Source organism: Lipophrys pholis (assembly GCF_963383615.2).
Source record: "Lipophrys pholis genome assembly, chromosome: 17".
In the NCBI taxonomy this organism is placed as follows: domain Eukaryota; kingdom Metazoa; phylum Chordata; class Actinopteri; order Blenniiformes; family Blenniidae; genus Lipophrys; species Lipophrys pholis.
Window position 1 is genome coordinate 17,346,612 of NC_137643.1, and position 144,179 is coordinate 17,490,790.

Below are 144,179 nucleotides of genomic sequence, written 5' to 3' on the forward strand. Positions count from 1 at the left end.
AAGTAAATATCTCCTCTCCAAAAACAACTTATAGGGAGCGACAATAAAAAAAAAAAAGGGGGCACACATGCTGCGATAAGAGGAGCGCGTGGTTTTCCTCTGATGGAGATCAGAGTTCACAGAGGGACGTCTCAGTCTGCTAATGTCACGTTTTCTCATTGAAGCGGACGAGGAGCGTCTGATCCCTCCGTGTGCCTTCTTATCAGGTTGTGTGTGTGTGTGATGACCGATTGGCCGTGACCCTGGAGCGGTGTTTACACAGATTTCCTCAGAGAACGAAAAGAGGGAGTCGGTGGGATCGAAGGGAGAGACGGAGGGAGGGGCGGGTCAGGGAAGGCAAGAGCAGAAAAACATCACCAATACCTGGAAATTCATCCTCCTCTTGGGACGCAGTGCATACCACACACTCCTGCCGGCACATGTTTACACACACACACCGAGAAGAGAGTGATGGTTCGTCTTCCAGCTGGGATTCATTCCACCAAAACATTTGCAAGCAAATACATTTCAACAAAATAAAAAGCGGAAAAAACAAAAAACCTTTCCGACACCAACCGAATCCTGATTTTTTATTTTGTTTGTGTAAATAGACGATCAACTTGTGTTTAATAATTTCAAGATGCTGCCAATTGATTAAATTCCAGCCGTACAACATGATTTTTTTTGCTTTGTCTGTCAGGAGTGTAAACAGAAACAAGAATTATGTCTGAGTTTTTTTTTTGTTTTTTGTTTGTCCGGCTGCTGTTCTTTGGCACGTGGCGGTAAAGTCAACATCAACAAGTCAGTGCACCCACGGTGACCCGGCTCTGATGATGAAAACGAGCCGTCTGTTCCGTGAAACATGATACAGCAGACTGCTCTCAACGCTGCAAATCTCATCGGCCGATGACGCATGTCAACGAGCAAAAAAAACAAACAAACAAACCCAACAACTGCATATGTAATTTTCAGGATAGTTTCCAGAGGAGGAGGTGAAGCATTGTATTTCTAAACAATGCTTGGACACAAAGCGGGACTGTGACGCTTCCGCCATTCGTTTTCCAGACAGAGCCGTGGTGCTTCGGCTCCGGCGTTGGATTATTGAGTCTTAACATGCCAATATTGCCTAATCAGATCTACAGAATCGTACAGTCGAGGCCAATAGGAATGTTAATCGGTTACAACACAGGGGAAAATAAACTTCGACGGGGTTAGCGGTGCGCAGTCATTCAGAACAGTGTCGGTTTAAGTTCAAGGTAATCACATAAAGTACTGGAGGGAATGTTGGTGAAAAGAATTTGGTAAACCGTTTCCCCATGTCCACTCTGGGGGGGATCCAAATACGACTTTACATTAAACGCATATAATGGTGTCTCGTAATGGTGCCATGTGGAGAATTCAACGCGTGAAGTTGGATCACTAAAAGCTTTAAAAGCCCCACAACATTAAAAAGCATTAAAAGCCATTTTTCTTGCCTAAAAAGAAAGTTCCAGATGTTTTCTCCATTGGGGGACACAACCACCCCCACGTCTGCTTCAGATTCTAGAAAGTTCCTCATTATGGGTTTTGTTAACTTCCCAGAGCAGGTACAGCCTCAGGTTCCCAGTGTGATGTGTGGAGCCGCTCTGTGGGAATCCAGAACCCGGTTTAGGAGCAATCAAATCATCGAGCAAGTCCAAAATAAACCTGCCGACTTTGCACAAAAAGTTTGTTATTGATCGGAGGAGTTTGGCTTCATCGTCTGAAAGGTTTACTTTAGTTAAAAACTAAATATATATTAGTTAAAATACCCTTATTAGGCCCCGTCGACAGAAAAAAGCACAGACAGACGAAGAAGTGGGATTGTTATTAAAAGGAGAATATTGACTGGGAGTCATGACACTCTGAAGGAAACATTGTTGTTGTTGTCCAAGAACTATTTACCACGACCATGGTGCGCATTCGCGGTTGCAGCGTTTTCAAAAAAAAAGTTGAGTTTTCAGTGGCTCCGGGCACCGTGGTCATGCAAACGGAGACAAAAAATGGGGGCCTTAAGAACCATTCCCAGCCTTCCAAAGAGGCGGAGATCATTTTGAAACGTTGATGCTTCATACAACTGTGATGACTGACTTTCATTATGGACTATTGTGGAGAACAATTCTGTGCCTTTTACTCTGGAGTCTGTCTTGACGTACCGACAAGACGACGGACTAATAATAAAACTCCAATTTTGTGTAAAACCCAGAGTCAGTTCAACTCAAATGAGAAAAGGAAAAAAAAACTCAGAGTATCATGCTTTTTGCACCACACTGAAAATAACTTGTAAGAGAATTTTCAGAATGACAGAAGCGATGTGTTCAATCTCTTACCGGGGTTGTTGGGGAAACCTACCGAACGAAACGCTAAATCTGCTCTGACACTTTCCCCCCATTAGCTCTTTGTCACCCTTCTGGATAGAAGGTCAATTCTGTTAAAGTGGAAATCTGCAACTCCTGCCTCACATCTGGATAAAAGCCGTCCTTAATTCAGTCAAATTAGACAAATAAAGAACGGCTCACTTCGGAAGTTTCATAGTATATGGAACTCCCTCTTTAAATATGTTCAAGAAGTAGGCTTCCAGCATATTATACCTTTTCAATGACATGATTTAGTAACACTGACCCACTGTACTGCTCCCCCCTCCCCCCTCCGCTCTATTTTCTGATTCCTTTTTAGTCATAGTTTGTCCTTTGTGCAAGTTTGTTTTTTTCCAGATTTTAAGCTTGATTTTCTCCCCCTTTGGTTATGTGTGAAAATACCAATAAACAGATTTAAGGAAGAAGGAAAAAAAAAAGTGGCTCCAGCATCAGTTTGCAGTAGTTTCTCATGAGAGCAGCAGCAGAGCAGCAGCAGCAGCAGCAGCAGTACAGGTACCAGGCGCCGCTCGGCTCCAGAGTGTAAAAGAGCCCCTGGGGTCAGAGGTCGGCAACGACTACACGTGAAAGGAAACAGCTGCGTTCACGTGTGAACCCAGACCGAGTGAAACCAGGTGACGTCTTCTGAAATTACAAAGCAAACTTACCATCTGTTGGTGTTAAAAAAAAAATAAAAAAACCTCACGTGTGAGTCACCGTTGTGTTAATGAAGACGTCTATAGGAGACGGAGAAAAGGAGGAATTTAAAGACGAGGCAAAGTCTTCAGCTCTGTTGCAATTCATTCCATCCAACGCTGATGGATGAGGACCTATTTCACGTCGCCGGGTACAAGAAAACGTCTTTGTGCGGCGAACATGGCCGTCCCCCCAAAAAAACAAACAAAAAAAAAAACAACTAAAACAAAAAAAAGCTGACGGGCAATTCATGTCCGGACTGATTTGTGTGTCTTTACCAAACACAGAGTCACTGGGGAAACCACCAGCAGCGCTCCTGCAACTTAGGATCGCTCCAACACACGGTGCCAAACACTTTTTTTTTTATTTATACCCGCCCTTTACAGCTCATTTCACTCTCAACTCCACTGATCTACACAGAGCACCGAATGCGTTTGACTCGACGTTCGGGGGAGGAGACAAAAAAAATAAATAAAAAAAATGTAAACATCAGAGATAACGCGCTTGTTTTTGAAGCCCGGGGCGGACGCGGTGAAGCAAGGATTTCAGAGGCATTTCACCCAAAAGTTGAGACGTGTGGAGCCCCAAGAATCAGAACAACTTGATGAACTTCTGTGATGCAGAACACGAAAAAAACCAAAGCAACAACTCCGGAGGAACGGGGGGGACGTCTGTCAAGAAAGTGAGACGTTTTATTGGTTTGACTTCACTCATCAAAAGAAGCGACACGTCATTCCACGACCCCATAAGAGCTAATAAAAACACGGCTCAAGTCTTTATTTTTTAAGGTTTGTTTGGCTCCGTGCCCGCCAACCCCGTCGAACCACCCACAGTCTGTTAATCTGGGATTTTGTTCTCGTGCTGCTTATATGTAGAACGTAAAAGGAGATATAAATGACTCGCCTGATCTTCTCTGTGTGTAACAGGGATGTTGAAGATAAAACTGGGTCCACACGAGGCTCCAATCGGAGCCAAACCACGAAGGATAGTGTGAAAATTTTAAATAAAACTCTTATTTACTAAACACAATACAACACTGAGACACGAGATGAGATATCGATGATGCTGATATCAAAGACGAGCATTAGCCTCAAAGCCGTGCTGTCAGGGTGAGTTTTTAAAAAAGAAAAAAAAAAAAAAACCTAAACAATGCAACAGCTATAGGGGAGGTCTGAAGGTGGGAAGGGAGCAAAGTAAAATACACTTATTTGGCAGTGATTTGCTATATTGAGTGTCGGTATATACTGGTTCAGTCACGTGCTGCCAGTGAAGGAGGCCCTTTAAGGAGAAAAAAAAAAAAAAGGGGCTTTTTGCCACATACAAACACCCTCTGGCTCGTCCTCCACACTGGCAGCGTGCCGCCACAGGTTGTCCAGGGCGAATAAACTGTGAGGAACAACAAAAAAAAAAAAAAAAAAGAGGGGAAAGAGAAGTGGTAAAAGCCGTTGCCATTTAAAACAGGACCGACTCCAATGGCAGCCCAACAGGCGTCCCCTCAATGCAAACTCAACAGGTTAGAAAGAGAGAGCCGAGCCGAGACGGAAGCCCGTCGGCGCCAACATGTACAAAACGTTAGGAGGTTTTCTCCAGGTCCTCAAGTACTCCAGGGTTTCCTGCCTGCGACAGTCGCCGCCTTTCTGCTTTCACCCGACACGATCTGAATATATGGAAAATGCCGGCCGGTCAGTTCGGGCCTAACCCTAACCCGGTTCAGAGCCGGATCGTCAAATCTGGCCCGGATGATGTGGGTCAGTGCTGGTGAGGAATGTGAGCCAGGAGGTGACCTGGTGACCGAAACACGACAACTGGGTCAGGAGCTGCGTTCACTGTAAATTTTTTAGTAGATTACGCTTTGCAAAAACTTCAGCCGGATTAAAACCAGGTTAAAAAAAGAAAAACGTAAGAGCACCTGTAAAGACTTCCTTTTCCGTGGGGGGGGGGGGGGGGCAACCAACAAAGTTAGTGAACCACTGTTTTAAGTGGTTTTAGCTGTTTGACCTTTTGTTTCCTATTTGCTTTAAGTAATCCGACCTTTTGGCCCCGTCTACACAATAATAATGTTTTCAAGGGAGAATCGAAAAGTTTCGTTGTGTTTTGGGCTTCTGTTCACATGACAACAGTGGCCGGAGTCACTGGAAACGCTACTTTTTTGGGGGAAACGCTCGGTCTCCGTGGAAAAAATGGAACTTTTGTGCATGTGCACCACGACTGTAGTAAATGGATGTTCTGCCCGAAAAACAACAACATCTGCCTCCAGAGTGTCATGACTCCCAGAACTTGGCAGTTTTATAATTGAGAGTCACCGTAATAAAATTCCAACTTGGTTGCGTGTCCACGAGAATGAGTGTTTGCGTTAATGTTCACAGCGTGTTGTTCTCTGCGTGCACGTCTGGTTTCATTAAATAAACCAGACAGCAGTACCCACTGGTCGCCCAACATGAAAACTACTACGTCGTTGAAAACGCAAAAACTTGAGACGTCGTGTAAACGGGGCCCAAGAAACTAGACAAAGATGTGCAGACCAAAAATCCCTATTTCCGTTCGCCGCACCTTCTTGAGGTGACGTTAAGTAACTTTAAGTACAGCTTTGATAGATCAATAAACAATCCTCACATTACAAATAAACAGCTGCTGTATGTTGGGGTTAGTCGTACTTGGTGAGCTCAAGGTTTTCTCACCGGGAACAATGCGAAGGCGTGGCCCGTTGGAGGGATCACAGTTTGAAATGACAGATGTGCACCGCCAAACATCTGCGCTTCAGCCATTAACCCAACAAAGTGTGGACGAGGCATGCGAGGCCGGATCTCAAACTCCTCAGACACAATTCGTCTTTCCAATAAGGTCACATCCAATAAAACAGGAGTGCACTTATCTGATCTTTCTTGGACTTCTCAGATTTAACAATTGCCTTTCTGGAATTCCAAATAGACCCGCATGAACTGGAGTCAACAGGGGGGCCGTGCACCGACTGACCCACAGCATTCCTGGCTTGTCCTCTTGGTTACCGGCTGCAGGAGCTTTTAGGCTTTTCCACTCCGGCCATCACAGCCGTACATACACACTTTTCTTTTTACGGGCGGGATCAAGTAAGATTTAGCTGACAAAGTGGCCCTTGAGGACCCACAATAGGTCTTGAAGGAGACTTTTATGGTAATGCAACGCTGTGTGGGCCAGATCTTGGCCCCTGGGTGAAGTGCCCTCGAGCAAGAGAAAAAAGGCAGATAGAGAAATCACAGTAGTTTTAGGGCTGACCCCGACCTGTGCACTTCCTCTGGTGGTAGTTGGGGGGGGGTGAAGACTGGGATTATCTATAAATCCAAATTACTGCTGCTGGCAATGATGTGAGAGAGCAAACAGGATTCTGTTAAAAAATGAACTCTGAAAAAATCAAATGTGAATTTTTTTTTTATGTTGGGTGTAAAATAGTGGGTGGATATTTGTTTGGCATGTTTAAATTTGTTTAAAAAAAAAAAAAAAGAAAATACGTCGTTATTATTGCTGAAGTTAATAAAACAAACACGACCAACAACTCTCGAAATAAATAGATTACCCACAAAAAAAAAAAGACCAACTTTTTTCCCCTCAAACTCCCATCTTTGTCACTTTTAAACAAAAAAAAAAAATCTAAAGTTTGCTGAAAGTTTAAACCGAGTAAATAATCCGACTCTGACACGACGGGATTAAAAACCTCCTTTTCACAACTTTTTCTTACTTCTGTGTCTGCCGGCAGTCCACGACTGCTTCGCCATGCTCGGGCTCCGGATGATAGCTCTCCCGGCCGACTTGAGTGCGTCCATGTCGGGGTGTTAGAGAGCAGGGAGCCGCCGGAGTTCGAAGCCGGAGTTCGCTGCTTGTTCTCGGGGAAGAAGTGTTGTTGTTGTCCGGAGAGCCGCCGCTGTGGAGGATGGACCGGTGTTGCCTTCAAGTGCACTCGGACACCCCGCTATTTATATCGGCGCCGCGTTCACGTCACATGGGACATTACGAGACAAACAGGAGGTCAACCAAATACAATTGGTATTATATCTTTTTCTTATATAACTTTTATATGACTCTAAATAAAGACTATTAATTTATTATAAAAACGCTACTTTAATTTTATCGATGGGAATAACATAAATGTTATCTTAAATTTTCCGTGCAGCTTTGAAAGCAGCACGAACAACCCCATTGGGATGTAAACATTTATTTTTCCTGATTTTATCTTGCAGAAGTGCTTCAAGCATGATCTAAACTCTGAACGAGTGACAAGTGTTTAAGTGCATGTGGATAAATTATATTTATTTATTTTTTGCTGTAAATGGAAAAAGTAATACAAAATGCACGGGAGAGTGTTGTGTCGTGTGCCGTGGTCTTGATCTCAACCCAGTCTGGGTCCCTTAAAACGTTTGATCTAAAGTGGATCAGACCAGAAACAACTCAATTATTTCAAATTGATTTGGTATCAAGACGTTTGAGTGGATTTCATACATTCCCTCTAGGTTTTCCTCTGCAGTTCACACATATATATATGCGTTTGAGAAAATTCAGGATCCTAAATCACCAGTGGGTGTGAATGAGTGTTGTCTGTGTTTGTCCTGTGACCGGTGGCCTGTCCTGAGTGTATCCTACGGTTTTCTCCAAGCTGTGATCAGCTCATGCGACACTAGATAAAAAGGCATATGAGGTGGACGGATGGTGCTTTGAGTAAATAAGAACACCCACAAACCTGAACAGCTTGATATTTTTAAATGAAGTGCAATTTCAACGTCATGCTGTATATTCCAGTGGTGAAAAATGCCGTAAAGTGTTGCTCAAAACTTTACCTTAAAAAACAAATGGGAATCAGAGTTAAAGATTGACATTTCAGACGTTGATCGGTCCAAAATGTGCAGGACACAATCTACCACCGGCTCACAGACATGGAGGAAGTCTGGTTGGAAGAATCTGACTAGATTCGTCATGACTCCCCAAAAGGAGAGCAGACAACTAAAAACCCAACAACCATGCCGGAGACTTTGTGGTGATCAAGAGGAACATCACACATGTTTTCTGGTGCTGTTCTGAAAATAAAACCCTGTTATGGACAATTTTAAATAGAACTATTAATAATATATTGACCTACGACATAAACAAGTGTGTTCTGAAGCGTCTGTAAAAACCTGACGAAGCCATGCAGAAAAGGAAACACATATCTGGTTAAAATTTTACTTATTGCCGGTAAAAAGGCCATAACCAGGAACTGGCACAAGGTGGAAACATCAAGCATGGAGCAACGGTTTGAGATCAAGGATAATTACTCAATGGAAAAGATGACTCATTTACCTAAAAGGAGCACGACGCCAAGAAATAAACAGATGTAAGAAAAACACATACTGGAGATGTCTCACTGTATTTTTGTTACACTGTTTGTGATTAAAAAATTAAGAAAAATGCAGTAAAATGTCCAGAACCAAACTCTCCCTGTATTTTTGATTTTTTTTAAAAATCGTTTTGCATTTGAGAAATCTGCAGCAGCGTTTCCCTTCAGATTAAAATGGGTATGAAGGCTTTTTGCAATATGAATCTCTCAAATGTGATCCCGCTGGCCAGACCGGACCCTCATATCATGTTTTGGTAACGTTCAACGTGAAAAGAGACACACAGGAAACAGACTCAACAGCTTTCATTTTGCCACCAGCAAGACGTTCTTTAATAGTGATGATCAGAGTGAGAAGTGCGACACTGCCACCATCACTCAAGAGTAAAGAAAAGAAACATGGAACAATAAAAATGTAAAACAAAGCACTTTTTTTTTTTGTTTGTTTAAAACCTTCTCTTCCTTCTAACACAAACTCATAAAAGCAACTCGAGAACTGAATTCACAACGCCAGAGCGATCCACAAACAATACAAGTTTGGTTTTTTTTTTTGTTGGTATTTTTTTTCTTTTTCCCCCAGGTAGGCGACATGACAGCACGACGTGATCAAATGGGTCGGAGAGCTTTTTTCCCTTTTTTTTTTTTTAACCTTTTCCCAACACAACACATTCACAAAATCCTTCCTGGTTGAAAATTTAAAAAAAAAAAGAAAAAAAAAAAAAAAAAGGAGAGGAATCCAAATGAACACGATGGGATCTATCAAATAAGTGCCACTCAGTAAAAGTTTGTAACAAATAAATAAACGGGTGAATAAACACAACATCGGCCCGGCCGACCATCTGCTGCTCGTTGGCGATCGGCTCGGACCTTGTAAACACAACACCACCCCAATACGTTCCAATGACGACGGGAAATCCCCCCAAAAAAAAAATAAAATCAAAATGACAACACTCTTCTTGAAAACGTTGCTAGCTACATCGATGGGAACTCAACATCAACACTTGGCACTTAACTGAAAAACAAAGTCAAAAACTAAACAAAACATTCCTCAGTAAGTTAATGTACATCGTTGTAAACAAAACGCCAGCGCCAGGGCATGAGAGCAGACAATCAGTGTGGTTGGCGTTATCGATACCGTGAGACGACTCGTTTCCTTCCTTCCCTTTTCAAGCCTTCGCTAATGTGGTTCGCTTTTTTTCTTTTGAAGGAATACTGACTCAAGGAGAGAGAAATTCTGCAAAGGGGGCCTAAAACGAGCTCCTTTAAATGAGGGAAAACTAGTGTGAATGCTGTTTACATCTGCTCAAGGCACAGCAGTAACTGGAACGAGGCTGGTGTCAAATTACTAGCACTGAATGATGAATTTCGCAGGCCAATTAGAAAGAAATTGGGTTAAAGTTTGCGTCATGAAAAACAATATTTTTCTTATTTCATATAAAAAGGAAACTGTGATAACAGCCCCCCCCCCCCCCCCCTTTATCAGACATGAGCTCGAGATTGACAAGTTTGAAGCTTTTGGATGGGAGGAATGCAAAGTTTCTGCACCTTTAATAATAATAATTAAAAAAAAAAAAGAGAAACAGCAAGGCACTGTAAAACTCTGGAAAGTAAGGGTAACGTCCGGTTACCTCGACATCATTTCAATCCAGTGAACGAATATGGCCTAACGGGTTTTTAATTTGGTCCGGAGCGGCGAGGGGGAACCTTTTGGCAGTGCCCGGTCCGATCCGAGCCGGGAACACCCGGGGACCAACGGAACCACATCGGCTTCGACCGGCTCGAGGGACTCCCGGAGGATCGGCTGGTCCAGCATTCGAGAAATGAGTCAGAAACTACGTCTGAGGAACACAGCAAACTGCTCAATGTCACTATATTCCAGAGACACGTCGTACAAAAAAACCCCCCAAAAACAATCACTGATATAAAGTAATGCTGATATCAAACATGAACAGGATTACATTCATGTATCTCTCACTCTCCAGGCGAGCCTCCGACGCCCGCTGGAACTGAAATCGTGCCTTCCGTCTTAACAAGGCCAATGTTTCTATGAAATTAACAGCCTGGGCGTCGTTCTAGAATGAGGAGGAGGAGGAGGAGTACAACACTGTAAACAAAAATAACTGATGCATGACGGCTCCTCTGTAAACATCTTTCCAAGTGACCCCGCGTTTTCCCTTCTCCCCTGTTTTGAACAGATCATGCTGTCTGATGGCTCCATCCCTAAAACTGCCACCAAAAAAAAAAAAAAAGGCTAAATAAAATGTACACAACCCCCGTAACAGATAACAGTTCTCGTAATAGAACGGAAGAAGAGTCCGTGAGAGCGTGGAGGGGTTGTGTGCACTGTTAGGAGTGCAAAACCTGTCGGGGCGACTGGGGGGGGGGGGGGGGGGGGGGGGGGACGGGACCTTTAAAAACTGAAAAACAGGGAAGAAAGAAAGAGGAAAAGTTCTGTCCGGTCCGGCGCCTGGGAGTCAGAGTCACTTCTTGAGCGGCTGGTAGACCGAGGCGTTGGGGTCCAGGGAGGAGGGACTGTTGTCCATGAACTTGGAGGAGTAGTGTGGCGTGACGGGGCTCAGGCTGCCGCCGTCCGACGAGTACGACAGGCTGGGCATCACCGCCATCACCTCCGCTATCTTCTGCTTCAGCTCGGCGATCTCCTGCTCCCTCTGGTGGATCTGACCTGAATGACGCACGCAGGGGAAACAAGTTGGTGGGGGTTAAGATTTGGGGTCGGCAGATTAAATCTACCTGGAGCCGGAAAGAAAAAAAACAAGAAACAAAACATGCTTAACCTTTAAAATGAGACAGACCGCTTCTAAAGTTTCAGGTATAGATTTGATACAAGTTAAAAAATACAACATTTTTTTAAATTTATGTTGCATATTCAAATTACAATTCAGGAACTTTCAGCGTTTCTTTTTGTTTTGTTTTTAAACTCATTTTTCAGCAGTTTCACCCTTTTTCAGCATTTTTTTAGGACAATTTTGGTATTTTAACCATTTTGGCTCTTTGTTTTAAGTAATTCTAGTCACTTTAGGAGTTTTTTCCAAGTTGTTTTTGCATCATTTCCCATTTCTTATGGTTTTAGCCACCCCCCCCCCCCCCCCAGTCACCCACTACAGTGATATTGAAAATGACTAGTATTCTATCTTTTTTCTTATCAGCACGATCTCAACTTCCCACAGCCACTAGTTACTATAATAATTAACTCATCTCCCTCCTCCAGCAGTCTTTCTACAGGAATCCTCACGTCGGAGCCTAATAACACGAGTACGTGGCTGCAGCCGCCTCCTGACCTTGAGCGATCTCCAGCTGCCTCTTGGCGTCGCCCAGCGCGGAGAAGAGGTCCAGCTTGATCCGGGTCTCGGCGCTGAGGCTGTTCTCCAGGTGCTGCGTCTTCTCCTGCATGGCCGACAGCGCCGACATCAGCACCTCCGTGTCCTTCTCGTTCTCCTTGTACTTGCGGAGCTCCTGAGTGGAGGATGAGAAGGGGGTGGTGGGTTGGACGGGGGCATTTAAAGCCGCTGGCACGCCGTATCGCAGCCCGATTATAGTTTTCAGTGTCTGACTCACCTGACACTTTCCCTCCAGATCTCGGATCTGCTCCTCCTTCAGCTTCACGTCCATGCTGAGCTTCTTGCACTCCGTCTCCAGCTCTCTGATGCGGCCGCGGAGAGAATCAGTCGACTCCACTCTGTCGGACAGACGAGACGTTTCAGGCTCTGAGCGGCTCGTCCGAGAGACGCAAGATGAACAAACGAAGGGGGGGAAACTTATTGTACCTGGTGGCGGCAGCCAAAGCGACGGCCCGGGCCGCAGTGGCCTCCTCCATCTTCTTCCTCTTCCGCTCCTCGGCCAGCTGTTTCTCCACAAGAGCCCGAGCCTCCTGCTCCGCCTTCAGCCGTTTCTCCAGCTGGGAGATGGTCTGCTTGTCTTTCTGCTTCACCTGGACGGCGCTGTGGAGCCTGGAGGGACGGAGACATTCAGTTAAAACATGTTGACCTTTTAACAGAATGTCTCCGTCCCTCCTGAAAGTACTTGAACCCCCCCATTTACTCCTTATTTAGTCCACGTTGTTATTTTAAATTATGACTCAACACACCATCTAGTGGCACAAACTAGTATTGCAGGTAGGTTTACCTGCAGGAACCTCACATAATTGCCCTTTATATTACATCAAGACTATTTAAATTTATATTTAACACACTCATACGAAATCTTTAAATTTGTACATGAAACAGATTTTCAGGCTTGTTTCCCACCTCACAATAATCCTCTTTAATGTTATTGTACTTAATTTTATTCTGACGATTTTAATGTAAGGGGACCTTGAAAAAGACATTTTAATAAACCAGAATTGGAGGAAACAACATCTGGCGTCCTGTGTGAGTGAGGTAAAACACATAAGAAAGCAGAGATGCCCCTACTTGTTCTGCAGCAGCTCGTTGTCCTGGCGCAGCTGGCCCAGCTCCGTGCGGAGGCTGCGGTCCTGGCTGCTCAGAGACGACAGCTGACTGCGCAGCTCCGACTCCAGCTGCCTGTTGGCCTGGAGGTCGGCCTTCAGACGCTTCACATCCTGCTCCAGCCTGCCAGGAGAACAACGACATTGACAAACATCGTTTTTATGGCGCTGAATCCCTGTGATATTTTCGGCTGTCCGAGACAAAAGATACCAGTGTGCGGCGGGCACGAGACCCGATGTCGCGGCGTCTTACCGCACGAGAGCGTCCGGCTTGCCCAGCTGGTTGTTGGGGATGCAGTTCTCCACCGGGTCCTTCTGGCCTTTCCCCGCCCCCTTCTGCTTCTTCTCGTTCTTACTGGTGGAGGATCCCGGCGGCACGCTGCCGTTGGCCGACACGTGGTTCCGCGGAGACGAGTTGTTCCCCCCGCTGGCGTTTTTGTAGTTCTTCCCCGTCCCCCCCCATCTCCTCTTTAGACGCGGTGTGTGTGTTGCTGTCCGCGTGTGTGTTCTCCCCCGCCAGGTCGGTGTTCAGTCTCTTTGCCCCGACGTAATTCTCAATGTACTCCGCCTCCTGCAGTTTGGAGTCCAGTGCGTGTACAATACTGTTGTTATTGATTCCAATTGTGTTCTGTTTTTTGCCCTCCCGCTCTTTCGCAGTACTGTCCTTCCCCTTTTCCCGGTACTCCAGTTCCGGTAACGGGACTGAGGCGCCCTTCTTTCCGGGAGGCGCTCCGTTCTGGGACACCACTGTGGGTTCTACCTCCGAGATTCCTTTAGCCAAGGCAGCTGGACCAAAGCAAGCAGATATGAGGTTATTAAATAGAAGAAAAAAACGATTTTACAGAAGCGGACTGAAAGATGAGCTTCATTCAGGGAAACTCTCCTGTCCGTGCGAGTTGAAGCGTCTTAAGCACAATGCGTGGCGTTTCAGCAATATGTGACACACTGCAAGTAACTTGGAAAATATCGTCCCAAATATTCAACAATACAATCATTTTTTCCCCGTTACTTTTCAGGTGAAATTGACATTTTTCGTCAATTGAATCTGCTGGCTTTGAAGCATGTAATGCAAATAGTACGTTTCTCAGCGAGAAGTAGGAAAACATGAGGATGACTTGGTCTGTATACGTTTTGAGGCGTTCAAAAAGCGTTTTTTTTTTTTTTTTCCCCCCTTTTCTCCAGTTTCCTGCAATTACTTGACACACATCTACTTCACATTACTCAAGCTGTCTTTTATACTTACTGTGTCATGGTCTGTGGTTCCACATACTTCTAACAAATGACACTTTGATAAGTAAATAGTAAGTCAAATGGCAACCCTTTAGGCCCCCTTTACACGGGAACGGCGCTTGGAGCCACTGAAAACTTAACTTTTTGAAAACTCAGAGACTCCGCCTTAGAGACTTTAATCTCTATTCTGCAATGTGAGGGCAATTTTATTAAAAAATGTTTAATTCACAGTAAATTAGCATTTCAGATACATGCAAATCCTCTGATATATTAAAGAGAAGTATCCTGATCACAGCAGCTTGTTGTTCACTTTGCACAAACTGTTGTGTTCATTGAGGTCTCACCTTCTTCCGCCTCCCGCTCTTGTCTCTGCAGCATCTGTTGCTCCGGCGGTAACGCCTGCTGGAGGAGCTGCATGTAGAACTCGTTCTCTTTCTGCACCTCCTTCTGTTTCCTCAGTCGCATCTTATAGCTGACGTAGCTCTTGAAGCCGAAGCCCAGCGTCACCACGGGGTAGCCGATGCTGGAGGACCATGAGAAGAGAAGATAAACGTGTCACGGAAAGGTAGGGGGAGTTCTGGTTTCAGGGTAGAATTCTTTGTTGTGACAATGCTTCGTGGCAGAGATCTGACATATTACAAGGAATATGCATTTGTGATGAGAACAGCAGAGCTCAGTATGTAGAAACAAGACATACAGGTAAATAACCAGTGTATTCAAGAAAGGGGAGCCTCGATAGGCCATTCTGTAGTAGCTCTACGAAACTTTGACAAAATAATGTGTGAATAAACTTTTTTTTTTTTTTTTATAGGTAAAACAGATGAAATTGCGAGGAACAGCTAAAACAGAAAAATGGATAAAATGTAAAAAAAAAAAAAAAAAAAAAAAAAAAACCAGTAAAAACTGTGAAAGCAGATAAAAAAAAAAATCTAAAATAGATGACAAATACAGCTAAAACAGCTATAAATGCTTGAAAACCCCCCTCCCCTAAAAAAAAACAGCCAAAGTGACTGAAATGTCAAAAAACCCACCGACTAATGTGACAAGGAAAAAAACAACACAAAAACAAAACACACAACCTGGAACAGTAAAATTTAAACATTTATATGAAACTTAGACAAAAAGACACTTTAAGCCCCGGTTCTATGACAATGCTTCAAGTGAAAACATCATTTTGGATTTTCGTTTCGCATTTAAGGGACGTTTTGAAAACGACGTTAGCACATTGGGTCACTTGTTGGCGCTGTTGGTTGTTTTTGTAATAAACACACACACACCACAATGGTGAGTCGACAGACATTCATATGGACAGATGATGAAGTTGGGTTGCTCTAAAGAGTGACTCTTAACAATAAAACTACCAAGTCCTGTATATGGACTGGGAGTCGTGACACTCTGGAAGCAAACATTGTTATTAGTCTCCATCTACTCACACGTGTGCAGAAGGACTATTTACTACGGTCGTGGTGAGCACGTGCAGTAGCACCCCTCCTTACGTGGAGACAGTAGGGCTGGGCAATCTGGGGTGAAAAATTCCATAAAACGATTAAATTTTTGGCCCAGCCCCAAGACAGAGTGGCTTCAAAAAAGGGGGGAATTTTCAGTGACACCGAGCACCGTTGTCGTGTAAACAGACACCCAAAACACGACAAAAGTTCACCGTTTTCACCTAAAAACGTTTAAGCATGTAAACGGAGCCTAAACTCCTTGTGGCATTTGTCGCCATGGGGGTGTGTACGGTCAATCCTGGAGGATTTTTTTTGGGAGATATGGGCTCCACTGCTTTTGAATGACGTTTCCCTAATGGTGGAGGCATCAGATTCTCTATAGAATCTATCTGCTTTCGGTAGAATCTGTGGTAAACCCAAACACGCAGGTCTGCTGCTCATCTTACAAATACAAAAAACAAAAACAGGTGGGAAAAAAGACAGAATGAGCCTAATAGTGCAAATACCCCCCAAAAAAAATCTATAAATTCTGTTTACCAGTGAGCAGCGAAGGGGCGACACAAGTCCACGTGAAAGTTCTTGAGGTCTTTGAACCGTATGGCGGCTTCGATGTACACAAACAGGATCCAGAGCGATACTGTAGGTAGACAGACTCCTCTCTCTGGGTGGAAGGTAAAGAAAAATAGAAAAAAAACAACATATCAGTGCTCGGAGGTCTCGCCCTGAAGAAACTTGGCAGGGAGGGACTAACCTGTGTGCCAGACGTACTGGACCCATACGTAGGTGCTGGCAGCAAAAAACAGCCACTGGACCGGGATGAAGAGGAGGCATATGATGTCTGATGTACACGCCACACACACGAAGAAGACGGAGAACGCCTGTGTGCAGGGGAAAACACAACAAAAGTCAAATACGATATTTCACATTCAACGTTGAAACACGAGGCGGGTGTAGCGCCCGAGCTCTTACCAGCCCCTGATATCTGAAGGAGTCGAAGACGCTCCGGATGAAGAGCCAGAAGGGCCACAGGTACTCGAATCTGAACTCCAGCACAAAGTCTGCCAGCAGGACCAACACCCACACTACCAGGAACTTCAGGTACAGGAAGGTACTGTGGGGAGGGACAATAGAAATCAAGACAGAAAAGCAGATTAGAGAGGGGTTTAGATGCTTTAATGATGAGTATAGGTTCAGATAAAGACTGATGCAGCCAGATCTTTGAGTAAAACCCACTAAATAAGCTGAAGATCACACATGTTGACAGGAGAGTGCAGCATGTACCCAGTGTCATGTCTGGACATGTTAAACCCTCAAGCTGGGGTCAATTCTCCACATTATCTCCTCGTCAGTCAGCCTCGTGCATTAAAGACACGCCTCCTCCTCCGCGCGGCTTTGTCTCGTTTACCGTTAATTGTCCCCCTTCACGTTTTAACAATTACCAATTAAGCCCCGCGCCAGACAAAGCGCAGGTGAGAGGAGCCGGGAGCACCCGGGCTACAAAACGCGCGCTCCCAACACCGCAGCTGTCATCTCTTAACGTTATTTTTAACGATTATTATTATTATTTTCTCCCCCTTTCAAGCGAGTTTTCTTCTTTGTACTTGAACGCGAATCGACCGAGCGCCATTCACACTCAATGCCAACGACATTCATTTGGAAATGTGAGCAGGAGCTAAAAGCTAAAGCACACACACAAAAAGAAAGGGGGAAAAAAATAAAATAATACACATGTAAACGTTCACGTCGGGCCTGTAATTGCGAGAATATGCGGACATGTTTGAATGTATCAGCCCCGCGAGGCGCCATTGTTACACAACCCCGTCCCTCCATACCTGCTATATATACCCTCGGTGATTCGGTTCCGTTTTAACGGCCGTCGGAGTTTGCTGCAGTCCGCATTGCGCCGCTTCATCCTCCCCCCTGTTGATTATTCACGTGTGATATCGCGCTGGTCAACAAAAAAAATAAAAAAATCCGTGACTGGAAATGTCATCCGCTCATCCCGGCATTCACGCTCCCTTCCAATTATCCACCATTGTTGTTGTTTTAATGCAACATGAAACAAAGAAATAAATAAAAACAGTCCCGCGTAAGGCCCCTCCCCCCTTTTTTGACGACGCGCTGCGTCGGTTACGTCTGACGTCGTGACGCTGCGTATAGTGTGTCCACGACGTAGGAAAAATATGGCGGCCCCCTGCGATTCGAGAGGATCCTCTCGCTTTTAACGTTGTAAAACACATTTCTCTACGGTAAGATAATTCTTAACAGCATCATGTGGTTTTCTAACTTCAGTTCTTTTAGTTTAATTTGATAATGCTTGTGTGATTCAATATAGAGTTATTACGCCTCACGCTTCGCAGTTGGAATCCCCCATGTGTACTCAACCACGTTTGTTATTTCAGTTTTCCTCAACTTGCTATTTTGGCACTGTCGATTCTGTTTCCAGTTTGCTTTGGGATCTGGTCAATAAGTTGACATCGACTTGCTGTCGTCCAGCTGCCTTAGATAAAGTTATCTCGGCGGTAGAACCCACAGTAATGTCCCAACGTTTTACTTTTTAGACAAGCGTCATCATCACCACAAATACATTCCCTCTTCTCGCCAGAGAAAAATAAATAAATCATGTATAATACAATTCTTATTTAAATCAATAGGTGGTGCCATTATAAGTCTACATTTTCTGCCTTGTTGTATGCTTTTAAGTTGCCTTAGAACGCCTTATCTACGACTAAAAATAGCTAGATGAGGCATATGCTGTTCCAAAACATGTTCAACATTGGTTGTACCTTCAGATGACCACAGATGTTTGGGTTGCACTAACCTATCTTAATGTCATACCTGCAGCTGGTGTTTAAGTGCTGTTTACAAGCTGGAAATATAGTTTATTGGGGTAAAGAACAGGTTTCTGCTACAGCTTCCGTCACTGACATGCAGGTGTATCAGTCGTTCTTGGAATATTTAACTTATTTATTTATTTATTGAAAAACCACCAATAATTTGTCTTTTTTCACACCAAAAACCATTACTTTTGAATTGTTGCACTACTAGTCTTTAGTGCCAGTGCTTTCTTACTGTCATGCTACTGATCTGTTGCTAATTAATTTTACTAGTTGCAGGATGTTCCAATTTGGTGTTTTGCGTTGAGGGCGCAAACACCTATAGTACTTATTACACTTGCCTGCACTTATTACAACTTATTTGAAATGTTAAACTGTCATCTAATCCTAAATGAGCTCAGACTTAGTCTACATAGTAATAAAAAAGTTGAGTTTTGACATTCTTTATTGTTGTTTTTATGTTTTTATTGAATACATTTATTCGGGTTGGGGCAGTAGTTTATGGTAGCGATGTGGTTATTTAGCAGTAATCTAAAATGATTTCTCCAACAGATGAAAAACACACAAGGCGAGATGGAGAACATGATGCTGTCTGCTGAGCACGAGGAGCAGGAAGACAAACAGAGCGAAGAAGACGGGGAAGAAGAAAAAGAAGAGAGTGAGGATGAAGATGTTGAACCAGAAGATGGTGGAGATGATGAAGACGTAAAACCTAAAGCCAAGCCTCAGGGTAAAGACGGAAAAGTCGCACCACCAGCTAAAGCAAAGAATAAGAAAGAATCTGACGTCCTGAACCTCAACAATGAGGTGGTGAAGATGAGGAAGGAGGTGAAGAGGGTGCGGGCTCTGACCATCAGGAAGCTGACGCGTCAGATCGTCGCCCTCAAGAACAAGAAGGGGAAAGAAGCCGTGGTGGAAAAGAATCAGAGGAGAGCGGCGAGGCTGCTGGAGGAGTTGCACGCTATGAAAGAGCTCGTACCCGACCTGGTAAGTTGGTTTTGTTTGTAAAGGGGGAGCTGGCATCCTTGGTTTTCCACCTGCAAAGCATTTAATAATTAATAATCTTTCTTTTATTATTATTATTATTTATACCTACAGGTGACTAAGACGGCCCTGCAGAAAAACCTCAGCTTCGAAATCGTGTGCAAAAACCCCAAGTCAACCATTTCTGACCGGGCTATGGCTCGCATAGCCTCACACCCTCAGTTCAACAAGAAGATTGAGACCATCAAAGCTGCTGTGAAGGCTTTTAAAGATGAGCGGAGGAAAGGCGGGAAGCAGGCAGAGAGGGAAAAGGTGCAAACGCAACCTGCAGAGGCATCCCAACAGCCGGCGGACAAAACGAGTGAACGAGAGATCGAGAAGAAAGAGGAAGCCATCGCAGCGACGCCTCGGAAAGCGAAGGATGATGGGGTTAAAGTAATGGAAGACACTGACGATGCTGCCGTTGGCGAAACGGAAGAAGAAGTTTGCTCAGATGCTCCAGAAAGATCAGAGCCTAAGAGTGAAGAGCCAGTCGAGATAAAAACACGTGACGTGAAGCAAACCGAGAGCACGCAGATTGAAAGCCAAGATGCTAAAAAGCCGCCCAGTCCGAAGCCGGCCGCCGCTGAGCCGCAGAGAATGACAGACGACGACGTCGACGACGAGAGCGACCTGGAGTCGTCCGGAGACGAGGAGGAGAAAGAGTACTTTGACGACAGCACAGAGGAACGCTTCCACAAGCAGTCATCGCAGTCCGAGGAGAGCGACGACGACGACTTCTTTGTAGGAAAAGTGAGCAAGTTCAAGAAGAAAAAGCCGAAAGCAGAAGGGGAAGAGCTGAAGGAGGAGGTAAAGAAGGGCAGTGAGAAACCTTCAGATCAGCTGCAGAGCCAACTGGACGAGCTGGAGTCCCGGCTGAAGTCCAAAGGAAAAGCCTTCCAGTCTGTTTTCTGCTCCTCTCTGGGCGGGGCCAAGGCAGGCCGGGGAGGAGGGCCGGGCAGAGGCCGAGGCCGAGGAGGGGATCGGTTCAGAGGTCCAAAGGGCGGCGGCGGACCGAGTAGAGAGTTCAGTCAACAATCAAAGTACCAGAGAGGCTCAGAAAGCAGCTCACTGTCCAAGTACAGCAAGCCCTGTCCTGAAGCAAGGCATCAGGAGTCCGGAGAGAAAGGCGGGAGAGGAAGAGGGAGGGGCCGCGGCAGGGGGGACGCTTTCAGGCAAAAAGATCCCAGAGGCTTTTCCCATCAGGCGCCACGCCAGGTGCTGCATCCCTCCTGGGAGGCCAGTAAGAAAAGAAAAGAGCAGCAGGGACAAATCCTGGCCTTCCAGGGAAAGAGGATCAAGTTTGATGACGACGACTGAGAGTTTTCCTTCTTTTGTCCTTCGTGAATTTATACATTTTACCGTCTCTTGTTCTGTAAGGGGTCGTTTAATATTCAGTCTAACAAAATAAAGTGCAAAGGTATCTTTCAGTCTTTTGAATAAAACATTAACTGAATAGCTCAAATGGTTTGAAAAGAGGTTTGTGCTAAGTGCTCGACACGGAGGGATGATATCGACTCATTTTGCTGAAGCAGACATCTAAAACAGAAGCCGATAAAGTGGATGAATCCATCAGTCTTTGCTTAATCCAACACTTGACGCAACAGTTGTACACATTTCTTTACCGTCGAAGGCAAACAATTCTTATATCGGAGTGCTTTGTTTTGACTTGTTTATCTGACCGTTTGAAGTATTAAAGGATTGAGTCTGCGCTATAGTTGGATTATTTTAAGAGTGATTAGAAGAGTTTCATCACGAATAGCAATGCATACTTTTCTCTTGTTTCCTCTACTATATATACTGCACAATACATAACATTCAAATGCATCTGAAGAGAAATGCATTTTAAATCTACAAAACCATCAGACAGGCAAACAGAAATATACACAACAAAACTGCTGCAACAAGCTCCCCTGTCATGCTCTGCTGTGAAATATGCCTCAGTTATCTATTTTTATTTTATTTTATTTTATTATTAATCTAATATATTTGTACCAGTAAATGGTAAGATGTGAAACTTTACAGCTTTTTTTAACGCCACTCATCTTCATTTAAACGGGGATTATCGTTATCTTTTTGTTTCACATTTTCTCCAAAGCTGATACTATTATTAAGATATATATTACATTTCAGTGCACCAAATTCCTTCTTTCATTTTGTTTTCTTCATCATGGTGTATTAATACATACCTTGTTTTGTAGTTCTATGTGTATGTTTAGATATGGGTATTTTATACAATAACTGTGAATTAATCTGTAAATTAACAGTGTTCGCACACATTTTTTTAAGAAAATAATAAAGAAAACTACTTTCTACCTTCCAGCACAGAGAAACCCCCACACCCTCTCTGACCCCTCGGTCTCACAGAGAATGTTTACTATTGGTCAGCTGCAGCACGTGCTGTCAACCTACGTCATCACGTACAGATTTGACCAATGAACAACCGACGTGCAGTTTTACTTTCAAGGTGTCCGCGGGAATGAATCGGTGTTTGGAGTCACGACACGGAAAACAACCTTTTATGAAGTACTTAAAGTAAATCTCAGGTATTGACGGCGGAGGATTATCTTCTGAGGAAATGGCGGAGCAGACTGGAGAAAACGACGCGACGGAAGGCCTTCCATCGGTTTCTGGAGGCTCCGTTGTAATCACCGACATCTGCTCGCAGCGGCTCGTGGCGACGAGCTCCGCCGGCCCCGTGTCCCTCCCGGAGGCCGCCGGGGAACCGGAGGAACCGACCTCTCTGCTGATCCACAAGCTCGAGACGTCGGAAGAAGCCTCGGTAAGAGGGACACAAAACAAAGTGTGGGATAACATCCGAGGTTGATAAGCGAATGTAGAAAATTAACATTTATTTACTTTACACACCCAGAGTGGATATCTACTGTTATTTTGTGTCTAATAAGCGCCGCAGCGCTTCCTCTCACGTGATGCACTACGTCACACGAAGGAGCCCCGAATGTCAACACCGGAACCTTTCTGTGAATGTTTTTAAGAATAAAAGCACGTTGATGTTTTGGTTGACAACTCACGTAATATTCCTTTATGCTTGATATGTTAGTGTTACAGCCAAGACCAACTAATCTGACACCAAGACCTTGAAATATAGTCTCAAGACTGGTTTCAATACGACTGCTCTTAAGTTAACAACACTACAATGTGTATAAATATAAATTTTGCCAAATTTCATGAGCTTATTTGGAGTTGTTGAAATTAGAAAAAGAAAGTGTGTTTGTAGGCATTTCTATCTTCAGTTTATATTGAGTTGTATAGAGGAATAGTTACACAAAAAGGCAGCCTAAAGACCCTTGCGTTGTTAAAACAGTCTGATTGTTGAAATGATTCTACATTTATATTTATTTAGAGGTTTTTACAGTGACAGGCTGCATGGTGGTGACACCATCAACACGGTTGCCCACCAAATCCTACAAATAGTATTATTAGTTTAGTGTCTTTGCAGGGCAATCATCCCCTGTTCAAGAATAGGCATGAGGGTCTTTAAATGTGGCGTTTGCACTTATGTTCTTCACTAAAAACATGTGGTTCAGGTAGTTTGTGACTTTAAATTGTATCGCCTCTTGGTATTGAGGTGAGATCGAATGGCGCCGTCCAAGAGTGCAACTTGCTTCCACCCGCTGACCCCTTGGATTTGTTTTATAATGTAGGATAGCGTCATAGATGCATGTCACGGTAGCGACTTTGAACGTTTATGGTTTAAGTTATAATAACCTCACCTTAATCTTAAAATGGGAAAATTTGGAGGTTTAAATTGTGTGCTCTTGTTTTGAAAGCGTTTCCGGAAACACTATAAACTTGACGTGAGTTTATTGAAACTCCACATTTAAACGGCATCCTGCAGGATCCCACGTTAATACGGGAGAATCTCCAGGTGAACTTGTAGACTCGCGTTTCAGAAGGGAGACACGCGGGAGGCCGTTTTTGTGACTGGAAGCAGAAACTCGCGCACTTTCCGGCGCCATCTTGAGGACCGACTTCCAAAACAAAACATGCCATCTCTCTGCGCTGCTGTGGGCTGCAGCCACACCAAAGCCCAAAAGAGGGGATTAACTTTCTATTATTTCCCCAAAACGACTGCACGAAGACAGAGATGGGTGGCTGCCATGAAAAGGAAGGACTGGGTCCCGACGGCTCACTCCAGGCTGTGCAGTGAACATTTTGTTTCAGGTGAGGAAGCGTGAGGCTAGCTTAGCCGCTGTGCTGCACTTATACCTACATGGTCTTTAAATAAATGGAAAAGTTAAAAGTTTTTTTTTTTTTGAAAGATTATTAAAGACATACTTGAACAGACAGGGGCTTTGCATAGAAAAGAGTACTTATTTATTCCTTTCCAGTAATTCAACTAATTATTTGTTTATTTATTTATTTTATTTTGTAGGGACCATGTACAAAAACATTTACCTTAAAGAAAAGATGCTTCATACCAGATTTTAGTCGTAGCTAGTTTCCATCTGCGGTCCCCGGGCAGCCACACGACACAAGACATATTTACAAATATACAGTAAAAATTTAGAACATTAGCAGTAACTATTAAATTATAACACCTGCTTTCAAAAACATTTCTACAGATATTAAAAATCTTATGGAACACATAACACAGAAAACACAACGAGCAGGAACACAATAATACACATTATAAATACCTCCAGTAAGATCAGTGACCTTATTATTATCATTATCATTAACAATAACCATTAAAATTCAACACCTGGATTCCTAAAATTCATACAAATTACTAAAATACATTATGCAACAACACAATAGACAATTAACAGACTAATGCTGACACAGCTGGTTTTTATTAGTATTTTTTTTTTAGGGTTTGAGAAACAGTGTTCAAGTCTACAGACAGCTTCAGACGGTCTGGAATTGATCCATATAGCGGAAAATACAAGAATAATCTAAATGCACTTTCACTGAGGAAAATTCAACAAGAGCAAACATAAGAAACGGCAGAAAGAAAAAAAACAAAACCTTTATTAACAGGAAGGAACCTGCAGAACCAGGCTCAGAGGAGAAGACTCATTGCAGAACCAGACGCATAGGTTTTCCCACAAATTTAAATATTGCAGGAGGGTCATTTAATCGTGTATGTAGCTTGCCCGCTGATTCCATGAATAATATTTCTGATTTAAGAAGTCTCCTCTGAGTTCACTATAAAAACTGATTCTTCACTGACAATCGAACATAGATACTTTAAGTTGGTGACAGCCTCAATGATAAATCTCTACAGAGGTTGGTAACAGTGATATTTTGGGAGGAATGCTGGCACACTACATGAATATGGAGTCACTTTATTAAATACTATTTTGTTGGACTCTTTAAGTACTCTAAATACATTTTGTATGGGTATATTTTGATTTGTGCTGCTTTTAATCAACTGTTTGACTTGTTTTCTCTCAGACCTGGCAACCCCGTCTCTCCATACTTTTGTGTCTTAGATTGTAGGGAGATGATGATATTTAATCATAACTGAATTTTGAACTCGTGTCGTTGAAGTCGCTCCATGTCACGCCGGGTCTCGTCTTTGAATATCTGAGGATGTCTCAGTCCAGCGATGTGTCGTCTGTGTCTCGTTCCTGCTGTAGGGAGGAAAAGCGAGAACCCCCTCAACCCGGATTATGTTCCGAGTCTCTTCGAATTTCTCTCACCGGAGCAACGCCAGCAAAAGATCCACAGCTACATGGAATTTCAGAAAGCGCACGCGGACAGCAGCGACGGTGTCGAAGGAAACGAGGGCGGAAGTGAGACTCTCGGAGGTGACGAAAACGGAGTTCATGAGGAAACAACAGAAGACGCAACTGTGGAGACGTTGCCAATGAAGGACGAGGCGGACGAGTTCTCCACCATGCAGGAAGCTTTCAATGACGACGACACGGTGCAGGATTCAACAGACCGTCCTTTCCATGCCGAGCCGATTGGAGCGTGTTATTTACTCGTGTAGCGAGTCGTCTTCGACCGGTCAAATAGGTTGTTTCTAACAAGCTGTGATAAAATGCTTTCCCACAGGCAAAGAGAAAACTGGAGGTGGAGGCTGAGGACATTGAGGACGGTGACCCGTCTGCTCAAATCGGCGAAGCACAGGAGAGTACGCCCAAGAAAACCAGCCGTAAGTCATATCGTTCCAATACACGGATGTACTCGTACAGGACTGAAAACCATTGCAGGTTGCAGGATATCGCACCAGAGGAACGGTTTCGTTCCACGAAATCATTGGGTGGTTCCAAATAGTCCCGCCTATGTCCTTTCCTATCCACTTTTCCTTAACCCTGTGGATGACGTCACAAAGGGCTGATCCCGAAATGTCATTTCAAAAAAAAAAAAAAAAAAAAAGTAATAAAGGGTCATTAATGTAAATAGACCCTGAGGCCAAAAGTTAAACTTTTAATATTACATTATTGTACTCATTGTATTACATGTTAACGTGAGTCAGTGATTTATGGTTTGAACTTGAATCACACTGAAAGAATGAGCTCTAAAAGTTTGGACTATTTGCATATACGTATATCTATATATAATTTATGTATTATTGGTGTTGCTCGTGTCACTAATAGTCTTCTGTTCTCTATTTCTTCAGTCATCAGGACGAAATAATGTCTAAATATTAAACATATTAAGATCACATTTAAATTCTTGGTAAATCTTATGACATTGACCAGTTATTACATTTTGTTTTATTATTTTTTTTTAAATTTTATTATTATTACAGTTCGGACTCAGCACTTTTGTTACATTGTCGACCAGTTATTACATTCCGGGTGTTATTACATTATATTTTCTAACAATTCGGGTCGTTGTTACATATCAGGCTCCAACAGGCCGCGTTTGCACGACAAACGCCCGTCCCCTCCAGCAAGCAGACCTTTCGACAGTTCCGCTCTGGGCGACCTGACGCAGAAGATTACCGCGATAATCGGCTGTCCCAACAAGGTGTTTAACCTCAAGGCGATCGCGCGGGAGCTCGGCGTCCCGAGGCGGCGCCTCTATGACGTCACCAACGTCCTGCAAGAGATCATGTTCCTCGAGAAGGTCTCCAAAAGCTTCATGCGCTGGTTGTGAGTATATTTCCACGTGGTTGGTCGCATTTTCAGCCGCGTGTATTATTCTGTGTCTTTCAAAAGCTCGCAGCATTCGTTTCGAAGCGCAGAGTTTAGTTTGTGGGCATTCGCGCGCTTTTTTTTCACTGCAGCTGATGGACTTTGTCGTGCTGCTCATCCCACAAAGCAAATATACAGGATTTCTAGTGGTGTGAGATGTAATCGCATCAAAGTCCCAATGTGAAAAGTGTAGTAGTAGTTGGTTTATTTCAGTTGCAGTAATTCAAAGCAGAAAACAACATAATTCCAACATTTGTTTTTATTTTAATCGTCCAGCAACTGAAAAGGGAATGTGCTGAAGCCTGTGGCTTCTTTAGCCGATCCTGTACCATGGAAGGATTACAAAGAAAGATCAACGATCAAATACAAAACTAAATGACAGTTTAAGTTATAAATCAGTTTTCGGATTATAAGTAAATATCAAATCAACAATTCACAGCATAACCTTTAATTATTCGACATCTTAAACTCGTTTTGAAAACACAGAGAATTGCACCGGTTCAGTTCATCATTAAGTCCATTCCATAACCTCACTCCCAAAACGGACACACATTCACAGTTAACATTTGTTCTTACTTTCCAGCTTTCAAACATTAACGCCCCCGTTAAATTATAGATTCCCTTTCTTTGACCACCATCTGGAATGCTATTATTCATCACACAGAACATCGTTTCTAATGTTTTTAAATATATAATATCCAGAAATGTTAATGTGGATGATTGTATGAAAAGTTGATAGGTAGAATCCCGGTATCCTGCTCTATTCATGATCCGAATCGCTCTTTTCTGCAACTTGATTATTGGATCCAAGTTAAGTTTTATATGTATTTCCACACAAAATGTCACATAAGGCAGCGCAGGTGAACAGTCCAATACATGGAGACATTTTTATATCCCGTAAATCTCCAGTGTTGTAAAGAACAGAAATAGATTTTCGTTTTACGTTTTCGATGTGAGGCTTCCAACAAAGTCAGTCATCTACTATTACTCCTAAAAAGGTACTTTCATAAACCCTTTCAAATTCCACATTATTTAAACACAGTTTTACTTCAGCGTCTGCCCCTTTTCCACCAGACGACATACATTTTGTTTTGCTTGCATTTAATGACGACTTATTTAAAGCAAACCACGTATTTAACTTTCAATTCTATTTCTCTTGTTTTCATCGATTCCTGAAGGTGTAGAGTGTGAACTTTGTCGTTTTGGCTGTGTGCGCAGGGGTCCGCCAGTAAATCAACCCTTGAATACGGAGATGGAGGCTCTGGTGGAGCAGGAGATGAAGCTGGACGAGCTGATCGAGGACCGCAGGCTGCAGGTGCACCGGCTGTTTGAAGACAGTTACCGTCATGGATATCCTCTTTTTTTTTTTTTTTTTTTACTTCTTTTTTTTTTTAATGGCTTGAAAATGAAATGTTTGGCGCACACGAGCGGCAGTCTCCCATCGGTTGTCCTCCCTGACTCCGTGTCGCACGTTCGCTTATCTGACGTACGAGGACCTCCGGGCGATTCCCACCCTGAGGGACCGTGCCGTGATCGTGATCAAAGCTCCCGCCGAGACCAAACTTGAGGTGTCGCATCCACGCGAGGTACGTTTCCACTCGTAGTCCGAGAGACGGGATGGTTCCGCGGCGCTTGTTCTTGATAAAAAAAAAAAAAAAGGCTCTTGTTCTGTCACGTTCTCAGAGCTTCCGGATTCACCTCCGCAGCAGCCAGGGGCCCATCGACGTGTTTATGTGCCGCGATGACCCACAGGAGGCGCCGGTGTGACGCTCGACGTGTCGAGTTTTAATCTTAAGAGGTCGTTTAAGTACCGAACTTTTTTTTTTTGCACTTGGATGGGGACGAATCCACTCTTGGGTGGAACACCACGGGAAAGGAGCTTCTTTCTATCTGAACCTGCTTAACTTTCATCCTGTGTAAAGTTCACATGTTCTGTGTTTGTAGGGGTTCGGTCGGGTCGCTCCGCGGGGGAAGCCGATCTAAAAAGCGAGCTCACGAGGGGTATTAGAGACTCTTAAATCGGCTGTGAGCGTGATTGTGTTGGACCCCGCGGAGGATGTTGCCTTCCTGCTCGCCGCGACCTTGGTCGGGATATAAAACACTTACAGGAGATGGATGAACCCACTCGGTCCGGTCCCAAAGTTTTTCTTTAAACACGTTTATAGGAAGTCGTCTGCAAGACTTTTTCGTCCATGTGCTGCATGCGTGGTGAAAGAAGGAGAAAAAAAAAAAAAAAAACGTCCTTTCAGGATTCAGAGTGCACAACAGTATGATTGATGAGGCTGTGTTTTATTGCTAAATCAATCACATTCAGAATCAAATCTTGTGCCCCCGTGCAGACGGTTAACTCCTCTCAACCTGCATTGACATGCACAAAATCCATGTCCTGCTCGCCCCATTTCACCAAATGGACTCCAACACTTGTAATTTCGTTACGTAAACAAAGAAATGATTGAGTTTGGATTTGTTCTGCGGCGTGCCAGCCCCACCGGCCGGTACTCTGCTGTTGGATCGGTTCATTCCTCCGTGAGTCCGCTCATATCTCAGTCCTCCAGAGGTTCTTTTTTTTTTCTTCTTCTTCTTCTCAGGAGTCGGGCGACTTTTACTGTACTGCAGTTTGATCTATTGAGAGACCGGTTCACGCAGTGTGCTCCCCAGTGTTCCCTAAAGTTTGATATTGTACCAGGACATCGTTGCAATACTTCTTGATTACGGGCGAAACCTGACGGCTTTTCCCGGACCAAACGACGTGGGGAAAGACGAGCGGCCACGACGAGAGAGTGTTAGCAATTTACTCTTCATCAGTAAAAGCCTTTGGTCTGCTTTGAGAAGCAATTTTTTTTTGTGCTTTTTTTTTTAAGCCCGCCATTGTCCAGGCCAGGTGAGCTCAGCTCTCACCGTCAAATTAACGTTCTTCACAACACACGACCCGCTCTGCATGAATGAGTCCAGGGTCCTGTTCTATCGCCAGGCGCCAAAACGCCGGTTTCTCCATGAACCCTGCAGGATAAAAGGCTTTCTGCTTGAATATGAAGCGTATTAAGTGTTTCCCTCCAACTTTCACGAGCGGCCTTCAAAATATTTGGTCAGCCAACGATGGGGAAAACAGTTTTGAAGTGCTCTGCGACGTGTTTGCGGCTGACGAGAAGCCCGGCCACTGCAAGACGCTTGTCGGCACGCGGGCTGTGAAAATCAAACGTTGCAGAGACAACGGTAGTTCTTTAACGCACACGCTCCCAGGTGATTGGGACGGAGGACGGAAGCGTCGCGCCGCCCTGAAGAGCGCCGTTGTGCGGCGAAAACAAACCCCCCCCGAGCGTGACGCTAAGGTCGTTTTAGCCAGTAAGCTTCAACGTGCTGGATTATGTCTTGGTTGACGACCACTTTATGTCGGTGGTGCTCATCATGTTGTGATCATGTTCAATACTTGTGTTACAGCTGTGCGAGTTGCCCGCCTCGCTGCTTATTGGGATTACGCAATTTGTTATGCAGAACACGACAAATTCCTGCTTTTGTTTCATATTAAAAGTCGAGATGTTTTCGGAATGCCAAACGGCTCCAGATGTTTAGTCAATACGGTCTTTGTTCGATTTGAAGATTAATCTCGCTCAGAAAATGAGTTAATTTGGAGAATCTCTGCATCTGATTGTCTTCCTGTCAGTCCTCACATTTGTCTCTCATTTGTTGAGTCATAGTCAATAAAACTGCAGGGGACATCTCACTCTTGTTAAAGTCATAACTCTGGAGCCTTCAGTTAACCAAACAAGCATGTTCGACTTGTTTCTACACAGGAACTGCTGTTCAGTTGAGCCGGCGGCCCGCGTTTGTCGGCTTCAATCGCAGCTCCGTTAGAATCCCCGACTGCAGCTTTCCTCTTTTTATCGGCTCTTCGCTCCACGACGGGAACAGTCCTGGTCTGTGTGCTCTGATTCACAACGTTCAAATGATCACGTTTGCTTCTTTCTGACTCTTGCTGCCGCCCGGCTCGGTGCAGTTTGCCGATGGAGACACTAGGAGGCAGCGAGAAACCACCGAATCAAGAACACAGGAGCAGGCTGGTGATGTTTTCACACTGTAAATGTGAATCGTTTCACTCTATGAAGACGGGCGTTTATGAATTCCTGGGGAAATGGGCTGATGTGTGTGTGTGTGGGGGGGGGGGGGGTCATTGCTGATATGCTAATTGGAGAAAGTGGGCTCACGTCACATTGAGTATGTCTCAGTCGTTCTGCGTCACCTCTTGAGCTGTTGGGACAATGAGGCGTTTCTATAGTGCGACTGGATCTTGTCCAAGTGAATTTGCCACAAATGGAATCACAATAGTTTTGGAGACGGTTACCTACTGAAACCTTCACCTGATGACTTTACTTCTCAGATCACTGGTTTCCATGCCGGGGTCAGCAACCCTCTTCAGGGAGTCACCAGAGATCACAGGGTGGTTCTGAGAATTCCATTTGTCAAAGGAAAAACCATCCTGAAGCTGTTTATCTGGAAACCATGTGCAGACTCCCCCATGGCTTTGAGTTTTGAAGGCTCTTGCATGTTGGTGAGTGGGTGTGTCTGCTGGTGTTTCTGGCAGAGCGGAGAGTTCTCTGCGGCTTCTTCAGAGGGTAAAGCAAGGCTGCGACCTTCTGAGGCCCTTTCACTGGACATCGGAGAAGGCAGATAATCTCATATTTAAGATAATTTCAATGTCACTGAGTGCAGATTGAAACCATCATGGCATATGAATGTTGATGTACCAAAATATTGAGTGTTTTTATAAGGATCATACCTGTGACATTACAAAAAAAATGTTCAGATATATAAATAAACCTATTCTTTTAAAATCCTCAAGTGTCTTTATCCTCTACACGCCCACATACACTTCTTTCAAACTTTTCCTGCTTCTCTTTTATATTCAGTCCAACCATCTCTGCCCTGCTTCTTTGTCTGAAACACAGCATCTTAGAAAAACACCTTCAACATGATGATGTAATCTGTTGGACGCCTGCAGTGTCCAGACCCGTCCATAGATGGCAGTGTTGCACCTCCAAATCACCCCCCCCCCCCCCCCCCCCCCCAAACAACCCTGTCAACCCAGTTCCCCACAAACAGTGGCACACTGGCTAGTTCATGGAGAGTCACTGGATCACTGCTATTATTGATTCATGTGTGTTTCTTCTTTTTTTGTTTTTTTTTTATTTTAAAATCCTTTGCCACCAAGATTTTTTTTTTTTTTCTTTCAAAAAAAACAAGCGAATATTGAATCGGGTCGTATTGAATTAGGCCTGACGTCAGCCTGCTCCCACTTCGAGAGAGTTCGGTTAAAGATCAGTCAATATAGTTGTCAATTTGCCGATCGATCGGTCAATTAGGTTTCATTTTTTGAGTGCTCCTTTTTTTTTTTTTTTCTTATCGGGCAAATGACGTACAGCGAGAGGTGTTCGAAGCGTAATGACACAGATGGCTGGACTATGAGATTGAGAGAGAACCATGTCACCACTTAAGACACCCCCCCCCCCCCCCCCCCCCCCCTCCCCCCTTAAGAGGGGGGGGGTTGAGGAGTGACTCCAAGTAAGTGCAATCCACTCTGACAGCAATGGTGTAGGTCGACGTGCTCGTCCGGCTGTCCCCGTCCCCCAAAACGAAACACTTGTTACGGCGCTGCGCTCTCTCTTCAAGCCAGGCTGTTGTTTTGACTGGTGTAATGTACTGAGGCAGGGCGTGAGGGAGGGTGGGAGAGAGAGAGAGAGAGAGGGAGAACAAAAATGAGAGAGGGTTAAAGAGGGAGCATGAAAGCAGGAGAGAGAGAGAGAGAGAGTGTACTACTTGTTTCTCATTGGTACTGGGAGCACGGCGTCTTTTTACGCAGCCGTCGGCCCAGCCAATGGGCTACCTTCGAAATATTTTGGGTTTATGAATGAATAGTGAGAAGGCAGGACAGGAGTAGTTTGATTCATCACCAGTAGCTCGGGCTGCGCGGATCTTGCCGAAAGAGACTGGCGCGCTGGTTTTGCTGTTCGATCCGATCCGACGGGGCCCTCCGGACGCAAGACTGGAAGGATCAATGGACAGCGGTGCTGGGATGTCCGTGGAAGCACCTGCGGGCACATCTCTACCTGCCTTTATTCTTCCACAGAGAAGAAACGGGATCAGCCAACCAAGACCTGTTGAGGGATCTTTGCTGTCGGGCTGCGATGCAGAGCCGCTCTTTCGGGCTGCGTGTAAAGTTTAAAGCCCTTCGTCTGACTCACTGTGATGAAGAGGATTCTTGTTGCGCTGGACTGTGACAGCAAATCTTGGAAGAATGACTGCTTCGTTATTAGTGGAAAAAGCCCAAGCAAAAACATGTAAATTACAGCCCCCGTATACAAAGACATTAAATACGATAGCAACAGATCTCAGCGGCTAGAATTACAGGTAGTTGTAGGACACTTTGTTCGAAGAAGAAAATAACTTTGTTATGTGGGTTTCAACTCCTCTCTAACTTTGTTTTCCAAGCTCCAACCACTTGGTGGTTTCCTCTGCCAACCAGCAGATCTTTTCCCTTTACTCAGTCAGACTGTCCAGACAAAGTCAACTACAATAAAGCAACCTTTCATTACAAGGACTTTTGTTGTTGTACACAATACCCCTTCTGAGTTATTTGCATAGCTGCCTACCTACCAAAGACCAACTGATGGGTGCATATGAGGAGCGTGGAGGGGTTGTGTGTGATTGTACGGGCAGAAAATCACCTTGGTCACACTCACTTTTCAAAATGCACAAGTCTTTTCTTGCACGCTGGTCATATGCTCGGACTAACACATGCTCACAAAGATGAGTACAGCGTGGGCTATAGGTATACAATACCTGACTGTTGACAAGTTAAGCTCCCGTCTTGTAATACCACTTTGTTCCACAAGATGGTGTGGCGAGTCATTCTTGTAATGGGTCTAAATGGAAAAGACGCAGTAACGGATATTAACAAAACTACTTAAATTCATGGCAACAACTGATTGCTGAGTCCTAAACTGAAGTCAGAGTGGAGTCAGAGTAACATCGCTTAAAACACACGTCACGTTGGTTTAGTGCCACAAGTGCAAGAACTGCAATATATGGTGATCGCATAACAAAAATGAGTTGCTGCTGCAGCGAGGCACAAGTTAAAAAATGTGAGCTGTTAAACCTCGCATAAAGCTGAAGTGTGCAGTATTTCCGCGAGCATGCAGTGTGCTTACACAGAGCTGCAGAGTCTAGAGTGTCAGTTTGGGTTACCGAGGGCACTTTTGCCTCTGGGGCTGGTTCCTTGAATGATTAAAGAGTAAATGTTGTAGCCAGTTTGAACTGGCGAACTATTAACATGCATGCAAGCTTGGGAGTGTGGGGGCAGAGGTGGCCGACACCAGCTTCTTGTGTTTCTACACTGGGGTTGTTACCACAACTGTGTACGGTTTCATTGGAGAGTGCCTGCAGGACGGGGGAAAGCTACACTCTGTGGGCAGGCTCCTAAACTGAGCTTCTACTGGGAGGAAGAAAAAAAAAAAAAAAAAAAAAAAGTTCACAAAGTTCATCCAGGACACAAGAGATACTTTTGCCATTGACTCATTACTGCACTTTAGGAGTCATCTATGCTTGCAACAGATGAGATTAAATAAAGCTGGGTGGTGGAACACAAGTAATAAACTTTGATAATGAGACCGTCGGAATTCACTTTTTCCAGATTCCATTTATTTATTTATTTTTGTTGTTTTTCATGAAAAAAAATTTCTGAATTTTTGTGTTTTACAGCTTAATTGCATTTCCTCGTTCAACACAGTGTCTCATCATACGGTGAAGTTCATTTGAAAAGTTGAGGAAATACCAACCAGAAAAACCTGCCGAATAAATGTTCTTCTGACTCATTGCAACGGTTCGGAGCTGGAACTTTTGAGTTTGTTTTTGCTCTTGCACGTCGTCGTCGAGGCTGGGATTGGTTCCAGCGTCCCGCTACCCTCAACAGGATAAAGCAGGATAGAAGATGGAGGGAAGGACATCGTTGTTTACCAGCTACGATCAATTCTCACGTGTTCAAGAGAAAATGGAAAATTTGACTTGGGCCTTGCGCCGAAACCACTCGCCACCACTCACACGACGGTTAACGATGGTACAGCGTGGCTCCATGTTCATTCTGAGGTAGATTTTAAAGACCCACAATAATCTGCATGTCGGAGTTCAATTGAGTTGATCAAATTCAGTGATTTCACATGCATGTATTTCCCATTGTCGTACTTTGATCATTTTATTCTGTTGAATGATTTGCATTGTTCTGTGAAAAACAAGACAAATTCCATAGTTCATAGTCGATCTTCTAGCCTCCCCCCACCCGACCGTGTCATCTATACTTTATTACAATGGAAAGACCGTGAAGGCCGCGATTCTGCGGAATGCCCCTTTTTTAGTAGAAATAATCCACTACAACACTAAGCTATAGGAACAAAGCTCAGCAGTCAGAGAAGATGACTTAAATAGAAGCGCTCAAAGACACGGCATTAAAAGAATGCTTTATTTTACAGTCGGTATGTTCCTTTCAAAGCGTATCATCTCATTATTCCCACACTCTGGTGGAGATGGCTTGAGATCACATGAGGCCAAATGCTTCTGGAGGTTTTTTTTTTTTTTTTTTCCTTCCCCTCATGTGTGCATCAACAGAGTGCGAGAAGACGAGAAGCTATCTGAGGTTACCGCCACGCGACTAACTCCTCAGCTGTGCCACTTCAAGGGGTGGCCTTCAGAGAATTGAAGGCGGGGAAGTTGGTGCGGCACCACTTTTCCTGGAGGAGACGGTAACGCTGCTGCCGGTTTGCTCCCGGAGTCTTGACAGAAACAATTAACTAGGTAGGAATCGCGGTTCGGAGTGCAGAAAACTGCAGGGGGCCATTAGATTGGGAGAGTCTGTCAGGGCTCCGCTGCATGTTTGCTGTTGACTCGTCTCCCATGAAAGAAGCAGACCTGGCAACATAAATCCAATCAAATCGTGACTCAAGGGTTTGGATTTTAACGCAAACTTGTAAAAGGAAAACAGGCTGCCACGAGTTACTTTCCACCTCTGCAGATGGTTGATAGAAGCTCTGGAGGGGAGATCAATTAGCGGCTGCAGGAATCCATACTGTATTAGGGAGAAAGTCATTTTTCTCTGTCACGGCCTTGCGGGGCTTGTCCATACAAAGGTTTGACCTCTTCTCAGGAGGCTCTGGCTTTAGATATGGTCTCCGTCAAGACGTAATACGACCCGGGTTGCAGGTTCCTTGCCTTATTATGCAGCCCTTTATACTTGCGGGGCTCAGATCTCGGGAGTGAATATGCGAGGCATGGCTCCAGATGATGTAGGAGTTGGCCGGTTCACACACAGCTGGGCCCTGGATTTCTGTGGTCGGAATGTAGCGTCTGGTTCACTCTTGTTTGAGGTTAGTGTTTTTCCTCTCCCGCGCCGGTGTGGGTGTATAACGCTTCGGCTGCAGCGATGACAAGCCCCCGTGACCTGTCGTGAACCCCGTCCACCACTCCACCCCGCTCTCCGCCGGGGTATTTGCTTTCTTTGGTTCCACTCGGTTAAATCAAATATTTGCATAGACAAAACCAGACGTGAACCCGAGCCCGTGGGCTCTTAGCCTTCAGCCAATCCCGACAAAGACCGTCAGTTGTCATTTGCATGTGATTTGCATCGGATCCCCCCTGTGACTGTTTGCAATGTCAGGAGGCCAAATTAACCAGTGTTCTGTTTTAGCCTGATTTACATCTCATTTGCATTCGGGTTTCTTAACTGGGGTTACTTAGCTGGGTGACCCCAACGGAAACTCCTTAGCCGGCGCTCACAGGCAGGATAGTGAGAGCCGCTAATTTCATTAAGCCAAACAGCCGTTTGACGGAGAGTGCCTTTGGATGTAATCATTAAAAGGGATGAGGACTTGCAAGCTGTTTGTAATCAGGCCGTTTTTTTTTGTTTTTTTTTGCGTGCATATGGACATTGTGTCATATTTACTGTAAGGATGAAAGATTATCCACGGAGGGGATAGCGGGCGGCATCAATCTCACTCAGCATCTTAGAGCGGGCGCATTAATCATCTCATCTACGGGAAAGTCATCCTCATCCGACTCGGGGCCACCGTGTGCACACATGGCGATGATCACTGGGACGCAGGGACGGACAGAAGGAGAGTTAGTGGCTGACTGAGCAGAAGCGGCACAGCCAATACTTCTTCATTGATCCCTGGAAGTTGGACCGAGTGTTAGACGGTGTTTTGTCTCGCTAATGTGTTCATATGTAGACTCCCGGGCCGCGCCGAAGTCCCAGCATGCCGCGCGGGCCAGATCGTTAAAAGCCCCCGCATCCTTCCCCCCGGGGTTGATCAGAGAGTCCTTCTTCTTCAGAGGGGCTCCTGTTTTCCACTCCGTTTCCTGTCGAGGCCGACGGATTCCCTTCTGATATTATGCAGTGGATTTTCAATAAGGTGGAGCAACTCGGGCTTTCTGGAATCAGCCCAACGCTACACACTTAAATGTGCGAGGCACCAGCCGGGGCAATATATATCGTCCACAAGAATTTCATCAGGTTGTTTGTTTGCGTTTGAAAAGGGGAAAAAAAAAAAAAAAAAAAAACCTGCAAGAAATTGAAGTTTGAAGAAAGAAGCAGACCTATATTCCAAGAGGAATTGTTATGTTGCTGCTCTGTGGTGTTTTTCTATAAGTATTACCTTCACTTCCACCTGTTTCATGAAAGAAAGTGTTGCACCAAGAAAAAAAATGTGATTAAATCTTTTTTTTCTCTCTCTCTCTCTCTCTCTCTCTCTCTCTCTCTCTCTCTCTCTCTCTCTCTCTCTCTCTCTCTCTCTCTCTCTCTCTCTCTCACTGTTTGTTCAAGGATTTATCAAAGGCTTTCATACATATTGCATATACACTGTTTGGGCATGGTTCTTAAAGCATTTTCTCTCCCGTTGAGTGGTTTTATTAGGAAAATGTGACTCCAGTTTTCTGTATGTGTGCTAATCCAATCTATACCCGGGAATGAAAATGCCCTTGTTGGCTAAATCTGCAATTATTCCGTCTGTAAGCGGACTAGCCAGCACTCACACTCTCATTACCAGTGTTTAAGTGTTTAGTATAGTGTGAGGTGCTTAGCTGCAAAAAGCATGCCCGTACGTGCACGCCATGACACACACACACACACACACACACACACACACACACACACACACACACACACACACACACACACACACACACACACACGTGCTGCAAGGCTGGTGGTAGGTCTAATGAGGGAGAAGGCCTTGAATGGTTCCTATGCTGTGATGCATTAAAGCTTAATAACCTGTCTTTTCAGCTCACTCTTAAGAACATGCTCCAGAGCTGATAATTGGAAAGATATTTGCCTCTTTCTCTTGCCCTCTCTTGTCTCTTTTTGTATAATGGCTGCTTTTACTTCAGTCTGGTCCATTATTTGCCCGTGAAAGAATATTTCTCCTTTTTCAAAGTCCTTGTTTTGCCTCTTTATGCAGAGCTTAGTTTATGAATCAGGCAAAAGTGCCATGTTCTCCCTTCTCCTGTTGTCGCCACTCGGAACGTCTGTCCCTTTTTTTTTTTTTTTTTTGGAAGAGATGATTTTGAACTAAAACTGAGCGTGAACGACAGGAGAATAGCAGTTTAATGAAACATTCAACTCGAGGTCTACTTAGAAGCATTTTCCAGGGCTCTCAGTCGTAACCCCAACCCTTTCTTAATAGCTCCTGAGCTTTCATGTCAACAGGTCCATCGCCATGACAACCCGGCAAATGCCAGTGGTGATGTGGACCGTATAAGCCACAAAAATATGAGGGAGAAAACGTGGGCCTTGAGATATATTTGGCCAAATGGCACGACACATTCAAACGTAAACGCCGAAGGGTTTCTTGTCAACCTACAACAAGTCTTTAAATACAGGAAAGAAATGTGGCAGGGCAGTAGCTCTGAGAAGCATTGAAAGGAGTATTTCTAAACTGCAAAATATTAAGAATGAGTACGTTTCACAAAAGACTAGCAGATTTGTGAGAAACGCAGACAAAATGTATCCTGTAAGGGAAACCGCATTTAGACATGTTAAAAGTCTATTTTGTATTTCAAAAAATGGTTAATAGTCAGTGTTGACTCATTTGTGCGTTCTGGACAAAACACTAAATAACACAGTTAAGTCTTTATGGGCCTCGTGGCGCCACAATACATTGCAATTATGTGACCAGCTGTGATGGACAGGACCAAAGGAAAACACAAAACGCCTGTCAATACTGTAGGTACTTGTTGTTTCACTATGTAAATGGATGTCGTGTGTTTTTAGATGGTTATATAGATCCTGCTGCTCGTGTTTCATGAGCTCTGAGGACAGACTGAACCCAACAACCTTCACCAGTGGCGTTTGAGTGAAACAACTGTCCAACAAGCTACGCTCACACTCTTTCTGGCTCTTGCAGTCGAGTAAAGACTTGGTTTTTGTTCCGTCGATCGGCAGCTGACTTAATTCTCGTCAAGATGGTCTATCAAATATGTTTTAAAACATTGCTACCAGCTTGATGCTTATGGTGTGCTTTAAGTTGATTTGATACTGCGCACTGTCTAGTTTAAATGCAACACTTTGTGACAAAACACTCATAAACCTGAGTACGACAGTTTGGATCTACAACTCCAATGAATTGGTGGTGATGAAAACTTGGACGGATAAATGGAAAACCTGTGTTTTGGTTGCCCGTTTACACGACGATGCTCCGAGCCTACTGAAAATGCAACGTTTTGAAAAATAGCTCCCAAGGTAGAACTTGGAAAAATTCCGTCTCGGTGGAAATGCGCACTACGGTTGTAGTAAATAGGACTACGACGACAATGGTTGCCTCCAGAGTGTCATGACTCCGAGTCTGTGTTCTCCTGGAACTTGGTCGTTTAGTATCTGAGAGTCGACCCAACAGCACCCGCTAGTGGTCCAACATGAAAATGACTTTCATTTTCAGCATTTCTGTCGTTTCGTCGTTTTCAAAATGTTGCCATGTAAACGCAAAACCTTCCTGAAACGAAAACGCAAAAAGCAATCCGTTGTCGTGTAAGAGTCAAGATCAGGCCACTTCAATGGAAATGATGGAAAATATGTTGACATGCTCTTGTGTTTTGTCTCAGTGAAAGCCCGCAAACCATTGTTTGAGTGCTTGTGTCTTTCTGTCACACGGCACCAACAGCAACCGTAATGCAGGGAAACTTTTTGGTCACTGTCAGATTATTCCAGAGTAGCTTTGATCATAAGACGGTGATCGCAAACTTCTTTCAGTGTGTTAAGTAAGACCACCATATGGCTGAATATGTCCCTCTCTCTCTCCCTTCTTTCTAAACATCCATGTATGAAACAGCTTTTTGTTTTTACAACTCCACCTCAAACCACCATCTCCATCTCGTTAAACAAAAACGATTTACAGGGAACCTTCAACATGTTCCTCTAACCCTGCGTGACTGTCGGCCGCTGAGCATCAACAGGAGTCGGGCTAAATTTCACCGCCAGAGTTACAGGCTGAAGTCGGGCGCGCTTGTCAGACAAGTCCCCCCCGCTTAACAACCGTAGGAATGTGACATGAAAATAAGCTACGCATGCCCCGCTGACAACTCGGTGACTTGCAAATCATTCTCATCTCGCATTTATTCCATACCATATCCTGAGTGCGCTACCTTCCAGTGTTTATGCCTTCAGCGGTGTTCCTGGGACCGTTACTGATGAGAGTTAAGGTTAACATTTGTGCCAGTCGGCGCACACGGACACACACACACACACACACACACACACACACACACACACACACACACACACACACACACACACACACACACACACACACACACACACACACACACACACACACACACACACACACACACACACACACACACACACACACACACACACACACTCATGCTGCACTGCTAGCTGCTGGCCTCTTGCATGTACGTGGTCGTGTGTGTTTTCCCCTATATGCTGTGGATTAAAATAAAGGGCAACTTTATGTGTTGACGCCCTGAGCGGTGTCTGCAAGGCTTGCAGTAAGTGCCTAATGTGCGGTCACAGTTGGTGGAGGCCTGTCCACATTGCTGCGTCGCCACGGGCCCGAGGACGACGGCTCAGCGCGGCTGCTTGTTTTAATGCGCCCTGACCCAGAAACTTGCAGTCTGACCTCTTTAGCTTCTGCTTATAGAAGATCTCCTTTCCCTGCCTCTCTCGCTCGCCCTCCCCCTCCCCCCCCCCGTCAATCCCCTCCACACCTCTTACTCGCCCTCCCCGCGTTGGCCTTCTGTCCTCTCCCGCCCTCCATTTGAAAATTGTCACTCTGAATCACGCATGAACTTTCCACATTCTTTGTCCGGCCTGTCCGACCCCTTCAGTTTCTCTTCCCGCAGCAGCGCGATTACTTTCTGTGGAGATCACCTCGAAAAGTTGTCCAAATCCCTGACTGAAGATGATTTGTGGAGACACTTAATCCGCTGATTGATTGCGTTCATAAGATGATGAGAACCGACTAAGGACATCTTCTCTGAGTTGACGACAGCTAAAAGTCTCAAAACTGAAATGTTATTGAAAGTTTTGTGAAGAACAAAAAAACCAGGGTAAGGTTCCACGATGAAGTTCTTTGGCATGAACACACAACAGTGACCTCGCAGTGCAAATAACATCACAAAACCTCAAACAACCACACCTAAAGGTGCAGTTTATAAATTCAAAGCCCTGCCTGACAGCAGTGAGTCATTGTTTTTAGCTGTTGTTGCTAAAAAAAAATGTTAAGCACTCGTTGGAGTTCATGTTCTCACTTGTTCTTATTGTAGAGCTCCTTTGTTTTACCTGAACGTGGGGAGCATGGCAGAGTGGCTCAATACACCATCTGGTGGTACGAGGTGGTATTACATGACCCATCGCGCTGAAGCTCGCTTGTCAGCTTTTTAAGGTTTTCAGATTTTTTGAAGCTTTATACTGATGATTTATTTTTTTTGGCTTGATGAAATTACTAGGTAATGTACGTTTTTCAGGAAAAAGACTTTGAAAAACATTGAAAAATTAATTATTGAGTTCTAAAAGAAGTTTTCACTTTCTAACAATTTGTTTCCTGGATGACATGCATTCCATTTACGCCAATATACTGGATAAAAGTTGATTTAGGGCGTAAATTACTACTTCACTACAATTGACCTTTGGCTAAGACCCGCCCTCTAATGCAAAGGAACCAATAGCATTCAACTAACAACTACCCGGAATAGACTTTTGTTGTTTTCTGGGCTATTTAAGCCATTTGAAATACGAAACTGGTCAAACGATGTGCCTGTTTTTTAATTTTAATAAAGTGTAAATAAAAACAGATCGCAAATCTCTTAAATTCACATTTCTTTCCAATGAAAGAATGTAAAAAACATAAGTTGCGTCTAATGTCGGACGATTCACAGTTTGATGAAAATTGAACTGACCGCAACACATGTTCAAAAAGTTGGGAACGAAACTGCTTAAAAGCGTCGCACTCATTAAAAAACAAACGGGAAAACTATGTTCTTTCTACCAGTTGGGTTAATTAGCAACAATAACATACACACAGTTTTGCACAGATAACATCTTCTCTTTCGAACACTGTGACTTGACTAAAAGTATACAGAATACTCTGACTGGTGTCGCATACGGTGGCTCCACAAAACAACCGCTGAAGGGAGACGCTGGCCAGCCCGCCTCCCCGTCTCAAAATAAAGTGTGGGAACATATGCTGTCTCTCAAGTGTTGAAAAGCTAAACAGAAAGTACCTTCTAATGGGGAATCTATGAATGTTTGCAAACTACATTAACTCATAGTTACCTTTTTAATTGGCGATTTTAAGTGGAGTGCCAAATTAACGGCGCGTTGAGATTTCCCAGATGTTCAATGTTATAAAGAACCGGGCAACCTAAAATCACTGATTGCGTACTCAGTGGAGTCTGGGCTTGTTAAAAAAAAACCCAAAAAAACACGGAGGAAAACAATTAAGCCGGCGAGCGACACACAATAACAAGTCAGGAGCTCGGATGCTGTTTCCACAAGAATGTCGATAAAGTGAAAGAAATGGAAAATACATACTCCATTGTATAACTGATGGAATTTTTATTTATTTTTTTCTAGTTTCACACTGACCTTAAAGGTCGTCGCAGGTTGAGAGGTTTATTTACACGTGGTGCACATTTCTGAGAGATAATGTAGAAGCAACATGGGTGTCCTCCTTTTTTGCGAAAGATCACCGCTGTCTCGGGTTGTTTAGGAGGTTGTCAGGAAGCGAACATGAAATCAGCTGTTGCTCTCCGCAACCCCACCACCCCCTCCGCCACCTCCACCCCCGCTCCCGTTGTTGTGACTTATATAAGCTGTGCTACTGTTTCTGTTTGACCTCTCACTGCGGTGACAGTTGGTGCTGTGAGAACGCTGCTCAGTCCTGTTCAATCAGGCTCAACAGATATCTGTGTGTGTGTGTGTGTGTGTGTGTGTGTGTGTGTGTGTGTGTGTGTGTGTGTGTGTGTGTGTGTGTGTGTGTGTGTGTGTGTGTGTGTGTGTGTGTGTGTGTGTGTGTGTGTGCATAAGTGGATGGCCTTCTGAAATATTCAGCTCCAATAGAGCAAATATTACTTCAGCGAAATATATAAGTTGTCCAAAAGTGTGAGCGGCTCCCGCGGGAAATAATATTGGAGTAACGCATAAGAAGCCCCCTCCAGTCAAAAACGGCTTTAAAAGTTACGACAAGACGCAGAAGTTTTGGTTCGTTGCTCCGAGTCCATCGAGTCAAATACGAGGAAGTTAGTTAAGAAAAGAAAAAAATGAAAAAAACAACGGTTCCGTGGTGTTGTGGGTGTTTGCATATGTTTGTGAATATATACGCTGTGAGTGTGTAGGAAGTGCACAAAAAAGAAACAAAAATTAAACTCTTGGCTTAAGTGTGAAAAGTATAGAGGTCTGACAGCTTGAATGGGAAGTGTGCAGAAGTGGGGAAAAAAAAATAAAAATACCCCGCCCCTTCCTTCCCGAACACAATAAACACTGCAGGGGGAAATGAAGTAGAACGAATTAAGAGGAGCTTCGTTGAAAAGTGTGGGGAACAGTTGTGCACAGAGGCGTGTGTGCACGTGTCAACATGTGTTTGTCGCTGATCCCGATCCCCCCCCCCGTCTGGCCAATCCTAAATGTCCCCCCCCCCACAAACACACACACACACTTTGTGCAGTGCCGGTGATGTTACACAACTTCATCCCAGCGACCAAAAACCTCTTGCAGCGTCAACAAAGCCCGCCGGCTGCAGAGCTGTCTGCGACAGCCTGTTGTTGTTGTTGTTGTTATTTAGCTCTTTCTTGCTTTCTTTCTCTCTCTCTCTCTCTCTCTCTCTCTCTCTCTCTCGCTCTCTCTCTCTGATTACTGACTACATTAGCAAGTTAATTATATGACCTGACATGTACCGCTTGGTGAGAATCGCGTCGGGAGCGCCGGCGCTTCGTAGCCAGAGAGGCCATCTTGCACAGCCACGATAAACAAGCTTGAAAAGAAGCAGGTTAAACGACGGACGTCCGTCTGTTCGTTTGTGTGTGTGTGTGTGTGTGTGTGTGTGTGTGTGTGTGTGTGTGTGTGTGTGTGTGTGTGTGTGTGTGTGTGTGTGTGTGTGTGTGTGTGTGTGTGTGTGTGTGTGCGTCTGGTGCCACAAAAGCTTGTGTGCAGTTTGTCCTCATTCTAGCTGAGCTCTCACATGCCCGGGCTGGGGATTGTACCGTTTGATGCCTTTCAAGGCCCAGTTCTCTTAGTTCTCCCTCGCTCTCCGTTTATAGCTATGTAACCAGTGGCCTGGTTGTTGGGTTCTTGTGCACTGAGTTCACCTCTCTCTCTCTCTCTCTCTCTCTCTCTCTCTCTCTCTCTCTCTCTCTCTCTCTCTCTCTCTCTCTCTCTCTCTCTCTCTCTCTCTCTCTCTCTCTCGCTCTCTCTCTCTCTCTCTCTCTCTTTCGATGAGTCATCGCAGGATAATCAGGCCCAGAGCTTTAAGAGGATAACTCAGCTCGACAGAATAGACACGCTCCGACCGCCATCACCACCCTGTCAACCCCCCCCCCCCCCCCCAAACCCCCCCAACCCTCCTCCAAATACACACAAACACACACAAAAATAGACAGATTGGAGACGCCACTGGAGGAGAAGAGATCGATTCCAAAGTATCCGAAGAGTTCCACTCCCCTGAACTGACTTTGCGCCGCGCATGCATGCATGCATGTCTCTGCATAATTAAGCCCCGCGCATGGGTACATACCTATGACAGTGTGTTTTCTCCCCCCGCTGGTTGCCATAGGTCACTGGGTGCAGTGAGTTGGCACATCAGGGTTTTCCCCAGGTTAGAGCCAAGGCCAGTGCCCAGGATAATTACGGTATTATTGTGTGTGTGTGTTTACTTTAGCAGAACATCGACACCCCCCCCCCCCCCCCCCCCCCCCCCCCCATCACACACACACACACACACACACACACACACACACACACACACACACACACACACACACACACACACACACACACACACACACACACAGCACTGACAGATGGCACCACTGGCTTCAGACACTGCGGAGAGGGTGTGTGTGTGTGTGTGTGTGTGTGTGTGTGTGTGTGTGTGTGTGTGTGTGTGTGTGTGTGTGTGTGTGTGTGTTTTGTGCACCCAGAGCTTCAGAAGGAGACTATATTATGCAAATTAGAGAGAGAACGGGGGGGCAGAGGGTGGCAGCGAGCAGAAGGGCGGTGAAAGGGGGAGAAATTAAATGAAAATGAATATGTGTGTGTGTGTGTGTGTGTGTGTGTGTGTGTGTGTGTGTGTGTGTGTGCGTGTGCGTGTGCGTGTGCGTGTGCGTGTGCGCGTGTGCGTGTGCGTGTGCGTGTGCGTGTGCGTGTGCGTGTGTGTGTGTGTGTGTGTGTGTGCGCTCGCTCGTCTGCCTGAGAGCTGCAAAGTCAGCCATTAATTTGACCCCTTCCTGGCAATGCGAGTGTTGTGGTTTGACACAGTGTGTGTGTGTGTGTGTGTGTGTGTGTGTGTGTGTGTGTGTGTGTGTGTGTGTGTGTGTGTGTGTGTGTGAACTGGAAAGCGGCTGGTACCACCAGTTTCCTTTACTGGAAGCACGCTGTGAGGCCGGGGCAGTCCAAGTGCTGTTTGGTGAGCAGGGGTGGAAAGAGAACCAGGAGCACTTCCAAAAGTACGACCCGCTCCCGTTGAAGTGACGCCGCTCGATTAAAACCAACCCCACTGACCTTACGATGTACCAGAGGAAGATTTGGGCCCCCCGTTAACACGACTGAAAAAACTGCTTTTTGAAAAAAGGCTCCCAAAGGAGGAACTTTTTGAAAGAGCTCCGACTCCTGTCTCCTTGGAAACGGGGGCCATCGCAACTGCGCATGCACACCACGGCCATAGTAAATAAGGCCTTGTTATACACGACAATGAATACGAGTGTATCCGCAAAACGTTCCTTCCTTTTCCCGTTTACACAACACCGGTGTGTGGATCCACTGTATCCGCAAAGTCTTTATACCGGCCCCCAAGGTGGAAAGATTCTTGCACGGTTGCGATTCCCTCCTGCATGCACTATCTCTTCTCTTCTCCCCTCTCGTAAATAGTTCCTTCTGCTCATGCGCTTATAAACAAACATGGTTGACCTGTGGTGGTTTGACTCGCGGTCCGTATTCTAGTTTTCTTGTTCATATCGTTGATTTAATAATTGAGACTCACCCCTTGATAGCATCCGATTCGTCAACAGTCCATACGGATGTCGGGTTCTCTCCATTTTCTTCACGTTAACAGGATATTGTTTTCTGCACACGTCTGTGTGGTTTCATTATAAAAACAAGCGACAGCGCCCTCCTGTGGCCTGGCATACCTACTACATCATTGTCAGTTACTTGCAGGTGGAGAGACTTGCATCATATTTATGCACTGTTTTGCATTATTTTTGATTGGAGTATCCGTGTATTTATGACCTTCAACAGAATCCAAATCCCCGCCGATGTTTCTAAATCTTGTTTTTTGTTTGGACTCATTCCTCCCCACACACTCTTAAATTGTATTATTACTACTCAATGTGCACAGTCTGGGTTGCATGACAGAAGTAAATTCAGGGCTTCACTAATTACTAAATCCATTAATGGAGGATAATTTGAGCTCCGAGTGCAGGTTTTTAAGGGGTCGTGAGTCTCTCAGTAATAATTCTAGTTGTGTTTTAGGGATAATATCAAATAACCTAATCAGAGTGTCCTCCTATTAGGTTTGAAAGCCAGGTGTGCTCACCCCAACTTGATGGATTGCTTTTACAGGAGAAGATTTATGCCTGTTATGCGTGTGCGTCTTAAAAATATGCCTCTAAAATATCAAGAGCGCGCTGTAATCATTCGCAGGTGCCACAAAACAATGCACAGGACCATGAGTCAACACATCTGTGGGTGCAGAGGTGTTTGCATGGGGTTTCTCAAACTGTAGGCGTGTGTGTGTGAGTGTGTGTGAGTGTGTGTGTTGCTTCTCCATGGACTGGGGATTTGTGTGCCACACATTATACCTCATGTCTGCTGGGATAGGCTCCAGCTCCCTGAAAATTAGGTACAGTTGTTATACAAAATGCATGGATGAGGAGATGAACTACCTCCTACTAACTAGGACATGGGCAACTGTGACACCAGTTAGTTTCCATCCAACAGATCATGGTCATCCAGATGTTGCCAGCCACCACACACACACACATGCGCGCAGAAAACAATACACTATAAACATTAAATGTCTCGTATTATACAGTTTTTCAACTATTTCAAATAGGTGACAGAAGTCCAACAACATTGTATTCATACTGTATTTCCCAAATGTAGCTTCGGTCCTGAAGTTCAGTCAGTGTAAAAGTCCCTCTGGTGAGCTTTACTGAGAACAGGCGGTTTCCGTGTCTGTGCCTTTAAATGCTAATGAGCGGTGTCTGTCCATGCCTACTCCAGGTTTGTTTACCAGTAGCATTTGTGAGGATAAATAAATGGCGCCCGCTTGTAATTTTACAGGGAAGAGCTCATTTACCTGTGGGAGGGTCAAAGTTAGCACCACTACCAGAGGGAGTAGTTTCCCCCCCCCCCCTATATGATGTCATGAAGGGAAAATCTCTGATTCGCTTGTGTGAGCAAACAAGTGAGGGAAATGACAGACTTCTTTCACTTCTGCTGCCTCATACACAGGCTATGGGGAAACATATTACTGTTAGAAAACCATTAGGAAGTGGATTTTGAATAAGATGAGACTTTTAACAACGGACATCTGCATGGAAAGGCGAAGTTGGATTGATATTCTGGATAAATGTCAACAACAAAACTATCAAGTCCCAGGGAGTCATGACACTCTGACATTGTTATTATTCAGCTGACTCGTGCATGTGCCAGAGAACAGTTTACTATGGCTGTGCTGAGCATGTGCAGTGTTCCAGGACATTTACAAGAGTTCCATCATTGAAGTCGTGTGTTTTCACCAACTCCGACAGTGAAAGTTTTCCGTTTTCACTTGAAAACATTGTATAAATGATGTCTGACACCTAAAATGACTGCAAGAGTGAAATCACCCTAATGAAAGCAGCAGTATTTGTATTAACTGCAGTGCATTATGAGGTAAAAGCTACCTGCAGTCCTTACACATGGCCAGTGGCGAGTTTACTCACTTTGGATCCAAGGTGACCTCGCCGGCTTTACTGGCAGCGCCATTAAATAAAATGATGATCCACTCCTCCATATTTAATCACTCACTCACGGTAGCGTTCAGTGCGTGTCCAAGATAAATGGAGTCACAGGGCGGTGGAGCCACAATCTGAACGTTCAACCTGTCAGTCACTCGGCACGCTGCCAATCACCGCCTGCGCCCGAAATGTTGCTAAAGGCCACGAAGGTGGGTGGGGGGGCGGCGGCCTCGTTTTGCTGCCGCGCGACTTCGGAAAGGGTCACGACGTACACGTACAACCAGTCACCAAATTCTGGAATGTCCTGTGCGCGTACCCGAGGAATATGAGGCAGTTACACTAAAGGACTGTAACCATATCCGCTTATCTTTAGATTGAGAACTTCTTAATGAGGTTGATAAACATGATAAACATGACATTTCACGGATTTCTCCGAGATAATTGTTTTTCTTTCTTTTCTTTTCTTTTTTCTTTTTTTTTAATCTTTAAGGGGCTGGAAATCACCACATCAGACACAAATTGGTATTGAGATCAGGTGTTTTCTATACATCTTAAAACATGCCCGGGGGGGATATTTAAGTTAATTTACAAACTTTCACATGGCTCCCACTGGAACCACGAGAGGCTTAAAACAGCTTGTTTCTCATCCGCCGTAATACTCCTCAAGACCTGCGAACAGATTTAGATGCATAAAGTTTTCCTCTAAGTGTTCCCATTTAACGAAATAAAACCGGTTTTACATCATGGCTGGCAACTTGAGAACCTGTAATTTGATTAGTTTTTATGATTTGCATCTGCTTTAATGATTGTGGGACTTTCTTCAGGACACCCTAATGGCTTTCCCAACACTCCCGGAATGCCATTGTTGATCAGTCCTAACCCTTCAGTGCAATAAAAAAAAAGGGAGAAAAAAAGGAAAAAAGAGAAGACGGGCAGCTCAAGTCCACTAAATACACCAACTTACACGAGGAAAGCTGTAGTCAGCACATTTAATTCAATATTATCCCATCTGTCCAGTTAATGACGCGGACAAACAACCTGCAAGCAATTTGAAAACCATGTGAGGAAAAAATACTTTGCTCATAACAAGAAAATTACAACCTTCCAGCTCAGGAAAAAAAAAAAAGAAAACCTCTGCGTTTGTTGCAGATGAGGAGAGGAACTGAAATTTATTGCTTCCACCCTTGGGTCGGACTCGGGCTACATCACCACAGTGAGCAGCCTGTTTGTAGCTCCCAGTGGCAAAATGTGGTTTCGGCTTTGGTCGTGTCAAACTCCAAACATCTTACAGTAAGAACTAGTCAGTTTACCACATCCACCCCATGATGCTGTGAATGAACCTTTAATACAGTGTTTTTCACATTTAGTTTTTTGAACTTTTTGAGCGATTACATGAAGTGTTCAGGGGGTCCACCTCCCCACCCCACCCCAAGCAATTTCTAACCCATATAATGAAGCCATTTTAGCTATTTGTACAAGAACAGCATGATAAGAAGACCTGGAATAAATCTTAGATATTTAATTAAACTTAGTCTTTCTGATGTCACATAATGAAGGATTAAAATACGTCAGTATCGTTAGTCCTTAAGTCCATACTTCGAGACATCCTAAAGTTAATGTTTCACTTTTACAGCAGTTCATCTTCAATAATGAACATAAGAATTCTGGTTACTTCACAGCAGTTTCTCAACACAATGTAAATCTAAATGATGAGAATAGTCAACTCCAAAGTAAATGTCACCGCTCCTATTTGCACTTTTGACACTTTTCTTGTCAGAATAATACTGTCTTTCTCAAGGTGACAGCTGCTTTCCCTTTGCTGCAAGCTCTGTACATCTCCTTTTTCACAGTTTTGACCATCGCCGGGACTTTTCGTTGCAGCAATTCCCAGCAAATCTTTGTCAATTTGCAAAAACTTATGGTTCTTGGTCTCGTCTTCAAAGCGTCATATTTCTGTGGAAAATATTGTTAACAATCTCAAATCTAAAAAAAAACATGTGCGATATATCTGACTGAATGTGAAATGATTTTTTATTAATCAATAGTAATTAATTTTTAGATTGATTTATTTTTAGCACTTTATTGGTTGAAGTCGTGCATTTTCAGCCCGTCACTGATCTGTTCACTCGTTCTTTCATTTCCTGTTGTTGGCGAAACATTTGGTTTTGCGACAATTCGACGCTGATCTTACCTTGTCCTTGATGATACTTCCACTGTGCCTTTAAATTGCTGCATGCATTCCGAACCTTTTCATGAGTCATTACAGTCGTACTCCCAGCAGAGGACAGCGCTGGTGTTGTTGATTTCCTGTGGGACGTTTGGTCTGGAAGGTCTGAAGGGATGATCTGCTGCCTTATGTCTTCACCTTCTGCTAGTGTCTCTACTCCTTTCGCTGGCGGCACATGAGCTCTTCTGCTCAACACTGCCGCCACAGGCCACCCGTGGTATTACTCCGTTTGCCACACATCCCTAAATTTCCCTGAAAATGAACCAAAAACACACGCAATCTACATAGAAAACAAAAAAGAAGGCCCTCTACATATTAGTCTTCATATTTAACTTTATATTTAGTCAGAAGACAACCAGATACGCTATTTAGGTGTTTACAGCTCCTCCAGAGATATGCAGACGGGAGGATAGTGTTTTAGGAGTTGTGTATTTGCGTTGTATTTGCGTCACCTGTGCGCTTTAAAGAGTGACTGTGGGCTAGTGTTGATTTTGAAGTTAGTCCGTGATAAAGACATGTAAAGTGGCAGTAAATGTGCTGCGTGACATGTTGTTACAAGCAAATAAAAGCTGCGGGGCCTCGTGTCACAAACCGTGTCTGGTGTTTAGCTTCCCAGCTGTTAAGTCGGTTAAGGGGAGAATAATAAAGTCGTCCCAAAACGGAGGAAATGTATCTGTTGTGTGGCAAGGACACAGCCGGGGAGGTCTAAAGGAGGTTGTAGTCATCCTCGAGCGTTTTCTTATCTGCTCCCTTGTTTTTCCTTTTTTTTTTTTTAAAAAAGAAAAGAAAAAAAAAGAAAAGAAAATCTACATTTACGACCACTTCATGTCTTTTACAACAAACTTTACATCGCCATAATCCCCGGGTGCTTGTCTGCTTTTGATGCGCACAGAGTAAACAAAGCCACGCAGCTGTTCTTTGAAATAACGTTTCCTCTCCACGTTCAGCTGGACAAGGCCACCTCATGTCATTGGCAAACTCAAAAGCCCCTTTATATTTTTTTTTCTGTCTTTACGAGAGGCCCGTCGCTGCTGTACCGAAGAACCGGAATAAATAAGATCTCATCGTGAGTTAAAACCTGCGGATGATTATAGATCTGCTCCCGGCTGCAAGCGTCAATACTCCGTGTGAACAAAAACAGTTTTGGAAGACTGGCATTCATCCCCCGAGCGGCGTTCCAAACATTTGGACCAAGGATTATTGATTACCACGCTGATTCACAGCTCTGTACATTACAGAATAATAACACCTTCTTCTTTTTTCTTCCAAAGATGGGGATAAGCTTTCCATCCCTGCACTCCTGTATCTGATTGCCGATAATACAAAATCCAGCACTTCAAAAGAAAGTAAGTTCAACTTGACGCACACTCAATTTAAAGAAAATTGTTTACCATCAATCCATTCCTCCTCCTCCTCCTCCTCCTCCTCCTCCTCCTCCTCCTATCTGCACTGCTCTCAATCGTTTCGGCGGCGCGAGCGTGTGCAGTCGGTCACCCGCTGGGCTGAATCATATAGGCTTCGACGCTTGTTGGTGTCGGCGAGCCGTTTCATCCCAGAAGACGCAGAAAAGAAGCACACGTGCGAATAATAACACGAATGATTACGACAGTCAATTTAGCTGCCTCGGTTTCACGCTGACACATTATTGTAATTGTGCGGCACATTCCGTAGTTACATGGCAATAAAGACGCAAGTGGAGAAAGGCCATAACGCAATCAGCAAAAAGTCAGTGCCAGCCAGGTAGGAAGGATAAAAGCGAAGAAAAGAGCTTTGAAAGCAAGGTCAAAGATAATTAAAAAAAAAAAAAAAAGATAATTACATGAAAGCTACTGTATGAAAATGGATTTTTTTTGGGGGGTGTTAATCCTCAGCTTCTTTAGATAGATCGATCTAAAGTTGGAGAGTCTGACGCCCTTGATTTTAATCTGGACCGAGTATGTGGAGGCAAATGAAAGCACGGACGGGCTCGCACTGAAGATCCTTTGTGTTTCCATGAATTCTCAAGTCATATATTGTTTTCACGGTGGGAATGAGAAATAAACATCGCTGCGGCGCAGACGCGAGAGACAACCAGACCTGATGGCATGAGGCATCCACCCTGTCACACGAAATATTCAAAGTGAGGGAAATAGAGCATTGTAATGACAGAGGGGCCTGGTAGAGCGGCTCCCAGCCCATAGGGACATCATTAGCTGAGATTAGGAGCTACAGAGAGGTTTCTTTTTTTTTTTTTTTGGCCCGTGGTTCAAAGTTGTCATCTGGCTGACCTTTGGCCCCGACAGTCTCCCGTGGCACAGCCTATTAGTTGCATCTCGCATGTCCATGTCCATAATATTCGTGCTTTTTCAGTGGCAATAAAAAGCTTTATTATATGTGCTTGACTGGAGTGAACTCTTTATGGCTCTTCATGGGGAAATCACCCTTTCTCAGAGTGTCCTGTCGGACAGTGGTAGCCTGTCGTCAAAACTCTTTCATCACTGTCCTCGTCAAGAGCCAAGTTGTTTGGCATTCGATCATATCCAGGTCTTGAATCTCGGGCCACAAGTCCAATGCAAGTCTTTCATTACGTGTCCAGGAAAGTCTCAAGCCTTCGACCACACGCTGAAGTCAGGAGTAAATGCTTTGCTCACAAGTCCAACTTATATCTTTGGTCACATGTTCCAGTCAATTTTTAAAGTCTTTTGCCGGGTTAGTCCATTTCAAGTCTGAGTCGTCTAAAATCTCTGATCTAAGCTCGATTGTTATCAAAGCGCGGGATTTATTCACGATCAATTGAGGCGTCCGCGGTTTATAATCCAAACACAAGTCTCCAGTCAATTGAAAAACAGGTCCAAGTTACTGTAAGTGCAACTTTTTAATTAACATATCATGTCCCCCGACATATTGATATGTGTCCACAGTACCCTAAATAAAAATATCAATGCAATTATGTACTCATATAGTATCTTCAGTAAAGGTAGTTTCTCGTCTGCAGTTCAAAAAATGGTAATACTGACTAACTTAACTTACATTCTTAATATAATGAGTTGACATTAAATGTACAATTAAAAAAAAAAAACGCGAGTCAAGTCAACGATTACGTTTCAAAATAATTCGGCAGAAGATGGATTCAGTGGATCGTTAACAATTTAGTTCAGGTCACCATTTATTGGAAAAAACCAGTTTTTCCAAGCAAATACCAATGTTCATTTCTCATCTTTTTAATCATCAAACAGAATTAAATATGTTCTAGATAATCTTTCTTAGCCACAGAGCAAGCAGTGCCAATACTGAGCCGAACGTGTTTTCTCACATATGCAATATTATCAAAAAACTGTCAAATAAATAAGATGGTGAAGGATAGAGTAGAATTCAAGTTGATATCCATCATCTTAAAAAAAAAAAATCCAACACACATCTTTGTGTGTGCAACGCAAGTTGGAAAGAAATCTAAGCTGCCAGCAGAGTTTCCATTTCAATAAAATGCAGCTTTATTCGAGAAAGACGGTCTCTGTTAAAGACTCGTCTCATTCTCTGTGGATACATTTCTACGCGAACCGAAGAAAAACTGTGCTTGAAGACGACACTGCAGTGACTTTTAGCTCCCTGCAGAACACGCAGACGGATTAGGATCACTTTAACCGCCGAGACACTGACGACGTGACAGCGGTGCCGTGAAACGCCAGTAAGACGCATGCGCGCGCGCTCGTGTGTCCGTGTCTCACATCGCCGACTGGGCGGGAGATATTCTCCTCGTCCCACAGGAGAGTCTCTATTCCATTTTTATCCTCTGCAGGAGGGGAACCAGCGAACAGGGCTGTAATAGCGGTAAACGCAGAAATGCAATATTCACACCAGGACTGCTCCACTCGCCTAATGGACGACTTCTGTCATCCGTCTCACACTCCCTCACATATTTATTTATTTATTTTTTTCCCATCTTATTTTTGTCTGCGCTTTCAACACTTTCATCGCCCCGGGGTGCCAAATAGCGAAGTCATCACCAACATAAATAACACGGAGGAGAATGTCTTGAAGAAACATTAACGAAATGGCTTTGAGAGACGTCAGCGTCTGAGTATTATCGCCGTTTTTCACTGAATTACAGCTCACAGGAAAGACCAAGGTTGATTGGATGTCTGTACCTTCTAACAATTGTATCATTAGTTTATTAATGTCTAACGCAAACTATTCTAATGTCGAACAATGACAAATGTGAGACATAAAGGAGCATATTATGGTGTTGGCAGGTTATTCTATTATTTCACGTGGTTAAACATTTGTTCTTTGGTCAAAATAGGTAGAATAAGGGGGAGAAATCATAAATAAAATTATCTGTATATTGTACGTGCACTGGTAATCAATATTAAGTGTCGTTATGAAATCATCCAGACACCATGAAGCATGGTTTTAGGCACCACTTGTCATCATCTGATAACTCCAGAGCGAATGGACCAGCTCGTTGGACTTTCCTACGGGTGAATCCCTTTGGAGGAAATTCCTTTCCAAGATGCTGAGGAATTATATAAACAGAATCCACACATATGGTGTTAACTCTAAGGGCCTTATGATCTCAAATAATTTTTCACTTTCACAATGTTGACACACGTTTAGACATCTGTACACGATTCACGTTTTTCATTGAAGAATAAAATATTCTTTGCTGTGAAAATCCTCTTGATTTTGATGTAAGTATTAACAATCACGCTTGTTCCCTCACCAAAAATTATGTTACTGTGAAATACTGAGGCCTTGGGACACAATTGTGGGACACAATTCCAGTTCTTTGAGAACTTAAAGCTTCTTTTGGTTGAAAGTGGACTTTTGTATGTTTCCGTTGAGACATTTCAGATAGTATATGAGATGTATTTGGTGGATGAGGGTTTAAAGAAGAGCTTTTATCAAAAAAAAAAAAAAGTCGGAAAAAAAACATTGCTGCAATTTTCTGGATTACGATGAACAATTTCTGTCCAACTTCCATTTTAGTCTGCCTGTGTGCATTCGCTTTACCACTACAAGTTTGATTTTACCATTCGGTGAATGACGGTGCTCCAGATGGGAATTAGATCTCCCCAATAGAATATGTGTCCCCCTCTTCTGCTAAATTACTTCTTTACCTGGAATGATAAAAACATATCCCCTCTACTTAGCCTGACCAATACTATTATCAGATCACACAATGCTTTGAAAATTCTGAGTAAAGCAGAGCTGCCAACTCAGTCTAAACTAACTCTCTCAAACTACTGATGCTCTATATCACACAAAGTTGTACGTTTTTTTTGCGGATCGTCGGACTTGGATACAATCGCATTTAGCTTACACCCAGTTCTAAACATTTACAGTTCATCGCCATATTTTCGCTCTCCGTTCTCCGACTACTTTCTTCACAGACCCCCCCCCCCCCCCCCCCGCCCCGTGCACATAATCTCTGACCTTCCTCCAGAGCTGTTTACGCTGAAGTGTAATAAAGCCCATTATTCACCTCTCTGTGTACAGTTTAATCAACTCGCTGTTCGAGTGAGGGGCGGCACGCTGGTGTGCAGAAACACATCGGGCTGTTCTACTTGTAGCGCCTGGATGCGCCGCGATGCGCACAGATTTCGGCCAAAACTTAACTCTTCCGGTACTTTCTCACCCCGAGGCCTCACGCCATCGCTCGCCTCCTCTTTCCGTGCGTTTTTGAGCAATTAAAAGAGTTAGCCTTCGCGAGGAGGCTGCCGAGCGGCACTTCGCTCGCGCGTCTCGCCAGACAATGGCCGCCTCGCCGTCACTCCGGCGGAGGCGCGATGCAACATGGGGAACAAAGGAGGGAACGGAGACAAAGTGAGAGGACGCTCTGGAAGTTTGCATCGACAGAGAGATGAGCCCATAACGGTCTCATCATCATATCTGATGCAGACAGAATCGGTCTCAAGCCTGACGTGTGTGTGTGCGTGTGTGCGTGCGTGCGTGTGTGTGTGTGTGTGTGTGTGTGTGTGTGTGTGTGTGTGTGTGTGTGTGTGTGTGTGTGTGTGTGTGTGTGTGTGTGTGTGTGTGTGTGTGTGTGTGTGTGGGGGGAGGGGGTTCTACCCCCCTAATAACTGATTCTGATCACCGCCCCACCATTGTCTTGTAGTTGCCTCTCGAGAAATAAAGCAGGAAAGATAAAAAATGATGGCAGAGAGAGGAATCCTAATTAATTGTGATGAATATGCAGATTGGGTTGAATCCTCAGGATAGCCGGCTCTTTTCACCACGATCCGCTTCAATATTTAGACAGAGCTTAGGGACAAAGGCAAGTCTACGCCGAGAATACAATCAGCCTCAATTTAACGTCACTGTTGGTCCTCGGACTCGTGAGTGTTTTTAGTCTTTCTGACAGCTGTCTTTCTTCCCGCTCTGCACACTCTCTATCCACAGCATCAGCTTAAATAGTCGCACTCTTTTTCTTTCTTTCTTTCTTTCTTTTTCTTTCCCCCCCCCCCCAGTCTTGATTTATGGGTTTTTTTTGCGTCAGACCGCCACATCTTCATTTGAGATTTTTCTCGGTGAAACACGTTGTTTTTATTTTTGCCTCGGCTTCCCACTGGCACTATTTGACAAAGTACGTTTGAAGACGCTTTAGCGGCCCCGAGCACACAGCAGGGACGAAATCATTTGAATGAAGATAAATTTGTCTGTCACAAAATAGAGTTGGGATAATTTCACTGTTGTCAGTTTGTTCCTTCAATCGATTTCTGCCCTCTTTGTTGAATGAATAATTTTTCTGGTCCCGACTGTGCCCAATATAAGGACTACAAACAACAGTGTTCCCAGATCATGTTCTCTTGTTTTTTAGTTGTTTTTTTGGACATTTCCCTGCTGCATCTGCCCAGCAAGAGCTTAAAAAGTAACCGTCTTTTCGCGTGCTACATTAACATGAACAATGTTGAAAAAAAAATTATAAGGATGCAATATATAATTAAAAACAGTGTTTTTAACAATGCTGAGGTGGTTATTTCACAACACCAGGCCGCTTATACCTAAAAAGCACAATTACGAGGCCGTGAATGGATTTTGTGTAATGTTTCCGTTAAACAACTAAATATTCAAGTGGGTGGTGGTATCCTGGACCAATTTGATTACAGAAATGATACAAATTTTGTGCCACAGTTTGGTTAGATTCATGCCGGTTTTAAATATTGGCTCAACGTAAACAACCTGATACGGGTTCTATACATGAAAATTGACCATGTTTATCTGTCGTCAAGACCAGAGCATCCCAAGACCAAGACAAGACCAAAACTTTAAGAGACCAAGACCAAGTTAAAGCCAAGACCTTGAAACTATGGTCTTGACAACAATCTACAACTGCCTTCTTTATACAAGCTCAATCAGACATTTCCAGATCACCTTTAAAATTGAATGGAATCTTCCAGGGCTTAATATGTGGTGAAAATTTTGACAAAATCCGTACAGACAAAAATACGCCGATGATTTTATTATGTTCTTGGCAGACGTAATAAACCCTGTGGTGCCTTCAACCTATTAAAATTGGTCACATAATAAGGCTAACTCACGCACGTACACACAAACAAGCTTCGTCACCGATCAACCTAACCTGCAAGTCTTTAGATTGTTGTGAAGAACACGATTACTTGGAGAAAAATCTGCCTGGAAAGAATGTGCAATCATGAAGCCATATGCTAAACTCTGTCTATCGCTCCGACATTGTGTCTGGGGTTACATGGCAGACGAGCAGATGGTTGATATTATAACTGTAAACCTGATGCTTATCTTAATAATAGTCATCAACAGTCTCCACAGGACAGTTATGCTACCTATAGTTTGAGGTCATATCGTTTCCGTCTATTCAGTTCCACTATTTATCACTAAAATGGACTCAGCACAGAACTGCTCATACGAGTTTATTCAGTGTTTGTTGTGTCTTACAGGTGCCCCCTCTTTCAGTGAGCACAGAAAAATCCCTCTCCTGCATCAAATCCCGGTTCAGCCAATTGGCAAACCAAAGACATAACACTTCTGGCAGCTGTGATTCATAAACAGAAATGGAAATTAAAGTTACGTCTCAGGAAATGTCTATTAATTTGCCTTTGATTTATGAGAGGCCCCAGTGTTTAGTTTTTGGTTTTTTTTCCTTTTTATGAAAAACAGCTGCAGTCACAGGAAAGTCGCAAATACAAATACTTTGTGTGTCAACAACAAGTTTGCAAATAGGGAGAAAGTCGCTGTCACGCTGGAAATGTCTTTCGCAGCTGACCATTATGCAGGAATGGAAACCTAAGAAAAGAAATGAGGGAAGAGAGAAACCCTTTGAGGTCAGCATGAGACCTTGGCTCAACCTTTACTCTTTTCATCATCTGCTTAGCATTTTTTATTTTTTATTTTTAAATCTTTTTACCCATACAAGCCGGACAGACGTTCATCTCTTGTGTGTGTGTGTGTGTGTGTGTGTGTGTGTGTGTGTGTGTGTGTGTGTGTGTGTGAGTGTGTGTGTGTGTGTGTGTGTGTGTGTGTGTGTGTGTGTGTGTGTGTGTGTGTGTGTGTGTGTGTGTGTGTGTGTGTGTGTGTGTGTGTGCATGCGCATGTGTGTGTGTTGTGTGAGGGGTGAGTCATTATACTGTCTGGAGGCCGTGTTGTGATCCCTGAACCACAGGCTGGCCAGCAAGAGACAGCGGAACAGTTGGTCATCTGGTGTGGGTCGAGTGCAGCCTGTGTGTGTGTGTGTGACACACAGAGCGACCAGAGAGATTACTTGGACCAGCCACCCGTGTACAGAAAGCACTGGGAGTTATGGATCTCATTCAAGCAATGATGCGGAGATTAAAAAGAAGACGGAGGCCCAAAGTGTCACTTTTTACACTTCAAGCTTTTCTAATGGACAAAGACGGAGAGAAGGATGCGGCGATTCGGCGTTCAGCAGTCCTGAAAGGACTCCTTGTGCCGTTAGCGCGGTTCGACGTGGCTCCCCCGGTTTTGTCGGATCCTCTGTCGGCGATTAACCAAAGTCCACAAAGAAGTTCCTCTGATCTGTCGCCAGCCGACGCTAAACTCGCAGAGAGTGGCGGCATTCATTCAGCGGCAGATTTGTGAGGAGCCACATTCATAATGCAAATCTCCTGTTCTACCACATCTCTAAAGCTGCTCTATTGGATTGAGATCTGGTGACTTATAGAGGCCGTTTGAGTGCAGGGAACACGTCATCGTGTTCCGGAAGTTGAGTCGATATGAGCTTAGTGACGTGTGCGCCGGCCTCCTCCGGAGCAGCTATTAGAAGACGGGCGTCATCCCAGATAGACGCTTCCCAGTTAGACTCCTTATCATAATAAGTCAATTATTTGTAATATTTCAGTGACCGAGGATGAATAGTGATGTATTTTTACAGATAAAGACACACATTTCCTGAAATGAATGCCTCTGTAGGTACAAACAAACGCTCCGCAGGGTCCTTCTCAGAAAAGACGCTCAAAGTCACACACATATGTGAACACGACGGGAGGAAACAGGGATGGAGACATCAGCACAGATGAGTTCCTAGACACTGTCCAGCACCTAGTTACAAACTACTTAACAAAATGACAAATAGTCTGTATTCCTTTAAGGGGGAAAAAGAAATAGGAGAAATCCCGGCCAGGGGGGAAAAAAACAAACAAAAAAAATTTAATATATATATGTGTGTGTGTGTATAGCGTCTATCTGGGAAGCGTCTATCTGGAATTAAACCAGAAGATGGTACACTCTTGCCATAAAAGGGGGTGGGGCTCATATAGATTCATATCTGGGACCAAGTGGCTCAAAGTGTGCCAGGATATAAATATTTCCTCATCACCATACCAGGAACCTTAAACATTAATAGGTGGTGTGATAGATCCATGCTTTACACTTCATAAAGTCCCATCTGCTTACTATTTGTCATCCCAGTGCGGCAGCCTGAGCGTTGAGGTTTCATATGGCGAGCGTTCAGAGTTGCCCTTCAGTAGACCTCTGCCAGAACGAGTGGGCATTTCAGTTGTCGCCGCCTTTCTCTCCGCTTGACCATTTCCCTGACCTCCACTATTGCTATGACGTTTTCCCTCAAGAGCTGTCGTTCAAATTGTTGGGTTTTCTTTTTCCGACTGGTCTCTGCATACCCAAGTGAGGAAAATGGGAAAAAAAATCATGAGATGAGCAGTGTCCAAACTCAAATACAGTAGAAGATCAATACCTTTATTTATGTTGCTTTTTTTTTGACCGTGGCCCATTGAAGTACGTCAACAATATCATGAAGCAGTCATCGTGTGACAACTCCCCTTAGAAGGCTTATTACCCGGAGGTTGCTTCAACTCGGTATCAAAGAAAACTGTCAAAAAAGATGCTTTCTAGAATCCAGAGCAGATCTGGAAAACCACTAATTGACTGCTAGTGTTTGGCGTCGCTCCTACATTTTGACAAAGTGCAGGTCTTCAGTCTATTTTTCTTTTAGAAAACAACCGGGACAAAAGATTTTAAAAGACGCGTTTACGAACCGAAGCAACACAAAGTTGAAGGCACTTCTTTCATATTCTCATTTCAGATATTAGGCTTGCAAATGAACAGCTTTTGTTTCCGTCAGCTGCGTTCAGCCAGTAAGTTGAAAAATAATTTGCATAACAGAAAGGCAGTCGTAACTCGCACTGCTTGTTGCAATCAAGATATGCAAAAGACCATCTGGTGAAAAAAAACCCCACAACATGTCAAACAATGATCACACTGGCTGTCATTCCCGTCAGACGATTAACCGGAACCTCGCTGCAGAGCACACAGGCCCAACAGAACTGAACAGGAGACTGGAGCGAAGATGTTTTATGTCGTGAATTTCAACACCTGCAGCCACATTCGCATGGTTGGGACAGTGTGTCGTAAACATGACATGCTGATTATGGTTTGGGGAATTTCCTGGCAGTGTGTCATACCATCTAAGCTTTGTTTGAAAGCCACATCCTGCATGAGCGTTCGCTGCTGACCGCGTTCAGGTCTCAGGTTACCCGTCAAACTGAGGGGCCTTTCACGTTGGGATAGTCCGGGACTCGGTTCACTTGGGAGGGAGGGGAGCTGAGAATTTTCACATCTTCATTTGGTCCGGGTGGCGTTCACATTCACTTTTCAGATCGGATCAGAAACACAGTTCATTGATTGGTCCGGACCAAAAGCGGAAGTCCCGCCGCTTTAGCCCGTGGTGGCTAGGCTAGTTAGCTCGGTAGCCACAAACAACCGCGATTTAGAGTCTTCAGTCCAGATATCGATGAGAGTCTTCCTCACTAGTTCTTCCTCACGACTCCATCTCTGGCCGCGAGATATTTTTCAACTTTTTCTTTTTGCGTCTGCTTCTTCTGATTCGCGCATTTAGCGCTGTTTGTTTACCACCCAGAATGCATTGCGCTCTACATCACGTCCTCTCCCCCCGCCCGCTAGAAAGACCGTTTGTAAAGGAACCAAGACCGAGGTTTTTAAAAGGACCAGAGATCTTGTTAGCTCCGGTTCAGAGTTCATGTTCTTGTCGCCCAAACGGAACAGTTTTTCCCTGGAGAGAACCGCGGTCCAGACCAAACACAGGAATGTGAACACGCCCTTGGTCCAATTTACACGGTAGCGTTTCAGGCAGGTGAAGGCAGGATACACCATGGACGCTCGGCCAGTCCAGAGGACACAACATAAAGAGAACACTCGTCACGTTCACGCTGACAGTCGACCTTTAGGTCACCAATTTATCTCGCATGGATGTTTTGTTTTACTTGGAAAAGCACCCGTACGCAGGTTTCTCTGAACATGATAATAAGATTACTGGAATCACATGGCCTTCACAGTTACCTTATCGAGCGCTGGGATTTGTTGTGGGCGTGCAGCCAATAAATCTTTAGCAACTGTGTAATGTTGTCATGTCAATATGGGCAAAACCTCCCAGGAATGTTTGAGCACTTTGTTGAATCCATGACGAAAGGAAGGTCTGAAGACTAAATATCCATCCCAACACTCCAGAGGTGACACCTGTGAGTATGAAGTAACGCATCCAGGTGAAAACAGGAACTTTTGTCTGTATATACGACAGTGGTGCTCAGAGCCACTGAAAGCAGCTTGCAAAGTGCAACTTTTCCTAAATGCTGCTAACAGCAAGTAGTAAAACGATGCTTTTGTACATGAACTCGTGACTTGAAAATCCAGTTTTTTCACCAGATTTTCTCCAATTTTCCTCCTACATGCCCCCAAACTCCTCTGAGGAATTAGGCTGCGGTGAGTCGATGAAATCAACCAAATTGAATATGGCACGTTATATTCCTAATGATGAGGAATTCCTCGGATCAGATCGGACCTTTTACGTTCAATCAGTTAACCGGGGCTCGGTGACATTTCAGTCGCGCCGCAAATGTGTCCACCAACACCGAAACTCACTCAGAGACCGAATGAATAATTTGCCGCCGAGTATTCGGATCAAATATGCAGGTTTATCGGCTGTCGGGACAAACACTGGAGGACTGAACACTTCTGTTGTTCACTCCGCGCGTGTTTGTGTTGTGAACGTTGGAGTTGTGTTTCGGAGCCCTTTGATGTAATTATGTCTTTTCCCTTATGCCTCCCAATCTGTTTTTCATCATCATTACGCTTTTCAGTAATGAGCACTCTCTTTCTTTTGAATAAAGGAAAACATGCAATTCCACACAATAGAATATTTAGTAGTGTTACATGTCCTTGGATGGGTTTCTGCTCTCCTTTGCTGGAAAGCGTGAAATTCCGTGTGTTTCTGCTCGTGTGTTTCTGCTCGTGTGTTGGAGGGCTGAAGCACAGCAGGAGGTTAGGACCTGAGATGGGGCGAGTCTTGTTGTCCTCCTTGAATAATTTAGCACTTCGGGGAATGTGTCAGCCCGAGCTAACCCGGGTTATCACGGGAGAGCGCCGGGCAGAGTGCACTGTGTTTATCCGTGAGGTGGGGTGGGGTGGGGGGGGGGGGGGACGTCCCCTTGCGTTTTGGCACATGCATATGGTTCAGCAGCACTGCCTTCATGTGTCAATGTGTCCCGAAAGAAGACACACAGAGGATCTTTCTCCAGGAGTCTTGCAACATTTATCACCAATTTTGTCACTCAATAAAACTTCTGAAGCTGAAAACACTTTTAAAATAAAGATAAAACTAATTTCAACCATTTAAGTGCATTCGAACATTTAAGCTGTTTCAATTGTTTGGCTCGTTTTCCTTCCTTTTAACCTGTAACCTTTTTCCTTTCTCTCTACTTTTCAAGCGGTTTCAGTCATTTGACTTTTGGTTTTTCTATCTATTTTTTAAGTCATCTTAGTCATACTAGACAAGTGAAAATGGAAAACTTCCGTTGTCACTGAAAACGCAGCGTTCATGAAACGCCGCCACTGCACATGTGCAATGCGGCCCTTGTAAATAGACAATAACAACAATGGCGGCCTCCAGAGTGTCATTTAGTGCCCGTCCATATTTTCCTCGGACTTGGTAGTTTTATAGTTGAGAATCACCCACAATAGTAATCCAACTGTGTTCTCTGCGAGTATGTGTGTGGTTTTATTCCAAAAACTACAAACAGCACCCACCAGTGGCCCGGCATGGTAACTATATCGTTTTCAGCATTTCTGTCATTTCTGTGTCAAAGGACATTGTTTTCAAAATGTTCCTGCGTAAACGTGTCTTATTTTATTTAACTGATTTGAGGTATTTTGCTTGTTTTAGCCATTTTTACAGTTTTAGTTTTTTAAGCTCTCTGTAGAATTGTTGCCGTTTTTGACTCTTTTTCTATTTTCTTTTTTTTTTTTTAAACAGTTTTTTCCCCCAGCAGATAACCATCTGGTGTGCAAACAAAATGGAAATAAGATATTTCTTTCCATACTTTTTTTTTCTTTCACGGAGCTCTGGCAGACGCCTGAGATGGACTGACCAGAGGCTCAGTTGAATTCATTCTACAGCCGTTAATACTCACATCAGTGTCTTTGACGTTTAACAGAAGGAGTAAACAAGTAAATATTTATAAAAAAAAAAAAATAATGCGAGAAGCGATGTTGAGGGCAGAGCACTACATGAAAGTGTGATCTTTTCTCGTTAAGCCTCTTAGAGCGCTCTGGATTTACACTCCTATCAAGTGAATTGAGAGGTTTTTCTGTGTTCAGCTTTTTTTTCCTTTTAAATGCCCTCACAAAGATGGAGAAAATCCCTTAATTTGAAAAAAAAAAAAAATTGTTGGAGTGAAATGAATTCTAAGGGTTATGAGTGGGATTTAAGGTTAAGGATTTGATTTTGAGTAATGCACAGAAGTTCCAGGCATGTCCGGACCAAATGCAACCATGACATCAGGCATTATTACAAGAAAACAACCGACTGGCTCCAGGTACAATCATTCTAATGATTTAGCCAGTGGTGGAAGTAATGGTTCGGCCTCCACAGAGTCCCCATCTCAACATCACGGGGTCTCCTACATGACGAGACTGATGGATTTGAAACAGCCTACATCTACACGACATCTGAGAAATGCCTTCAGGAAACTCTCCTGTAGAACTGCTTCAACATCTGTGCGGGCTGCCACGCAGAACGCTGGTTTCAGTGACGAAAAATCCACAATTAAACGCCTCTACTTTGTGAAGTTTCGTCTGGACTTACAGTCCTTGTAGCATCATTGAGCCAAACATGTGAGTCCTCCACATTTTCCTTTTCCCTCCGTGTTAGATGTCCCTGAACTTGTGAACTTCTCGTTCTAACCTCAGACCCCGAGGCCCAAAGCGTACACGCCAACCACACACTCTCAACACCCCTATACGTCCCGGTAGATGCCCCACGGAGCTGCGAATGCGTATATTTATGCACCTTTACTCTCATTATACCGACATGACCCACAGTCTGCCTGTTTTTTTCACCTTCATCCTGCGGTTTTTGGGAATACATCCAGAGTTGAAATGTTTTTTTCATGTCATTTCCCGTCCTCCCTGGCTCTCCCACTCCCTCTGCCCGGCTACTAACCCACCCAGCCTCCCACCCGCCCGTCCAGCAAACATGTTGGCATACAAACACTGTTTTTAGAAAGCAAAACAACCCGGGGAATATGACTGGAATATGGAAACGCTTAATCTCTCTGGGTGGATGGGTATCAAATCCCCCACTGAAAGAGAGAGAGAGAGGGGGAGAGAGAGGGAGAGAGATAGATAGAGAGAGAGAGAGAGAGAGAGAGAGAGGGATGGACGGTGGAAGAACACTGTGTTCATTTTGCCAAGGCCAGATGGTGAGGGCAGCTTTGGTGCTGCACGGCCTCTCTCTGCCCGTCAAGCCATGACACACACACACACACACACACACACACACACGATTACCTCAGCCTGTTTGTCCAGCAGCAGCAGCCTTGTGTGCGTGGTGGTGATGGTGGCCCGGGCGAGTCAGACTTATTAGATTAATATTTTATTTGTCTCTGAGCTGTTATCACTGTTTTCCATCTCTTCATGTTGCCGGGATTAGGAGGCAGTGTTTAGGTTCTCCTTGTTTGGGTGGTTTGTAATCTGCCCCCTTGTGTGGTATCATTCAGGGCTGGAGTACAGTGGAAATGTACCATGGTGTACTACAGCGTTGAGACGTTTTTCTATTTAAAATATGTTTAAACATGAAAGAAAAGAAGAAAAAAACAGCAGAGAGGTCCATATTTTGCATCTTACACCGATTAAAGACGTAGTCAATGTGTCTTTGCGTGTTTGATAGTTGTTAATTGACTATTTTGCAACGGAGATCCTATGAGTGCCAAATGTTTCCTTCGTGGTGGTCTCAAAAAAAATAAATAAAAGAAACTTCAGTCAGGCTGATTGGTGTCACATTGCTATTGAAAAGCAGCCAGATTAATTTGTGATCAATGAAAGTGCGGCCCGAAGCCAATGATGCAGGGTTTTCTTCCCTTTGATTTCCACCACAAATAGATGTGTGGCTCATGGCATGTTCACAATCTGATTGTTATCCCCAAACAATTGCTCAACAACTCACACGTAGCTGAAGTTGTCCATGAGTTTGTCGGGAGTGTTTTGTCTTAGTTTATATATAATATAAAGGCACCGATTGCACCTTTACAGGTCTCACATTTAAGCAAAAAGTTGGTCGTCTGTTTATACAAATGTCCGTGTTCTCCCGTTGTTATTCTGTATAGCGTAGTGTGATTTCATTCCAAAAACAACCAATAGCACCAATTCGTGGCCTGCCACGCTAACGACACCATTTTCAGCATTTCTATTCAGTTCAATTCAACTTTATTTATAAAGCTCCGGCTACAAGAGAGTAATTTCAGGGCACTCTTTCAGAGAAAACCCAACAAAAGAGCTTTATAAGTTATAAGGAGGATTTTAAATTCGATTCTAGATTTAACAGGAAGCCAATGAAGAGAAGCTTGTATTGGAGTGATGTGATTGCTGATGCTGGTTCTTGCCGGGACTCTCGCTGCAGCATTTCGAATCAGTGTTATTAGAAGTGACTGAACTATAAAACTACTGAGTCCCAGGAGAATATGGACTGGGAGTTATGCCCTTCTGGAGGTGGCCATGTTTATTATTGTCCACCTACATGTGCAGCAGAACTTTACTCGCATTGCAGTAGCAGAACTTTCCAAAAGTTCCACCTTGGTCACCATTTTTAGTGTCTCCAATCACTTCTTGTTTGAACGGAACCCCAAAATGCGAACGTGGCTTCAATCACCAGCTTTGGCACTAAAGCTCCAGCCAACAGTGATTCAATCTTAGTCAAAGATTTGTCTGACACTGCCGTCCTTGTGCAGTCTTTGAAACGCCACTTAAAATACATATAGCAAAAAATCATCCGCCCAAACTCTTATTACTGCACCCTGGAGCTGTTGAATGTCAAGGCAACGTCTCGAGCAGCACACGCTTCCTCAAACCATTTGAAACTGGTGCAGCCAAGTAGGAGTTAATTAACTTTCCCTAAGTTGATACTGAGACAGTTAAATAGCAGTTTAATCAGCGTTTAGGTTTTGTTCCTTCACGTTAATCGAGTAAAAGCTGGATTGGCCGGATCAGCCGAGAATCCCTTTAATTACCAAAGCCGGTGTCAATCTGATTGCGCCGCTGTCAGCGTGTGCCCTCCTCCTTCCCCGAGCTGCCTTTGTCCTCACCAGTGGCCTGATATATGACATCGGAGGGATGAAGAAGTCTTAAATGGAAATTAATTCATGACTTGTCCTCAAAAGATTTTGCTGAGTGGGAACTTTTGCTTCACGCCTTCACCCCTCTGCCCTTTAATCGCGTTCGCTCCTCTTCAACTTTCAGCCACATCTCTATGATGTCGGCACATTTGTGTGAGTTTCAGCCTGATAATCTTATTTACTCATTGCTACGAACCCACTATTTATCATATATATGCCTTTCAAAAGCAAGGAGTCAGCAAGGAGTAAGGTCCTGTGATCTTAATGCCATTCAAGTGGAATACATGTGCAGAAACCAGGGTTAATTGAAACCCTGCCGTGACGCCGCTCGGCTTTATCAGCAGACGTGTACTCAAGGTAACTCTGGACTCAAGCTTTTATTTGTGTTTTTCATGTTCTGGAACTTAATGAGTGACCACATTATGTGTCAGTGCTCGTGAATGGAAACCCAACGTGGTGGATCAAAACAGGCCTGTGATTATTGTCGTGCAGAAAACATGGATGAAAGTAAAAAAAAAAAAAAGAAAAGAAAAGAAACAACAGCAGCAAATGTAAACTGTGGAACTTGCCAAAATGTGGATGAAATCAGGGTTTTCCCTTCCAGGGGTCTAAACTAAACAAACAGAACGACGCTGAGAAAGAGACCGCAGGGTTTTTGGTGACACAGCAGCTGAAAGTAATACATTCCGTTTGCCACGCAGGTGGCGTTCAGGTACAGTTGATGGCAATTCATCCGTGTTTTCAAAACGCTCAGAGGTAAGTACAGAGTGACTGTAGCAAAGCGGGCAAAAGTGAATTCAAAGTGCGTTTGATTGGAGTCATAAATCTTTCCTTTCAGAATCGATCGTTAAGTGGTAAATAGGGAGTTTGGAAACATCCGGCTCATTACAATTAGTCAGAAGAATAACAGTCTGGTAGGTTTTTATCCATTGTTTACACATTACCTAAAATGAACTGCTGACATTCCTTGAATCCACAAGATAAGAACTTTCGAGTGAAAGATGATGTGTTAAAGTTGTCAAACCAGACAATTATGGAAAGTCGAATGTGGAAAAAGCTTCAAATTAAAAGGAATTAACGACTTTCCAAAGGCTCAATGATTTATTTTAGACATACAAAAGAATGTGTAGGCTGAAGACAAACTTTTTATTTAAAAGCATTGTGAGTACTCCGTCAGTCTCCCATCTTCTAGTTTAGTTGAAACGGGGGTGAAGAGACTGCGTTGCCCTTTACAAGAAAATCCTTTGATTGTGGTGGGAGCCTGTTGGGTGTGAATAAATCGGGCACAGGAAAAACATGCAAACTCCACTCAGGAAGGTCAGGCATGGAATCAAACCAAGGTCTTTTTGCCGTAAGCCGACATCGCTGCCGTCACCTTTACACGGATGCCGTTCAAGCGGGAGCGTCAAACTCATTTTAGTCCGATGGCCACGTACATCAAGACCATTAACACAATTTGCATTAGCGATGATGTATGAGTACGTCATGAAAACATCGACATACAATTAAATATCTATTTATAAAACCATTGACAAGTAAAATAAGTGCAATTGCATTGTTCCTTTTTGGCAAAGCAAAAACGAACATTTCCAACGTACCCGCATTTAGCTTGAGTCTCTCTGAAGTAGCAGTCATGATAGCAATGCTGAAAACATTCAGTGTGTGAGCCCATGGTTTTTTGACAGACAAAAAAAGATGGCATGCGCTCTCCATTTAGGGGTGTAAAATATTCTAGGTGAAGGAGTTCAAATATTTTGGGCTCTTATCCAGCAGCGGTAGGAGAAGAGATTTAGAGATCTGGCAGATTTGGACAGGCGGCCAGAGTAATTCAGTCACTATAGTGACTGTTCGTGATGAAGAAAGAGCTGATCTGTAAAGAAAAGCTCTCCGTGTACAGGTCAGTCTACATCCCCCTCTCACTTTTGGTCATGAACTTTTGGGTCACAACTGAAACAGCGGGATCACGGATGTGAGCATCTGAAGTCTCTTTTCTCCAGATAGAATGAGGAGCCACTGCTCCTTCACAATAAAAGGAGACACTTTAAGTGGTGCATTAATCTGAGGCCCTCTACACACGACAATGTTTTTAAGTGAAAATGAAAAACGTATATCCGAGTACTTGCCATTGTTAATGTTTATAGTGTCTTATTGTCTGCGAGTGTCTCTGTGTGGTTTTAATATAAAAGCAACCGCCAGCACCCACTAGTGGCCCAACATGAAAGCTACATCGTTTTCAGCTTTTCGGCCATTCCCATTTAAATGCACATCGTTTGCAAAACGCGGTCAACGCAAATGCAAAACTTTTCTGAAACGAAAATGCAAAAATGATGGATTTACACTTGTACTGTAAATGTTGCTGGATAACGATGCCTCTTGGTTTCCCCAACGATTGTCGAATCTCTCTGTTGAACTGCGAATGACTTGGGGTCTTCCCAGAAGATCTGGAGGAAGTTGTCGGGCGACGTGAATGTATTTGCTCTCCAGACTGCTTCTGCGAGCCCATGTGACGTAAGTGGGAATAATTCCACCATACAATAATTTATTATGAGTGAGGTAGTGGGGCTGCACGGTGTTGTGGTTTGCACTCTGATCTCACAGGTCATGAGTTGCCAGACTGGTCGGTTGACCCGTCGAGGCTGTAGTCTGCCTTTCTCCCACTGTAAATCCAGACTGGTCAACAGGAGACCTCAAAAGCCTGATAATTGGTCTAATCTTGATTAATCACAGGTTTGCGTTTGGTAATCAGATTGTCTGCAATTCCATTAGAGATAGACGTGTTTGAACTTTGATGCATTGTGTTCATGAAGGTGATTAAAAGACTTTTTTTTCTGCAGAGCAAACTGATAAAAAAAATGACATGGGGATCAAGACTGAGACAATCAATGTGCAACAAAAAAACTGTGACTGTGTGTCAGATTGTTTTAACATTGAGGACAGAATTTAATACCATCGGCTGTTACACTCCGACTCGTCTTATTATCCTGTATATGATTATTCATTCGTAAATAAATGAGGTATTTGGGGCTGCACAGTGGAGTACTCTCTTCTCCCAATAAAACTGTCCAAACATTGGATTGTGCTTCAGAGCCTGAAGATGGATGATTAAAAGTCTTATGTAAAGCGTCTCAGTCAGCCAGGTCATGGTGTCCTCCTCTTCTTTATTTCTTGACCTGAAAAAGCAGCTTGACTTGTTTGTTTTTTTTAAGACGTTTCACCTCTCATCCAAAGGGCTTGACCACTTTTGGCTGACATGGTGTATATGTGCAAAATCATATAAGCAAAATAGATAAATAAAAAAATCTCTGTGATAAAGTCAGAAGTTGTTATTATAAATATTGAAGGAGCTACTTTTCACTACAGCATCACTGACTTCTCCTCTCAGGTCTCAGTGAGGTGTTGTGTACGCTGTTTAAACTGAAACAGAGCGTCGATCCCCACTGAATAAATAACAAGTAGCAGATACTTTTATTAAAAGTAAAATTAAGAAAAGATTATCTTCCCTTTAATATTTTCACTTGGCAAGGATATCCCACAGGCCAGAATGGAGGCAGGCCTGTTATACAGCGTGTTGGTCAACCCTGCTCTAAAATCAATATATGGAGGATGAAGGCAACACTAGTTAGTAATTGAATCCAGAATGATTTGTAGAGTCATATCTAGATGTAGAATGTAACATTTTGTCTTAATTCTTCAAATTGTATTTTCACGTTCCACTTCTCTCTGGCCCCACGTTTACGCTCTGATCATATGTTTCGCAATGGCTCACATTTGACCTGAGAGGCCCATTTATACGTTTTAAGTGAAAACACACGTTTTTGCAGCAACGTTTGAAAACGGTGTCTTGTTTACGCAGAAATGGCAGAATGATGTAGTTTTCATGTTTGGGCCACTAGTGGGTGCTGTTGGTTCAGAACAGTACACCAAAAACATAAACAATGGCGAGTACGTTTTTACATCCGTATGGACAGACGACGAAGTTCGATTGTTTTGACAGGTGACCCTCGACTCAAAATGTGCATTTGCAGTTGGCTTGTTGTACGTTGCATTTTCAGTGACTCCGAGCGCTGTTGTGTACACAGACACCCAAAATACAATGAAAACTTTGTTTAGTAAATGGGGCCTTAAAATGTGATCCAAAGCATTAAAGTGTATCCGTCACATACTCAGCTTGTGCCTGAGTGACTTTAAAATCTTGAAAACACTTCAGCCCCCCTTCCCCACCCCCATGTGCATCCATCCAATTGTCTATTCTCATTACCTTCAGCGTGACAGGTTTTGATGCACATATCAGACAGACGTGCCATCGGCTACACCGAAGCAGAATTCACCCGGTTTTACCCCGGCCACAGCTCTCCAGCTTGTTGCTGTCACTTTAACTCACGAGCAACAGGCTGAACTGGCTCCAGCAATAAATAGATCAACTCGGCTCCGACGAATTTCTAATTCCCCACGGGGACGTAGAGAGGGAGCGTAGTGAGCACAATGACCTCGCGCGGCTTCGGAGGAATGCGCCGTCGTTTCTTGGAACGGTCGAGTTGGAGCGTCAGCGCTGACAACTTGCATACGTCGCTGCACATATGGGCGAGCAGAGAGCATTTGTCAACAGAACACAGCGGCCTTTGTTGGCTGCCTCGCCGTGGACGACGCACGCACATGTGGAAAGAGCGAGGGCGGGTTGCATTCAAGGGTTCCTTGGAAATGTCAAATTACTCTCCAAAACTGTGAAAGCTGATAACTTTGATACCCTACCAGTCCTCTCAGGTTCTAGGTGTTTTCTATGCACATTGTTGTTTCTCTCGTATAAATCCTTGTCAAATGGATGTCTGGATGTTTTTTTTCTCCCTCCTTTCATAAAAGCCGCTTGAGAAGGAAACTGCGCGTCCTTGAAGGGATGAAGTTGGCATTGAGTCCCCAGCCTTGCCTGTTGTTCCTCACTGCATTTGGGTTCAACTTTGCTGGCCTGACAAAGGCTCTCCGCGGCCCTGAGAGTTAAAGAGATATAATTGGTAATTCCTTGGCATGAACACACTGTAAGCGCTGTCGAGGTGGATGTTGTCGGCTGTGGTCATGTCCTTGCATGAAGCATTGTGGACGCATGTGTGCGTTGTTGAATCTGGAAGGCTCTTATCTGCTCCATCTCCTATTCCCACTGTATTTCTGCTGTGTTTAATCAACGCTTGGCCCTGCTTTGCCTTGGAGCGGCAGTAAAAACACTCTCAGCCATTCTCTCTTCCTCCTCTCTCACTAAATCACTTGTCAGAGTTCAGACTTCCTTGTGCCTCCCACACCCCCCACCACCCTCAGTTTCTTCAACCGCAGATGAAGGCGCTCCGGTGCCGTCTGAGGTATCTGGGCTCTTTTAGTGCAAAATGATGTCCGGGCCTGTATGAAGAAGACCAGGGGTCCATAGGTCTGCCTGCAAATGCATAACTAAGCTCAAAAATAGCTGGGCTCATTGCCATGCTAGACAGATAGGAGAAAGCCCAGGGCAGTGTGGAGCTGAGAGAGAGGGAGAGGCAGACCCAGTGTAGGGACAGAGCCAAGGTCGGCTCAGGATACACACTCATCAAGAGGTCGATGATCCAGCCCAGCTGACCTCACACTGACCTCAAGAGTTTCATAGCCCGGGGAGGAGAAGTGTGTGTGTGTGTGTGTTTTCTACAGTATAAATTGTACGTGCTTGTAGCATCTGTGTTTATGTGCCTCTGCCTTTTTTTTTTCTTTTCTTTTTTTTTTTGTCTTCTCCTCTGCGTTTTCTCAGGGAGGATAAACTTGGCCGCGGACACAGTCGGGATGTAAACCACTGTGCTGTTGTGAGTTTTAATCCTCATTCGCGAGGTCGGCGTGTCACTGGTATATTTTGACTACCGCAACGATGAATTAGACCTGCTGACATGGTGGAAAGCAGACAGAGAGAGGAAAAGAGGGAAAAAGAGGCTGACATTTAGTACGACATGAACATCAAGCATGAGAATTATTGGAGGTTCACGTGTGCCAAGTGTGAATGTTTCTGATATTAAAATTTAAAAGTTCACCAGAAAGACACAAGCCAAAGAAGACATGTTGTAATTCAGTAAGGCAGTTTAAAAGGTTGTTTAGTCTGTTCTGTATTTGTGGGCCGCACCATCTAAACAAGGATGTAGATGGTACTTCTATGTGTGAATGATTCTTTTTCTTAAAAAAAACCAAAAAAAAACTTGGATCTTCCACAGAAGATTTTTTATTTTTTTTGTAAGATGATACAGAAAACAGTGCTTGTCATGTTTCTTTGATTCTTTCTTTAAATGTGTTTGACTAAAATGGATTAATTCATTTGCCAAGCCAGGTCTATATGATGTTGGTTGGGGTTGTTGAGTATGGCAGGACTCATGGAAATGGATCATGGGTTCATTCAGGATTGTGAAAATATCTTTGGTTGCGGCTTAAATGTTGTGATCCTGCATGTCATAGAGTGAAGGAATTCAAGGACGAATGACAAATTTGACAACTACTTTTACACTTGAGAGCCAACCAATCAAAAGAAAGTAGCATCAAATGACAAACAAAGCAACTCCATTGGTTTTAGAATTGATTTTGAGATTTTGCTGATTACTTTTAAAGCTTGTCGCGGCCTCGCCCCCCGTTATATTACTGACCTGCTGACCCCATACAAGCCTGCTCACAGCCTTAGATCCTCGAGTGGATCACGACCTGCCCCAGGAGATAAGGCTTGCAGAATCAGGGACTTCTTTTAAATCTCTTCGGAAAAACCCATTTTCTATAGACTCAGTTTTAATTAAAGCTTCCCTTTTGTTTTACTTGTTTTTATTCCATTGATCTATTTTTACTCAAAATTATGCCCAGTTTATCTTTTATGTGCTCTCTCTTTTTAGTCACCTCGGCCTGTGATGTTTCGTCGCCAATAATTTTCGTCTGTAATTTCCGTCTGTTTAATGATTGCATGTCTCCTCTCGCTCGCCTGGTTTTTATTTGTTTGTGCGGTTTCACTCTAACGCACTTGTGCAACAACTGTTCTTAAAAGTGCTATTTAAATGAAGTTATTATTATTATTATTATTATTATTATTATGATTAATATTATAAATAAACAACACCAAAATTCACCAAAACGCACTGCAGCAACTAAAACTCACGCTCTCCATTCCTCGAAGCAAATTCTGACCTCTCTTTCTGTGGGTAATTCCGAAAGGCGGACGTTGTCCACTAAATCTTCTCCAGCATCTAAATGATGCAAAGTGTTGTTTCTCCGTCAATGAAATCGTCTTTGACCAACTGGTTGAAGTCGTTACATCACATCTAAGCTGGCCTCTGCTCCTCTGGCTTCTGTAACTCGGTGCAATCTCTCATTTAGCATGTCTTTCATCTGACTCGCGGAATTATTTGAAGTGTGCTCCTGGGGTTTACTGTCCATATACCGAGGCGTATCGGCATTTACTACTCCACTAACCACGAGAAATTGACAGAATGCTCTTGGGGTTTACTGTCTATACCCTGATAGGAATCTCGGCATCAACAATACTAACGAGCAGAGATGGAAATATACAGTAGTCCACTAAACTCAAACAGTTAGTTGGCAACGACAGAGAAAATCTAAACTGTGCTCTCTAAATATGTGTTGAGGGTTCAGCCTGCCCCTTTTCCCGACATGTCTTGGCTAGCCACAACCTGAGTAGCTCTTGGCCTCACCTCTTTGATGTTCTTATGGGAAATGATGCTCCGTTATGGTTGCTAACGAGTTGACAACAATATCGGCCTCAAAGAAAAGCACAGCTTACTGCCGAGAAAGTTTTTGATCTCGGGGCAACACTTTTGAGTCTCGCACTTGTGCAACATGAGCCAGAAGTTTGGGTTTGACTTGAGCGGCGAACGGTAGCGTACGCTGACATGAGCCAAGCATGTTAGCCGCACGTACGGCGAGTCTTAGCTTTGTAGTTCTAGGAACTCTTGCAATTAATGTTAATTAGCTACAGCTGAGCGAATTTTTGCCGGTCACAGTTCACCTCACAGCTTGTTAAGACGTTGTTAACGGCGCGCGCTCTGACCTAATTAAAGCTCTGGCTCTTGCGGCTTTTAAAATAGTGCTCTGTCAAATTGCGACTTGGATTTTTTTTTTGAACTGCGCAGCGATGTTTCGACTTGCTGGAGTGCGGAAAGCACAGGTGTTAATAGCGTTAGCGGTTGCGCCATTCTGTCTGAGTGTCCCGCTAAGTTGTGACGCATATGCGAAACTGAAGTAGGCCAATAACATTGGTTTACTTTTAATCACTAACACGAGTTCTGGCCTCATCACAGATATTATAAAGTCTTGCAGTCGCAGTAAGGAATTGGTGGTGGTCTTCATCATTATGGAGTAGGGTGAACTGCTATTTATCTCACAATCGTTGCACTTTTATCTCATATTTGCACATTTTTGGCATGTTGCACACAATTAGTCAGCTAAACACTTAACCCCCCCATGCCTTCATTAGGCAATGAAGATTTTATTCACACATAAGGGAGCTTAGCTGTTATGCAGCCGCCCACCACTAGTCGGTGCTACCGAGACAAAACAGTGTTAGAGTCCACTGGAGTTTTAAAACAAAGTGGTGGGAAGTTGGAGAAGCTGCCATTTGATCACTTCATTGGAGCAAAACAACCACAATACAAGTATTTGGGTATTAACCTTTACAGAAGGACAGCTGCTGCAGCTACAGATGCTAGCCCCACTGTGTTTGATATCATTTACCTGGAGACGCTGTGATCCCACGAGGTCTGCTCGTCACAGCAATGAGCTCACAAGATATGTGAAGGTCTCAAGAAGTTTTTGGAATAGTCCCAGCCTGAATACACATTGCAAAATGTTGACAGAGAAATTATTTTCCAGGAACCTTCCTATCTTGCAGATATCACATTATTTTGCACATTTGTGAAATGCTATTGTTTGTATTTGTGCTCATTTTTTGAATGTGTTACACAATATTTGGATATACAGTGTCTTTTTAAAGTGACAGTATGTAGTATGATGCGCATCGAAAGCTTCTGTTAATCTTGACAACACTGTACAGGAAGCCTCCCTCTTTCCAGTGTATGTAAGCCCTTCTCCCTCATGCGTCGGTTGCCAGATTGTCTTTGGACGTCTGTGTTTTGACGTACAGCCCTTTCCTCGTGTTTTGGACTTTTGCATAATTTTGGATCTCGCCTCAGATACCTTCACCTTCAGTTCTTAAATAAACTCTTTGCACCCAACTACCAGTATTTTGAGTCTGCTTTTGGGTACATCAATACTACTACTGCGTCAAAACAAACTAACCGACTAAAAAATACCCTGTATCACCAGTGAAGCATTGAGTAGTTCGACATTTTGAACAATTTGTGCTTATGGGGTTGTAGAGGTTACCAATATTGAGCATGATAACATGTTTTCCTTATGCAGATACGGAGGTTTCGTCCCGCAGTCCAAAAACATTTGCCTGAGGTTTTTGCTGAATGTAAATTGTCCGTCAGTTAAAGGTCAGATGTTTCTCGACTTTGCCTATCATCAGGCAGCATCGAGATTTGGTGCACAAATATAACCAAAGTGTGTTTGTGTCACAGTGTAAACAGTGTTATTATTCTACAGAAGAGCTGCTCTGTTTAACATTCGGGTTCGCAAGAATGTGGAATATCCACTCTTTATGATGGTTGCGCCATTTAAATTGCCTTCTCTGTGTCTTAAGTCTTCTGTTCATCAAGTATCTTTTATTGTGCAATATATTCTTAGACAATGACTTCACCGTAGCTATTCAAGCGCCGTTATGTTCAACAGAGTTTTGCAGATACACTATTCCCACCGAATAAAAAAAGAAAAAAGGCCTTTTATGAAGTTTCAACACACAAAAAGAATTAACTTCTTACATCAATCATCAATCACTTCAACCACTTTACTCAACAGCGGTTGGCTGTGATTTGTTATGAACAAAGTCTGATGGTGACAGTGTACCTGTCAGTAAAAAGATAAGCTGCGACCTGCCTTAATTACAGCGCGATAACTCCTGAGGGAAGCGTGTTAATGAATCACTTTAGTGCACAGTAAGCCGCGTGCTGAGCACAAGTTACAAAACAACAGAGTAACGCCGGCACTCGTCTCTCTCTCTCTCTCTCTCTCTCTCTCTCTCTCTCTCTCTCTCTCTCTCTCTCTCTCTCTCTCTCTCTCTCTCGCTCGCAGTATGTTCACTATGGAGCCGGCACCACATCAGCATGCTAATTACGAAAGTACACATGTTGACATCTCGCTGTATTTCCAGATAAGATCCCCCCCCACCCCCCCATGGTAATTTACCTGGCAGCATAACCAGCAGTACTGTATATGCAGAATGATCCTTTGATTTAATCCGAAGCCAGATTGATTGAACATAGCCTCAGGTCTGCGCCTGGCCCCTGCATAAACACATCCAGTCTGTGTTATGTTTAATTCAGAGTCCTTCCACTGGAATGGAACCAAAACTGATCAGGACTTGTTTACACTCTCCGGCCCCGGCAAACCCTGGCCTACTTTGTAACAACTTCCCTGCACTTTAAACGGACTTAAGTGTGTGTGTGTGTGTGTGTGTGTGTGTGTGTGTGTGTGTGTGTGTGTGTGTGTGTGTGTGTGTGTGTGTGTGTGTGTGTGTGTGTGTGTGTGCGCGTGCGCAAAACAAATTAGCTTTGCATGTATTATGCAGGACTGTAGATCTATATATCGTCAGGCTTGGGGGAGTGAGATATCTTTAGCTGCATGCTCTCGGAGACCTCGCTGCTGGTGTGTGGAGGGCGAGGGGTGGGGGGGGGGGGGGGGGGGGGCTGGTTACATTTGCTCGTCTGTGTGGAAGATATATAGCCGAGCTCCGTGACCTCTTTTGGCTCCGAGATCACTCCGAAAGACTTGAAACTCCTGCAGATAAAGAGGCAGCTATGCACTTGATGACTTTTAAAATGGGCCGATAACAGGGCCGTTCAAACTGCAGACGTTCGGCTTTAATGCTTCGACAGAACCAGACTCTATCGGAAACTGTGTGCAGAGCTGATCCATGTAAAAAGCACAATTATATAACTAAATATATATGTATGTATGTATATATATATATATATATATATATATTCTGCGCCGAAATCAGTCGCCCATCTGTCTCCCAGAACATGTTCCTCTATCAGTCAAGCAGCAAATTCAGACCCACACACATATACAATCAGACACATACATACAATCACACAGACATTTAACGTGTAAACTTCTGGACCAAATCTGTGGAGGTGTGTGTGTGTGTGTGTGTGTGTGTGTGTGTGTGTGTGTGTGTGTGTGTGTGTGTGTGTTAGTGACAGCTCTCTGTACTAACAGCCCCTGTAGCAGAGCAGATACCAGTCGAAGATTAGGATGTAATTACACGCCACTTTCTGCTCCATCTCTCTGCCCGAGAGAGCAAGAGAAAGAAATGAGAGAGAGAGAGAGAGAGAGAGAGAGAGAGAGAGAGAGATGGAAGGAATAGGAGGGGAGCCGAGGTGGAGATAAGGGCTGGGCTCTGTGCATATGTGTGTGTGTGTGTGTGTGTTTAGTGACGGTGGGGTTGGTGCGTGAACATCCTAATAGTACGCCCCCTCCTCCTCCTCCTCCTCCTCCTCCTCCTCCTCCCAGACCCTCCTCGCAATCTTGCTCACACTGCCAATGAACCCCCAAAATAAATAAATAAATAAATAATACATTTCCCCCTTTTAAAAAAAAAAAAATCCCCTTCCGCCCTCCTTACCTTGCTCAGCACGCGTCAAATGTTTTGACTCCGGATTTACCCCGCCGAGCATCCATTGGCCGTCTGTCGCCATGGCAACGTAACGAACACTACCACCATCCCTTTCACCACACAGACATTGGAATAACCCCCCCCCCCACACACACACACACACTCCCTCTCTCATTTAAATGTAAAGTCAGCAAAAGAAGAAGTGTCTCGGGCACAAGTGTTATATATATGTATGAGCGTGTGATGATGAGGGGAAGCCAGGAAGAGTGAAAAAGAAACTTTAACAATTTTTCTTCCTAAATCCTAAATATTCACCTGCTTTGTTTCTGCCTCTCTCACTCTAACTGCACTCCCTATTCCCTTTCTCTTTTTTTTTTTTTTTTTTCTTTCCTGTGGTGACATTTTTAGGTCACCCCTCACTCACTTTCATCATCCCCACCGAGGCGGCGGTGCTCTCGCATCCTCTGGAGGTGAAGCCGGTGGGATGCGGTAAAGCGGGGGGATGCGGGGAGTAGAGTCCCTCAGGGGACCCATCAGGGGAGACGGTGATCTTGCGGCGTTCCTGCTGAGCCCCCCCCCCTCTCCCCTCCGGCGTTTGAAGACTCAGACAGACGAACACACTCAGGCACCTATAGCAGCGCGCCGTGGCCCCTATACACCCTGCTACACGTGTCCTATTGATTCTCAAGTTTTTTATGTTATTGTTTTGGGTTTTTTTGGGATACAGGAAAGGAGGTGGGGGCGGGGAGGGGCTCCACCATCAGGAGCAGCCGGGATGTGAGCGAGTTTTAATCCCACTTCTGAGTGGGAGAGGGGGAGAAAATGGGGAGTTCCACATTTCTGCAGGATCAAAAGCTTTCAGGGGATTTTGGAGCTCAGAGCTGGTATCTCTGTGTGTGTGTGTGTGTGTGTGTGTGTGTGAGAGAGAGAGAGAGAAAGAGAGAGAGGGAGGGAGGGGGTGGTTCCTCAGAGCTTTGACACAGATGTGAATATACAAAAACAAAAACACAACACACACACACGCCCCTCTCCCCCCCTCCTCTTCCTCTCCCCTTCAGCATGTAGACGCAGCACATTTGCACATGTGCGGCACATAATCACACACATCACATCTTACTGGCAAGTGTCTTTCTTTCTCTCTCTCTCTCTCTCTCTCTCTCTCTCTCTCTCTCTCTCTCTCTCTCTCACACACACACACACACCTTGCCATCACTCACACATTTCCTCCAAACACCATGTACCGATTCACACTTACAGAAGGATTAAGGTCTAAATCGCAGCGAAACGCAGCATTTGAGCTGATTTACGGCAAAACACACACACACACACACACACACACACACACACAAACACAGTTGTACGACGGTTCCGTGAACATCCCCCAAAATACACGGCAAACACCAGTTTCTCACAAAATCAGTCCGTGTTTAATGCGGTTAGTTCATAAATCTGTATTGTTGCACGGCGGCGCAGCGGTTCGCTTTCACAGTGACATTCAAAGTTATAAAGTCATATGAATTTACCGTATGAATTCATATGCTTTTCAGATTATTCCTTCTTATTAGTCGTTAAACATACGTATATTGTTGCAATTTCCATTAAAGTGACTGTATTTTATTACTCCTTGCTTTATATGTACATATATTAATATTTGTATGTATTTTCAGGGTTCTACTCACTTTCTTTTAGTGTGAAAGATAATAATTAACAACTTTTCAAAATGGTAGATAATGAGTGTATTATCAATATCAATATTATGTTGCTTCATCTAAGTTTATGAGCAAAGTTTTTCACTTTGAATCAGAGGGGTCAACCTCATTTTACAATCCGAGGCCACATAAAAAGCAGTTTCATCTCAAGTGGGCTGGACTAGTAAATAATCACAGAATCTAAATAACAAGAACTCTAAATCTCTCTCTGTCGTAGTGCAACAAAGTGTTAATATATCACTAATGGACTATCCTTTCACAACACAAAACTAATAAGATCCTAACGGATGTTTGACGCCCCTGCTGTCAATGGAGGACAGACACTTTATTAAAGGTTAAATGTTTCTAAAAAGTTGTGACACAATGTGTGACTTTGCATTTAATCAATTGTTTTACCATTACTTGTTGTTCCATTACTTTTAATATTTCAACAACATCTATGCACAGCTGAATAAATGATCCTTCACAAATCTTTTGATAAGATAATGCTAAAAGTTAAAGCTAACTCTTAGCTCGCCGCTTGGTTAAACTTATTAGCATTAGCGGCCCGCTCTGAAATGTTAAGCTTCTTAAGTTACTGTAATCTGCCTACAGGGAATATTAAATGTAGAAAATAACAATAAAAGCATTACAACTACACTTATTTTTCAGATATCATCTTAAACGTCACGTAGGCTACGAGCTATGAATGAACTAAAATTGCATGCTAACCAGTTCGTCCCAAACTATCAACATGAACAAAAACAAAAACAAAAAAAAAAAGAGAAAATAAATATTTACAAGACAGATGGAAAGAGGCTAAAAGGTTTTTACTTTTCAGGTATTTACTTCTTGTTTTTTGCTGCCAAATTAATCTAAACACGAGTCGTTAGAAGATCACGAAGGTTTAGCTTAATTAAAAAGTATTAAAACAATAAATCACTGATGAAAAAGTTCAACTGGCTTAAATCTGCCGCTCCAGTTGTGTGGCAAGACGTAGATCCACGGAGGGTTTCACTCGTTTTATAAGCGACTTGTGTACGCACACAGTTTCAGACATCCGGCGCCAACAAACACCATCGCTCAACCACACCGGCAGCATATTAAAATCATGAGTGGATTAGCAAAGAGTTTCTAAATCATACCAAAATCACGGCTGGATTAATCCTGTGTGACATCAGCTGGTCTGCGGCTCCTAAGCCATATTTAGTTGACGATCAAAAAGCTTAACCTGGCCAGTTAATCCCATCCTAATATTCCACTAATCTGGCCTCATTCTAAACTATGACAGAATTTGTTGTTTGTCTTTTCACTTTAGCTTTTTTTTTTTTTTTTTTTTTTTTTTTTTTAATTTCCTGTATGAGATTTTACAAGTTCTGAGCAGGACACCTGTTTATGAGTGATTTCCTGTAAATATTCACTATGCTCGGAAACTGACGCACGCACACACACACACACACACACACACACACACACACACACACACACACACACACTTATCACCGCGACCTGATTGAAGCCACATCTCTAAACTGCGGATTACAGACTTATCATCAAGTCCCTGGAGTTTTGATGTGAGCGAGGTTGTCCTTCCTGCTTAAGGTTCTTATGCTTTACAATATGCAGACAATGTCCAAATGTTATTCGTTCTGCTTTTGAAGAGCACTTTACTTGATGAGAAAAAAAAAACAAAAAAAACTGGCATGTACAAACCTCCTGCTGTACTTGTTTGTTTGGGACAGATCAAATGCCATAATCAGATCAACATTTCGAGATGGGAATGAGGGCGGGGGATGATGATGATGATGATGGTGGTGGTGACGATGATAAGGGTTTAGCCCTGGAGGGGGACACCACTGAAGAGAGAGAGGATTTGAGGAGAGAGAGAGAGAGTGATGGAGCGGTGGGCGGGGACGAGGGAAGGGGGCAGCAGAGCTTTACAATTGGGGGGAAATGATGGGTGAGTGGGAGTGGGAGAAGGATGAGGGGGTGAAGTTTGTCTTCTGGACAAATGTATCAGTCTGGTGGTGTTTTTCTTTGCTCTTTTTTCCATTAAAAATCATTTATCAGCCTGTCAAAGTCTCTGAGGTGATGGATACGGTGCAGTTTGACTGATCACATGTTTATTGGGGAATTGATCAGTGCCATACTTTTTTCTTCTTCACAAAGAAATCAAGCGGATAGAAACTGATTTTCAGGGCTTTTTATCTCTTACTGGAAAGAAAATATATAGGCCAGAAATGATGCAAGCAAGTTCAAACTATAAATAGATTCACTTTTTATTCCCTTGCTTCAGTACTTTTATAAATACAATTAGTCAGAACTCTCAGATTCAGCTTCCATGTGACTTCCAGCTGTGTTTAAAAATGAGCCATATGTAAGAGTAAAGGCTTACGAAGACGTGCTCCTCTCATATATCTGCCCTCTGGAGCCGCACAAGGTCAAGTTTATGAATGTTAAAACGTGAAGTCATTCTCTGGCGGAGGTTTAAAGCTCTAAAACAGGGGCGTCAAACATTTCGGCCCACAAGAGGCTCCCATCCGTCCCGCCAAACCACCAAGCAAATTGTAAAGATTTCTAGGGAGACAGATTTGTGGATGCATTTCTTAAAAAAGGGGAACACAACATCCAAACTGAGATATTCGTTGGTGCTGCCATGATAGTTGGCTACCTCATTACGAGCAATCTAGCATTCGATCCCGTTTACACAACGAAAAGTCAAGTGAAAACGCATCGTTTCTGCGGTATAAACATTAACAATAACAGACAAAAGCTCTTTAATATAAACACACTTTAAATAAAATGTGAACCCTGAACGCTTTGTAAACAGTTTTATAAATAACACGTACAACCTAGTGTAATATTCACATAGCATTTGGGATTTACTATTTGTATTTGCATTCTGAATAATGAAAATGGTTCATTAGATAAATCTGTGGTGGATAAAGTGCAGTGTGAGGCAGGAGGGTTCTTTCCCAGGTGTTTTCTTCTTATTTTTATTTATTTACAGTGCTCCTTAGAGATTACAAAAAAAATCAAAATTTCAGACTGAATAGGCAAAATTACTGATGAAAACTACTGAAAGAGGTCCAAAGGGAAACCCCCAACACTGGCCAGTGACTAAGGCTTCTTCTGTCAGCCGTCCTCAGACAGGCAGCGCCACCATCAGTCTCCCAGGAGCATCTAATGCAGGTCTTATACACCTGTTGCCCCGTTCATTTCACCAAACCATCAAGAGATTGAATCCACCGCGCTTGGGGAGGCTGCGGCCCAGTTGGTAGAGTGGTTGTCTTCCCAATCGGAGTGTTGCCGGTTAAGTTTCCACGTGTCTCAGACGGTGGGATGTATCCTACCAGGTACCTCCCATTCACGTCACCATAAAGGTATTGAGGACCTCCTACTTCCTGTTTGGTGGAACCTGCTGGAGTGAGGAAACAGAGGCTCAAACATTTTGGAAACAAATCAACAAACTATCACTTCAACTGCAGTATTTCGTTGGTTCCAGTTGGCTCGGTTGTACACGTACAATATGCACAAATGACCACGTTGTGGACGTACGCAGCCGGGGCCATCACAAGGTAAGAAGCTATATAAGCATGTGGGCCTTGTTGTCGCAGCATTAATGTGCAGGTTAAAAAGCTCAGTGTCACAGCAGACGGATGGTGGACGTCCAGTATTTTTACCTCGTTGGGAATCTCCAAAGTTTTGTTTTGGTGTTGCTTTAATCGTGGCCTGATTTTTTTTTTTCACACCAGAGATGGTAGTTTCAGATGATATCGGAGGATTTGTAACCGCAATCATTCATGTATCATGTTGAACAGGCCCAAATCAACAAGTATTTACCCTCCTTAAGGCTATGGTCTTCGCTTCTACAATGATTGTTGAATTATTGTGGCGGGATTGTTTCCAGCTGAAAACTCCACATGAGACTTTAAAATGTTTACCGCTCGTTTCGTCCTGCGTTTGGTTCGGGCTTTAATTCAACTCGACCAAACACGGCAGGTACCGACACACATCTGAAGACTAGAAATGGAATATTGGAAACTGTAAAACACGCAGCTTTTTAGGTGGAGTGATATTATTTATACAAATGCAATGAAAACAAGTCAAGAAATGTCTTGAGCTCAGACCGGCACTTTAGTGGAGTCCTTTGTTCAGCGATATGTTTATCCCAACATGTGGCTGGAGTTAGAGCAGAAAAAAAAATACAACATTAAGTCAGAGCACTCTAAACATAAAACAATGGAAAGTTTTGGAGGAGTTTGATGTATTTTCTTTTTTCCCCCATCCATTCTTTGTTTTTGTAATGAGTGTACCATATCAAACTGAAACATGACACTGATGCCATATCTGATCACAGGGTGAACATGCAAACAGAACACAGAAGGACCTGGCCAATGAGCAGTGACCTCAGTAATGACGCCACTGATTCTTTATAGCTCTTAAGCCCCATTTGCACGATATTTCAAGTGGAAAACACATCTTTTTTTTTTTTTGCATTTTCATTTCAGAAAATCTTTGCATTTACATGGCAACGTTTTGAAATGTTTTCATTTAGGGCCACTAGTGGGTGCTGTTGTGAAACACGGCAAACCGGTGGTTTTCGCCGCATTGAAAGCACGGCGCAGTCTCCAGTGAGCGCTTAGACTTTGTTTTGTTTCGTTCTGTTTTCTTCCTTAAAGTTTCCGGAGATCCGTGGAGTCGTTTCATCACAGCAGCGGTGTGGGAATCTGCCCTCGAAAGGCCCGATCCGGTCAAACCCAGCCAGATGGTCCGATCGAAGGGAAACGGGAGACGAGCGGAAACCTTAGCGGAGGAAGGGGGTGACGGCTTGCCCGCCATGGGGTTTGAAACGAGGTGAGAAATTCCCAGGAACCACCTCGCTTACGTCCTCGGAATGATTAACAACCTGCCAAGTTCACTCAGATGGAACTCTCTACTAAAAGTTCTTACCTCTATTGTGTTGCCAACACGATTGGACTTGTTACTCATTTCTTATAATACGTTGCTGCAGGGGGGCCACAGCATGATTTTTCTTCTCAGCATCCGCAAGATGATTTATTGAGCGTGGAGAAAAATACATCCCCGACGTGTGAAACTGTTCTGTTTTTAATCACCGTAATAAGAGTTTTAGCTGTCAAGTAATGAATATTTGCTGCCTCTAGGCTCGCTGCTGTAATTAAAAAAAAAAAAGAAAAAAAAAAGAAAAGTAAAATTGGCTGTCAAGGGAAAATAAAACTTGTCATTTGGTATCAAAGTTTACTGTTTTGTATATAAACACCTGCGACGCTGCACGTTGGGAGCCGGCGGTGGGTGTCGATTCGCTGTGGTTTGAGGAACGGTTACGGGGGGGGGATTGGAATGGGGGGGGATTGGAATGGGGGGGAGGGTTCACAAACAATTTTCAAAGGCAAAAAGTGTGCGTTGTCACGTATATCCCAGCTTTTAAAACTTGCCCCATTGTTTTCTTACAGTACATTTGCCGGCATGAACGCCATCTGATTTTTGTTTTTTTCCTTTTCTTTTCTGGCGCTTTCCCTTATGATGAAGTGGTCAACGCTTTCCGATCGATATCCCATGAAGCTTCCCATTAAGGTTGTATTCCAGGATTGCAGCATCGGGGGAGGGGGGGGGGGGGGGGGGGGTGTTTGGGGGCAGGAGCTCGGGTAGGATGGTCACAGGGGACAGGGTGGGGGGGGGGGCGACACAGGCGGCTCGGTCGAAGGAGGGGTTGCACCATCTGTGATGGATCCCATGACCCCATTCACAGTGCGACGTCCAATGAGACTGAGCCTTGCGGTACCGAGCCGGCGGGCCGCGTCCCACTTCCATGACGTGTCATCGTGATAAGTCACCGCGCTGCTCGTTTCAAGCTAATGAAATGGGGTGATTTTTGTTGACTCTCGGGAGGATACGCTTCACAAAAGCACCATAATCAGGGTGAAATTTAGTCCCTTAACTGCCTGAATAAATCACCATCGCCACATCCCCCCCCCCTCTCCTCGCCCCGGAACGTTGGTCTCCCTCAGCTGCCCTTCGGTGCCACCTCTTCTTGAAGCAATAACATTTCCCACTTGGGATAATTGCACTCAAATAAGATTGACATCATATAGAGTGTCCTACACGAGGCGCCGTTTGCTCTGAGGGATCTTACTCGAAAAAGATTTTCGCCAAAATGTTCAACCATCAAATGACGACATCTTTGCAAATTATGTCCATTAAAAGACACAACGGGCAAATAACTGGCAAGCAAAATAGTCTTAAGTGTCATTGTTACTTTCATTTGACAAGCTCCTTGTTTAAAAAAAAAAAAAAAAATATATATATATATATATATATGTATATAAAAGAAACATGTTATGGAAATGATAAATAATTAGATTTGAGGCCAGTGGTATTTTAAATATACCTTCAGAATAAAAATGTCACTTTTGACAAATTTCTGCGTCTTTCCAAATGGCCAACTTGCCAAACAATGGCTGAAATCCCCTGTCTGCTATTTCAACGTGTGCATGTGACGTTAACGGGAAGATTGACATCGCGAAGGAGACCAGAATTTTTAAAATTGGTGTCATCACCCTTTTTCTTTTAAACCACCTTGAAGGTAGTGGGTGTTATGCAGGCTGAGTAATTAGGAGTTTTGAGTCATGCTGTTTGTAATGAAACAATCTTTAGATGGCGTCTCGCTGGCTAACAGATGTCTGCAGGCGCTCTATCGACCACCCCTGGTGTAGCTGCGGGAAGATCAGACAGATTTGCATCTGTGAGATTAATTCACAGTCCGGACATGGAGGGGTGAACGTCTCCTGCTCTGACTATAGATCGGATCGACGGCGGAGCGAAGAACCGGACGGTTTTTAAGTGTTTTGGGACGGAGGGAAAGTCTCGCAACGACCGCAAAGTCTCCAACAACGCGAGAAAAAGTAGAGGTTTGTCGCTTTTGCCAGTAAAGTACAGTAAATCACCAGATTGAACTAGAAAGTCATCAAACTGGATGTTTATATGACAAATATATTTTGAGGTGGAAGACTTTACAAGACAAAAAACCAACAGTGACGACGTTAAGGTTTAGTGTCTGTGGTTTTCTGTCAGTCTGGACAATGAGAACAAGTGAAAACGCTGATATTCCAAGTCCAATTCCGAACTACAAGTCACTGAAAACTATAATGTAAACTGTAAAAAATAAAAGAAATCTTTTTTAATATAAAATAAAATATATAGAAATAAAATATATTAAAAAAGTAATAATATATTAATAAAATAATATTAAAAGTAATAAATAGAAAATCATATAAATAATATTTTTGTAAAAAAAAGAAATAGATTAAAAAAATATATTAACCCCTTTTGTGATAATATAGATAACGTTACTTTTTATGAAAATATATTTAGAAAAAAATAATCTATATTCGAGTACACACATATACATGCATGCATTCATCTTATATCCAATCAACATGCCTGAAATTGTGTCAATGTCACGATATGTGAAGTGTCCCCAGCATCATATGTTTGTAACCTGTGTTTACTGTCTCTGTTCTTAAAACCAATATGTACTTATACTTTGATTGACATGATTCCCAGTCAATACTTTCTTGTATCCTACTTATTTTCTACTCGAGCGCCACGTTTAGAGCTCCATTTCTTTATTGGTCCAAACAAACGACTCTCTCTGCGTTATCGCTGAATGAACAGGACGTAATTCGTGCCATTTGTTGTTTTTTTTTTTTTACAGGATTCTGATTGGCTCGCACGACTTTATGCTTCTCGTTACGCTACAGCTTATAGGTTTGGCCCATAGGAGCTCTTGAGAAGGATTTTATGCAGTTTTGACAAAATAAAAGTTTGTTTTAAAGCGATCTGATGTAAACAATGTTATATTCGAGAACACAGAGGGGGAAATATTTGTTTTTGTGAATATCCGATTATGTGTAAACGTGGCCTAACGTTTTCAGGTGAAAACTGTGTTGCTGTGTTTTGGGTACTTGGAGCCCTGAAAATGGAACTTTTTGAAAACTGCCTCCAAATTATCATTTTTCTTTTTCCCTTCTTTGTTTATTTTGGTAGCTTTCCAAAATCCATTCAATATCTAACTTTCTGGCTTTAAAAATGTTGCTCTGTATCACTGCCAGTTTATTGAAGCTTCAATCCTCATCCGGGTGTATTGAAGCTCCTCTCTCTATTTAAATTTAAACTAACGACCGACCAACTTGCTTTTAGAGTGATTTTCTTACAATACAAGCACATCAGACATCTTCTACACGCCGACCCGTCATTGTCCGCTGCCATGTCAATCACCGAAAGCGTCAATCAATTCAGTGATTTAAACGATTTAAACTATGATAAATCCAAATTAAGACACATTTACTTTTCATTTTGGTTTTTTTCCCCCCCTGACCTTTAGAGTCTGCCAGTTTTTCCACAGACAGACACACTCAGGCTAATACGACTGGCAGGCGTGGTACGAAAAGCTGCATGTTTTCTACTCAGATATATAGGATTGAATCATATAAGACTGAGGATTTTCTCAATCCCAAGCACCCCCCCCCCCCCCCCCCCCCCCCCCACACACACACACACACACACTCTTTTACCTAACTATGTATAGCTGCAATGTAGGCTAACACTTGGTGGATAATTCTGCCACAGACTGAGCCGTGTCCCAGGGGTTAGAGGATGTATGGAAACAAGTCTCATCAGCGGTAATGTGATGACCGGGGCCAGGATTAGAATAAAAGGTCTGATTGCATCATATGCTCCAAAGCGATTGACTTTGCGGTCAGCCGGTGGGAATATTGTTTTGTTTTGGAGGTTTTTTTGAACGCATGTGCGTCCTTTAGTGATTGAGGGATTCAGGGGGGAATCGGTTCAATGATATATATATGTATATATATATATATATTTTCTATCAACACTTTTTTAACGCACTCAATGCCTCTCTGCGCATGACTCAGGGGAACTGTGGGAGTGATTTATTTAGGTGTGACAGATGTGACTACAATATAATGATCTGTCCTCGGTGATACGATTAGTCACATTGGACACCTCCGGTGATTCTGCATGTGTACGATTTGAGAGGAGGGCAGCTTGTGTCGGTCAGGAGGAGTGTGTGTGTGTGTGTGGTGAGATAATCCTAGTGAGCAGCTGTTGTTTCGGCCTATAGAGCATCTGGTCAGGTTGGCAGTGCACTTATATAACGCGCTGCTGACCTCAAATTACTGCCGGTCGATAATGATGATTAGGTCTCATATAATGATGATTATTGGGCTTTATGCTCCATTACGATGGCTCCCCGCGTCTCTTTGCATGATCCCGGCTCTGATCCAGGCTTCATCACTGCGACTATGACCTCTTTAGAAGATGTAAAAACGACCTGTCACACTGACCTCAGTTGTCCTCCATGAAAATCAATGGGATTATCTTTCTTCTTTCCTCACAGTTTGTCCACGATAATCAATTGAAGACAAAAAATCCATGTGTCAAAAACTGAATAAATAAATGGTTGCCTGATGTATTTAAATAGCAAATTAATGCGCTCTAGGTCAGCAATGCAAACTTTAACTTGTTTGGGGGTTTAATGTTGGTTATTTTAAAACGTATTATCATTATAAAGGTCAATGTTAAAGCCCCACAAGCGTCTGTTTGTATTGTTTGAGATGGTTTGTATTATTTATCCCAGACTAAGGTTAAAATTTATCTCCACAGTCATTTCGTGGCAGTTGGAGGGGTTATATTTCCTCTCCGAAATCCCACAAATTCCCATATTTTTAGAGTTTCCCTTGAACCTGGCTCCCCAAAATCCCGCCCAACGTCTCTAAATGTCCCTCTACATCATTATCTTCATTCGGTGCATGCAGGCCTATGAATATGTTAATTGCCCATTCACTGAGGGCCTGCTTATCGCCGAGTCACCTGCAAGTCCATGAATCACAATGGCAATGCATTTTATGTGTTGTCCTCCGCCGCATTACAAAATAATGGAGAAAGATCGCATGGAACATCAGGACCCGGCCTCATCCCTCCTGGTTTAAACAGAGCTGTTCCTTAGGGCCTGTTTACACAACATTTCAAGTGAAAACACATCATTTTGTGTGTTTTTGTTTCAGGGAAATATGTAAATGGGCCCTCGATAGCAATAAATTTGCACATATATATTGTGCAGATAATGCCTTTTTTTTTTTTTGGACAATTTTGACACTTTGTAAGGTCATCCCACTTGTGAGATTGGATCCTCTGGTTGGTGGACTGCTTTTAACCCGCCAGCCATATGTTTGACACCACCGCCTTCTAATGGTGCTGCAACCCTTAACAACTCGTCCATGTGGTCCGGACATCTCGGCCATGAATAATTCTTTCAGCATTATTGATTTGAAGGATTTGGAAGGATTATTAAGTATATTCGACACAGAAACATGCTAGTGTATTAAGGTAGACAATATCTTGTATTTTTATCATCTTTGATATGGCAAATAGAGGATTTGTTGGAGCAAAACAATCAGCTTGATTTATTCGTCTAATGACCCTCTTGTGAAGTAAAAGAAATATGATCAATGTTTGTTTTATAATTATTTCCCCATATTTCCACACCATCACTCAGATATGGAAGAATGAGGGAGTTGTATAAGTTGAGTGAATTTTGATCTACAGTGATCAGATTTTATTAATTTTACTTTTTAATTTTAACTTCAGGATATTTATATGCGGCTTCAAACTGAGCTTTTCATCAAAAGTAATTCCTAAAAATGTATTTACATGCACTTGTTCAACTTGTTTACCATTAAAAGAATGGTAAACAAAGAGAACCAAAGCCATACGATACTTTACTCACTATATATGGACATATGATAGATATATGAACAATTTATAAAATATGAATTAGAAATAACAATATGTAAAAGTGCATTGTACAGGATTTATTTTCTCCCCAAAATTCTGAACTCTCATCCATGGACGAGTTGTCCAGTGTTTCAGTTTTGTAGACAAGTCCTTCCATCCCTCAGAATGCAGGTCACCCCTCATACATTCAAACAGATAGTGCTGCACCTGGTCGCAGAGACGTTCTGTATATACTGGCAGACTTAGAGCTTGTAGCCCGACAATGTCTTCATGCTGCTGATATTTCCTGTTGAACGCTGAGTGATTGTCTATTTATGACACGGCCTGGGTTGGACTTACATATACAGCCAGTGTGAGAAAGCTGCATGAATGATGTAAAAAAAAAAAAAAAAAGGCCAAAGGTGCAGCAAGTGGGGAAGCATCCGTGATGGACCACATACACTTGCTGGATTGTCCATATTATTACCGATGGTTGTATGTTTACTCTACAACTGATCATTTTGGACTACAGAGAACTGATCAGTGTATCGTGGAGAATCAGAAAGACTCATGAAGTCCCTTGGGATCTTACTTCCGTGGTTATTGCAGACTCAGGATATGTATTTTTCAAATAGCTGCGCCAATGTTTCTGGATTAAAAAAAAAAAAAGAAAAAGTGATCTCATGGAATATCTTTCATTGAATAGTTCTGCTTTTTAATAATTGCTGTCTCGTATTGACTGATGTGTTGCCTCCGCGACACTCGGATGTTTTATGGATGTGCCACATAAATAATACCAATTCTGAGGTCAATACAAAGCTGACATGAGTGATCACCGTTATCCTGTGATGAAACATTTCTGTCCTGATGGGAGTGCTCTCTCCCTCGATAACAAAAACCTCCATCCACAGGGCACCAAGGGTCACTGAATGCCTTGATGAGTGAGAAAACGATGTGAATCATACGTCATGGACTTCACAGCCTCCAGAGCGCCAACTGATTGAACATCTACGGGAGAGTCAGGCTGTGCTTTTCCTTGTTATCGCCGAAAAAGCTACGATACGACACAATTCAAAATGAGGAAACAAACTAAGCTCATACAGGATTGGGTAATCGTTAGGTTTTTCCACAACGGGGGAATTTACTTAAAAAGAAGAGATCTCGGTTGACGGCAGTGAAATAACTAACATAGACTTGAACGTATAATATTGTATTTTACTGTTACAGTACGTATGTCGGTAAATATAAATTCATATGAAACAAGGTCATATCTTTTGTTCCTTCAAGAGGCTTGTCGAGACGTCGATACCGTGATGCATCAAAGGGTTGCTGGGTCATTTGGTCGACCTTATTTCTTACAGACGGTGTGATTTTTAGCAACACTTCATTACATACTACGCTGCTGCATGGATCTGCTGAACTCTGGTTCGACGTCAAGCTGTCGATCATGTCGACCTCCCCTGATTCATAGATCGTTATTGCGTACATCAAGAGTAACGGTGTCATCTCCTGAGTCGTCTGCGTGTCCCTCCGGTGCTGTAGGACGATGAAAAGAAACAACGTAACCGACAATCGAGCTTAAAGGAGAGTTGAGTTATCTGACTTTAGTGCGATGCTTCTGAAAATAAGATGAATTTAGCTGCATTTGAACTGTAACTCTGTTTGTGACCTGACTGAGGCTCCGTTTACGCGAGTGAAAACACCAGTGAAAACTGAAAAATGCTCGGCCTTTGGTGATACAAGAAGGTATTTCTGCAAACCGCACATGCGCACTTACGCAAATCCAGATTTGCTGTATGAGTCGTGAACGGACGGACCCACCTACCAAGTAGTTTGTTGTTTCTGCACACGCTCCACGTCTTCAGTAATATGCATCTGGTGTTGGACTTGCCTTTTATTTTGAATTTAAAAAAATGCATTATGACAGGCATGCAGTAGTGACGTCTCTGAGGCATGCTTGCTGCCAAGAGCTGTTCAGGTAACCATCATTTGATTGTGGATTTTCGTACATTGAGAATAAAAAAAAAAGAAGAAAAGGGACAGGAAACCCCAGAGTGTGGTCTGGAGTGAAGTGATTGAGCATGAAACATTCAAACTGAAGCACCATTCAGAACCTGATCTGAGAGTAGCTCTGTCTGCTGTCATCACAGACTTTATCGAGAGTAAAGTCCATTAACGTCCACAAATGACCTGATTAGACCAACACATTATTTTGAGCACTTTTGACATTTATTTTAATCCCTTTTGTACATGCTCCTCTTTAGTTTATTAATTTACTCTGAAAGGCATGTTGCACAGAATCGTATATAAAAGAAATATGTTTTTAACATATATTTTTTGGGGAAAAATACATTTTGTTGGATCAATTGTAAAAAAAGCGGGTCAACCCCTGATGTAAACGATGCGTTTTCACTTGAAACGTTGTCATGTAAACGGGGCCTTGGATTAAAACAAGTGGGCGACTGTGTTTTCAATACAGCGGTCATCCTGTAATCACGAGGTTGGTAGTTTGAACCCTCATCTCACCCCGTCCATACGGAACCCCAGCAAATTGCGTGGCAGCCGTCATTCGTTGGCAGTGTGTGTTTCTGTGTGTGTGAATGTTAATAAAAGTCTAAAGTGCTTTGAGACCGCTCAAGCAGTGAAGACGAGCTAAATATGGGAATTCCGTTGAACATTTCTCATTTAATTGGCAAAACAAAGGGAAAGAAATACTTTAACTGGCGTTATTTTTCCGTCACAATATCTTAAAATTCAATGACCCATAACTTATATGTCAGTTTTATCTTTCTCTTTTTCCTCAGTGGGAGTGTACAACTTTTACAACACGGTTTATTTCTATCTTTGGTGAGAACAATCGACCCGTTGGAAAACTACTAATAGGCTCATTTGACACCATCCAAGACAATCTTGGATCAAACACTGAATTTCTAATGTTTGTGCGTGTGTGCTTGAGTTTAGATAATGCACGCATTTAAAACAGCATTGGGAGCATGTACCATTATCTCGCACTGGGAACAAGTGTCTTTGAAGTTTTCTCTGCGTGTGTGTGTGTGTCTGTGCGCGCTTTGGAAAAACATCTGTGCAGGCAGTACCCTAAAGTAGTATATGTTCTTTACAGGGTAATTGGATTACTGAATTCCTCAAACGCAACGGCTCACACCCCTGAGTACTATTTTATGCCTCCTCAGCAACCTCTCTGCTCCCCGCTTCATCCCTTTTTTCCCTCTCGTTCCTACTTTCCCCAAGACACTGACAATAGAGGCCCCTTCGATTTGCGAGAAACATCCTAGAAGCGCTGACGAGCAGTTGCGGCAGTAGCGGAGGAGTCTAATTCTAGTTCTCTGACCCATTTCCTCTGAAAAAAATAAATAAAAAAAGCTGAGAATCTCCTCCCTTCGTCTCCGCTTCCCAACTTTCTGCTTAAGTCTCATTGCATCAGCACTGGTCCTGACCTGCTGCATGTCGGGAGCACGGCTGTGTGTGCTCTTCATCTGACAGTGGCGAGTGTGTCAAGGTCGGCCCTTGTTTCGTACAACATCGTACGACTTCCATCTAATTGGTCTCAAAGAAAAAAAAAAAAAAAAAAAAGCAGTATAAGAAATGTCCTATTTACGTGGATTTGCACTCTGAAATTGAGAATTGTGGACACGTGTGTGTGTGTGTGCGTGATGGTGGCGTGTGCTCCATTCCCAGTCTGGGGGCAAGGTAATACCCATGGATAAATCCAACGGAAATAGGAGGGGAATGATTTAATAAGGGGAGTGTAATAGAGGGAGGGAGAGAGGGACCGATAGGATGAATGAATGTTTTGATCAGAGCAATAAAGAAAGACCCCTCTCTCTGCCCCTTTTATATGCCTGAGGCCCGTGTGTGTGTGTGTGTGTGTGTGTGTGTGTGTGTGTGTGTGTGTGTGTGTGTGTGTGTGTGTGTGTGTGTGTGTGTGTGTGTGTGTGTGTGTGTGTGTGTGTGTGTGTGTGTGTGTGTGTGTGTGTGTGTGTGTGTGTGTGTGTGTGTGTGTGTGTGTGTGTGTGTGTGTGTATATTACCCGAACACCTCTGCTGTAACAATACACTGGGATGAGAATGAAGGGAGACAGGCAGGGGAATGGTGTAGAAAACAGAAAGACAGCTCCGGTGGACTCCATTCAATCAGAGCCGCGGCGGACCCGGCTCATCTGCTCCCTAACAATGGAGAGGTCACTATGAATTAGAGGCGCGCAGAGATTTGGGAGATGGAAGTAGGCAGGACACACTCAAACACACACATAGCCACGCACATAGTCGCCGGCTGGCTTCGCCTTACCCGCCAGTCCCTTCCATCTCGTGCCCTCATCCCCCCGCTCTTTCGCTTTCCATCTCTATCGGCCTGTCGCCGCTCTAAACAGGTCCGCCAACAGGCTAAGCATTGTGCAACGCCCCAGAGACCGAGTGTGACATTTAGTGCGCTCGGTTCCATTTCCCCTGTCATTATCGGCTGTCTATTCCACCGCGGCTCCACGACAATGGCCACTGTCTCGCTCCAAACAGGTCTTCTGCTGCCGGTGCCTGTTGAGAATAAGACAGGGGGGGTGGGGGCTTTCTTGTCGGGTTCCGACGGTCTCGGGTTCTTGATGGGATGCATTGACCGGGTGTCTGATTCAGAGCGGTTCACTCGTTGAGCGATAGTAGAACGTTTGGGACCAAATAGGATCTTTATTAGATCACTTTTTAGTGCGAGCGATAATCCGAACTGCAACTATTTTCCAGCGGCAGAATTGTATCAGTTTGATCAAATTTACTCCTGAGAATGGCTCATTTCAGCTACCATACATGTCTGGGGCAGGGCGTCCAGGTTACTGTGGTTTCATCTAGTCATACAAATCAACGGAAGGCGAAATGGTCCCAGATTTTATGGATATCAGGCAAAATCTAACTCCATCTTATTGACAGGAGCTTGGACAATAGCAGGGCTCCCCGAAGAGTGGAAACATGTTTTTGACTCAACTTTAGCTCTTTTTACGTCCTCATATGCTGATAAAAACCACTGGAGAATCCCGGCAATGAAAACAATTCTGTTTTTCTGCTTTAGCACATAAAGATCAAATCCTGATTTCAGAGACCTGGAAAGGACTTCATCCTGGTTTCCAGAAATCCAATTTGGTGACGGAAACCATGAATCAGTTGCAATGTGAACTCTTTATTGCAGTTTTTAACCATGCACGTCTGCAGGCGCAAACAAATTACCCAGACGGAAACAATTGCGCCACTGAGAGCGCTTTACTTTTGGAGAACATTTTCAGCAATTCTTCATGCATTCACACAGTTTGCTCAGATTGGAAGATGCTCATATCGCTCTCTTCATCCGTGTCTGACAACAAGGTGAGAAGCTCCATCAAGTCTCTCTGTATAGCTTACAGTGTGAATTTGATATAAGTAATTATGTCTGAATAAGTGCTAGTATTGAGGAGTTTTCCCCCCAAAACCGGCGTATTACTGTTTGTCGAGAACACACAGAGCGATAAGATGAGATTTCTCTGTGTTGCATGTGAACGTCTTTATTAGGCTCATAAGCAGAAGATGCCTTGTAACCAGGATACTGAGGTACATGGAAACAGGCTCAGTCGTGTGGAATGAGAATAGTCAACATATGGAAATCGACATTTACACTTTTTAGCGTAGAAATGTTAAACTTAACGTAGCATGAGGACCAAAATAAGTTTGGACTTTATTAATCCCACATGGGGAAACTCAGTCATCACAGCGACTCAACATTGCACAAATAAAGACAGACAGGATAGTTGCACACAAGAGAATAGACTATGTATATATAAATAGATAATTAGATACGTATATATGTATATATACATATGTAAATACAGGGGGGAAAGTAGTCAGTAGTATTAATAATATTTACATTATCCGCAGTGCAACATTGCAGGACTGTGATATTTAAACAGTTTATTCACATACATACATCATCATGTACAGGGCATCTGTTGTTGGTGGTCCAGGGGAGTTTATTGTTTAGGTGAACACCCAGGTATTTGTAGGAGTCCACTGTCTCCATGTCCAAACCCTGGATGTTCACCGGAGTGTCTGCGGCTTCCTGCAGAAACCTGTCACCATCTCCTTCGTCTTACTGGTGTTGATCAGGAGATGGCTGTGACCATAGCGGTCGAGCAAGTTGGTGATGACCTCCTTATACTCCAGATCGTTCCCCCAACACTCAGTCAACAATGGCTGTAACTCCGGAGAACTTCTGGAGGTGGCAGCTGTCCGTGTTGTCATGGAAGTCCGAGGTGTAGAGGGAAAAGAAGAAGAGACCACAGTACCCTGAGGAACTCCTGTACTGCAGACTACTACATCAGAAACGCAGGCCGGAAGCCTCACATCCTGCCGTCTGTTGGTGAGGTAGTTGATGGTCCATGTAGTCAGGGTGCTGTTGACGCCCGCTCTCTCCAACTTCTCCCTCAGCAGAGACGGCTGGACAGTGTTGAAACGGCCGGAGAAGTCAAAGAACGTGACCCTCACAGCGCATGCTGGAGTTCTCCAGGTGAGACGGAGACCTGTGAAGCAGGTCGATGACAAGAGTCCTCTGGACCAATCCCTGCTCTGTCGGCGAACTGCAGGTGGTCCACCCTCTGGTTCACCAGGGGTCTGAGATGTTTCAGGATGATCCTCTCCAGCGTCTTTATCAGGTGAGAGGTCAAGGCCACAGGTCTGAAGGGGTTCGGTTCCTTGCGACGTCTTGGGGACGGACACAATACAGGAGGTCTTCCAAAGAACCATTGATCTCTCCAGTCTGAAGCTCAGATTGAGGACGTACAGAACCGGTCTGCACAGTCCCTGGGCGGTCTGGAGCTGATACCATCTGGACCCATGGCCTTAAGAAAGGAAGTAACCATTGTAGTTATTTATACGATAATTGGTATATGAATAACTTGACATTAAAAGAAAGCTAGAAGTACAAACAGGTTCAAAAAGCTATATTTGAATGTACATTTGACATTTGCAAAAGACTTGAGTGCTTCAAGCTTGACCGTGTATCATTAGGTGGCTTCTTGTGTTTTATACTTTTCAAAGGTAAAATTAAAGACAGCTGTCCGACACATGACTCGTTTTTAGGTGAACTTTTATAAAGTTGCGACGTCCAGCCTCCGCTGACACACAGTGTGTAACACAGACACTGAACTGAGGGAAGTGTTTTTCTGGCTCAGGTATGTTAGAAAGACGAAAACTGAACCCTCAGAATCAGACATTGGTTAAAAGCTTGAGGCCCGTCATGCAGTCCACACAGTGAAACACACATGTACTTTCACACACTCATGCATATGGATCATTTGCTCACCGGTTCACCAAAGTCATGGCTTTGAATTATCAGAGGAAATGGAATAAAATCTGCGGATGGACAAGGAGAACCTTCAGAATCTCGATGTAATCTTATTGACATAGTTGTGTTTGGCTTTTCATACTTGGCTCAATTTGTTTCACCAACAGCAAAGAAAAAACAAGATAAAACAGCAGATGTTATGAAGGGGGCATCAGTTCCCTGTACGGTAGAAACTCAGACTAGTGCTGGTAGCTCTCTGTTCAGACTTGCAAAGCAACTTGTGTGGATTAAAGACCCCCACTCTTATGACTTTCACAGTCAGCTGTATCCTTCAACTAGATTCTTCGAAAATCTCATCAAGTGCGGGCTCGACTGTGAAAAACCTTGTGAACCCCTCGAGGGGATTTGGGTTGAATTATGCGGGTTCGCATATTTTTGCCAGCTGCGTTAATTCTCCCCTCACTGGCGAATGCCACGGCAAAACTCAACCGTTGTCCCACACCGTTAGAAACCGTCAGTTTACGATGCTCTCTTTGAATTACATACTTTGCGAGCGATTGTTTCTGACATCGCGGGTCAAGGTTTACCGCATCGTGTTTCCTCCGGGCCGCGCTCTCTCCCACACACGTGAACTCTTCTCATGTCGGGGTTGACGAAAGACCTGGCGCCGTACCAAAGGCAAGAGTCAAAGGCTCTGATTATCTTTTTCTCCTGGCTTTCGGTGGGTCTTCTCAAGCCGGCGATGGACACGAACGTCTCCCCATCATGCCGGGCTACCAGTGTTCAGTACTGAAATATGCATGTTCGGCTCGCGTTCGGCAAACATGTCTTGTATCTCGGTCGGAAAAAAATGTGGAGCTGGTGAGAAGGTTTTCTCGAGCACCATAACAAGCCTGTCGGGGATCTTAACACTGATGTAAGGTTATGCAGCGGGGGGGGTCTCGTCTTCTGCCATCACACTAATACAAAGTTATTGGAGATACAAGAGTGCAGAGGCTGGGTGAGAAAAAGACATTAACGTAACTCCAAAATCTACTTTATTCTCCATAATTCTCCATAATTTGGTTGTTTCTGATGAAAAACTGGCCAAGGTAAGTATTATATTGCGATCGTAGCCTCATTTGCTACTAGACCTTAACAAATGCAGGAAACTAGAATAAACACAGTTTTCTTAGTGCAGAGCTCCAATAGTTTTACCTGATTTATATTCTTTTATGTCATTAATACGGGGTCAGAGCTGGAGCAGTCGAAGCGGAGAGCGGATGGAGGTCAGTTTGTTCTCTACGCCTTGTTTACCATCTCTGGCTGTCTCCAGCCAGCACTGCTAAATGTACACACAGACAGTCCTGAGTGTGTGTGTGTGTTTACACGCACGCAGACCCGTTAAGCCGTTAAACACATTGTATATATTTATCCTGGGGGATGAATCCGGGGCATCCAACTGATGAGTCTTGGATTTATCCTGATCAGTCTGGCTTTGGGGGCGAGAGGGAGGGGAGCGGTGGAGGTGGGGGGGGATGAGTCACTGTTATTCAGCCGGTGGCTAATGGTTAAATGGATATATAAGCATGCCGCCTAACCCTGTTGACACGATGTGGGTTTAATCTGCACAAGTGAACCGACGCTGCGCGTGAGAACCGCGGAGAGAGAGAGTTAATCAAGTAAAATGCAGCCTCATCAGCATGTACGAAGAGCAGAGGGGTGGTGGGGGGACAATGCATACGCATGTAAAAACAAGCGTTCATCCACAATTAAAGCTTCCCAGTGGTGCAGCTATACAGTGAGCCTTCACGTCCTCTGTGTGAGGGGGTTAGTGTTTCAGAAAAAGCAGAGGTTATTAGTTGGCCCTTAATAAGCGGAGGCGAGGTGGAGGAAGTCGGCAAACTTGATTCATTCTAATTTCATCTGCCGTCATTTAACATGAAATGCCGCGTTGATTTTATAACACAAACTCTCTGAACCCGACATCACCCCCCGTCTGTGTCATCCCCCTTTTTGGCTCCATTATTATTCACACCGTCTATACAGTATATACACTGGGACGGAAACGATTGCTTGATGAATCATGTATGATTTTTAGCGATGTACCCAGTAAATTAAATAAATGATTCTAAATTAATTTATTAATAGATTAATTAATAATTTGCTAAGCCAAAATGCCAAATATACAGTGCTTCCAGCTTCTGCTCTATGTTTTATAGGGTCGTAAATTAAAAATCGTCATGTCAATTCTAGTTATAATTTCTCTTTATCATGATGGTGTGTGGAGATGGAAACTCGATATGTTTTGGTTTTTTGTGTGGTTGGATCAATAACAGAAATCTGTTGGAGTACGGTTTATATTATACATAGGTGTTTGATTCTTATTAGTATGAAATTAACTGAAAGTGGGTCTTCATGTCTTATTGTGAAAATTTCAAAAAGGAGTTTCAAGAATACTTTAGGCTATCGTCTACATTTTGAACATCATGGTGCACCGAGGGCCTGTTTCACAGCCACCATGATGTTAACTAGTGTAACTGAAACTGCATGACCAAATAATGGAGAAAGATCACATGAGATGTAAGGTGGACTTGGCCTCATCCCTCCTTGTTTGCCCAGAGCTGTTCCTTAGGCTCAACAACCTTTCAAATGAAAATGCATTTTGAAATGTTTTGAAAACAATATCTTTTTACACTGGCAAGGACAAAAAGGCTGAAAATTGTGTAGTTAGCATGCCAGGCCACGAGGTGGTGCTGTTGTTTGTTTTTGTGATGAAACCACACACACATGCGTGCAAAGAAAAATACGCTATAAACACTAACAATGGCGAGTACACGGACATTCATAGTCGCTAGTCGCGAGTTCCAGGAGAATATGGACTGGGAGTCATGAGAAGCCGCCAATGTTGTTGTCGTCCATCTACTCGTAAATAAGGAAATTTGTCACTCCGGGGTTTTGTACTACAAAATGACATAATATTCTGGCTGAAGAAATTTTGTCTGGCTGTGCCAACCATCCGGGCCGAAGTAAATGTATTTCTGAAAACATTGGAAGCGAGAAATAAGCTGTACCGTTGAAAAGTTAAAACGCTGCTTCACAGACGTGTGGCTGCCGCGAGGGGGCGTGGCCTGCGAATTCTTTACTCGGGTGACCGAAAGCACAGGAAAGTTTACTCTTCCAGCGCTGACTCCCGTCACCTGCCCTCCTTCGACACAAACAAAAGGAAGTTGCTGTTTGTTTTGTCTTGATGAGGACCACCGCTGTGGCGTGACAACGTCTAGGTCGGATAAAGTTGAGGACTTTGTGTCCCGTGCAGGTGTTTCCACACAGTCGGTGCATCAGGTTTTAAGTGACGGCGTGAGCTCGTGAGTCAGACGCCCGCAGCATAAAAGTGGCAAAAACTGCATCATATTATTTGTAGTCGTACTGTTTTCTTCATGTTTTCTCTTTTCCGTCCCTCATGGATCAGCCCCCCACCCCCACCTCCACCCCTCCCTCCCTGACCCCCTCTGTGCTGCCCGACACTGTTTGTTTGTGTTTGCCTCTCCAGGAAGTTTGAACAAAATGCTGGCATGCGTCTTTTTTTTTTTTTTTTTTTCCCCTCTCTCTCTCCTTCCCCCGCCCCCACTCTGCTTGTCCCAGCTGTTTCCTCTGTCCTCCCTTCTCTCTCCCCGCCTCAGCGGGGCTCCTTCCACCCGCCTCCATCCCCATCCATCAGTCCTAATCCCTAACCTGCGCTCCTCAGCAGGGGACAAGGTCGGTGCGGCGCTCCAACAACTCTCCACCCTGCCAGAACATCCATCCCACAATGCCCCTCATTTCCCTCCCAGCATGCTCCTCTCGCGCCCCCCCCCCCCCCCACCCTGTCACCCTGACGCCGTCATCTGCTGCGCTCCGATTGGCCGACGGGTTGCCGCAGCAAAGAAAAAAAAAATAAATCCCAAAACAAGCAGTTTCTATTTCGCAAACAAACCTGGAATTTAACTGGCAACCCAGCGGAACTTGAACTGTGCTGAAAGCGGAGAATGTTTGCTCTTTTTAAAGTTTTTATAGCTGCCAAGTCATGGGGGAGGCTTGTGTGACCAGCTGCTGAGCGAAGGCAGAACTGTTTACATCTGTCAGTGTGTGTGTGTGTGTGTGTGTGTGTGTGTGTGTGTGTGTGTGTGCGTGTGTGCGTGCGTGCGTGCGTGCGTGCGTGCGAATTCCAGGATGTTGGCGAAGCACTGCCACCAGCCTCAGAAACAGGAAACCTTCCCGCTTGAACTTTGTCACTGCTGAGCCAGACAGCACAAGGCCAGTCTCTCTCTCTCTCTCTCTCTCTCTCTCTCTCTCTCTCTCTCTCTCTCTCTCTCTCTCTCTCTCTCTCTCTCTCTCTCTCTCTCTCTCTCTCTCTCTCTCTCTCTCTCTCTCTCAGTAAGTACTGTATGGGATTGCTAATCACCTTCATAAATGCACATCAGGAGGGCATTACAGAAACTTTCTCTTGTTGACAAAGCGTTCGCTTGTAATCACATTCTGTTTTGTTTTTTTCCCAGATGATAATCATACCTGCATGCATTAATAAACAAGTTGAGTCCATCATTAGCAGACACTGCAGGTAGCATGAGGGTGAGAGAAAGAAAGAAAGAAAAAAAAAAAGAAAAATCCTGGACGACTGCACAGAATGAGAAGAAGAGGCTGGCATTAATGTATTCAGGGAAGTAATTATGTAAACGGCGCTATTGGCTGGATGTGAGCAGGGGAGATTACGGGGAACAGGCCTGAGGATGATTCACGCTGCAGCCTGATCTGTCTGCTACCTCAGGTGACCTGGTGGGAATAAACACACTTATTCACACACAAACATGTGCACGTGGGGATGTATACGCCAAACAATGAAATGTACGGCACATAAACACAGTCGAGGACGACATGCAAACGGGGGTGGGGGCGCTGGTGGGGGTGGCGGGAGATACACACCGTGTGTTCCACAGGTATGGACACACTATATTCCGCCGGTGTTTATACTCTGCTCACGTACCTACAAGGCCAAACAAGGATTCTCTGAGGCATGCAGGAATGTACTAATAATACAAGGCTGGATTACTAAATTGGCAAAACATGTAACCGCCCCAGGGCCCAGGATCACGGAAGTACAATATCAAATAAGTTGGGTCCTGAATTATTAGCTCCCTCTTGAAGACGGACCTTGTGTCCAAGTTAAGTTGGAGAATTTTAATTATTGAAGTGGATGCAGTTATGCAATCTTTAAGTTCTTTGAACAATAAAGTCTTACACTGTTATATGGGACTGTGGTTGGATGGTGGAAGTGTCATGAGCAGTGTTGCACAAGTTACTGAAAATGTGTACTTGATTATAGTAACTTGTTCAGTTCAGCTTGGTGGAAATTCGCACTAATTTGGAATGTGTGATGACAGAAGAGTGCCGCGGCGTTTCTCCAGTGTTTGTGATTGACTGGCTCTCTTTGTTTTCCCTCTGATGGACTGGTGACCCATCCGAGGTGGATCCCCATTCGGCAAGGGCGATGTACATCTCTACGGTCACACCGAAGTTAGATATCTTTAGATATCGTACCCCCCCTTTTTCAAACATGTAACACACATAGTAAAATTAGAGTGTGTGTCGAATGATCTCTGGATTACTCAATTGGATGAGTGTCTCTTTTGTTTCTCCTTTTTTTTTTAAAAATCTATTTTGTACATGTTCATAAATTCATAAATCCTTCATTTGTCTATCATGAAGACAGAGTTACATCAGTATAAGTAAGTTCATCTCGCCAACAGGAACTTTTGTGGTGAAATCAGTCGACACAGCAACTGTATCAAGCAATGAGCTCACAGAAACTTCTGTAATTGAAATGGCATTATTAATTTTCATTTATGTAGCACTAATATAGTCTTCTCAAGGCCCTTTCACGGAGAAAAAAAAAATTATTTCATAAAGAGATGAAAGAAGTGTACTTTATTGATCCACTTGGGGAAATTACTCCTCTGCAGTGAACTCGTCTTATTCACAGTTCACTTTTAACTCCACGCACGAGGAGCAGCGGGTTACCACAGCGCAGTCGCTCAGGGAGCCACAGTGGTCGCCTGTCAGCAGGGGGATTCGGACCTCTGATCTCTGAAGTCCTCTTCTCCGGCCTCCACTGCCACGACCGCGTCACCGGAGAAAGTAGCCGTATCACAGTAACGAGCTAGTTTATGGGGAACTATTCCCGACATTGCTCGGGGGACTCTTGTGTTTGCGGTTGCCTGATGGACTCGGCAGCAGATTTTCCAGCCAAACTCTCATGACCACGCTTCCCCCTCAAGATGCTCAGTCCTCACGAAAAGGCCAAACAGGCTAACATGTTGCCTGCCAGAGAGATGTTTTTTTTAAAAAATAAACCCAAAAAACAGTGTTGTTGAACCAGTGAGGTCTCATTGGGGTCAAATTCCTCTTTTTTTAAGAAGCATGAAATGTACAGCTAATCTGAAACTAACTTGAAAACACAGTGAGATTAAACATCAATGTCATCAGGCATGTTGGGCAGCATCCTCCCATTCTGGTCTTATCGGGTTCAAGTCTTCTATCTTCCTGTAACTGGTTTTCAACTCTTCTATTCATACGAGTGTAATTCCATGTCTCTAGAAGCTCGTCGCACCCTGGTGTGTAGATTTCTTTTGTTTGCCGTTTCCGCAACTGGAGTGTTTAACAGGACAGGATTGTTAGTCCTGTGTCCATTCCCCAATCTGAACGGCCCGATTGTTCCAAATACGTGCTTTGATTATTTGTGTATCAGCAACACAAGGGTGTACCATGGAAGTGACAGAAATGACATGGATTTAGTCGTAAGATTTGTTCTCAAAAAACATAAAAAAAGGTCTCGGAGTGCAAAATTAATGCTGACGACAGAATCGCATGTTTTGTCAGCTAATAGTCGAGCAGCTCCTGATGGATAAAACTGATACCGAGGCGTGAATAATGCAACTCAGGCAAACCTTCCTTCACCGCGAGTCAACTTTGACCGGCGTGCGAGTCTCTTTTTTTTGGGGGGGGGGGGTGGAATTAAAATCTTGATTGCTTTGCCTTTTATTGAATCTGAATGTGTGAAGCTTTGTCATATATTGTTCAATAACAGAGGGCCTGTGACTGAGACGAGGGGGTATGAATGATTCACAGTGACTAAATGCTTGAGAACTTGTCTGAGAAAAGCACGAGAGCTCAGTTAGAGCGCGGTGAGGATACAATGACTTCATGTATCTATTTTCTTTCAGTCATTCTGTCGGGCAATAATTATTTTCAATGCAACCGGAGCCTGTTGTTTACCGGTGTACTAACGTTTCACGTACAGGTTTATTACTGTCTCACAAGGAAAGGCTCACAAAAATACTTGCAGCATTGAATACAGTTCTGGAATTTAACGCTTAACCTCCGCTGAGTGTTATAAATCCCGCAGCAAACTTTCCATTCCCTCCGTATGTATTGAGTCACATTCCACTTCTGCTCAGTCCGCCGAGGTGTTTGCTAAACGAGGCTAAGCTGTCCAAACACCTTAATCATCGGCGTGTGGACCGACGCCACCGTAGACTGCTTCTGATTTCGGGCCCGGTCAGAAATACACTTGGGGGTCGTGTGGAGGAGTCGCGGGCGGTTCCAAACTTTAAACCCAGGAGTTACAAATGTGCCGCCGGTGCAGTGAATTGTGTCTGATCTATAAGAGCCGTGAGAGAAGAATACCAGCGGCTGCATGTGGCTGAGGTGTGTCTGCGGGGGAGTCGGCGTGTAATGTGGTGGTGGTGGTGGTGGTGTTGAGTGTATTGAAGATATAATGGGGCGTTAAATAATTCCTCATATTTTGATTCAGGAGATGGACTCAGTCATGCAGGTGTTACGTCGGCACATTTAGCTCTTCTTGACGAGGCTTTTGCACGTTTCCCACGTTTGTATCTCTGGAAACCTTTCAAGGTAAAAGTTTCTGATTCGATGATGTTGGTTAACCTTAATATTTCCCAACTCGGAGACGATGTCATTTTTGGAACTTCCATTTTGGATTAACTGAAACCCTGTTTACTACCAAGTCCCAGGAGAATATGGACTGGGAGTCATGACACTCTGGAGGCCGCCATTATTGTTAGGGTTAGGGCTGTTATGTAAGAACCTGGTGTTTTGAATTCCGACATTTTTCAGTCAAAATCTTAGTTTCATTGCTCTTCACCGTATTTTATTCTGCTCTAATTACAGGAAGGTAACACAGTGAGCGGTAGGCAAAGATTACCAATTATCACTCGCCGATCCAGTCGGCCATAGATTTATGAACACTGACAGATGCACTAAGTAGCACAGATTATCTCCTCACTATATCTATCAATAGATGCCATATATAGGTTAACCTGTTATAGGGCTTCCATCAAAATACTAATAATAGGTACTGCAAAGCACCTGTTATTAGTATTAGGTGCTTCGCACTTTACCTTTTCTCACTTTATTTTAAGATAAAGATTGTTTTATCATTTTATGGGAAAAAGGACACAAGTACCAGTCTAATTTGTACTGTTAATTGTATTTAGTTTCACCCATTATTTTGAATTAAAAGCGCCAATCAAGGACAGGGAGAGAAAAAGAGTTTACCAAAGCTAAAGGGTCAAACTACAACTGCAACACCTGCCCTTGCATGGCTGTATAGTCTTGTATTATTGGATTGTCATATATTTAACATTTAAACTATGGCGTAAGCGAAGCAAAAAAGGTAGAAGTTAGTAAATGTGGCGAAGGGATAATCGGCATGAATAAGTTTTCGTGAATGGCCAAACTGCAGTAATTATTATGGTTTGTTTTCAGTCCCTAGTGATCCAAACAAAGAAAAAAAAAACTTCTCGGTCACATGTGTCAAAGGTTTACTGGTGCAGGTGGGATGGTTTGGTTACAGGTTCCAGAAAACGTTCAAGCTGGTCACGATGATGAAACGATGCGAGAACAAACGGTGAATCACGGTTTTGTTGCCGCGCGGCCACAGACTGGTTGATCCCTGCCCACCACTGAAAGCGTCTACAGTGGGCATGAAAGGACCACAACCTTACTGGAACGGATTATGTCTTTGCAATGCATCATGTGTTGGTGGGACTATCAGATTACTCAGTTGGGAGGATAACAACAGCAGTTAGATCCTTAAAGAGGTACCTGATTCCCCGGAAGATGTTTAAAAGCCTCGCGGATTCCCGGATTCAACTTGTTGGAACGGGTTCCCGCCCGATCGCTGGATGGTGTTTATAATTTAGTAAGAGAGCTGCAATGGTGTTTGTTGGAGACGTTATAGGGAGCAAACACAACAGCAGACTTTCCTGAAAGGAAAAGGCAGAAGGGATGACTGACAACTCAAAGGTCTTGAACCAGGACGGGACCAGCTTTACAATAAAGCCGCTCTGGAAAGCCTTATGAGGGGAGTTTATTAAACGAACACTCAGAAGAGTTGGCCCAGACAAAGCAGCACAAATGGTGATAGGTGTGTGTGTGTGTGTGTGTGTGTGTGTGTGTGTGTGTGTGTGTGTGTGTGTGTGTGTGTGTGTGTGTGTGTGTGTGTGTGTGTGTGTGTGTGTGTGTGTGTGTGTGTGTGTGTGTGTGTGTGTGTGTGTGTGTGTGTGTGTGTGTGTGTGTGTGTGTGTGTGTGTGTGTGTGTGTGTGTGTGGTGGTAGGGGGTGTCAATTGACAGCTCAACAGCAATTCTTTATTTTTTATTTTTTCCTTGCCAGAGGCCTCCTGCTAGGCTAATCCGACACTCAATACTGCTCAACACACGCAGGAGTGTGTGCAGGCACAATTATTTCAACAGACACACACACACACAAGGGGCAAGCCAGTTTCAGTGCACCATCGAATGTTGTTCTTTCCACGACTCCGTCTTCTGTCTCTCTCACATTCTGTTGTTTCTTGGAAAACACTCTGTTGTCTTTGGATGGAAATATGTGATGTAGACAGATGGGGGCCAAGCTGACAGAAGACGACGGTCAGGAGGAACTTTTTATTTAAAAAAAAACAAAACACACACTCTTTTTAAAAAACTTAATTATTTTGCTGTTTAATGGAAAGTTGCGTTCGGAGCCAGGCACTTGTATATTTATTTCCTTTTTTAAATCAAGCTTTTCTTTTCTTTCCATTCGGGAGCACAACAAAAACAGGATATCCTGTTCTGTCCTCGTGTTGTGGCCAGTGGATGTGAACGCATGTGCGGCTCTCTGTTTGTGCTTTTGTGTTTTTTCTTTTTTCGTTGGTCTTTTTCTGTGATGTAATGGTAGTCAGCAGCCCCGGCTGTTTGTTTGGCCTACTTTCTCACTATCTGCTCCCATCATCTGGCGGAGGGGAGGAAAATCCCAGAGCTCCCTGAGTGTGGGCGTGTGTCTGTGTGTGTGTGTGTGTGTGTGTGTGTGTGTGTGTGTGTGTGTGTGTGTGTGTGTGTGTGTGTGTGTGTGTGTGTGTGTGTGTGTGTGTGTGTGTGTGTGTGTGTGTGTGTGTGTGTGTGTGTGTGTGTGTGTGTGTGTGTGTGTGTGTGTGTGAGAGAGATGGGTGGGGATGTGGGACGTCACACCTGAGCCTGATGATAAGATGCAATAACCCCCTCCAGACACACACACACACACACACACACACACACACACACACACACACACACACACACACACACACACACACACACACACACACACACACACACACAGCCAATCCCCAGGTTAATGACACGGACATGAAGGATATTTGCTTCCCCCCTTCTCATTCCCTCAGAGATCATTAGGCGGTTTTGTGCGACCTGATTCATCTTCCCCTCACCAACACGTGTCCACTGGCCCACAGTTCCACCAGATGTATGCCCTGCAGCTACAGTCGCACTGCAGCCTCTCACTTTATGTGGGTGTGTTTGTGTGTGTGTGTGTGTGTGTGTGTTTCTGGCACAGAGCCCACCTTTTCCTGGCTGTTCAAAGGATAAGGAAACAGGGTCACCGCTACAGCGGCGTGTCCCGAGGATTACAGCCTCCACCCATCCCTACCCCCGTCTTTCTATCTATCTACCCATCCATCCAACCTCCAACACCCCCCCCGCCATCCATCTCGGCCCCCCTGCGATGGCTCGCGGCTCCTCTCATTACTTCCACGAGTCCGAGTTGAAAGAGGATCACATAAGGAACAGTGCTCCCCCTCTTTTTTTTCATCCTCTTCAGTTCTAGTCTCTGGAGGATTGAGGAAGAGATGGAGAGATGGTGTGAAACAGAAAGATGGAGAGAGAGAGACGAGATGATGGGGCTTGGTGGGGTGTAAATGGGGTGAGATGACAGACTGGAATGAGGAATTGGGGGGGGGTTGGATTATAGAGGGAAGAGACTTAACGGGAGAAAAGGGGATGAGGATGGGGTGACTGTCGTCATGGAGACAAGTCGCCGTGGAAACAGCCCCCCCCCCCCTTTTTAGAATTTTTTTTTTTTCCCTTTTCCAGACAGACAGACAGGCAGGCAAGGGGGCCTGACTGCTGAGTATGTGAATATGAAAGGGGTATGAGACAGCAGCGGCCACGCCACACACACACACACACACACACACACACACACACACACACACACACACACACACACACACACACACACACACACACACAGAATAGTACAGGTGGGAAAGGAATTGAGTTCCATTAAACAAATGTTTTTTGGAGGAAAAAGCTGAAAAAGATAAAAGGTTTTGCCTCAAACTGCTTTCAGCTCGAGCTTCCAAAGCGCAGAGGAGCGCCGAGCTGAATGTCAGCATGCCAACATGCCCACAGTGATCATACTAATATTTAGCTGCAGTAATATGTTTACGATGCCCACCTTCCTCCATCCTGTTGGGAGGGGAGCTCTCTCTCTCTCTCCGGTGGTGGTGGGGGCTTTGGGGATGGTGAAATTGTAATATTACCTGTCCTGCTCAATGATTTTAATCAAGTCTGCGGTGAGTAATTATTTTTTCACCCCCTCTCCAGTAATAATTGCTCCTGAAATTAGTGTCTTTCAGCGAGCCCACCACTCCTCTCCGTCCATAGGCTCATTTTATTCATAAAGGCTTTTTTTTTTTTCATTTTCTTTCAACTTTCAATCATTGTGTTGGAATATACTAGCCCACTTGGGCTTTTATGGAAAAAAAAAAAAAAAAAAAAAAGGAGGCAAAGTCAATTTTTTTTTTCCAATTTGATGGAAACGTACTAACACCAACATGTATGGCTATTTGAGAAACAATCAGACCACAGAAATAAATTAAAGCTGTCAAGAGAGCTACGCCCCATAGCCTAGACTATTGTGATGTCAACCACATGAAGATTGCTGCTGTCGTCTTCGACGCTACATTTTTAGTCTGCTTTTCTTTACATTATGTCAAGTTACAATTGGCTATAGACGTTACGATGATGTACTGGTTAACGTCTTGTTCATAGCACAGTGTGAATATTGTAGTTTTGAGTCCATGGTAGGTGGTGTTTCTATGGTGGAGTTAGGGTTACTGTTACACATTTCCTGGTAGGCCTGTTTCTCTAACCGTGGTCGCACTGCGCAATACGTGGTGAAGCGGAACGGTATGGCTAGGCGAAGCTCACCTGGACTGTCCCACCACGGAGAGTACGTTTACTGTGTAAAATGCTAGGTACCCCAACGGAGGGCTGACGAAGAATCGTAACTGTTGTTTACGGTTCTCTCGGTAGCATTCACACCTTTTGTCTGTGGGGACACATAAGATCCCATCCCGTGCCGTCCCGTCCAGCACTGCGCGGTGGGACCGCAGCTTAAACGTCCAAAAACTTGTGTGATGTTGATTGGTAACTCTAAATTGCCCATTAGTTTGAATTTGTGTGTGTGTCTGAGATCAGCTGCCCCCTACTCTAACTCGGTAGAGCGCGTACCTTCGCCAGCGCTCCATTTGTCACGGTCGTTTGAATTGTTTCATTTTTTTCCACTGTTTGACACTGATATACACACATTTTACAAATTCCGTGTACAATTTCCCCCCTGACCTTTGACCCCCAACTGCTAACCAGGGCAATGACGTCACTGCATTATGTGGCAAGTCAGAGGATAGGGAATTGAAAACGGAACATTTTTGTCGCTGGTTTGACATCAATCGGATTAAAACTGACCGTGTTATGACAAAAATACTTTTTTGAGTCTTTCATGACCTAAACCTTGACCTTTGACCCAATCGTTCTCAATGGTTAATGGAACCATCTTTGGATAGGGACAAATCATCCCAGAAAATTTCATGCAATTCGGGTGAATAAATAAATACAAAAACTTCGTTGGCGAAGGTAATTATTAGGATATCTGACGTTACAAGCAACTGTTGTTTTTATTGCACCAACATACAAGACGCAAATGATGTCTTCATGACCTGGTGAGTCCTCATTTCTATGTTTGTTCCTCTCTCTAGTCTACGTTTCGTGGTGCAATGTTTTCTAGGAGCTGCTCCAAGTTGACCGATTCCAGGATGAACTGATTCCATTTTGATGAGCCAAGGAGAAAGTCGTAGCTTTGGAATGACGTCATAAAATAACTCTGAAGGGCGCCGTCCATCCATCCGACTGTCCGTCCATCCATCCATGCTCTAAAATGCTAACATGGGGAAAAAGGAAGAGTACACCGCATAGAGATTTCCAGTCCAGCACACACAAAGACAATCGCATACATTTCCAACTAAGAAAACAATTAGTCTTCGAATGGTGAGAGGAAGCCTGATTACCTAAAGGGTCATTAGTAGAATGGATAGTCTTCCAATGGCTACGTTGCTGGTTCGATCCCCCGACTCGCACGCTCCATTTGTCAAAGAATCTTTGAGAAAAACACTGAACCTCGAATTGCTCCCATTGTAGGTTGTCGGCCTCACAGTGAAGCCATCGGTGGGTTTGAATCGGGGAATGTAACTAACAGTGTAAACCGCTTTGAGAAGCCCATTTACCATTCAAAACCCACGCACCTGGTTATAATATGGGAACGCCACGCAGAAAGCTTGAATGTGGTCCTTGGTCTTCTTGCTGTGAGAGAGAATGCGAACCACTGCGCCACCATACGGTGTTCCCAAATCGCCCCCACCACGTATAAAGGTCATGCTTTTGAGAGAACATATTCCGACCTTGAAGACAAACATCATTTGCAACTTCACTTGTCGGTGGAGGAATACAGGAGGATAACATGGATAACATAGGAGTGTCATTATTGGTTGAATCCTCCCACATTTTGAAAAGTAAAAGTAAGTAAAGTATGATTTCCTACTGACTCTTTGGGTTATATTACAGCCTTCTGGTAAATGCCGGTCTATTTATCTGAAAAGCCAAAATCCTAGCAGATCTTTTGTAAAAGGCAAAGTTTTACCAAGTATTATCACGAGGCATATATTTTTAAAACTTTAAACAGCCATATATAAAAAGAAAACAAAAAAAAAACATTTTGAATATTTTGCCTTGGAGGAATGTTGACTGCTTGTTTGAAGCTCAGGCGATCCCTATAATTTATTGCGGTTATCCCGTCTATACAAGTCTATACAGGAAATTTTAGTTTGCGCCGAAGAAGTCACTGAATAAACTTCTCAATTTGGCAAGAGACAACAAAAATCATTAGTTTGCGGGAATCTCTGAATATGGCACAGTCTTGTTACACTCATTTCTGGCATTTGTGGGTTTCGTCAAACAAATACGTGCAAATGAACAATGACGGAAAACGACTTTGCCGATGGGCAAGCCTCCATTCCCACCGCACCATGATTCAAAAGTGGCTTTGAAATCTCTGACATCTCTGTAAAACGTGTCCACAACAACCTCCCAGAAATGTCACACCATCTGTTGCTCCCATTTATAAAGCACCCGCTTGTGGTTGTGTGACCACTGCTGTGTATTGCAGAGCAAATATCTTTGTTTTTTTCGTTTATTTTGTTTTCCTTTGTGCCTTTGAACACTGTGAAAAGTGGCTGAGAAGTGAAGCGCTGGAAGCAGAAAGAGCCTTTTTAGTTGCTTCCCATGCAGTTGGACACCCGAGAAGCTTTCTTACTTGATTTTTAAACCTGATTTAAAATCTGTTTTCCTGCCGCCGGCTTTTCTATCTCCTTCTCCTGCCACCTTGAAACCTGTTATTTTTTTAGCGCCATAATGTTAATAGAGTACTTTACAACATGGCGAACAGCACCCTCCAGTTAGATTACGGGCCATTACTGTGTTCTTCTTATAGAGTGAAGAGATTTCTTTGAGTGAGGGGGAACATTGATGACGCTGTGACTTTCAGTGAAGCCACTCGGCGCCGTCGGCCAAATCACACTACTCCCACTCCACACGGCTCACATTCCCGCAATGTGAGCTGTTGCATCAACATTTTATAAAAAGCTGAATAAAGTGAAGGAATCCTACAAAGTCGGACCACTTCCATTGTCTTGATGGATCTGTGTCGGACATGTTGATGCGCCCATATGTGATAAACTGAAGCCGCCGTCTTTATCCAAGATATTGTTCACTCTGTGCATGTATGTGCGCTTTTGTATTTGTTTGTAGAAGGGTGGAAGCACAGTACACGGTACAGGTCTCCACTCACGGCACGATATCGCTTTAACATGCGATATTCCCTAATTCGGTCATGTATTGCAATCGCGATTATGAGTTGCAATAAATACACAGACACTCTGCTGTTGTGCTTCTGACTTCAAGCCTGTTGCCACCGGATGTATTGAAATAATGATGAGACGTATAATCTGTTGTCAATATAATTCAGTGCATTTATGGCCAATTCTTCCTCCAGAAGAACAATAAGAAAGTTCGCCAGTCCGGGGTCCTCCCATATTTACCGAAGTATGTCGGTGAAGGATGTTTTTGTTGTTTGTTTTTCCAAAAAAGCATTTCGTCGAAATGGAAAGGCCCCACAAAAACAGAGGTGTGTGTGTGTGTGTGTGTGTGTGTGTGTGTGTGTGTGTGTGTGTGTGTGTGTGTGTGTGTGTGTGTGTGTGTGTGTGTGTGTGTGTGTGTGTGTGTGTGTGTGTGTGTGTGTGTGTGTGTGTGTGTGTGTGTGTGTGTGTGTGTGTGTGTGTGTGTGTGTGTGTGTGTGTGTGTGTGTGTGTGTGTGTGTGTGTGTGTGTGTGTGTGTGTAACAACATCTTGCGGGAAAGTCGACAGCTGCTGATCAGATTTTGTCGGCCAGATGAGTGCGTCCTCAAAATCTGCCGACATATTTCACCTTTCTTCACGCCCGCTCGCACTCTGCAAACTGTTGGATGTGGTGAACGCCAGTTGACGTCCACTAATGAATTCCAAACATCACATAACCTGAACTCGGCAAAATATTTATTTAAGGGAATAGTGCACTCCGAGTCTGCATGGTAAGCACTGACACTGCATGGAGACTTGCAAGGCAAGCTCAGCACAAACTGCGCAACTATTTAATCCAGAAGTGTTCAAAGTTGTTTTAGTTGATTCGGCCACATATTGAACGCCCTGTCATACTGACAGCAGAGTAAAAACTGGAAATTCACTCAACTGCAAGTTTAGATTTGTTGTAAAAATCATCCAAAAGAAAAAAAAATCATCTCAGCATCGTTTAAATTCTTAATTAAAATACAATCTGAAATCCTAGTCCTTCACACTAATGGGTTTTCTTTTAGAATACAAGACTTCTACATCCTTCACCTTGTAGGTTAAAGGCCTTTATGCTAATTCTATCTTGTTATCAATAGCTTGATTTCCCTGCTGCATAATTGACGGCATTTTTTTCCATCTGCTGATCCGTCCTGCGTTACATTATGATCTCTACTCGCTATTCAAAAGGCGCAACCCCCCCCCCCCCCAGTGAACAAATTAGGGGCTGCACTTCGTGTATTGATGCATTGCAGATAATGTGATCTTGGATTGAACCTTCTCCTGGGCTGCATGTTTGGTTCAACCAGTTCGGGGGGAAAAAAACTGGTCAATTCAATGAAAACGTGACGTTTCTAATTTAATTATTACATTGTTAATGAAAAGAGATGGTAAGTTGGTACACATCTACCTTTCACCCACATACAGATTAATCTTTTTTTTTTTTTTCCGCTATTGATTTGTCTCCAAATGCAGTGTGGAAGTGTCTCAACGGTGCTTTCACAACAGTTCCTGGGGACCAAAGGACTCATTTGGTGCAGAATAAATTGTAAATAAGACGCAGTAGTTTGGTTCAGCTGCTTTAACACTTGCTTTTGTCCTCACACCGAACGTTGCACGCGAGCAGGTTGAAGCGTCACGTTGCCATGACGACATATATGATGATAGTAGCCTATTGGACAATGGAAGACTACAAAGTGTGTAGACCCTGTTTAAAAACCTTTCCTGTTTTTACTTGAAAACGACATGTTATTGTGTAAACGGGGCCTCGGGTTCAATTCCTGGCCAACGCCCCTTTGTGTTTGCATGTTCTCCCTGAGCATGAATGGGGATTGTCTCTCCTAGGACCCGACCAGGGTGCACGAGCCCTTTACCTGTAATAAGCTGGCGTCAACTTCCCTTCACTATAAGTTTGAGAAACCTGTTATTGAAAATGGATGAACTAATAACTGTATCATCTACAACACCATGGAAAAGCATTTGGCATCTCACAACATGTGGGTCCAGTGTGAAGTCCGGTCCCAAGACTTATCTGTATAGAGTTTGCATGTTTTTCCTTGAGCTTCCTCGGAATCCAGCTTCCTCCCACAATCCAAAGACTGGAAAGTTCTTCGTGTTGTGTTTAGAGGATGGATTAATGGAGGCAAAACGGAGGTAATTTAGGAAACAATAAAAAGTTGTTTTTGCTGAAAGGGGTAAATTTGAACAGCGAAAGCCGTGATTAATGATGTACTTACATCGCTGGCATAAAATTGTATTATTTCTGCGGAGATTTGTTTGGAAAACGTTGTCTCTCAAGGATGTTTTCCAGGCATGTGACTTTGACAGAATTCTGGAGAGGACGAGCTGATTTTGAGAGGTGTACCTTCTTTTTCCCCACATGAACATAAATCATTTAAAAGATAGTCAGTCGGTGGTGGCTTCGCCGAGAATTGCTGCAAATGGGGATAGAAGCTCGTATTGATCCAAATACCATTATCTTTTTGGTCCAAATCCTTATCGATTCCCTCATTGATCCCTGATCAATTTTTCTGTGTGGTGAAATCGCACCGTTACACCAGCCCGCAGCATCACTGCAGCTGTTTGATTGTCTCTTAGCCTGAACAGAATGTGGAACGGCTCCAATAACAATTAAACATGCGCAAAAACATTTCAATACTCGTTATGGATGAAACTGGGGAAAAAAGGAGAATAGAGACATATTTACCCAGCGTAATGCCGTTTCCACTCGGCTGGTCAATGCGCCCGACTGATTGAGAATTGGGCGGATGAGTGGATGAAGCATCGGGCCGATCAATGTGCATCCAGAGAATGATGCAGTTTAGCGAGGAAGAGCAAGAGCTTAGTTATTCTCTCGCCGTGGAATCGTCCAACGTCCCTGAAATGCCTCACGTGTCAGCTCAAGACAGGTGTGTGACATCAGATTCGGTCTATTGTCGTCCTTTACCTTGATTTGGAGCCATTCGTTGGGTTCAATCGTTTCTTCCGCCATCGTTTCCTCCTGATCTGTATTCGCCTGGAGGTTTTGCCGTCACTGTGAGAATTACGGTCAAATGTTTGACCACTTCAAGTTGTAGTTGCAGCAATATCCATCACCAGATGTCGCTGATATTGGAGTTGAAGGAGTCATATTATGCTAAATGGGTTTTTAACTTGCCACCGGTGGGTCCTGACAACCCTGTGGTATAAAGCAGTTGTTTCTGGACTTAAGTTAAATGTCTTTTGGGGGAAGGGTTGAGAACTGTTGCTTTAATCAGATTTTCAGTAAAAAGCAAAGTAGCTTCAGGGAGCATGGAGAGTTAACTGATAATCTTGAAGGGCATTTAAGGACTTTCAATCACGAGCCTGAATATGTCGGATAGAAAGTTATTGTTACTTGAATAGTCTGATGTGAGCCATTTAAATGAAAAAGCTTTCTGTTTAGAGAATTTATTTAGCGGTACGGCGGTTACAGCTGGTTTTATCTTTTTTTCTATGTTGACGAGGTGATGCAGGAACGACTGCTGGGAGTTGACACATTTCTAACCAGATGTCAATTGAAGAGCATGAACTGTTTGAAGACGCTTCGATAAGCGGGTGAAACGTCGTCCAAGCAAAGTCCAGCTGACCTGATTCAGTTTGTCCGGAGAGTTCTGACATTTTTGTCATCAGAAGTTAACGCCTTCATATTTTGATATTTGTCTACCTTTAAATGGTAGAGCCTGTTTCAGGACTGTCATCTAGGTTAGTTGTGATTTACTCTGGGTTTGAATGTAACATTTTCAAATGTGATTTTTTTTTTTTTTTTTTTTTTTTGGGCTTTGAGCTTTTTTTAGCTCAAAGTGTAGCACTTTTGGAGCTAATGCTAACCCAGGTTACATTCACATCACAAGTGAAAATGGAAGACTTGTTTCACTCTTGTGTGTCCGTTTGCATGACAACGGTGCTCGGAGACACTGAAAACACAACTTTTTGATAAACGACTCTCAAGGTGGAAAAACTGAACTTTTCAAAAACGCTCCTACTCTGTCTCCTGAAACACCGCTACTGCGCATGTGCACCACGGCCGTAGTAAATATTCCTTCTGCACATGTGCGAGTAGATCAGTGTTGACAACAACGTCTCCAGAGTGTCGAGACTCCCAGTCCATAGTCTCCTTAGACTTGGTAGTTTTCGAGTTGAGTCGCCCGGAATAGCAAACCTACTTTATTGTCTGGCCACACAGATGCCCGTTTACTCGCCATTGCTAATATTTATAGCATATCGATCTCTGTGCACGTGTGTGTAGTTTCATTGTATAAACAGACAGCACACCCTAGTGGCCAAACATGCTTACTACGTCATTTTCAATGTTTCCACCGTTTCCGTGTAAACGGAGATCCTTTTCAAAGTGTTGCTGTCTAAACACAAAAAGTATGTGCTTTTATGTAAAACGTTGAGTAAAAGGGGCCTCAGACTCTCACCACCAACCTCAATGTTTGCTGTCATAACCCACCACAACCTACAGCTCGGCCTTTTTAGTATTTACTCTTGAAAGCCACCAAAAAAAACCAGCAACCTTTTTTTTCCACATAAAACTAACCATTGCTTAGCGTGTATGCTACCTTACTACATCGTAGGATGAGGACAGCACTAAGCATCCTCAGAGTTGATTAGGTCAAATGTATCTGGTTCCTTATCGGAGAAATTGGAAATGTCATAAAAGTAATTCATGTTTGGGTTGTCCCTATTTGGCCCTTTATCGTGTTTTGGCTGATGTACGCCGTCTCCATGATGGATGGATGAATGAACTTCTGTCCAAACAGATATGTCTCCCTTTATTGAGAGATAAGGTTAAGCTTTCTGCACAACATTTAAAAAACATAATTTCAAAGGGACTATTAATAATGCAGAGATTGGATTCGATGAATCGTCCTGCAGCAGCAGCTTGCCACACACCCTCTCTCCCTCTATCTGCAGTGGATGGGGTTTTTTTAGGACACATTGCTACCGTTGCTGCTGATGGCAATATTAAGTTCAGGGAGAGAAAAGCAGGAATTGATTGAAAAAGTGGGAAAACAGCGCTGAATCAATATAACATCCAAACACAGAAGCCACCTGAGGGAAGGGCCCGGCAGGTTAAAAAAAAAACACCACCTTCCCGGGGAGACGCATTCATGCTAATCACTGCAGCAGCGTGCAGCCGGTGTAAATATGTCACTTGTAGAGGTGTTGCTGTTCTTTTTTTTTTTGCACTTTGGATGGAGCTCTGCTGGCTGCTGCGCCGCCTCCACCCTTCACCCCGAGCTCAGTTGAACTAGATCGTGTTGCACAAGATGCACTGACATTGACCTTCTTTGCTCACTTTTGCAAAAACTTTGCCAAAATGTTGAGGATTTATTTTTTATTTATTATTTTAACCCTCCTCTCTGTCATACCATACTGTATGGAGCAGCGAGCAATTGGCTATTAGTGTGCGCGTCATGACCCATTTAGATTTGAGTGATTTTAAAAGGAAAAAAATAAAATAAATCACCTGCTGGAAATAGTCACACACACACATACATGAGCTCACCCCGGCTCACTGTGTGTCCTCAGATTGTCAGAATCAGCCATAATAAAGCGAAAATCACTGTAATCAGGACACATGAGGTGACGCCGGCGGCGGAGCAACGCCCCTCATCCATACTGCAGTGACTCATACAGGCGTGCTGCATATAGAAGAGGCTGCAGCTGCCAGTCGAGCCACGTGGCTACAGAGCGTGTCCTCAGGTCACCTCGCGCTGCAGCCACCTTAGTTGAGTCTGTTTACAAAGTGCCGATTTACAGCCTATAGTCATTTTCCCTTTTCTCTCTCTCGCTCTCGCTCTCCCTCCCTTTCTCTCTCTCTCTCTCTCTCTCTCTGCTCGGGTTTGTGCACGTCATTGTTACATAAGGCCGTATCGGGAAGGCATCTACATTCTAAATTGAATAAAAAAGGAAAAACAAGAAGGAGTGAAAGTGTCTTTCAGTGTGTGCGCGTCACTTGATTAATTTGATTTGACTGTGGCTTGACAATGTAAACGTATCTTTATCTCTGTCTGCATCGTGTTTTTCTGTTTTCATTTCTCTGCACTTGCTCTGGACTGAGCTGAACTCTGCTGTCCCTGTTTCCCTTTTTCTTCCCCTCCTCCTCCTCCTCCTCCTCCTCCCCGCCTCCTCCCCTTCTTGTCATCCCAACCTCACCTACCCTCATCTTCCCCGGCTGCCTCAGCCTCCCCCCTCCCGTCTCCTTCATTCATCCGCCTCTGTTCTTCACCCCACCCTCACCTCACTTCCTCCTCTCCTTCCTCCTCTCCTTCCTGAGCAATTCCCCTGGTGATTCCTCAGTTTTCCTCCCTTCCTTCCTCCCTTCCTTCCTCCTCGCCGCACGTCGTCAGGGTTGAGTTTAGGTAAAGGGGGAGGAGCTTGAGTTGAGTCGAGGTGAGACAGAAGGAGGGGGCCAGAGAGAGAGAGGGAGGGAGGGAGGGAGGGAGGGAGAGGGCAGTCGGGGTGAGAAGCACTTAATGAACTGTATGTGTGTGTTGGAGAGCGACAGAAGAAGAAATAGAGGAAGAATAGAAATGGTTTCCACTCTCACTTTGCAGGAGCTGTCTGGATCCGCTCAGAGCAAACTCCCCGGGGGGGTGACCATGTCGTTTTTCTCTCTGCTCTGCTCCTCTTCCACACTGTTTGGTGCTGATAAAGTGTCGGTGCCCAAAACAAAGCGTGGCCAGATAAGGGCCGCTGCAAAACTCATCTGTGGGCTCTCACGCCTCTCTCTCTTTTTTTTCTTTTTTTTTTAATACCGCCCCCCCCCCCACACCCCTCCACCCTCCTCCTCTCGTCATACTCCTACAGGGATTAAGTGGCCAACGAAAGTGGTGCAAACACGCTCTCCCCTTATCGCCGCTGTCCGCGCATTAACTCCCAGAATGTGTGTCTGTGAGGGTTTCCATGGGCGTGTGAGCCTATTTATGCACGCCTGACAGAGCCGTTTCTCGCACTGGCGTTTCAAGTCATTATGAGTCACAGACACTGGGTCAAGATCCCTCTGCACACTCAGCACTTTCCCATTGTTGCTTTATTAACAACAGCGCCTGTGTTTGTCCCTGCTCCTGTACGCATTCGCATGCGTGCTACATTATGCATGCCTGCATATGCTTTCAGGGAGCGTCTCTATGCGTGTGAATATATCTTTGCCTATATGTTTGCTGTATTTACATATTTACACGGCTCTGGGTGTTTTATATCTTCGGGGCTTTTGCACACTGTTAATGCAACAGTGTATTTATGCATGTAGCTGTCTGTCTGTTGTGTAAGTTAAATCCGCGTTTATTGAAAACACCGATAAAAAGACACGATTGTTTACCACTTCATGGACTCTATCTGGATCTTAAACACAGTGGTAATGATGCCTAACGGGGCCTTATAGTAAGAGACTGAGCGGCAACGACAAAATCGCTTTTGTTGTGATAAAGGAAGCAAGTTGCTGAACTTTAAGCACTGATAGGTGTCGTTGCTCACATTATCTGCGGGATCCACTCATGCTCACCTGGCTCACATTCATACGTTATGGGTGAGAAACCAGCAACATCAACATGGCCTCTATCTGTCTTTCTCCCACCGCGATGTGGTGATGATGCGTCACCATGTTTTCAGTCGCAGTAGCCCCCCAAGCTGTTGGAAAATCTGAATCTGCACCACAGGCTGTCGAGTTATTTGGTTTCTTCTTTTACGTATTTATTTTTAGCCAATGCGTTGGTTTTATGACTGTATTGAAACAGGCTGAAAGTGTCCAGGTACCCGAGTTCAGTCCAATCAACTTCGCATGCACACGTGTTTTGACTGGAGCTGCAGACGTTTATGCAAATCCGACGGACTTTTCATTGCAGTTTGCGACGTCTTCGTCCCAGAAAAGCTCAGTGACTTCACCTTCTTCAATTTGCATTGACCTGATTTGTTTGCACTGCTGCTGCGTCTGTATTTTTATCCGATTTTTTTTTTTTTTTTTTTTTTTTTTTTTTACTTTTTCCTAACAAAAGCTGACTTGAGTAAAATGATCTCGTCCTTCCTTGGACACGGAGGCGATGAGAGGACTCAATTATTTCACTGTGTTTGGTTTTTCTTTTTAGTTTCGGACTTCAAACCGCATCTGCTCAGATTTTCGTCCAATATGACTCAACCTTCACGTCAAGGCACATCACTGATGAGGAGAGCTGAGTTTACAGCCAGAGAGCAAACAGCACTTATTCCAAGCCTGAAGAAGGCGAGTCAGGTTGTAATTAAGTGCAGTGGTACATTTGACAGGGCGAAACTGCAAAATGCTAACATCGATCAAAAATATAATGAATTAAACAGACACAACTCTAGTTTAGTGGGTAATCATGACGATACAAATCATCGCCTTCTGAAATTCCCCCCCTCTGGGTTTGGCTACTTGCGACTTGATCCATGACGGGTCACAGTTTTGATGCGACGCAGGAGATCCGGTGGTTCTTCCAGAAGGTGCTCGGCATGCTGGAGAAAGCAGTATTCAATTTGAATAAAACTCCAGGCCAAATCCTGCCTTTTGCTGACAGGGTTTGGCATGTTTGTTTCTCTTCACTGTTGATTCAAGACCATTTATGTTATCCAGAAAATCAAAGAGACGACTAATGAAGCTTCGTGGCCAAATACGACCGTGGCGATGGCTCACACGACTTCCGTCCAATCCCAGACCAGAACCGCCAGCTCATTTGTAACATGTGCTTCTCAGTACAAAAAAAAAAACAAAAAACCCATGGAAATATTACAATCCTGCCAGATATTGAAGAATTGAGCTTTTCACTTGTTGCACAACCGTATATTTAACTGAACCTCGACGTCCTCATCATACAGGTTGAGTCGATTTTCTACAGAAAAAGAATCTGTCAAAGTAAAGTGATGACATGTATTAGTGTACAGGCGCATTTTCCTTGGCAAATAAAGCCTTGAGCGTATGTGGCTGGATCTGCATTACTCTTCCACATGCAGATGCACACGATTTGTATTTTGCAAAGCGGCCGTGAGCTCCCAACTTTCAATAGACTACAAATTGGCCACTCCAGGACTTTGAAGCCATTCCCGCCAAGCTTCGGCCTGACGTCTGAGGTCAGTGTCATGCTGGAAAATCCATCTTCTGCCACATTGCACCGCTCTCGCAGGCGGGCCACAGATTTTCCTCCAGCGATGCCATTAAAGCCACCCAGTGTTTGTGCCCACTGCGAGGAGTTTGTTGACTTTGTTGTTCAATAGGACTCTACTATGCACTTAGTTGCACTCAATTATTTTAGCTAAAAAGTAGGTCTGTAAACTTCCCTGCAGATTTGATCAAATTATTTGTAAATAAACATTTAAATCTTGTCCGAATGTTGTTGCACAAGGGGCGATCTTTTCAAAGAAACTCAATGAGGCAAATATGTGTCACCTGCACATCTACTTTAATTGGTAATAAAAGTTGAAACTGCTAAAGAAAGTAAAACAGCTATAACAGTTTAAGAGAGTTAAAAATGTATAAAAAAACTAAATCTAAGATAGCTACTAAAATTGCTTACATAGCCTATTTAAAAACGCTGTCAGGGGTGTCGAATACATTTTAGTTCAGGGGCCACATTCTATCCAATTTCATCTTGAGTGGGCCGGACCGGTCAAATAATGCCACAATAACCTTTAAATTGAAGTCTTTCTTTATTGTGGTGCAAACAAATCCTCCTGAAAATGACTACAATCTCAACATAAAGCCAATTTTAATTAAACCGTCTGGTGCAAAATACAGTGAAACGTCCCCCCAAAAAACTTCTTCCATAGCGTTCCTGTCGCATTACGCATGTTTTATAAAGTCGCTCCGACAGCATGGCGTTGAGGCTAATGCTAGTTAGCCAGCTTTCACAGCAGCATCATGCTTTTCTCGGCTTGGGTCTCGGTGTCGTTGTTGTGTCCGCTACTCTTAACAAGTTTGTTTAAAGAAAAAAAAATTACAATGTGCTTGGTGGTAAACCCAGGTGAAGAAGAAGAAGAAGAAGGGGAACGGTCCTGAACATTTCTAAAGATCTCAAATGAAGTTTTTAGATTTCACAGCAGTTCTGGTGAATATTGTTGACAATATATGATGAGATCGAGGCCTGCTGCTCCTGATGTGTCTAGTAAAACATCCACAGACCGACAGGAGCAGGGTAAGCGAGCCCTGCTTCCTCCAGCCTGGCGTGGATTATTGGATTAACTGGAAAGAGTGTGTGTGAGAGACAGAGAGAGAGAGAGAGACTCGTGTTCCGGTGTGCATGTGCCTGTCGATACAAAGTGTGCGTTCGGTCCCACTTACTATTTTTACAGAAGCGCTTGTGCATGATCCACTTATGTTATTTAAATAGAGAAGAGGTGTTGGGTCACTGCATGTCTGCACGCAACCTCGTCTTCTTGCTCTGCCGCGGTATCGATGAGGCCAACAGATAATCTCTGGGTGGATATGGGGGCTGCGATCCCGAACCGTCTTATGAGTGGCGTTCAAAGCTTTAATACTGTGCGTGTAAGATATACACAAATCTACACGTTGCCCAACAGGGCAGCAAACACTGAAACATCTGGATTATTGTTCCACTGACCTCGAGGACAAGCTCGACGTTTTAGTTCTGATTCAGATAACATAATCATCTCTGAAATTCCACAGACATCTGTGCAGCTTCCCCCACGCTTAATAAAAAACAAAAGAAAAAAAAAATTGTTCACGTCCCATAAGGTAACCCAGGTCACTCCAGGGATGGGCTCAGGAAAAGTGGGCCTTGTGTCCCACAGGCTGCGATGGTAAATTATGTATAATAAAGAGCCGCTCCAAGTTGGGAGTGTTGTAAATGTTCTCTCTCTTCCAGCTGCATAAGAACTTAAGAAAAGTCGTTCCACAGAGACTTTTCCCATCAATTATTTGGGAGTACCTCTAACTCATTGACTTAAATTCCACAATGGGAGAGAAAAAGTTACATAAGAGCTTTTACGTTTGCGCTCACTCCTTTGAGTTTGGACAGATTCTGTACGAATACATGCACTGAGTTGTCCTCAATTTGCCAGCACGGCGATCAAATAAATAACGTTGTGTAATTTTTCTTGCGTTTGTCATTGACAAAGACATAACTCAACCGCTTATATTTTTTTTAATAAAAGTGCAATGTGCAAAAGTCGTGCACTAGAGTCAGATCAGCCATGAATGTTGTCAGGCTTGTCGGGCAGCAGCAAAGCATCTCGCCACTCTAGCCTGGTTCGGCCATCTTGAAGTCCGTCACACCCAGTAGGGTTGATTTCCTTTGTTGCCGCTTCCATAACACTGTTTTACAGGAAGCTGGAGGGCTACTGAATCACGCTTCGTCGCTAAAGTCACATTTTCCTATGTTATTCTGAACATATTGCATGTTGCTGTTCAGTAATGAATAGGAAGAGTTTACAATGGAGATTATCTTGGATAAAGTGGTGACATTTTTGACAATGTTTTGATAGGGCCAAATAAAAAGTATTCCATGTACCCCTTGAGGGAAATTAGCAAAAGCCTTAAGAGCCATTTTAAAATAATTGCAGCTTCCGCGGTTCCGAGCACCATTGTGGTGTAAAACACACACCCGAAACGCGGCAAAGTTTTTTTTTGTTTTCTTTTGAAAATGCTCTTGAAGAGACATGGCTTAAGATTTACTCCAGGAGGCTTTCCTCTTCTGCATCCAGACCGGATTCGTTTGATGAGAAAGGCAGAAAACTGCTGATAGTTTGGCTCTAATGCATCGGTGTCAAACATACGACCCACCAGGAGGGTCCTGCCGGGCCAACCCGATGACCTGAAACCAAGTACAAGTTACAAAGAGGACTCCAACTTTAATTTTTCCAGTGTTTTCAGGAGATTATCGCAACAAAACACTGCCGCCCTGAACTGCGCGGCCTATTGCAGTGGAATTACATTAGCATCAAAGCTGTCCTTTGAGTGTGAATTCATGAAACAGTAAATGCTGAAATCTGTGGGAATCCTTTGTGCTCAGAAGCCACAAGCTTCTCCCTTTGTAATTCTGGGTAGAAAGACGAAGGCCTGATGGATTTTCAGATTTAAATTCTTTGAAGAAATTTCAAGTTTTTCCATAATAGATTCTGGAAAAAAAAAGTGTATTAAATATGAACCTCTGTAGAAAGTACTTTTAATTGTTTGCACTACAACAAAGGGAAACACTGGAGTTGTCTGTATTCATAAGTTTTATTTGTATTCAGCCAACCCGATTGCCCATCAAATGGTGCTGTCGATGGCCACTCAGCTTATTCTGACGTCCCTGCCTTCGTAGATTTGACCTTGAGGCTTCGGTCTCGTTTACACAACAACGTTTTCAAGTGCGAACAGAACGACTCCGTCGCCTGAGTTGGTTTCTCCATAGTATGGCTCAGATCATGGTTCGGACCCACAATAACTGCATTTACATACTACATTTAACAACTGATAAAAGGAATTGCTTTGTTTGTTTATCACTGAGTGTGAATATCGAGAACTATCAGGGCGGGGGGGGGGGATCAAAAACCTTTCACACACCTTAAAGACTTTACAACCACTCTTAAAGCTTCAAGAGCAGCGCGCAAATAAAAATCAACAGTCCCAGCAAACACTCCCTCCTACACACATATAGTTTGCGGCCTACATGATAATGCTGTGAGGACCTATCTCTGCCTGAAACCACAACCAACTAAGGGCCTGACCTTGCCTGGCCTTTTCTTTTTACAATGAGTTCAACCTGAATCCCTCCTGCTCTTCTCTCCACCCACACGTGCAGGTTTACACTATAGACTTAAGCCTCCTGAGCAGCAATTAACAGCTGCCAGCATGGCTAACAATCCCTTTAACCAAAGCCTAATGAAAGCCCCAGCACCTCTTAAGTGTCTCTCCAACCGTGTAACAAGCTCTCTTCATTATCAGACAGCCACAGCCACATAACACCACGCTAATTAAATAAGGACAGCGGTGGCGTTCGGAGGACTGATAACTGGATTTGTCAATGTATCAGGTCAATGCCGGTCAATTATAAACAACATTCTTTTGTCTTCTTCCATCTCAAGCCGTTAAAAAGTGTAATTAGTGTTTCTCTTCTTTCCCCTGACCTAACAGATGTGTTGAAAAAGAGAAGAAAGAAAAGTCGTCTATCAGGAGTTTAATCTGAAATATGTGCGTTTTGGAGCCGCATTTGAAAGGCTCTTATCAGGCAACACAAGGTCTTCCGATTGTGAGGGGAAAGAAAAGATGATGTTCTGCGTTGTTGATGTGCAGCCACAAACACATTGTGCACGTTGTGGACTGCTGAGGAGTCGAACCGCGAGCGAGGACGCCTTTGCTTCACCTGGAATCAAAAGATCGTACTCCTTCCGGTGAAAGATTACTCTGCAGCCTGCGTGGATTTTCTCGCCGTTGTTGGAGGTGATTCGTGTGATTCGTGTCGCCTTTTCCATGGAAAAAAAACAAAAAACGTCTTCCAATGATTCAGAGCAGGTCGAGGTCTCCCGGGGACGGAGGAAGGACCTGCTCTGAATCTAAATACAGAGGGCGAGGTGAAGCGCTGCAGTGTGACGGGACATCAGCAGGACGTAGCACTACATCACTTTCTCTCGCTCTCTCTCTGCCACGATCGCTCGTTGTTATCACCCCTTCACCTGGTCTTTCTCTCTCTGCACATTGTTGACTTTCCCTGCTCCGAGCCAGAGACGCCTTTCTCTCACCCGTGCAGGTTCCTTACACGAAGTACTCATGGTTTTTTATACCACTGTGCGCGCCACTGGCTTTGACATACCCTGATAATCGCTAATCAGATCGCCGCTAATGCTATTAAATGGCTCTTAGGGGAATATCTCCCACTGTTGTTTATGTTTGAGGAACGTTTCCGTTGTATCGGTATGCAGATTTGTTGAGTAGGACTTCCACCTCGAGTTGATCGGGATTGGAGTTCAGCGGTGTTTCATGAAATCTGAATCCGATTGTTCTCATCAAAGACCGTCGGAGTGTGTAGATGCAGCTAATTAAACCAAAGCTCAGATTTGTCGTGTGCGAGAAACTTTTGATCCACCGAGAAGCGAATGTGATGGCTAAGTGAATGTTTATGATCTGCTGCTCACATGACAGTTATATAGATGGAGGATGGGACATGTGCCGGGACATGAAGAAGAACATGAAGGGAATTAAAAATGCAAAACCTTTCTGATGTGAAAACGACGTGTTTTCGCATGAAACGTTATCGTGAAAAACTGGGCTGATCTTTGCAGAGATGAGCCCGTCAGAAGGAAAACAGTCAGCACAACCTGGACACGTTGATCACAGAGAGACACAAATTCACTCTCGCGGGCAATTTAGAGACGCCAGCTCAGATAACAAGCATGTGTTGGATTGTGGGAAGATGCCAGAGTAACATGCAAACCCCCCACATAGAAAACGTTTTCTCCGGGTGAGGCAGGAGTGCAAACCACTGCACCATCGTTCCACTTTACACTTTGATGGAAAGTCATGGTGGTGCTAACATGTTAACGTAGCACCGATGATTTGTTACTGTTATTAATTATTTAAAAAAAAAAAAGGTTAAAATCTGTGCAATTAACACCAAATACTCAGTTATACTTGTCTGAGCGTCAAATCATGTTTGTCCGAGGTGTTGAACCAAACTGCTGGGGGATCTTATCCGTCCCACAAGATGACGGTGTAAAAATGACAAAGATGAAATTCTATACTATAATAGTTGGTTTTTAACTGTGACTCTTATTTTAAATTTTTTTGGAGTGCTGATAACAGACGGCAACAATCACCAGGGCAGCCGTTAAAAACAGCATTTATATGAGAGATGTTTGAGAAAACGTCCATGCTGAAGACTGCAGTGTGTCGATACCAGGTGGGAAAGATTTTTAGGTTGTGGCTATCAGGTTTCGTAAAGAACAAACTGAATTAATATGAATAATTTGAGAATGTTGAAGCTCCTTCTGTTGGTTAATATAGAATATTTTTGTCGCTCCGTGCGCGACACCCATGCTTTTGTCATTTTTGTACAAGCATATGCTCAAAGGATTATTTTTGTAGGTGGAAAATCAATACAGAACATGTGCTGATGCTGTTACAGCTCAAGGTTGTTGCTTTTTTTTTCTTTTTAACTTAAAAGAGGAGAATGAGAATGTAAAAAGAGCGTATTACATTTTTAGCTGATAAACGTTGAGATCAAATGAGCTGATTTCCTCTTTCCAGAAACCCGAATGAACAAAAAAACAGTACCGAGAAAGAAATGTGCACGAGGAAATAAAGTGATTTCAGGGAGTGTTTTCACTCTTCGGTTTGACACGAAGGTCAGCGCGGCTGAAGAGACGTCCAACGGCTCGTCACGTTGAAGCGTCGGCCTCCGGGTTAAGGACGCAGCGTGTGTCCTGGTCTGCATGTGTGTTGTTGTGCTCCGCCAGCGCCAGTCATAACAGGAGGAAGCGGCTGCGCACTCAATTCAAGCTTTTCCTTCAACGTCGCTCCAAACAAACTCGGAGGAGGAAGTCGGAGAATCAGGGTCAACGTGTTTGTTTGTTCGTTTGTGTGGGTCTGTGCTTGGACCGACGTCGTAACTCCATCTCCTGCCTCCTTGCTCTTTGTGTGTGTGTGTGTGTGTGTGTGTGTGTGTGTGTGTGTGTGTGTGTGTGTGTGTGTGTGTGTGTGTGTGTGTGTGTGTGTGTGTGTGTGTGTGTGTGTGTGTGTGTGTGTGTGTGTGTGTGTGTGTGTGTGTGTAATGCATTGAGACAGCTCAATCTGCTCCCTCTAATCGCGGGGATACTGCAGCCGCGGGAAAAAGACACATCCTATTTCCTGTGACATGGCTTTAACTTCCTGTCGGCCAGTTTTCATGCACGCTGTCCCAGTCGCTCTGTTGATTAGCTGTGTGTGTGTGTGTGTGTGTGTGTGTGTGTGTGTGTGTGTGTGTGTGTGTGTGTGTGTGTGTGTGTGTGTGTGTGTGTGTGTGTGTGTGTGTGTGTGTTCATTCATAGGCTCTTTCGGAGCTGGACAAGTTGATTAGCCGGACAAGACTGAGATAGTGTCTGCCTGCCCTCTGACTGTGTGTGTGTGTGTGCGTGTGTTAATAAAGACCAAATGTCTTGACAGAAATAGAACGATCTTTCGGGTAAGACCCAGAATCTGACCGTCCTTCGACGAAAGCTTGGACTTGAGGTTGCATGCGAATGTTTTAAACAAACGTCCGTTTTGGTGAAACACTGACTCGTGTTTTCTCTGCTGCCTCAGAACTTTAACATTCGTTTCTATCACCTCGGATGTCTCATAGGCCTTTAATTCTTGTTTTGCTTAACAAGATATCACCAAATGGGTTAATGAGAAGTGAATTGCCCAACTAATGAGTATCTCGATTGGGCTTAAAGGCATAAACACACTGAAGGTACCTCAATGTTAAATAGTGGTGGTGTAAATATATGAAAGCGGAAGGTGTTTTCTTTTGTTTTGACTTTTATTCACATTTTACTTGCTTTGTGATGCGGTACACAAACATGAACATTGTTCTTTTTGGGACAATAAAAATCCAAATCCAAATTTAAAAAAACAAACTAATGTTGAAAGCCTCATCTTGTTATAAGTTATCTGAATTGACATACGAGGAACTTTTCTCAGAGTAAGACCTTTTTACGTTTTGTTTTGTGGGAATACATAGTTTATCATTATCGACTTTCTTTCCTAAACGTATTAAATGCTAATCCGACGGAACTGAACATAGATGATTGTAAGGAAAACCAAGTCGGTTCCATTCCCAATGTGCAGAAGCTCTTTGATCATCGAGGTGTCGGTGTGTAAATAAAACTGCCCCGGAGTCGATTCGGAGGCTCTTTTGTTGCACAGCAGGCTTCACACGTCTGCCTGAACTGAGCAGTCGCTCCGGAACTCATTTTAACGAAACCCTGCCAAGTGCAAACACGCTTCATAAGTGATACCTTTAACTCGACACGTCCTAATTGGAGCCGTTCGTCATTTACGTCGCGTAGCTTTAAGATCATAATTGTTCCATTTGTTTTGGGGTAATAACTGACATGCCGAGCGCTCGATCCCGCTTTGTGTTTTTTCTCCCTCCGCTCCGCGCTTCATTTTTCCTAAAACAAACTCCAAACCACATTTGTTTTTACCGAAACTTATTTAAACGTCGTCTCTCACCGCCGACTTCCATCCGTAACATCCACACCCTCGCGGGACCCGTCAGCGCCTGGCGATCGAGCCTGCAGCTTGTGTGAATTAACAGGCTGATTATTATTTTCAGACTTTATGCCTGGTTAACTGAACGCAGCTGTGGAGCTCCTCGATGAAAACTCCAAAAGTGTGTGAAGAGATATTTTGACTTCGATCGGTTGAATCGTCTCACAACAGAATGGATGAGAGCTTCTGCCCCCTTTCAGGGTTTGGCTGCTCTTCAAAATGAGTTTTTAAAATTTTTATTTAGATGATGCTGAAAAGTTAACGTTACCAATGTGTGACTGGAAGGTTGTTTTCTCGAGGGAGGGGCACCATTCATGAGCCGTCGAGGAGTTATGGCTTTGAAAAGTTCATAGTTAAAGTGTTTGTTGTTGCTTTTCTGAAATGTTTTTTTTTTTTTTTTTTTTTTTAACTCTTTTGCTTTTAGCCTTTGGGCTTGCAATCTCAAACTGAATTTTAATCACTGATTGTATCAATTTGTTTGTTTCTGAATGCTACTAAAATAATAAACTTGTCTTGCCATGGAAGGTTGAGCCGGCTTGACAAGGAGTGTGAGGCCCCGTTTACATTTCAAGTGAAAACAGAAAACTTTTGTTGTGGTTGTGGGCGTCCGATTACATGAGAGCGATATGCAGTCACCGTAAATGCAACTTTTTGAAAACGGCTACCGAGGTGGGACTTTTTTTGAAAATGCTCTGACTGGAAACCATAGGTGCAGGGAATAGTGGGGGATAGAAAAAAAAAAAGAAAGAAACAAAATTGTGTCTTTAGAATAAACTAAACATATTTTGAAAGGTCATTTATAATGGCCGGGAATCGAACCCGCATGGGAGGTGAAAATTCTACCACTGAATCATAGGTTACGTATGTGTAAGATATTTAACGAAAACAAAGAAATCCTTAGTAAAAACCGGATGTTCAGAAACAGTGAGCAACCGCATATAGTGAGAACTGTGTGGTTACCGTCGACAACGAAAGTTGGGGAGGAAGGTTATGTTTTTGTATTTATTTATTTGTTTGCATGTATGTATTTTTTGACCAACTTTTTGCAAAAACTATGAGCCTGAATTGCCTGAAATCTTCAGGGATGTTTGTCATCATCCAAGGACCAATCGATTAGATTTGGGGATGTTAACTGCTAACCGTTATCCCAAAAAGTCCCATACAAAGCGGATGGATGAGGCACTTCACGGAGGAGATCAGCATCTGTTGCCACGGAGACGCTCGCTGCCCCATGCTTGGTTCGGCAAACAAATGTGGCGTTGGCGAAGGTCTGAGGGGAAAATACAACAATGCAAACAATTTGACTAACAATGGACTAACTATCTCCAGTGTGTCATCGCTGGGTCCATATTCTCTTATAGGACTTTTAGTTGAAAGTCACCAGCGATAGCAATCCAACGTTTTTGTCTCCATAACAAGTATAATAAAGACTGACGAACACCATGGAAACATGTTGAATGTATTTTAGGAAAACCTACGAACCTGAAAAGAAGAAAAGCACAAATACTTATACCAATGAATCGCAGGGCAGTCGTAGGCAGACGGTAACGATATGAAGCCATAAATGCACGGTTGTTCTTTTTGGTTTGGATGAGGAAAACTCTCATTAGAGGACATCCACACAAACACAGGGAGAACATGCAAACTTCCCAGAATATTGTTTTGTCTCTTTAAAATCCACTCATTTGATGAAAGTAGCTAGAATATTTGACTCCAGATTTGAATTCTGGTTTGAGAAAAATGCTTTGAAAACGAAATGTGCACCATTAAGGAACGCGTGTGTGTGCGTGTGTGTGTGTGTGTGTGCGCGCGCACTTGAAGGATTCCTCGGTGGATTTCCTCCATTGTCCGAGGCAGAAGCGGCTCTGGGGTTTAAAATACTTTGGGAGCAGCGTTTTCAGTTTATCTCTCTCTCTCCGCACACAACCCACCTCCCCTCTCCCTCCCCTCTCTCTTTAAGCACATCTCCACCTTGTTATCACCCTGCAAAGCCAAAAAGCTGCGTTGCCATGGCGACAGCCTACCCGTCAGAGACAGAAATGTGTGACTTGGAGGTGCCACAGCCATTTTCACGGCTGGTAGAGACACCATCGTTCACAAATCCTATACCCTCTCCCTATACTCTTTTTTTAATTTTTTTTTTATTTTATAAGTGACCGTATACAGTCAATGTAAACATTCATGTAAAAACTATTAAACCACATTGATGCAGCTGCATCCAACCCAAAGATACCAGAAAATGAAATTCCTGATTAGCGTCTTTCCCACTGTCCAGAAGTGTCACAGCTTTGGTTTATACATTAAATTAGATGAAATATCCCACGCGAAGAGTAATTGGATACATCAAAGCAGAAAATAATGTAAATAAGACCAGTCAAGGGCGGTGAATTATACATGCATGCACTTGGCAACCAGAGGGCAACCGTGAAGAGGCAGCCAGGCTGAAAGCCACCGTGGAAAGGTGCAGAAAGCATAAATAGCATGAAAACCGAGCCCGGGTTTGAAGTGAGGTCCCACGCCAAGAGGGCGCGGCGCGCTCCTCGCTTCATTCAGTCATTTTAGTGCTCGTGCGTAATCTCGGTCCGAAGACATGCTCAGGTGAACCCTGTCAAAGAGAGCGTGTTTGCTTCCTGGGTGTTGCTCCTGTGATAGAGCGGCAACTTCTTTCTGCATGGCACGCTGAGGTGATCGCGGATTCTGACTTTGAAGCAAGCGCGCGGTGACAAGGTTCAGCATCGGCCTGTTCGGGGGGGGGGGGGGGGTGGTAAAGTGTCACCACAGGTGGAGGGATGGTTCTGCTTACCAAATAGAAGCGGCTTTTACCTTTTCTGCTGCAAACTCCGGGATCTGTGCAAACGCCCCGTCACTCTGATTCACCAAACAAAATCACAAGTCGAGACGTGAATCTTCAAAAATTTTTTACATAATATAACTTGCACCTGACATGAGAATAAATGACATACTATTCATCATGAAGTGCAACAAATAATTAAATAAAACGGTTTCCAGCTGTATATTTCATCACTGTTAGTTGAATTTTGTCTTTCTAGCAATATTTTGCTTGCTCTGTCAGCCAAATATGGTAATAATGATATGTTATATATTTTGAGATATAATTTGCTGTAGGGCACATGACCAATGTAACAAACAAAAACAAAAAAGCCAAACGTGAGACCTGATACGCGCCATCAAACGTCAGATGACGCTCTGAGAACGGCAGACGTACTCGAAACATGTCGGTAACGTAAAACATCCTTCATGAACAATTTGTCAGTAAAAAAGAAACAATATCATCAAGTTAAGACGACAAAATGAACATAGTTCGACTGTTTGTCACCTTCGCCTCGATCAATAAACAGATCATGCTTTCCCCTCGTGGCAGTGCCGTCTTTAGTTTAACACACATTTAAAAAATATGTTAGGACAGCACATTAAGAAGGTGTCGATCTATGTAAAACAGACTTCACAAAAAGTGATGAACGGGTGTTCCTGAATGGCTCATCCAGCCGTTCGTATTCAGATGATATACCAGCATAACAACAAGCAGCTCCCAACTCATCCGTGGCATCCCGTCTTATAATTAAAAATTTCATCTCAAGGTGGCCTTTCATTGCCATTAATCCGGGGAATGTCTGAGTGATGGTCGTGCATTTTGAGTATTGTCTCTTGGCTCCTTACCGATGTCGTGCGAGGTTTAAATTCAGGCAGTAGCTACGGGTTCCTGACGAGGAATGACAGCAGGCGGAATCTTACATTTTGCCGGACGACGAGTCGGATGCCATCATGTGACGGCCTTTACGGTGATCATGTGACCCTCCATTGAAAAATATATTCAAAGGGGTCACTTTCTTTTGACGAGTCTCTCATTGAGGTGTGTGGGACACCATTCAAGTATTCAGAATATTCAGCACAGTGTCGTCAGGTTTTAGTTCAGTAAAGTAAAAGAACTACGATCTGCCATCAATGGGATGCAAGATTTACTTTCAGAGTTGACAGTTTTTGGGCACTGCCTCATTAGTCGTACTTTAACAAACTATTGTGATCCAAGTCTGACTTTGTTGGAGATCAACCAAAAAGGTTTTAGTGGAACTTTTGGTTCATTTTTAGGTTGTGGATTAGACTCGGCGATGTATCGTCCCAAATAAGAGCTTAAAGTGGTTTACTTCACAATACATGAGCTCTGTTACCGATTCAATGCAAAACTGTATCAGGCCTCATGATGGATGAATGGATGGAGTACGTATAATTTTGGAAATTCACAGATATTGGTATCCACTTATAAACTTCTGGTATAATTAAAACCTTATTTCATTCTACGATGAATACCACCGTGTCATCAATAAAGTAGTAACTTTCACCAAAATTCTATTCGTCTTTTTGTTTTAACCCCGTGACTTTACTCAAACACCTCTCATATGATATGATAAATATGTTTGTATAAAATTTGATATTCTAGCATAAGTAAACGTACTGAATTACCAATTTAGTTACCAATTTGATTTCCAGCCAAATATTGTCAATGAGGAATAAAGGCAGTCCAATGCTAATATAAAGGTTTTTTTATTTATTTTTTATTTACGTCTTTTGTCCTTTTTAATTTTTAAAACTCACATACTTGCAGACTGCCTCGGCTGAAAGTGTTCAGCGTCGAGCCTGCACACTAAACTAGCCCAAAAAAACTGAACTGTTGACAAAAACTGTAAAGCCATATTCTGAGAATATTACATTTTGCAATCAGGAAAAGAAACAAACCAACAAGGGGATTAACCGATTAACATTTCTCTTATCACCATGCAACATTTAAACAACTGCATTCCAGGCAAGGTTTGTACTAATGATTTATTGAGAGAAAGTCTCATGTCCAGTGTGGAACCGTTCAGTTTAATATGTAAATCAGGTTAAGAGAAATTACAAATTCAGATTTGTTCTCATAATTATGGCAGTTTTTTCGCATTTCTGAATCTCTACAGGGGAATTCAGAAGTGAGTCATGAATACTTGTGTACGCAATGTGAATATTATGCAGCAAACAGCTGGGGTTTTTTTTGTCTTTAGTCGTTTTAGCTTTTATAAGAGAAAGTATAAGCTAATCACAACAATACAGTCAGGTTCCACAGATGCTGCATTAACATCGTGAAAACTGTCCGTCCAATAACTGAAATAAAACATACATTTTCTTGTGACATTACAACGTGTTCTTCTTGGTCCTCACTAAAAATGTCCACTTCCTTACTGGGAAGTTGTGAATTGTTCTCCACACTTGGAAATCTGAACTTTACCAACGCAGGTTCTCGTGAAGCGAATTCACAGAAACCCGACAAGACACAATATAACAGGAAACTGGGTGGGGGTGGGGGGGTCGACAAGATTTGAACAACACTGGAAGTTTGAGAACAGAACAATGTGGGAAGGATACCAGGAAAACACACAAGAACTAAGCAAAACAAAGACCTGGAACACCAGAGGCGAGAGTAATGAGTGTGATTACTAGTGATCGGCTGAGCCGGGCCTGTAAAATGTTCAGCACTCGTCTTGTATCTGCTGTCGGCAGCCTGAAAAAAGTCCGTCCGGACCACCTGGACTCGCGGAGTCAGTTGGGACTCGGCACGTCTCTCTGATACAGTATCATCTGGCTGTTGAGACGCGGAGGAACAAAACTGAGGCAGCAATTTTGCTCTTCTGTGACTGCTGGCTTTTAAATGGGAGCTTACAAACACCATCTGCCCACAGCCCAGCCAACATACTCTGTATATATGAATAGTCAATGTCAATTAACTTGTTTCTCAAGTGTTCACTCCAGCGATGAGATGCCCGGATATCGCACTGCTTCTCCCTGCAAGTGTGTGTGTGTGTGTGTGTGTGTGTGTGTGTGTGTGTGTGTGTGTGTGTGTGTGTGTGTGTGTGTGTGTGTGTGTGTGTGTGTGTGTGTGTGTGTGTGTGTGTGTGTGTGTGTGTGTGTGTGTGTGTGTGTGTGTGTGTGTGTGTGTGTGTGTGTGTGTGTGTGTGTGTGTGTGTATACATCTGTGTACAGTATGCATGTGGGTAGGGGGGGGGTGTCTTAATTAAAGCTGCTTAATATGCGTATGGATGGGCTTTTTTAGGGGTGAAAACAAATTTGTGAGGGAACATATGGTGCCCCAGACATGACACACACCCACGTAATACGCAGACACTTGCAGACACACACACACACACACACACACACACACACACACACACACACACACACACACACACACACACACACACACACACACACACACACACACACACACACACACACACACACACACACACACACACACACGTTCAATCTTCAAAGTGACACGCACACGCCTGGACTCCGGCAGAAAGCAAAGTGATGGATTCTGGGTTGATTGTAAGTGTTGGAATATCATTAATCCTTTTTTTTTTTTTTTTTTTAAACCCCCTTTTTTTTTTTTTCTTCCTCCGAGCTATTTGGATAGGTGTGTGTTCACGCACATCCCAATGTGTGTTTGTGAGAGATTATTTCTGGCAGATGGAGAGAGCGGCGGCCCCTTCTGCAGGGTCAACGGGGGGAAGTTAACCAGCACAGATTGTTGCCTCTCCTCCTCCTCCTCCGTTCTCCATTCCCCTTTTCACTCCTTCAAATCAGCCTCGACGCCCACCTCCAGCCCGTCTCCACCACACCAACTCCTCCTCCAGTCATGTCTGATTCTTCTATCTGCTTTGCTTTGACAAAGAGGAATAAGTAAGAGAGATATATTTAGTCACAGAAGAGATCCGCACATTCATGCAATACCGGAGTAACACTGGGGAGGTGGAAAAGTATTTTCAAGGCATTAGTGACGGCACACAAAGAAAATTCCCCTGGCGCCAACACTGACCTGCAAGAGAGCGCAATTTTCAAGTGGGCGGTTCAGCGAGTTCTCGATGCGTTCTGACAAAACGCATGTATTTCGATTGAGAACGAAATGGCAGGATTGCAGGTGGTGAGTGCTTTTCCACATGTTGACTTCAGCTTGAAATTTTGACAGGGAACTCAACGTGAAAGAGAAGGTTAGAGGAAACGCCAGGCTACGAGTCGCTGCTGGTTCTAATGTAAAGGAATAAATGTATTACTCGGCCAGTTCTTTTCAAGGATGGGAGAACAATGTTGGGTTCATGGGGATGCATTGTCCCGGCGTGATCTATTTTCTTATGACAAGGAGACACGGGAGGGTGAAAGTGGGATTTTCTTTAACCAAAACACATACAGTATACTCACAAGATTTATTTTTTTTTTTTAAATTTGTGTAATGCTATGAATATATCGCATTCCCAAACTTAGTGTTACTGGGTTTTTAAGCCAATACCACCTGACTGTGGGTTAACGTAAATTATGTCTTATGGTGTGAAGATGATTTATAGAGGCAGCTTTTTAACCACAAATTCACATTTGCTTGAAATGTGCAGTTTGACTTGGTTCAAGCTCTATTAGGGGGAATTCGCCTCCCTACCCTTGTACTTGCCTAAGCCTGAATTAAAAAAATAAAGATTTGGATTGGTATTTTTTGAAAAGAGCCCTCCAACCTGTGAAACGAGACCAGAGTCGACGTACTCGCACCTCCGACGATGCAGCTGATCACTTTTTCGAGGAACATCGTATATACTTGTGGAGCTAAGAAGACGAGCGCAAGTGGCCAAGTGCCTGAGGCTAAATGGTTGCAATCCATACAATAATGGACTTAAAACATCCACAGGCCTTATCGCTCCAGCCCATATGTCTGCGCATATGTGCGATTACACCACTCCACCTACATGTTCCAAACCTGAGACGTCCGCCGACAAGAGGAAGCCACGCAGGAGGATTAGGAGTCAGTGTGTTCCCAAATCCCGAACACGGGGTTCCTCAACCAATCGCGCAGCGAGCGGTCTCCGGCTAACCTCCCGGTGAGCCGCGGCGGGGGGAATCCTGGAACAATGCTAGTCAAGGCGACGCCTGGAGGCAAAAGGGATCCTGGAATCGGGAGTTTCTCTGATCCCCCAACCCAATGAAATTGAATGCGATTGCTTTCAAGAGTCCAGAAGAGAGAGAGAGAGAGAGAGAGGAAAAAAAGAAAAGATGATGTTGTGTACACAGCGCCGCGTTTTGAAGCTGGAGTGTTTACAGTCGGAACCGCCTCGCTGTCACGTCGACTTAACTTACCTGCCCACACATGTGGTAAATCATCCATCCGCCCACGAAGGTGAATATATAAATACTTATTTATCACCGTTGTCATTAAGAAGTTTTCCGAACCGAATACCCCCCCCCCCCCCCACCACCACCACCCCCACCCACCCCGCCCAACTCTCAGCACCGCCACCTGATCGCCAAGAAACACAAGACCAACGCTTCTACAATAACGCCACACTTCCCCCTCGCACTCGATACCCGCCGATACCTGATGAACACTGAGGCAGGGGGAAAGAAAAAAAATTGGAAAAAATCTGAAAACTAGCGGGCCAGAGGTAGTACAGTAATGAGGTCACAACCTCATACATATTGTACATAGTTTGTCAGCGGCTGCAGTGAAATTGAAATTTCTAAGAATCTCCTTGCAGCACATCCGTGACCCTGTGTGTACTTGTTTGCCCTGCAGCTTATCTGCAGCTCCTGGGGGTTAAGATGGAGTTTGACAGCTTTGCTTCTTTTTATTTATTTTAATATATATATATATATATATATATTTATTTTTTTTTTCATTTTTTTTTTTTGTTTGCTCGAGTGTATATGTGTTGTTGTTTTTTTTTTTTTTAACCCCACCCCCCTACCCCCCTTTCCGGCCGTGAAAGAGTATCAGCCAAAGCCTGGATGATGTTTTATGAGAACCATTGATCAGGAGCTGCACATTGATGAGCTGAGGCGAGGCGGCATTGTGAATGAAGCAGGATATAGTGGTGACCCAGGGGGAATCACAACACACTCCAGCCTGATCTCCTGCAGAGCCGCTTGGTACCCCAACGCTGTCTGCCCTGATAAATATACTCTCTCTCTCTCCCTCTCTCTCTCACTCTCTCTCTCTGTTTTCCTGGCCTGATGAATGCAGAGCGAATCAATAAATCTATTCCCCTGCTGGATACCTGATAAAATTTACAAGGACAAGCTTAATAAATTACTAATGGGGTGGCCAATTAGTTTGTGTGCTTGCCTTTGCAGGAGTGTGTGTGTGTGTGTGTGTGTGTGTGTGTGTGTGTGTGTGTGTGTGTGTGTGTGTGTGTGTGTGTGTGTGTGTGTGTGTGTGTGTGTGTGTGTGTGTGTGTGTGTGTGTGTGTGTGTGTGTGTGTGTGTGTGTTTTAAATTCTTGCCAGGTCATTTGTATGCACGCGTACGTGCTGGCTTGTCATCGGTCCTTTGCTGCTTTTTTTTTTTTTTTCTTCCATGAAAACACAATGTTGGTGATAAGCTGGCAGTGTCCACCTTCACACACACACACACACACACACACACACACACACACACACACACACACACACACACACACACACACACACACACACACACACACACACACACACACACCCAGACCAGGAGCTTCGCCCACTGTGTACTTGTAATCTTTATTCCTCGACCCTCAAATATTAATGTTGCGTAAGCTGTAAAGTACTCTGATATATTTTTAATTGATTCTACTTTGTTGTTTTGAACTCTTGCCAAGCCAATGATTTAGTTTTATTACCTACACATTAAGTTATCATTTATTTACCATTTGAGGCCCATTACCATATGTGATGTTTAGCATTTGAAGGATTCTCTGAATTATTCATGTGGAGTGAACGAGTCTGTGCTTATGGTGAGATCATGGAATCAATATAACTTTTCTTTCTTTTTGTTTTGTTTGGTTGGCGTAGCCTAGCGTGCTAATCGAAAGCAGGTGGTAGCCTCTGCTACGCTAACAGATGAATTTTCTATCCTTGCCTTTAAGTGATTGACGCTACTACACAAGCAGAAGCAGAGTTTTCACGGATCCGAATTAAAGTTGGAAATTTGAGTTAAATTGCCAATTTCCTGTATTTTCCAAATAATAGATCTAATTTTCAGGAATTCATGAATGCTGGTGAGAGGCCAGGAAGCTATGGTAACTAAGAAACCATGGTAACTCATAAACAAAGGTAACTAAGAAACTCTGGTAACTATGGTAACCTGAATGTTTATATTTTTACACGAACTTAACCACACCTGAGACGTCACACAATCAAGCAAAGATCTGTTCAAATAAGTTCATTTTGCCTTCAGTTTTTTTCATATTATGTGGTTTGCGTTCGTCTTTTCGGGGAGTTTTTGAAATGTACCTTGTAAAACGTATGTTTCGACGGCTTGCTTCCGTCTTCTTCAGGCCTTAGAATGTAAGGTTTGTTTATTCAGCACTTTACTCTTAAATCCCAAGCATGTGAACCTCAGTAGGTAATATCAGAAGTCTGTACCAGTGGAGCGTGTAAAGAGGCAACATGAAGGTTCATGTGCGACAAAGTTCTCAGAGTAGTTTTAGTTTGTTCACTTTATTGAGTGACCAAACTTGTTCCAATACCTCTTGATTTCTTTCAGCAACTCTGGAATGTTTAGTGCTCACAGAGATGTTTACTTCCTAATTTTAGCTCTTTTCCTTCCAGGCAACAACCATTTACTACCCAGGTATAAGTGCAGCAAATCTGGGGACGATTCTACAGTTACATTTAGCAGACGCTTTTATGCAAAGTGATGCACATCTGAGAATACTTACAGCACAACACTGCTGGCCTCCCAAGGAGCAAATATGGTAAAGTGTCTTGCTGGAGGATACAACCCAAACAATCTTGTGACCGCAGTGGTGTTATTGGTTCAGAGTTTCTCATTTTTACCACTCGAGAGCGGTTCTCTCTGAAGAAAAAAAATAAATAAAAAAATCTCCTTTGTTTTTCCCTCAACTTACAAGAATCATGCTGCCGAATACAAATACAGAGCCAAGATACTTCTAAACACATTTTAGGGGCGGCTGTGAACAGAGTTGTCCTCCAATCCGAAGGCTAGCGGTTCCATTCCATCTTTCCACTTCCATGTGTCAAGGTTGCGCTTTTTCATTACAGTTTCGTGCGATCTCCAGAAAGTTTAAAATTCTGCTATGTGAAATACATGTCATTCCACTTCGGTGTTAGTTTGGGATTTTTTTTTAAATGAAAAAAAACTTCTTGTTAATATTTCATGGGATCAAAGCACCGTGCAAATCAATTTTAATCCAATAATTATATTACAATGCATAAACAGCCTATCTGATTTAAGAAATTGTTGACTCATCCTTAATAAAAGTTTATTTTTATTTTTATTGTACAACAGATTTTTTGTTGAAAACATCTGTTATCACACAATATTATCCCTTGTTTTACAGAAGATATAACAACTGATTGCCAAATTGAGCAGATTCCTTTATTTTGGCCTCACTGGTTTGTGGATTGAAAATCCATCTTAACCATTACTGGTGAACTTTGACCTCAAGTAGCTTTATTGTACAGGAATAGAATACAGAAACAAGAATAGAAATTTAAGGGTCAGCTGAGGAAAGGTCATCAAAGTTCATCCATCCATCCATTTTCTCCCGCTTATCAGTTTCCAGGTTGCGGGGATGGCAGTCTGAGCGCTGTCACCCAGATCACGTTGCACCTATTAAGAACCTTTCCTGCGGGTGGTGAGCCCACGGGAATCATCAAAGTTCAGCGTGAAGAAAAATTATTTAGGGCGTTTCTTTTTGTTTGTTTTTTTAAACTGCTGTAAAATGTGAAAAAAGGTCAAGCAGCATGTGACACAAAAGTGTTTGGAGAAAAGTGCAAGAAAACACAAGAAACGAGATCCAACAGCATGTGATCCTAAAAGAGGACTTTGAAATCCTGCACACTCTGAGCACATTATCAAGAACTGGTGACTTGGTGAAGAGAAAAATGTGTTTGGGGGACATTGAAGCTCCTCATGAGATATCTTGTGCAAAACAAAGGTTCTTCTTTCTTCTTAACAAGCGAGAAGAAGCAAATATTGTAAGTTGCAAGGTTTTCATGTGTTTACATGTTCTATTTTAAAACCATTTAGGCACCGTTTATATGTCGATTCAACTGAAACCGCATTGTTTTGCATTTTTTGTTTAAGGATTTTGCATTTCGAAAAATTTTGAAAATGATGTCCGATTACACGGCACATGCAGAAATAGTTTTCACGTTGGGCACTAATGGGTGCTGCTTGTTTTTGTGATGAAACGACACACATGCACACGGAGAACAATACGCTAACAATATGTACATAGACATTCGTATGGAAAAGGGACAAAGTTGGATTATTACGGTGAC

At 43.6% G+C, this 144,179-nt stretch overlaps 4 protein-coding genes across 10 annotated transcripts in view; 2 read left to right on the forward strand and 2 right to left on the reverse strand.

The window, feature by feature from the left end:
* ldlrap1a (low density lipoprotein receptor adaptor protein 1a) overlaps positions 1 to 6,970 on the reverse strand; it is a 14,058-nt gene extending 7,088 nt beyond the window's left edge. For both annotated transcript variants that reach the window (XM_080484147.1, XM_080484148.1), the window contains exon 1: positions 6,760 to 6,970. In XM_080484147.1, coding sequence (XP_080340273.1) covers positions 6,760 to 6,844 — 85 coding nt within the window. In that variant the 5' untranslated portion in view covers positions 6,845 to 6,970. The remainder of the gene's footprint in view (positions 1 to 6,759) is intronic.
* Positions 6,971 to 10,859: 3,889 nt separating this feature from the next.
* Positions 10,860 to 17,548, reverse strand: maco1a (macoilin 1a). The gene is given in 12 exon segments (XM_080484346.1): positions 10,860 to 11,068; positions 11,685 to 11,859; positions 11,962 to 12,082; positions 12,171 to 12,353; positions 12,816 to 12,974; positions 13,104 to 13,310; positions 13,312 to 13,636; positions 14,425 to 14,603; positions 16,066 to 16,189; positions 16,280 to 16,406; positions 16,498 to 16,639; positions 17,361 to 17,548. Coding segments are annotated over 12 exon segments (2,025 nt in total). The 5' UTR covers positions 17,441 to 17,548; the 3' UTR covers positions 10,860 to 10,865.
* A 121-nt stretch (positions 17,549 to 17,669) lies between these two features.
* On the forward strand, positions 17,670 to 21,101 carry srfbp1 (serum response factor binding protein 1). Its single transcript, XM_080484232.1, has 3 exons — positions 17,670 to 17,777; positions 18,918 to 19,352; positions 19,464 to 21,101. The coding sequence occupies exons 2-3, from the start codon at positions 18,918 to 18,920 to the stop codon at positions 20,706 to 20,708; spliced, it is 1,680 nt and encodes a 559-aa protein (XP_080340358.1). The 5' UTR covers positions 17,670 to 17,777; the 3' UTR covers positions 20,709 to 21,101.
* A 711-nt stretch (positions 21,102 to 21,812) lies between these two features.
* Positions 21,813 to 86,219, forward strand: e2f3 (E2F transcription factor 3). 6 transcript variants are annotated; one of them, XM_080485799.1, is made up of 9 exons: positions 21,834 to 22,170; positions 23,491 to 23,573; positions 24,995 to 25,284; positions 25,416 to 25,515; positions 26,215 to 26,461; positions 27,722 to 27,853; positions 27,975 to 28,089; positions 51,716 to 51,790; positions 85,651 to 86,218. In XM_080485799.1, exons 2-8 carry the CDS (start codon positions 23,510 to 23,512, stop codon positions 51,752 to 51,754), a joined length of 987 nt encoding a protein of 328 aa, XP_080341925.1. In that variant the 5' UTR covers positions 21,834 to 22,170; positions 23,491 to 23,509; the 3' UTR covers positions 51,755 to 51,790; positions 85,651 to 86,218. The 6 variants fall into 6 exon arrangements, with proteins under 6 accessions (XP_080341927.1, XP_080341926.1, XP_080341925.1 ...); XM_080485798.1 differs by lacking the exon at positions 21,834 to 22,170 and having other exon boundaries at positions 23,193 to 23,573; positions 85,651 to 86,219; XM_080485801.1 differs by lacking the exons at positions 23,491 to 23,573; positions 24,995 to 25,284 and having other exon boundaries at positions 21,813 to 22,170.
* The last annotated feature ends 57,960 nt before the right edge of the window (positions 86,220 to 144,179 follow it).

Coding starts and splice junctions, on each gene's coding strand:
- srfbp1 (XM_080484232.1), top strand. CDS start 18,918: ATGAAAAACACACAAGGCGAGATGGAGAACATGATGCTGTCTGCTGAG. Junction 19,353..19,463: donor AAGAGCTCGTACCCGACCTG/GTAAGTTGGTTT, acceptor TTATACCTACAG/GTGACTAAGACGGCCCTGCA.
- e2f3 (XM_080485796.1), top strand. CDS start 23,396: ATGCCATCTCTCTGCGCTGCTGTGGGCTGCAGCCACACCAAAGCCCAA. Junction 25,285..25,415: donor CTTTCAATGACGACGACACG/GTGCAGGATTCA, acceptor GCTTTCCCACAG/GCAAAGAGAAAACTGGAGGT. Junction 27,854..27,974: donor GAAGACAGTTACCGTCATGG/ATATCCTCTTTT, acceptor TCCGTGTCGCAC/GTTCGCTTATCTGACGTACG.